Source organism: Mesoplodon bidens (genome assembly GCF_964165515.1).
Source record: "Mesoplodon bidens genome assembly, contig: HAP1_SCAFFOLD_158, whole genome shotgun sequence".
NCBI lineage: Eukaryota > Metazoa > Chordata > Mammalia > Artiodactyla > Ziphiidae > Mesoplodon > Mesoplodon bidens.
The window spans coordinates 567,927-712,105 of NW_027671699.1; the positions used below are offsets into that span (position 1 = coordinate 567,927).

General features: G+C 42.5%; 2 protein-coding genes across 2 annotated transcripts; both read right to left on the reverse strand.

Moving 5' to 3' along the window:
- Nucleotides 1–365: 365 nt before the first annotated feature.
- On the reverse strand, nucleotides 366–62,895 carry LOC308611136 (putative helicase senataxin). The gene is made up of 24 exons (XM_081260036.1): nucleotides 62,296–62,895; nucleotides 60,834–61,044; nucleotides 58,755–58,864; nucleotides 55,020–55,239; nucleotides 54,127–54,246; nucleotides 51,294–51,465; nucleotides 51,072–51,159; nucleotides 47,409–50,573; nucleotides 37,806–37,905; nucleotides 30,918–31,091; nucleotides 28,367–28,599; nucleotides 27,139–27,306; nucleotides 26,318–26,468; nucleotides 21,044–21,145; nucleotides 20,739–20,854; nucleotides 19,469–19,540; nucleotides 17,619–17,768; nucleotides 16,337–16,444; nucleotides 12,886–13,073; nucleotides 12,173–12,265; nucleotides 10,322–10,486; nucleotides 6,690–6,788; nucleotides 5,998–6,085; nucleotides 366–1,993 (listed from the first exon to the last, which is right to left on the reverse strand). The coding sequence occupies exons 1-24, from the start codon at nucleotides 62,470–62,472 to the stop codon at nucleotides 1,241–1,243; spliced, it is 7,023 nt and encodes a 2,340-aa protein (XP_081116162.1). The 5' UTR covers nucleotides 62,473–62,895; the 3' UTR covers nucleotides 366–1,240.
- Nucleotides 62,896–78,227: 15,332 nt separating this feature from the next.
- LOC308611139 (transcription termination factor 1-like) lies at nucleotides 78,228–105,097 on the reverse strand (the record flags this gene model as incomplete). Its single annotated transcript, XM_081260037.1, is given in 15 exon segments — nucleotides 78,228–79,582; nucleotides 80,464–80,549; nucleotides 84,761–84,826; nucleotides 86,420–86,509; nucleotides 89,239–89,471; nucleotides 92,559–92,688; nucleotides 95,971–96,049; nucleotides 96,987–97,172; nucleotides 98,284–98,329; nucleotides 98,333–98,510; nucleotides 99,840–100,348; nucleotides 100,350–100,513; nucleotides 103,139–103,181; nucleotides 104,532–104,634; nucleotides 104,835–105,097. Coding segments are annotated over 15 exon segments (2,358 nt in total). The 3' UTR covers nucleotides 78,228–79,400.
- Between the last annotated feature and the right edge of the window lie 39,082 nt (nucleotides 105,098–144,179).

Consider the following 144,179-nt stretch of genomic DNA (forward strand, 5'->3'; position numbering starts at 1 on the left):
CTTCGAAAACTGGACTTTGACATTAGGCAGCCCTGCCCTCCATCAAGTCTCTCAAATCACCACCCACCATGGCCACCTCCTTTCACAGAAGCACAACCCCTCTAACCAGATCTTCCACCACAGCGGTGTATTTGCGTCACTTACGATGGTTTCCAAAGATGACAGGAAATCTGTCAACTCTCTCCCTGTTCTCAACTCCCAAGCATTTGCACTCCTCTCCCATCCTTCGCTTTTTAGAGGATGTTTCTCTCCTGCCTAAAATATTGTATCTGGTCTGCCCTAACTGGTTCTCAAGCTGCCTGGTGACCAGTATCCCTTGGGAAGATGTTAAACATCCAGATTTTCATGAATTGGTTTCTCTTGGTGATCCCCAGGCTTCCACAAGCCACCCCAGCACTGCTCCAATACTTGGCAACCACTGGATTTGTAACCCACCAGTTGCAGGAAATTCACAATATGCTGGGGGGATCTGAATGACATTTCAAGAATTATTCTTTCATTTCACATTCTTCTATCTCACGAAGAATGAGAATTTTAGCTAGAGAACTACGTGCTGACTACAATGGGCAGACAAACTCATCACAGAAATGTAACATCCTGTGCCAAGGTGCCTCGTCTAAAAAGGTGCAGGAGTGGAACTTCACCTAACAGAGCTCTGCTTCCCAGGGTCTTGCCCAGGACACTCCAGTTGGTTTAACAGGACTCTGACCCAACGCATTGACTCACTTCTCTCAGGCCACCTGGGCTGTTAAAAACGTCTGTTTGCTACAACAATCTCTGAAAGGAACTGCCCTGCTCCCATCTTTTTTTTTTTTTAAATATAAGGTTGGTTCCGTTGAAAATGATTAACATTTTAAGCAGGGGAAAGAAAAGCTGTCTACCAGATTAAATTTTAAGAGGATTCTGTTCTTTGCTATACAAATATACATTCCAACTTTTACAGCATCCTCTTAAAATCCTCCAGTCTGACCTTTCCTACAGAAGAACAAGAGATCAACATTTTAAGTCTTCGACTTCGAGGACATTATTACTGATACACAAATGCCTTCTGAAAGCTTTTGCAACTGACAAAATGTACTGAAGATGACCAAGAGGCCCATGTGTTAGGATACATTTTCTGTTTTCCAACAGCACACAAACTCCTTTAAGGAAAAAAAAATAATCTTATCTGGACAGTCCTACTAGCTGGTCATCTGAAATGTGCAGTAATGCTTGTGGCTGACAGTCTCATTTGGCTCCACTACAAAAGCTTCCTCTTCTTCAAGCTACTGTCCTCCTCCTCCAGTCCCCTCTCGTCCCAGCCTGAGTTCCTCTTTGTGTGGTGGCTCAGAGAGCCACGCCTCTCCTGATCCCCCTTGGTGAAGGCCCTGGTCTCCCTCCTGTGGCTGAGTGCCTCCCCTTCCTGGGCACATCTTCTCTCACTCGTGGAAGTATTGGTACTAGCAGCTGGAGGATCACACTGCATATGAGGTCTGTGGTTGTTCACAGCAGCTCCCTTGGCGGAGGCCTGCTGCCTGATACTGGTCAGATCCTGGTGACTTCCGGGGGAGCCTGGCTCTCCAGAGGGAGGCGTTGCTCCAGGATACCGGGGGCTCGAGGGCTGCAGCTCACAGAGGCACTTCCCTTTGGCTTCACAGCCCAAGCCCATCCTCCTAAGCAGTCGTGGGTCCCGAAGCCAGTCCTGAAGGGGTGACCTTTCAGGGTCCTTTGCAGTAACAGTGACAGTGGCTTCTTTGGACTCAGAGGGTGAGGGGTACAGGGAAGAAGCAAGAGACATCTTGGCAAATTCACTGTCTAGCTTGTTGCTGGGCACTCTGCCCTGGGGTCTGGACACCTCTGGGGTGATAGCAGGAGGGTGAGTCAGACTTCTCTGCAGTACGGGCCTGCGTTTCAGAATCTTCATTGCATCGTGTCTATAGTTTTTGTTGCAAGTCTTAATAATGGCACCACGCTTCTGCGCATCCTGAATCAGGTGGTTCCAATGCTGGTTTTCCTTGAAACAAAGAGAAGGAAGAAAATTACATCCCAAAGAAACACTCATATGCTTGGGAAGCAGAGGTTCCAGCTTTCACTTCTGAACAAATAGTAAGTATACTTTCGTGAACAGATTCTCAAGAATCCATTACTTTTCAGACAAGGCTGAAAGGAAAAATAAGGTCGAATACAAAACTATAAAGCCATGCTGCTAGAACAGAACACTGGGAACCACCTCTAAGAAAGTACTTCCCTCATTTTACCACTGATACTCAGGCCACGTGGTGAATTAGCTGTCATGCAAATCTGTACCAACTGCCAGTAGCCTCATGTAGCTCTTTAATCTTCAATTAAATAAAATTAAAAATTCATTTCCTCAGTTGCACCAGCCACATTTCAAGTGCTCAGCAGACACATGTGACTAGGGTTAGTATCCTGGACAACACAGACACAGAAGGGCTCTGTCATCCCACCAAGTTCCCTTTGACACTGCTGACCCTAGAGTCTTGCCTGTCTCCGGCCAAGGCTAACATTCTGGAAGAGGAAGGCTTGGTTTCAGAAAGCTCTAACTCTTGAGTGCATGCTGACTGTTCTAGAAAGAGGACCACAGCTTGCATCAAATTCCCAAAGGCTTCCCAAACTCCCAAGGGCTAAACCATCTTAATCTGCTGAGATAACTATTCCAAAGATGTCGTCTCACTTGTGTCTCTTTTCTAGAAGAGCTTAAATTATGAAAAGCACATCTAAACGGAAAAACAAAACAAAAACCCAACTCACGCATCTCTCCTCTCTTCCTTTTAGAGTTTCCTCAGCAATAAATTGCTTCTTTACAACCATCAGAACTTGGGCCTCTTTAGACAGAAGAAAGAGAGAGTATGAGGGAGGAAAAAAAGACAGAGACTGAAGGAAAGAGAAGGAAAGGATAGCTCCCCTCATGGGGGCTCCTGCACTATTCATGAAGGTGGGTAAGGGTATAGCAGTGAAGCTGCATACATAGTACTGACCTGCTGTGTGACCTTGGTCAAATCACTTGACCTCTCTGAGCCTGTTTCCTCACTGTAAGGTATGAATAGTATTTTATTTAAATGACTCTAAAATGTGCGTTGAAATAAAATAAAATAAATAAAATGCACTTTATTTTCACATTTTACCATTTCTGACTTTAGGGTGCCTCTAGGCCAGACAGCAGTTTCCATGTATGTAATCCTGGAGGAATTCATGGCTGGGCGACTACAACCGCTTGACTTTTAGTCAACAAACCACTTCTACAAAGAATGAGTCCTGGCTCTTGCCTGAAAAATCTTTCCACAGACATCCTCTGATAAGACAAGAAAGTACCAGCACTACAACTTGGAGAATGGAGATCAGAAGTTGGAAAAAACCCCGGGACCACAGTGGGGCCCTCTCATGACATGCCTCTGACTGCACAGGGAATGGTTCGAGCATCAGCAAGGGTACATGGGATGGTGAATTGGGACGACCAGAGTGTTAGTCTGAGAGTGAGATGCTTTCAGGGGTATCTTAGTCTACCTATTTTGCTGTTTTTCCTAGGTATGAACAAGAGTGATATGACACTGGGTTGGCCAAAAAGTTCATTCAGATGCTACAGAAAAGAAACAAATGAACCTTCTGGCCAACCCAATAAAAATCTGTCTAAAGTCTAAAAGAGTTCTTTCAGTCACTATAAGACAAAAATTCTAAGTGAAAATAAAGTGTCACAGTTCAATAGTGGAGCATAAAATAATGACGCACATTATATAACTATTGGCTTCTTGGATTTGATAAACTATGGTGGCAATGCAGACCTCACAGGGCCTTTTAAAGTAAGTCACGTAAATCAAGTGCACGGTACGGTGACCGCATGCATCAGGAAGGTGCATGTAAGCAGTACCAGGCTCAGATCTCCCTGACTCAGGAGAGCTCTTGAGAGTCCTACCCTGTGGCTGGAAAGCAGATGTAAAGCAGATGGCCTTGCTGCTATTTCTGCCAATTCTACTGCACCTAAACTTGCTGTTTAATCCAATCCCTAGATCACAAAAACAGTTCTGAGAAGGGGCTATTAGTCTTGATTTCTCAGAGGAAACCGAGTGCCTTAATCACTGATTCTATCTCCATAAGGGAAACTGGGCTGAAAAACCAAAAAAAAAAAAAAAAAAAAAAAGAGGCTAGGGAAGGGGGAAGCCCAAGGACAAATACGCAAGTTGGATTGCGAAGTCCAAATGATAAACTGGAAGTTTTTCTACTCTGTTCTGTCGGTCTCTTTTTGCCACACTGGCTTCCCAGAGTGAAGATAATAACGTCTATACTGCAGCTAGACGTCAGTGGTCTTCAAATCTGCGTGACGGTGACTCTGGGGCTCACAGAGACTTACTCGGGGGGATGTGAGCACGTTTTCTGGGAATCAATTTCCAAACCTCAGCTTCCAAACCCCAGTTCCCTATGTCCTCCTGGGGCTTTTCTGCCCTTCCACTCCATCCTTCACAACCACAAGTCTCACCTGTCCCAAATCTGACCACAGGGCACACAGCTAGGGGAGGTAAACATGCCTGGGTGTCAAATAGAGGGGGTGGTAAACAGAGGGGTGCCCATGAAGGCTCCTGCAATCAGGGCATCTAAGAGACACAACTCTATAAACATTTTACTTTTCGGGTTTGAACATTATCAAAATTCAACTGTGTGAAAAGAGTAATTGTTAATATGTTACTCAACTGACAAGATATCATTTGTTAATACTCAGATCCTTATGGTCACAGGAAAAATATATTTTTTTAAAAAACTCTTCGAGGTAACTATACATTCATAGGAAGTTACCAAAACAGTCCAGAGGTTCCACACACCCTTCACACAGTTTCCCCAAATCGTTATGAAAACCAATTCTTTAAATTTTCAAATTTACATGTAAAGTTTTTGTGGCAGAAAAGCCTAATAGTCATATTAACAGAAAGCCTTTTAATTATGAAAATATATAAACTACCCCCACTGAATTTTATCCTAAACAGTATAAATGGCAATTCAATTTTAAAGAGCAGAAAGAATAGCACTGCTCTCTATTCCACTGGATATATTTAAGAGTGGCATAATGGATTTATTTTTAATAGCTTTCTTTTAAAATGTCAAATATTTACAATACATTAGAAACAAAGTCTTTATCAACACTTAACGATGAAACATTTTCAATATAAACTTAAAAGCGGAGGATACACAGCTTTTAAACATTCTTTCAAGGGGGTACACAAACAACAAAGGTTGAAGACCACAAATCTAGGTAAGAGCTGAATGAGAAAGACTGTATTTGGGCGCCCTCTGGTGGAACTAACCAAAACAGGGGAAAATCCTACTGAGTTGGCACCTCTCCTGAGATAAAACAATGACTCTGTTATATACAGAAATTAGAGAAACTGAGTTATTACACCTAATGAGGCAGGCAAATACATGCTTTATCTAGCTGTGGTTCACCAAATTAAGCTGTACTATTACTATTTGTCGACTACACATGTAAACTTGCCCCTCCTTCTACAGGAGTATCTGTACGCATGGATGAGCTCTGATGCCACTCACCCCTCAAGGGAAACAGCAAGCAGTGCTGCTCTAAGTGCCAAGACAGAAATGAAGATCCAAGCACTTTCCTGCAAATTCCCCCTCTCTCTGGCATTAAGCTAGGCTAATAGCCACATTTACTGAGTGTTTACTAAGTGCTAACCCATCTTCTAGCACTTTACATATATGGGTTTACATGTCTTCTTAACAATTCTACGATGTAGATACAATTTTTTTAAAGCTCATCTTGAGAGTACACTACAGATACCTGGGTCTTGGGCTAAGAAAGGGTGAGCGGTTTAGGCATTATAAAAGCTCCCAGGAAGAAGCTGCTGGAGGACAAAACAACCAGTGGGAAGAGGCTCATTATTGTTTGTAGCCTCAAAATCATTTCCACTTTGATGAAAAATAAAAACAAAACCTCAACCCGGTATCACTCATCATGAGCAAACTCTGGAGTTCCCCGGTCCTCTAGAATGTACCTACCATCAGGGTCCTCAAATGTCCCAGGATGAAGAGGCTGTACTTGGCTCGTGTGATGGTGACATTCAATCTCTGCAAACTTGCCAGAAACCTAAGCAATAGAAGGAAAAAAAAAGAGTTACTTCTTTCTTCAGAAAGACTCGGCATGTCAGTGTAGGTGAGACACAGGCATTTCAGACAGCTTTTCTTGGGCTCCTGCTTTAAGCTCGTGGTGCAGGACCCGACACAGAAGCAATTCCCATTAAGGACAGCAAACAAACAAGAGGCCCAGTGCTTTCCTTCAAAGTGATGCATCTGTCTGTCGATTTCCTATTTTGACTTGGATGAGATATTGGAAATTTTAATGGTATGATTTTTAAGCCTTCAAAGATCCTAAAAATATGATAGTAGATCAATTATGACACATACCATGGAGAGGAGCATGCCCCTGCAAAATATACTGGATTCAATAATCTGTTTCACTCTTATCAAGTGAAACAACAGATTCACACTGTGACATGGGTTAATACACAAGGTACCAAGAGAAGCAGACCTAACAGTGGATCAACTTCACAACTTAAAAAAGAAACCTTCATGATATTACTCAATTTTTTATAAAAGAAAATAGAGCAAATGATGGTATTCTCTAACAGTGATTAAAAAGATCTAACTCTGGATCATAAACAAGCAAAGAATCAATGATGACAGTTACCCACCCAATTGAGCCTTGCATGGCATTTGCTCTGACACATGTAACAATAATACAGTCTTTCTCACAACCCTGGAAGGCATCCACGGTATCTACTTCTGCTGGCCTATTTACGAAGAGAGAAACATATTTGCTGAAAAAAGATAATTATTAAATATACATATTTATACAGTAGTATTTCTTACTTTTGTAGTGCTATCTTTTAAAACTGGAGTAGAATTCACATAACACAGAATTCACCATTTTAAAGCACACCATTTGGTGGTGTTGAGTCCATTCACTACAGTGTGCAGTCACCACCGCTATCTAATTTCATAGCATGTCCATCACCCAGGAGAGAAGCCCTGTGCCTATCAGCCATCAGTCTCTATCTCCCCCTCCCCAGGCCCTGGCAACCACTAATCTACTGTCTGTCTCTATGGACTTTTCTACATGGGAAATTTCATATAAATGGAATCATAAAATATGGGACCTTTTGTGTTGGGCTTCCTTCACCTAGCATAATGTTTTCAAGGTTCATCCGTGTCGTAGACTGGTAACAGTACTTCATTCCTTCCACGACTGACTATTCGCTTGTACAGATACACAATTTACTTCTTACCTAGGTACCATTTTGGGACATTTGGGTTGTTTCCACTTTTTGACTATCATGAATAATGCTGCTACGAACATTCATGTACAAGCTTTTGTGTGAACCCTTTCTCAATTCTTTCAGGTATGTACCTAGGAGTGGAATTGCTGGGTCACGTGGTAATTCTATGTTCAACTTTAGGAGGAACTGCCAAACTGTTTTCTGCAGTTTCTCATCAGCAATGTGTAAGTATTCTAATTTCTCCACATCCCTTCCAAAACTTGTTATTTTTTTTTTTTTTGTAATGATAGTCATCTTGGTGGGTGTGAAATGATATCTCCTCACTGTGGTTTTGATCTGCATTTCCCTCATGACAAATGATGTGGAGCAGCTTTTCATGTGCCTGTTGGATTTCTGTTTATCTTCTTTTGAGAAATGCTCTTCACATCCCTTGCCCGCTTAAAAAGTTAGATTATCATTTTATTAAGTTGTATGAGTTCTTTATATATGCTGGATATGACTTGTCAGATAAATATTTTGCTTAAAAAGTTAGATTATCATTTTATTAAGTTGTATGAGTTCTTTATATATGCTGGATATGACTTGTCAGATAAATATTTTGCAAGTATTTTCTCCCACTCTGTGTGTTGTCTTTTCACTCTTTTGATAGTGTGTCCTTTGAAACACATAAGTTTTTAGTTTTTATGAAGGCCAATTTACTTCTCCTTTGGTTACTGGTGCCTGGGTATCATATCTAAGAATCTGTTGCCTAATCTGAGGTCATATAAATTTACCTTTGTTTCCTTGTAAGTTTTATAGTTTTGTCTCTTAGACTCAGAGCACTCATTCATTTTGAGTTAATTACTCTATACAGTGTGAGACAGGGGTCTAAATTCATTCTTTTGTGGGTGGATATCCAGTTATTCCAGCACCATTTGTTGAAAAACTATTATTACCCCAATGAGTAGGCTTGGCACCCTTGTTGAATATCAACTGGCCATGAATGTATGGATTGATTTCTGGAATCTCACTTCTATTCTATTGGTCTATATATGTCTACCCTTATGACAGTACCAGTGTTGATAGCTTTGTAGTAAATTTTGAAAGAGGGAAGTGTGAGCCCTCCAACACTGTTCTCTGTCAAGCTATTTAGGGTCTCTTGCACTTCCATGTGAATTTTAGAATAAGCTTGTCCATTTCTGTAAAAGAAGGTAGCTGGAATTTTGACAGAGGTAACAATGAATCTGTAGATCAACCTGGGGAATGGTGCCATCTTAACAATATTAAATCTTCCGATCCATGGACATGAAATGTCTTTACATTTATCTAGTACTTTAAATTCTTTCAACAACGTTTTGGCCTTCTGTGTATGAGCTCACACTTCTTTGGTTACATTTACTCCGAAGTATTTTGTTCTTTATGATGCTAGTGTAAATGGAATTTTAAGAAATTTTCCTTTTCAGACTTCTCTAGAGTGTAAAGAAATACAACTGATTTTTGTATACTGATCTTGTACCTTACAACTCTGCTGAACTTGTTTATAAGGACCAGTAGTTTGCATAGATTTTTTTAGGTTTTTCTAGATGTAAGAGTATGCCGTTTGTTTTTTGCTGTAGTTGTTGTTAGTTTTTTTTGTGTGTGTGTTTTTTTTTTTTTTTGGTTTTTGGATTTTTTGTGGCCACACAGCATGCAGGATCTTAGTTCCCTGACCAGGGATCAAACCCATGCCCCCTGCGGTGGAAGCATGGTGTCTTAACCACTGGACCACCAGGCAAGTCCCAGATTATGCCATTTGTTAAGAGACACTTTTACTACTTCTTTTCCAATATGGATGCCATTTATTTCCTTTTCTTGCTTAATTGCTCTGCATAGAACTTCTAATACAGTGCTGCACAGAAGTAGTGCAAGTAGAGAGAGTAGAGAGTGGCATCCTTCCTCATCATAGGGGGAAAGCTTTCAATCTTAGCATCAAGTATGATGTGTTAGCTGTGGGTTTTTCATAGATGCTCTTTATTAGGTTGAGGAAGTTCCCTTCTCTTCCTAGTTTGTTGAGTATCTTTATCATGAAAGGTTGCTGCATTCAGTCACATGTCTTTTCCACATTTATTCAGATGATCACCATCATGTGGGGTTTCCCCCTTTAATACGGTATATCACACTGACTGATTTTCATATGTTGAACCAACCTTGCATTCCTGAGATAAATTCCACTTGGCTGTGGTAAATAATCCTTTTAATATGCTGTTGAGTTCAGCTGCCATTATTTTGTTGAGAACTTCTGCATCCATATTCATAAAGGATATTGGTCCATAGTTTTCTTTTCTGGTGATGTCTCCATGGCTTTGGTATCAGGGTAATAATGGCCCCATAAAATGAGTTAGAAAGTGTTCCCTTCTATTTTTTGGAAGCATTTGCATAGGACTGGTGCTAATTCTTAATGTTGGACAGAATTCACCTGTGAAGCCTGATCCTCTGTTTTTCTCTGTTGGAAAGTGATTACTAACTCACTCTTTTTACATTTAATAGGTCTATCCAAAGTTTCTGGCTTTTCCTAGAGTCAATTTTGGTACTTTGTGTGTTTCTAGGTGCAGAAACTTTTGAGTTAATGGATTTCTAATATTTAATTTTTTTATTTTACTGTTGAGGCATAAAGGAGACAAAAACATGATCTTCACCCTATACATGAAGGCACTAAAAGGGTTAAATAATTTATTGTAAGTGAAAATGTGAATACATGATTCTCAGTAGAGTTAGAATTCAGATAACAAGTCATCCAACTAAAGGTAAAGGCCTGAAGAATTTCTCAGTCACTTCCATTGTCAAGTGTAACGGTGATGACATTTGAACTGGCAGGAGGCACTCCATCTGCAGGGGCTACACGTGTAACCACACTCCCTCCCAGCACAAGTCTATGGAGCCAGGGTCCTAGTCTCCTTGTTCTATACTACCAGGGTCTAAGACCACTCCCTAGAGTTAAGTTTCCTTTGCTTCTTTCCTTCTATCCCCTCTTTCTTCTTTTTAATTCAACAGAAAAACTCAAAATCTCTGTAAAAATAGAGATGCCTCACCCTTTTCTATCAAACTCTTTGTCCAAATCCTTCTGAATCATCGTCTTCTGAGCCTTGTAATGGGTTATTATGCCAATGTTTCGGAAAGTAACATCCCTTCTTCTGTCTTTCATAAGTTTAATTATTTCCATTACCAGTTTTATTTCTTGAACATTTACATATGAGCTAAATAAGATGAAAACAAAAAAATACAACACATCAAAACTAATAGCAGTCCAATTGCTAAGTTAAGTTCCACTTGGTTTTCCACTACAGTAAAGGGTACATAGGTAGGTTTCATCTTTATTCAGTCAGCAGTGATTCAAAGAGGCTGTTATAATGACCATTAATATTGTACATATGAATAAATATAAAAATAACTGCCCAGTGAAACACAAAGTTGTAGGAGAGAAAAGTGGTTCGAGTTACGTGATGTTAAGGCACCAGTTTCTTCACTTATTAAAACAGGGATAGCCACAGTGAGAACGAAAGTATTCATAATAATAATGAAGATATGACTAATGAATAGCTAACATTAAGGATTGACTATCTTCCCAACACTGAGAAAAGTGCTTCAGATGTACTACCTTCCTGCATTCCCCACCACAGGTCATGCAGATCATGCACCACATGACCGAGAGGATGGCAGCCACACGGACTAAATGTGACCCGGCTCCCAGAGATGAACAAACACGGGGCCCTACAGCAGGATCACGTCCTCTGTCCTTGCTGGCCTCATCCTGCACTCCCAACTCATCTCCTGAACTACAATGCGTTCCCTCATCACCATACCAAATGCAACATGTGTGCACACTGGGGGATGCCCTGCACGCGCAACTTTATTCCCGAGGCTACCTTATCTGTCTCACTTTAAAGCCTTAAATATTCACTATTCTAATTTCAAGACTTACTATACGGACAAGCCAGTCAGCTAGCTTTCTTTTCCATACCTGAAAGCTTTATTTGGTCACCTCTCAGGCCAACTCTCTTCCCGTGAACATCCATCTCCATAATACTTATGCGGTAAACTCTCAATCCCCTGCTCCATTCCAACAGACCCCACTACAACTTCCACAGTCCCTCTGGAATAGCAACCCACCAGCCAACTGCTCCGTATTTCTAACTTCTTCACTGAGGGGCCCCTCCTTCCACCACTATTAACTAATATCTTATTCTCATGGAGGACACCACTTGCTTTGCAGCTCTCTCTTGACACAGAGGTGGAATTTCTATTTCTTCATACGTCATGATGCAGGGGTGGCATTTCTATCTGTGCTAACAAATGCAGCCTCCGGGCTCCTCCTCCTTTATTCTCTCACAAGAAGCCCCGGCTCCTCTGAGGTGCTTGCTAATTAGCAACCACTGCTCCTTTTGTGCTGTCATTCACAAACCACCTGATTCACAATCCAACATGCTGGAAGTATTGTCCACCCTCTGCCTCACACCTTGATTCAACTGTATCTGTACTTATCCGTCACAATACTTAACCCAACTGGAACCATTAATCACCACGGTGATGGCCTGGTTAATGTCTGTCTCGCCTGTTAGACCACAGCAGCCTTGCACTGGGGCCACGTCTGTTTTACTCACAGCTGGGATCTCAGCATGGATCTACTGAAGTGCTGACCGCATTTTAGGTAACATAACCCCCATTACCCAGTTAAGAAAAAAAAATCAAGACTGAAATATATAAAGACATCATTAATTTATGATTGAAAAGGTGAAGTTATCAACCCAGCTAAAAGAAAATGATTGTGCACTGGCACTAGGCAGAGAGATTTATATGGAAAGTATTTTGAATTTAAATATGAACAGAAACAATACAAAAATTCTGGGACCATCAGTGGGGACTGAAGAAAAAGGAGAACTTACTCATTATCCCGCTTTTCTGAACCATCTTCAACATCAAACACGAGGTAGGGTTGAAATGGCCAGTCAGATGAACACCGAATGGTCTCTGTCATTCTACAAAAGAGCAGCCACCATTTAGAATGCAAGTCAAATTACAAGAGAAAATGTTTTAGAATTATTATTACTATTTGTTCTTTCTGTGGAAGAGAGCAAGGGAAAGTTAAGAGGACAAGAAGGACCTTCTTTTTAAATAAAATTAAATACTTGTAAATAACATATTTTAGTGAGAGGTAGCAGGTGAATTTCATTTCTATTCTAGTACTAGGGAGAATGACCCATGTAAATTAAAATATAACAATCATGATTGGAAAGTTACTCATAATACAGTAAGTGAAAAAAGCATGCTACAGTATACTATGTAGAGCATGGTGTGCTTTTTTCCTCCAAAAAAAGGAGAAAAAGTAAAAAAAAAAGATGTGCATAGTACAAGGACTGGAAGTAGATATAACAAAATGTTACCAGTGATTACTTCTGGGTAGTATCAATAGGGGTTGTGTTTATCCCTTTATTTTCATTTATCTGCATTTGCTACAATCAATAGGACTTTTGTAATTAAAATTATTAAACCTTTGTGTTTTTAATAACAAGACCTAAAAGCACAACAAAAGAGCTATTCTTCCTAAGCAGCCAAACCTACAAATAAAACAGGTGAACATGCAATGAACAGAGCTCACCTATTTGTTTTCAAGTTCCTGTTATAAATGTAATTAGAAGGGAAGAGACATATGTCTGGGTGCATCCTGTACTGAATGGTGAGCTGTAAGACAGGCAGCCTGCCAATCACGTTGTGCTCCACGTTCTCTTCCAGAAGGTTGTAGAAGCGGGCCATCATCGACTGGTCATAGCCATACTCCTGGGCCTTCTGAAAGGAGAAAAACAAAACAATAATCTGCAAGAATTCATGTGTACTTTTCCCACTATTAAAAAAAACAATCACTGAGCTCTCAAATGTACAAGGTATTACCAACAACCAAAGATTCAGAGAGAGAAGATATTTCCGACTCCAGCCCTAGAAAAGTCATGTAGCTTGACTACAAAAGTTAAGGTATTTTCCCCTTATTTAGAAAACCCACATACTGCTTATGAACGAGATGTGATCTTGTGAATGACCACAACTCTCGCTATTTTATAGGTGCTAACAGGGGTCCCCTGAAAGAATCAATGATAAAAGCAGCAAAGAACTGTAACCCAGATTTTAACAATTATTTCTGGGCTATGCTATCACAACTAGAAATAATGAATGCCATTGTAAATAAGCCTCTGAAAGACCACTTTCTTCATCCATCCATCATATACCAAGCAGCTAAAATTTGGGGTGCTGACAGTCTACAGTGAAGATCAAATGTCACAGAGCTTACATTCTAGTGGAGGACACAGGCAACTAAGTTGATTTCATAAATCCAAGAAAGGGTTACAAACCTGTGATCTGAAACACAGTGACTTAATTGACAAACGAAGAAAACTGTCTTAATGTTATCACGGTCGTGCCTTGGGATATACTTTTCAATGGTAGCATCATATCAAGATTCAAAAAGTATTACGTCTTAAATAATCTAGAAGCAAAAAATGTGCTCTGGAAAACCCACTAGGATGATGCAATCTTTATGAGGGACGTTGACAATATGAGCGTTGAAGATGTATGTGCAAAGTTTTAATAAACCTGTTTCACAAACTATCAGAGTGGAGAAAACAAGCGTTACTTCTTATTTATATTAGTTATATATGTGATTATTTACATATGTGATATTAAATAGGTTTGTATAATTAAAGAGAATATTTTTAGTAGACATTTGGCAATTTCATCTATACCCCCCAAAGTTTATCTATTCAAGTTAGCTAAAAAAACTCATTTATTTCACTCTGGGAAAGAAGAAAGAGGTTTATATGAGGTAGCACATCTACTTCCAGAAAAAAAAAAACTGAGTCCATCCTACAAAATGATGGAGATTTTTATGTTTTGACATGAACATATATCCCTGATCTATTTACTGACTGGAAAAAAAGGTAATTTGGTACAGACTGATTCTTCCACCTTTAAACAAGGTCAAAACCTACATACAGGGCTTCCCTGGTGGCACAGTGGTTGAGAGTCTGCCTGCCGATGCAGGACCCAAGGGTTCGAGCCCTGGTCTGGTAAGATCCCACATGCCACGGAGCAGCTGGCCCCATGAGCCACAATTACTGAGCCTGCGCGTCTGGAGCCTGTGCTCCGCAACAAGAGAGGCCGCGATAGTGAAAGGCCCGCGCACCGTGATGTGGAGTGGCCCCCAGTTGCCACAACTAGAGAAAGCCCCGACACAGAAACGAAGATCCAACACAGCCATAAATTAAAAAAAAAAAAACCTACATACATATACACAAATTTATACATTCCCTATAGCCATCTGACATTCTGAATCTAGTAACTTATTTACTGTCTGTTACCCACTAGAATGTCAGCTTCATGAGGGCAAGAATATTTTTTTTTCTTTGTGGTATGCGGGCCTCTCACTGTTGTGGCCTCTCCCGCTGCGGAGCACAGGCTCCGGACACACAGCCTCAGCAGTCATGGCTCAGCCGCTCCGTGGCTTGTGGGATCTTCCCGGACTGGGACACGAACCCGTGTCCCCTGCATCGGCAGGTGGACTCTCAACCACTGTGCCACCAGGGAAGCCAGAGGCCAGGGATTTTTGTCAATTGTCGTCACTGTAATGACGCCAGAACTTAAAAACAGTGCTTGAATTAGCCTGGCACTCAATGAACACAGACTGAAAAAAAGTCAACACACACATGCCCACAAACTGTTCAAATACTCACTAAACTGTTCATAGTACTTATCCCTAGGGTTAGAAAGGCATGCTGAGAAAATTAACTTTGTAATTATTTTCTGAATCTTCTCAATAAGCCTCTATTATTTTTGCAACAATAAGAAAAGCCCAAGTGGATTTTTCTCATTTCTGCTGTTTTTAATCAATCACCAAAGGAGACAGTGAAGTTGAGGCCTATCGACAACCCATTTCACTAACCACGTGCTAAGGCCCTTCAGGAAGTTATATCAGTAGGTTTCTGAAATACTGCAACTATTCAAAGAATGCAGGGCAGAGCTGGCTCCTCCTAGGTCTCCACAAGCAGAACCCCCCACAGCAGCTCTGTCCTATGGACAAGGTTTTCACTCAGGGACATGGGCACTCCTAGGCTACTCCCTTGAACAGTCACGCACGAGTGTTCAGAGGTCAAAGAACTGCACTATCATTTTGATGATTCCAAAGTCAAAAATAATACTAACCAAAAAAAACCTGCTTTCTTTCCATAACGTAACAGAAATGCTGTGAAAATGGTCTGTTCTCTGGGACAGTTTATGCAGCCACTACTCTATATTTGTACAAATAATCTATGTATCAGTAAAATGCTCAAATTTCATTAAACTTCAAAACGGTCATCTAGACCTATGAAGATTACCCAAAACATCTGAATCCTGATTCTGCTGTGCATTTCTAGGAGCCATCTTTAGTGACATTTAAGAAACGAAGTGAAGGGAACCACAACTTTGGTGCTCATCTTCCCACAAGCACAGCCCACAACCTCTTTCCTTTCACCACCTTCCCTTTCAGAGGATGTGAGGGACACCGGCATTTTCCTGTACTATAGAATACAGAATCCTAAAATTGAAAACGTTACTGTAAGAATAATTTATCTTTATACTGTTTTCCTCAAATTTGCACATATTGAAAGATAAATCAGGAGGTTGGATTCTATTCCCTGCTTTTAAAGTTTTTCTTTTATTATGGTTTTGGTGCTTATGTTACTAAAATAAATCAGATACAGCCCTTAAAACAGCTGCACACTGCCTTTCCCAAAGGAACAGCCCACTGCACATGGGACATCCTCCTCCTAAACTTCTAGTCTGTGACACTCACACTGCTCCTGTCTCACACACATAAGCACATTATGAACAAAGGAACATTTCCGGAGACTTTCACTATGAAGGCTCTCAACAGTAGTTCTCTTTTCTCAGCCATTCCCTATTTATCCTTGCAAATAAGAGATGATGATCCAAGAAAGACCGCCCCGCCGCCCAAAACAACAACAACAACAAAAAAACAAGCCCCTTCCACTTTAAAGCAACACGAATGTGAAAAAACATACCATAGAAATGACTGTGGGAGGGAGCTGCTTAGGATCTCCTACAAGGATGAGCTTGTTGCAACGATGTATGAGTGGAGTAAGAGTTTCAACTTCACAAGACTGTCCGGCCTTGGTAAGAGAGTACAGAATGGAGACATAATCAGAATTATCTCTATTATTTATTTATCCATATACAGTCTATCCAATTCATAAGTGTCCTAACCATTCAGAAACATACACTTTCTCCTTCTGCACCAAAGATCAAAAATAAGAACTTCCTTTGGTTAGAAAACAAAACAACAAAAACATTCTAAACGCCGAAGCGGGGGAAAAAAACCCACACACGTTTTGAAGTCAGCCACCACTCAGGTGCCACTACCACCTGGGAAGCAGCCCATAAGCAAGAAGGGCCATGTCATGTCCCCAGTTTGTCTTCTTTGTCCTTGCTGGGCACATGGCTGGGGGGACTGAGTGTCTGTGTGCCCCAACCCCTCTCTCTTCCTTGCTCCTCAGTAGGCCGCTTCAGTTGCAAGACTCAAGCTTCTTTTCAATTCAATGACATTTCCTTCAATTATTTCATCACTTCCATCTTTTCTATTCCTTCGTTTTGGTGAATACTGGATCTTGGATCTCCTGGATGGTTTCTCTGTACCTAATTTTCCATCTCTTTTGTCTTCTGGCTCTACATTCTGGCAAACAGTAGGTACCCAATAAATGATTGCTCAATGAATGAAGTAGAAATAAAGATGTTAGCTGAAAATACGGTGGCTCAGAGCTGTCCAGAGTTATATTAAAAATGCTTCAAAAGGTCACCAGAGGGCTTCCCTGGTGGTGCAGTGGTTGAGAGTCCGCCTTCCGATGCAGGGGACACGGGCTCGTGCCCCGGTCCGGGAAGATCCCACATGCCGCGGAGCAGCTGGGCCCATGAGCCACGGCCGCTGAGCCTGTGCGTCCAGAGCCTGTGCAGCACAACGGGAGAGGCCACAACAGTGAGAGGCCCACGTACCGCAAAAAAAAAAAAAAAAAAGGTAACCAGAGATATCCCAAGCAGGAGCTAGAATAATCCTTGGGAGGGATTTTATGAAGAACAATCAGGAATCTCCAAGACTACAGTCCCGATACTGAAAAAGCAATTTTCATCATGGTGGGTCATTAGCAGCGTATTTCAACATAAGAGAATACATATGTAATGGCAGGTCAAAATCAGATGCAAAGACCACTTTGTCAACATCTCGGCAGCCACTCTTCATCTAAGACTTACTCCTTACTCCTAGCAAAGCTGTATGGCCGACTGCTTACTGACCTCATCAACAATGACACAACTAAAGGGGACACCCCCTTGCCCACGGAAAGCAGCCTTGAGCAGCAAACCACCACTCGTGCTCAGTGGGCAGCAGATGATGTGGGACTCTAAGATGATGATGTTCTGTGTCTTTTGTGGGCATCCTTGAACCTAAGAGAATAAAAGTTCATCAACATTCAGTTGTATATAAATTCTTAACTACACTTATTATGTGGCAGAATAATGTCTAGTAAATGTTAGGTAGGAACCTCAAGCCTAGAAAAGAGAAGAAACATTCAAGATAATCAGAAGCCACCAGAAAGAACACTTTGCAGTGGAGTCTAATCTCAGAACATGAGTTAATAATAAGCACATTAAGAAAAATTTATTCAGGTTTAATTTGGTCGAAGTGGATTACAATTCTTACAGCCTGACGTATGAGGGAAGGTATCAGAATAAGCAAAGATTAAGTAATTCTACTGAGTTGTGAAGCAATTATCTGAGTAAAACCAGGATCAGAACTAAGCCTGAACATACACTTTGCTGTTAGTTTTTAAGTATGTAATATTGTTCTTTTATAAGGGATAGTACCAACAAAAACGCCTGTGAAACTGACAAGCATTCTAGTTCCACAGTGGAATCCAACAACCTTGGTCCAGACTATAAGGGAATAAACTGTGATGGAGACTAACAGTATGAATGACACCTCACAATGCATATCATTCAGTGTTCAAATTAATAAACTAGTACTCTCATCATAGATTCAGGTAGCCTATCTCCCCTCCTGAAAAAGCTGTCGTGAATCATCCCTGAACATGTGATAGATTCAACCATGGATGCCAAGGCATGTATGTGAAGAGAGGGTGGCAACTGTGGCCTTCTGGTGCTCACATGTTAACTGTCACATACCTCTCCTCTCAGCTCTCTAATGAGTAAAACTGCCAAGGACAGTTAATTTAATGGCCCACAGAACAATGTGATCAGCGGCAAAAACCATAATACTGGTAAACATGGACTTCATCCTTAAATGTGGCAAGATTAATTTTGGGCTCAGCTTAAAGTTTTAATAAAAAGCTTTCCACATAACTTTTGATTTAAATAAACAAACTGCTAGTGGAAATACACATTAAGTTCAATTATATTTATTTAGCCACACAGAGAAGGTCAATAATACATTCAAGAGGAAAACCACAGCTCAAAAATACAAATACCATTACCGGTTGAGTATTATTACCCTCTCTTTCCCTGACCGCCAATTCATTTCATTAAGGGCTGCATGCTGGTGATGGGGTACACACCTGGCTCATTCTAGCTTTGACCAATATAAATGTTAGTTGATATTTTTATATCCAAAGAAAACTGGGAAAAGTTATACATGTTATAGAAGGATTTTTTGTGATCAGAAACAAGGAAAAGGAGTGTATGCTTTCAGCCAAAAACTGAGAAAAAAGGTGCTTATATTTCTTGGGCCACATCCCAGCCACTGTCACTCTACCTGAATTCAGATGTGTATTTTTTTTTCCTGTATCTTCAAATAGTTACTTATTTATTTATTTATTTGGCTACGCTGGGTCTTAGTTGTGGCATGTGGGATCTTCCCGGCAGCGTGTGGGATCTTTTAGTTGCAGCATGAGGGATCTTTTAGTTGTAGCATGCGGGCTCTTAGTTGCAGCACATGGGATCTAGTTCCCTGACCAGGAATCACACCCACACCCCCTGCAATGGAAGCAGAGTCCTAACCACTGGACAGCCAGGGAATTCCCCCAAATTTTTAAATGTAATTGAGAAAAGACCACAGGTTGTCTGAACTATTTCATAATTTTAAAAAAGAAAAAGTAATACCAGTAAAGTGCTACAGGTGAACTACTTACCTCTTTAATTTTAGAAGAAAGCTCCTGCCTTTCTTGTGAAACTTTGGCCATTTTTTCATCTAATTCTTGCCTCTGGAAAAAATCAGAATGCCATCATTAAAATTAAATTAAGCATTTTAAAATGCTTTCCAATGGACTGCCTCACATTTCAAAAGGGTGAGCCAGTACTTTACCAATGAAAAACTGATTCGCCCAGTGTGTTTTCTCTATACCAGTCTTTCTGTATTGCTGTGTGTCAGAGTTTAGCTAAGCTACTCCATGGTACTGATGCCCTGGCATCCATTTTGTTTGGCCAAGCAGCCTGCAGAGACCCCAAACTAACACTAGGCCCCTTCACACACATGCACGCCCTAGATGGCAGCCCGTGGAGTCACCGGCCCACCAGCCAACATAAGCTCTTGTGATCAACAGTCTCCTCTGCCATCCAGTGCCTTCCCCTTATATGCCCTTTAGATAAGAGACCCTCTAAGCTACTTACCAAAACCCTGCTCTTTCAGTTAAAATTGGCCAATCCAGCCCTAGCCTGGGAACCCCAAAGTACTCCACGCATGGACTCTGATAATGACATGTGTGCCAGGGCCTGCCTCTCTCTGTCTGCACTCTCCCTTGACCTGCCTGTCATGCCCCACGAGACATGCCTTATACCTTCCTCAAGACCTGTGAAAATAAACTTCTCTATTTCGCTTTCTCTTGTGGTCTGTTTTTAAACATCAGCTCATTGTCCAGCAACCCGACAACCAGCACCCCATGCTTCAATCAGTAGGTGCTAATTTGATAAATTCTTTTATTTTTTGTGGCCCCCCTGTGCAGCATGAGGGATGCTCATGAGGAACTAGGGTTCCCTGAGCAGGGGTCGAACCTGAGCTCCCTTCAGTGTAAGTGCAGATTCTTAACCACTGGACAACCAGGGAAGTCCAATAAATTCTTAATAGTGTGTATGATTCAGTTCTGTTCAGAGTACTGCAGGTACGCTTTCTGCTTAAGCAGGCCAACCCTTGGGGCATCACTTACGTGTTATCTACTCTGCCTTCATGCTATTAACAGTGGCGTTCAGTGGCTAAAACAGACTGCACGTGGCCTGCAAAGTCTGAAATATTTACTATCTTGTTCTTTTAAAAAAAGTTTAACCCCTAATGTAAGGCATACCATCTCTGTGTACATTTTTGTACACAAATTATGCTATTCCACAATGAAAGAATGGCATCAAATACTCACCAACTAGTTTATCTATGAGCTTTTAAAAAACACTGATCAAGACATGTTTAGATACCTGTAGTTCCCTTCCACCTCGGCATAAAGCACGCTGGCGAGAAAGTTCAGCTAGTTGATGATCTAGAAATTCCTTTCTTCTGTGAATCTCATGAATATGAGAAGGTAAGTCTTTTTCTTTAAAAAAAAGATAAAAAGCTGTTGATTCTAACAAATACACACATATGCATACAAATGAGAAGAAAAACTAGCTTTCAAAACTAGACTACTTCTAGGGTCTCCAAATTACCTTTAATGCCTATGCCATTTTCTACCATACAAAAAGAAACAGAAATCAATTTATATATACCTTTATTCAGTACTTACTCATTCTGTGGTTAACTTGGCTGTCCAAACTGAATTTTAGGACCTCAGTATTAATACACTTTTCTGGACCTAGACGTACTAAATTTATATCTCCACAGTTTCCTGTTGATAGAAGTCACACTTAGAGGTTAATAAGAATGCTGTCAATTTCTGTACATAATAATTATTTCTAAGCAAATATATTAACAATCAGAGAAAGGAGCTAACATGAACTATTAAACAACCAAATACCTGGAACTGCGCTAGAGGTTCCACACACATTCTTTTAGATTTGCTTCATAAGAATCCTATAAGGCAAGGATTTATTTCCACCTAATAAAAGCTACTGAGGTTGCACAAGCAGTACACTGCAGAGTTGAGATTCTATTACACTAATGCTTCTCAAACTATGTTCTATACATCACTCCATGGTAAGATGTATTTGGGAAATGGCGAGTGAAAATAAAACAAATTTCTTGACCATAGGATATTTCGAAGATGAAGACTTTTCTCTATTAATGCAGGTCTGAATTCCCCAAACAGAATCTTACAGGACCATCAAATGCTTTTCTGCAGAATACTGAGAACCACGGTTTTGAAACACTGTTCCACATCACAATGCCACTCCAGGATCTAAGGGACACAAGATGCTGGAAATTCTGGAATATGGTAATTCCAAAAACTTTCAGCATCATTTAACTGGTTTATTAACCACATTTTAATTTTAGGTTAGCACATTTCAGATATTATTTAATCTAAAAGTCTCCCACTGCTTCACTGAACTACTAAACTATAGCAATCATGCAGCGTTTATTAGCACTTATCCCAATCTGACACATCACATACTTGTTTGCTATCTCCTTCCACTGAATCCAAGTCCCATAAGAACCAGGTTTTGTTTTGGTCACAGCCTAGAACTGCAGCTGGCACGTAAGTACAATAAACATACACTGAATGAATAAATGAACTCATTATACAGCTGTTCACACATATTTTTGTTCCTAGTTCAGCTCATTCTTCTAAAATTTGAAGCCATCTTCTCTGACCAACATTTACTTGAAGGTGTCAAAATTGCTAACTTGTGTTTCTACCAGAAAGGTGGATGAGATTTATAGCCACTATAAGCATCTAAAAATGCTCCAGAAATTAAAACAGACATCCTTTAAATTGCAGGGTGAGCTCAGAAGGATGTAAGAGAAATTCCTAGGGGCCAAAAACAAAGAGAAAGGTGAAAAACAGAGGTGAAAGCCCCTGAGCTGCTGTGGCTTCCCTGGAGGGAACAGGGTGAGGGCTGGTCACTCTCTAGATGCTTAGGTGTTTGTTTTTTCATTTACATACAATCAAATGCAGAGATTTAAAAATCCTTAGTTCTACAGAGTTTGACAAATATCTACATCAGCAAAACTACCATTCCAATCAACATATAGAAATTGTATAATGGGGGCTTGGATTTTAACGTCCACTAGAAAGCAAGAGGGCATGGAAGAGGTGGAGGGATGAAAACGACATGAATCTATCTTGGCCTGGGCTTAGCTGGGAAAAAAAACTCTCTTCTAGGACTTTCCAACTATAGGCCCATGCCACATGTGGACTTAGAGCCTAAACACATAATACAGAGAATGACAAAGGTGACCCAACCAAAATACAGTTGAGATTTTAAAAATGAGAATACAGTGAACAATGTTATACCAATATATTTGAAAACCTAAGGTGAAGTGGAGATTTTTCTTGAATAATATGAATTAGCAAAACTCACTCAAATGTAGAAAACGTGAATAAACCAACAATTAAAGACATTCAGCACACAGAAACTTACCCATCTGTCAAAAAACAGACAAAAAACAAACAAACAAGAAGCCCCCCAAAAAACAACACTAAAAACAAATTAACCTTCAAGTAACAGGTAATTCCCTGTCATATATGAAACATCCCAAATAAATGTCTGTATAAATTCTTTTTTTTTTTTTTTTTTTTTTTATGGTTCACGGGCCTCTTACTGCTCTGGCCTCTCCCATTGTGGAGCACAGGCTCCAGACGCACAGGCTCAGCGGCCATGGCTTATGGGCCCAGCCTCTCTGTGGCACGTGGGATCCTCCTGGACCAGGGCACGAACACATGTCCTCTGCATCGGCAAGCAGACTCTCAACCACTACGGCACCAGGGAAGCCCTGTATAACTTCATTTTTAAAGTCTGTATAACTTCAATACTGAAACCAAAGATATGACAAAGAAAAATTATAGGCTGCCGTCAGTTAAAAAAATCAATAGCAATCCAGCAATGTGGTAAAAAAAATAATAGTACACAACCAAGCAGACCTTATTCTAGGAATCAAAGATATTTTCAAATTAGTAAAGCATTGTAGGGAATTCCCTGGCAGTCCAGTGGTTAGGACTCGGCACTTTCACTGCCATGGGCCTGGTTTCAAACCCTGGTCGGGGAACTCAGATCCCTTAAGCCTCGGGGTATGGAAAGAAAGAAGAAAAGAAAGAAAAGAAAAGGGGCTTCCCTGGTTGCGCAGTGGTTGAGAGTCTGCCTGCCGATGCAGGGGACAGAGGATCGTGCCCCAGTCCGGGATGATCCCATATGCCGTGGAGCGGCTAGGCCCGGGAGCCATGGCCACTGAGCCTGCGCGTCCAGACCCTGTGATCCGCAACGGGAGAGGCCACAACAGTGAGAGGCCAGCGTACCACACAAAAAAAAAAAAAAAAAAGGAAAGGAAAAGAAAGAAAAGAAAGAATGAAAGAAAGAAAGAAAAGAAAAGAAGAATTCCCTGGTTAGGACTCTGTGCTTGCACTGCCATATGGTGAGGGGGAGGGGTATATGAATGAAAAAATACTGCATGCAGTAAAATTCAACACCCATTCATTAAAAAACTCTAATTAGGTGGGGACTTTTTTAACCTGATAAAAGCGTATATACCAAACCCCAGGAACAAACATCACACTTAATGGTGAGATGTCCAAAGTATTTCTGTAAAGGACACCCAGGACCACTGGACATAGTGAAAAGAAGCAAAAATGAAAGTACTGAATAAGAAGAAAAAAGCCGTCTTTACTGACAAGAGATGTCATTTTCTCTCTAACAAAAATATTAAAAATCCAACCTAGACACTACACTTGTGCCACCTTCGTCCCAGCCTTCTCGTGTTGTCAGCCCACACCTGAAAAAGGGCTTATTACCCTCCCTCAGGGAAAGGAAAGTGAAAACCACGCGGGAACTGTTCTCGGTTGTATAATTTGATACAACTACTTTGGAGCAGAACCGGGCACTATCTAGAATCAGCACAAATCCTTCAACCCAGCATTCTCATTTCTAGGTATATATACACTAGACCAGTGTTTTTATAAACTCTTTTGACCGTGATCTGTAGTATGAGGTACACTTCACATTGAAAGCCAGCACACTCATACCTCACCAATAAAACAGGTTTCACAAAACAATACTTTACCCCTCACTACCTACACTCTAATCTTTTCTGTTCTCTTCTGTTCTATCTTATCTTGTGTAAGTATGCTGGTTCTGATCTCCCTAAACTGATTTCACAATCCAATAACTGGTCACAAGCCACAGTGTGAAAGCACTGCCCTAGCAGCCTGTATGAATACTCAGGAGACGTGAGTAAGAACACAGTACTCCAGTGTACTCCCTTCAGCTGCTGTACAGTACAACACAATACAACTCAGTCACTGCAGTAAACGTTTTCATCCTGCACTGGAGAAACAGGCACAAGTACAGGAATTAAGTTTGAAATAACAAAAAAAAAAAAAGGGAAAGAACTTACATTTCTATCAATGGATAACGAATGAACTGTGCACTCATAGATGAGACACCCTATAGCAGTTAACATGAATGACCGTATCCATATACAGCGATACATAAAGTCATAGTTCTCACAAACATAATGGTGAGTAGAAAAGTTGCCGTTCACAATGCATTTTCAGTTTTAAAAGCAAATGACCTCTAGATGTAGCTAATACATGTGCAATAAAAGGGGAAATATGTGTGATCCCTGCGAAGACAGACGACACATCCTGGCTGCTCCTGCAGCTGGTGTGGCCACGGGACTAAGTTCTGGCCAAAAGGAAATAAGCAGAGGTGCTACTGGCAGCGTCTCAGAACTTTCCTTAAAGCACAGCTAGTATATCTGTCCCTTTTTCCTTGCACTTGCTAGATGGGACTACTGGTGCTGGAGCAGCTGTTTCTGACCATGAGGTGCACTAAGGAGTGGGGGGGTCCCACGTAGTGCAGCAACAAGGTAGAAAGACCCTAGGTCTCTGAACACTCGGAAGTAGAGTCATCACGCCAGTATCATCCCTCAGCTGCCCATCTCTGGGCTTCTGAGTAAGAAGGAAATAAACTTCTATCATAGTTAAGCCACTGTAGTTGGAGTGTCTATTATTTGAAGCCTAATTGAATCTTAACTGATTTAGGTCACTGCCAGGTAACATCAAGGAAAATAAAATTTGCTTAGGGAAGACGAGATACATGTGCTTAGAAGAGCAGCCCGACCCAGAGCCATAACCACGCCACTCAGGATGGCTGGTGTGAGAGGAGGTGTTAAGGTTAAGTGCACAGAAATGACTTTACACATTCGCTCAAGCATTCCGAATCCTCGGTGGCAATGCTCTTCAATCTGTCAACTGTACTGAAAAGACTTGTCCCTGTGGTATACTTTACATCTCAACTCCTCAGCTTCTCCGCCTATAAAATGTAGATAGGTTATTTATTGCATGGCTCAGAGGATTACTCTGAGTACTGACACATAGTGAGCACTCGGTAACCATAAGTGATGACTGCTCTAGCTTTTGTGTCACTAAACATCTACTAAGTCCCAACTGAGTGCCAGGCACTGTTCCAGGCACGGGGGTTACTACAATGAACACATTTTTAAAAGCCCTTGCCTTGGTGGACCTCGTTATATTCTAGCTAGACTGAACCATCCACGGTTCTCTGGCTTCTGGTCCTTTTTATGTACAGTAAGTTCCACCAGAGTCCTCTCCCCACTTCACTTCCTCATTGCTCTTCCACGTTTCATCTTAGATATCATTTCCTCTAAAAGTCTTCCCTAACCCCTACACAACTGAATCAAGGGCTGCTCTAAGGTGTTTCAAACGGCACAGGGCCTGGCACAGAATAAATGCTCCAAAATATTCAGTAAACAAAGCAGTAAGTACACATGGGCCACAGCCTCAAGTAGAAAAAATGACCAGAACTGGCTTGCTCTTTGTCATTCAAAGTTACCACACTAAACACTGAAAACAAAAACAAATGAAAAGCCCACATAAGTATCATACCTAAAGGATTCTTCTTGTCTTTACACTTCTCGTTGAATTCAAGCATAATTTTTTTCGTAAGTTCATCAACAGCTGTATTGGAAGGTGCACACACAAGGACACGGTTTTGTTTGATTTTGGCATTGGAGTTCTCATCTGAATGCCCCCTCCTCTGGTTCGACAATTTGCAACAAATAAACAAAAAAGAAAACAAACAATACTGATAAGCTCTATTGTGCAGTGTTATAGTTCTTCTCTACTGTCACATATATTTGAAAGTTCCCCTAATAACTAGTTAAAAGTAAATAAAAGCACCTACATCTTACACTGATGTTAAAAAATTAACCTGGCTGGGAATTCCCTGGCCAACGAGTGGTTAGGACGCAGTGCTCTTACTGCCAAGGGCCCAGGTTTGATCCCTGGTCGGGGAACTAAGATCCCACATGCCGCATGGTGTGCCCGAAAAAATAAATTACTCTGGCATAAAATCTAACTTCTCTGAGCCTTACCTTACTATCCACTTATTTTATTCAATGTTCAATCCAAAATGTAACCCAGGAATACATTCAAGATTGTCTCCTGGGATTAGCCGTGACCTATAATAAAGCCCGAAGACCACTATTCTAGCCCTTAGAATTAGTTTCACACAAGATAACATTTTCTGTTCCTTTTATTTCTTATAACCTTCTCTACCTCTGCTACCGCTTTATCTGATATAGTTCCACACAGTATCAAAAAGATACACAGAAGTGAAGGGAAAAACACACTTTAGTACTTATTTACACGTTAAAGTAAAACAACATACTCAATTAAGGGCACAGATGCCCTCGTGCACACTCTACCTCTGTCAGTAGGCGGTACAGGAGGCCCACAGTGGTTTTTGATTTTCCTGTCCCGGGTGGTCCATGAATCAGACAGATCTTGGCAACTGCTGGGGAGTGTTTCACCATGGCATATGCAGTTTCTATCGCTTTCTTTTGGTCTTCATTGAAATCTTTTAGGTAGGCAATCTATACAAAAGACACTAGTGAAAACGAGCGGTTCTTCCTGGGATGGCACAGGAGAGCGAGAGAGTGGAAGACATCTGTTTGAACTGCTGCTGACCTTTGTCAGACAGAAGCTTTGGTGATGATCAGGCAAAACCCCAAAATGACCCTTAATCTAAGAACCACTTTCACTACTGGAAAGAGCTACTGATGAGTCTACAGGCCTCAGTCCACCTACAACCACAACAACTATATTTTTATTTGTGATTCTTATAAAGATGATCACAATAAACTGTTTTGTACTTTTCTTCTTTTTATTCCGTGGTTCTTCCCATTTTAGTCAATCCTCTCTTTAGACAGTAAAAACATTCCAAGACTTCCTTTCCTAACACAAGTGATACAGTCAAAACAACAGGGATTTGGGGTCAGATCTGAGTCTACACCTCAGTTTCACTCAAACGCTAGGTCTCTAAACTCCTAACCTCTCTGGGCTTCAGGCTTTGACAATCATTAAATCTGGGATTCCTTAGAGGGTGGGAACTGACTGAGAAAATGCATATGAAAGTCCTAACACAAGACAGGGGTTCAAATAACATTCCTTTCCTTCCGCCTGTCTCTGTGTTAATTTCCTGGAACTTACACCCAACTCTTACAACAATGAGAAATATGTGTTCACACAAAAATCACAACTTCGTCGTCGCACTGACAACAGTACCAGTCAATGCTCCACTGATCATTCAAATGCAAAAGTCATTCCATTAAACCTCCTCTTACTCCTGTATTTAATTACCTAACAAACAGTTAAGTAGGATGTTCACCTCACATTTTAATGCTGCTCTGCAAGCATGTTTTCAATTCCCTTTTGGACTCTACCTTTTTTCCTGAGGTAAGCTGACTAACTTAACACAAAGAACTACTTTGCAATATTAAAGAAAACTAAGCACTAAAAACGTCACTGGGCACACATGGTGACTATGTCTTTGTTGTAGACAACAGGGAATGTGTGACAGATAAAAATAACATGCTTTAACATCTTGACATGAAATGTTCTGACTTTCCCTGTTATCAAATGACTGTCACTCACAATTCTCTCAGATGCTGTAGTTAGTAAATCTTTTGTACAGAAGTCCATGGGGTTTGGATTCAGAACGGCTCTGGCCAGTTGGTTCCGACCACTCAGCAAAGACATGGCTTTCAACTTCCTCTGTGTAGTCACCAGAGAGCTGATTACAAGACATTTCACGAATTCATTTAAATTGACTGGTAAATTATGTTGAGTCTGGATGGAAAGGGAACACTCAGATTTCCCATTACGCACTATTATCAAGAAGGAGAAAAAGCAATTTCAGTTACCAGTGAATAACAGTGTCCAGTTAAAAAGGTTATTCAGAACAAGCTGTTTTGTAACTTTTTTTTGTGTGTGGTATGCAGCCCTCTCTCAATGTTGTGGCCTCTCCCGTTGCAGAGCACAGGCTCCGGACACGCAGGCTCAGCGGCCATGCCTCACGGGCCTAGCCGCTCTGTGGCACGTGGGGTCTTCTCAGACCGGGGCACGAACCCATGTCCCCTGCATCGGCAGGCGGACTCTCAACCGCTGCGCCACCAGGGAAGCCCTGTAACATGTTTTTTATACATCATTTAAATAATTTTCTCAGTAAGTATCTACTGACTGCCTCCTAAGAACCAGGCAACATTTCTGTCCTCTGGAGGCTTATTTTTTAGAAGAAGGGGGCAGATAAGCAAATAAACATGTCAGGTGATGGTAAGTGCTAGGAAGAAAGCCGAGAAGGGGGATGAGGAAGTGATGAGGGTTGTGAGGGAGTGTTGTTGTAGACAGGAGAGTCAGGGGAGGTTTTCCTGATATGATATTTGAGCAGAGCCATGGCATTAAGTGAGTGAGCCATGCCCGTAACCGGGGAAAGTGGGTTACAGGCAGAGAATCAGCAACTGCAAAGACAATGGGGCAGCGAGGTGCCTGGATTATTTTCACAACAGGGAGAAGGCCAGAATGGCTAGAAGGAAAAGCAGGGAGAAGCGAGCTAGAAGACCAAGACGGTAAATGCAGCTACACTTCAGAGGGCTCTGCAGTTAACCGCTCTGAACATGACTCTGAGTCAGGTCAAGAGCACAGGACAGCTCCGCGCAGGTAAGTGACACACGCTAAGTCACACATTAAAAGAATCACTTATCGCGAATGAAGAATAAACTGCAATGGAAAAAGCACAAGAAGACAACTTAAGAGGCTAAAATCTAGGTAAAAGTGAATGGTCACGTGGGCCAGGAGGCAGCAGGAGAGGTGGCACTTGGATGTAGGATATATGGCTAAGGAAGATCCGACAGGACTTCCTGATGCATTAGATGGAGCGTGCGAGGGAAAGCAGGACTCAAGGATGACTCTGAGGTTTTGGGCTGAGCAACTGGAAGAATGGGATGGAGGTCCCACATGCTGAGTTGGGAAAAAACGGAGCAACAGCAGGTGTCAGGCAGTAAATCAAGTGCTTCCTTTTGGAGTAGGTTTGAAATGTCTAATAATCTCCAAATGGAGACGTCAGGTAGTTGGATGCATGAGGAGTTCCGGGAAGGAGACAGAAACCATTGCTAAATCTTAGAAACAGAACTTTGGCAAATGTAACCACTTGTAAGAGTTGAAAGCACAGATGAAGCTAGATATCCCTGGTGCTCAACGCATCTTGCACAAAGAACTGAGCTCTGACCACACAATAGTGGACATGGCACACCAGTTAGGATGCGGCACGATGTTAAACTCTAAGAGCTTTGTTGCTATTTTTAAGGTATGATACAAAAAGGGGAAGGAATAATGATCACATATTCTCTTCCCGTAACAGAGACTAAGAGAGCAGCAATGTCAAAAAGGCAGCTTGGCATATATCAAGCATGTGGACTTCGTAGTCAAACAAAATTAGGTTTCAATTCTGCACCGAGTGTTTAATAGTAAGGATGCCTTTGGATATGTTACTTAACATCCCTGAACTCTGATTTCCCAATGAGCAGGGAACAAACCATTCTGCTTTGCAGGGCTCTGGGAAAAGATGATAAATGTGTACAGGAAGGACAGGGCACACTGGCTGGCCACAGTCAGTAGTCCTTAAATTCAAGCTAACATTATTTTTGTTATGCTACCTTAGGGAGAGAAGTCCCTACACCACAATGGATGGGAGTGATGAAACAGTAAACCCCTCCAGTTGCCTTACAATTAGTTCTGTGTTTGGTCTGCTCATCAATAATTAGCCCCCAAACCAAGGCTGGAATGTGATTTAACAAACAGATGGTTTGCAAACTGTCTGTTTTATAACAAACACACTGACAGATGAAGGCATTTACTAGAAGGAGAAGACATTACAAAAGAAAGCTTTAAAATCCTAAGTCTAAAGCAATACGTGCTGGGCCTTTTCCAGCTGAGTCTAGAAAAACTAAAAGAGGACTCTGAATGGTAAGTAATCAACCTAGCAAATACAGTCTGGTAAACATAGAGCAAACATACATCTGGTAAATGGACAGCAAATAGAGGGCTGGTAAATGTATAGCAAATACATGGCTAGTAAAGCCTAATTTAGAGGGAGATGAAAAGATGAGCTGCTGACAGATTTCTCTTCCATGTCTCATTAGGTACTTACTGACTGAAGTGCGGCGGAACGTATGAACATAGCCACAGTAATGTTCACGGGGAACTTGCAGGCGATGTCTCTCTATATCCTTCTTCTCTCCATTTAGTCTTTCAGGAACCAAAAACACCAAATCATTTTCCTTTGGATGAAGCTGTTTAGCTAGTTCACATTCCTCAAGATAAACTATAACACAAGAAGAAGCCAGCATTTATTCTAACAGAATTAGTTTACATGAGATTAAAGGATATTAAACGCTTGTACTAAGTTCAAGCAAGTATACAGCACTAGCGGACTTTGTACATACTTCAAAATGATAGTCTAAGCTAGTCAGCATTGACAAATATTGATCACACAGCATTATAAAAGTCTTCTTAAAACCTGCTACAAAGCCAAAATAGATGAAGTCATAATATTCAAAAGTAGCTAATACATTTCTTTTCCTTGAAGTTTACCTTAGTTTTTAATCAAGGAATTTTCACTTTTGTGCCCTGCTTTCAAAATCCCGAGAGAAAATCTGGAAACAGATCCATGTACACGTAAGAATTTTGAGCCTACTAGTGGCATTTCAAACAAGGGGGAAAGGACAGTAGTAAAATAAATGGGGCTGGGAAAACAGAGCAAGCTCTAAAATTAAAAAAAGTTCAGTACCAACTGCCAAATCCAGCAGCAACATACTGAACCAAAGCACGAAGTACTAGGATTAAGTAGACTGAACTACTAAGTCAAAAAAGAATTTTAAAAATGCATCATGTAAGAAATGTCTATTTGAAGGCATCAGAGAGCAAATACAACAATGAAGAATCACTCTGTTGAGATCCAGAACAAGGTGGAGATCCGTAAGGGTCAGCCCAGTATTTTCCCTAGAAACATCTGAACTCTTCAGGGAGTGGCAGCCAGGAATTTGAGCAGTACCTGGGATAGCCTTGTACAAAAAAAGAGACAAAAACTGGAGTCCAGGGCCTGCATAGATAAAGTAGGCATCCTGGTAGCCCTCAAGCTTCAGGTAGGGACCATGAAGGACTACACCCAACAATGAAGGCAGCTTCAATTCACCCGAGTACTTCAGGAAAGCTCAATCCTTTAAGCTGATCCCACATTGCTAGTACTCCCAGAATCCTGGCAGAAGCAAAGAAAAATCCTCTCTGGAAGAGGACATCCTATCATCCCAGGCCCCTGATTATTTTTTAAATAGTTTTCCAAAGACAATGACCAACATATTAGAAATAAGCAAAGCACCAGGAGAGAATACATGAACTACTAGAATCAACAAACAAACAAAAAAGGGCTGCACAAGGCACTACACAGAGTACAGTCCTTGAATTGGTTCTAGGACTCCCGCAGGCACCAAAATCCTCAGATGCTCATGTCCCTTATGTAAAACGGCATAGTATTTGCATATAACCCACGCACATCCTCCAGTACACTTTAAATCATCTCTAGATTACTTATAATACCTAATACAATGCAAACGCTATGGACATAGTTGTAAATCCAACATAAGTGGTATGTAAATAGGTGCTGGTGCATAGCAAACATGTTTTTCTGGAATTTTTTTTCCCTGAATATTTTCAATCCACGCTTGAATCCGATGACGCAAATCCCGCAAATACAGAGGACCAACTGTATGTATAACACAGTTTAAAATATAGAGTTAAAATACGTAACAATAATAATATACAAAGTGGAACAGATAAACAGGGTTAAAGTTTTTTAAGATTTTGCCTTATCTATGGAGACACTTAAAGTATCGATGAAATCTGTAAACTTTGAATCATGTACGCTCTAAGTGTTCACCTAAACTACTAAATGGCAAAAGAGGTACAAGTTGACGTATAATTTCCAAACTAAAAGAAAAGAAAAAATGAATGGTTCAAAGGTCTCACATATATGTAAAGAGTACACTCTAGTTCTATCAGTTTTTTCTTTATATATTTTATTAGGTATTCAAAATGGTCCTATCTTCTGTTCACTGAACTTGCTATCATTGTGAAATACTCGCTTTTAATCTCAAATAATGCTCTTCTGCCGTAAAGTCTATTTAGTCTGGTATTAACAGAGCAAAACAAGTTTCTTTTAGTTGGGTTTGCATGAGTAGCTTTCTCCAATCTTCCTCTTCTAACCTTTCTGTATCCTTATGTTTACATGTATTACTTGTAAACAGCATATAACATGCCAATACTGATCTTGAAATAACTTTTTCTACCCAAAGATACTACGGCTAGTTAGAAAATTGAAAGCTCACATACAGGATAAAACATATAGATGGTATCGGTTACATCAGGTAGCAAGAAAGCTCTCAAAGACTAGCCTGTCTAAAGGGCTCAGGAGCCAACTTGAAGAAACCAATTACAAAGACTTGAAACAAGTGTATTTAAGGCCATGTGTTCATAACGAAAAAACATTTTTTTAAAGTTCACTGGTCAACCCAGCACTTGCAGAGAATTAAGTCATTATTTTGAAAACTGGTCAGGAGTCAAGTATCAATACTTATTCTACCCTTCTTTATAAAGTATACTACTGAGTAATCAAATAAAATGGAGCACTTTTTCTTTACAGAACTACAATAGCAAATAAATGAAGAAATGATCAAATAAAAATATCACCATTTTGTATCCTTTAGTAAAATAATTAATCTAGGCATTAAGGATCAACGGTTATAAGTATTACAAAAAGAGAAATTAGAGATCAAGCACCTCCTGATAAAGGAACACACCAACCTCAGCTATGAACTAGTTTTGCCAAAAATATTAGGTCCAATGAAACTGATCAAGCCTCTAGATCCAACTATCAATTTACAAAAAGTACAAAGGACTGAAAAACATACTAAACACCACCAGGGGGATGCTATCAGCAAGACACAGACACAGACCCTGTAATTCTACAGGGTCAACAACACAATTTCTTCAAAAAATAAATTACAAAGCGGGAGGGATCCATGAGACAATTGTAATTGAAGAAGACATATTAACAATGTCAGTGAGTGGACCTAACTTGGATCTTAATTCAAGCAGGCTGAAATAAATTGTTCTTTATGAGGAAACGGAAAACTTGAACACTGTCTAGCTATCTAATATTAAGAAATCATGGTTCATACTTTAGCAACAAAATAATGAATTATCAGCAAAAATACTATGAATTTTTAGGTCCATCTCTATTAGAGATAGTCACTTAAATAATTATGACACCAAAAGAAAAAAAATCTAACCAATGATGATCTGCAAAACCTCTCCCTAGAAAACTGTAAAACATTACTGAAAGTAAACCTAAATAACTGACAGTATGTATCGTATTCAAATCAGTATTAGAAAGATGTCAATTCTTAACAAATGTCCACATCTTTTTTTTCTCTAAAACTTACATGGTAATGCAAAGGGACAAGAATAGCCAACGTACTCTTAAGGCCAAACAAGGTAAGCAGACTTGCTCATTAATGTTTATAATAAAGCTTAATTAAGTAAAATTAAGCAATGTGATATGGGCAGAAAGGTAGGCAAATGATCCAACAAAGAAGAAAGGAGTCCAGAAAAAGGCGAGTGCATTAAATGGACATTAGATTTGTAACAAATATGACACTGCAGACCATGGAGAAAGGATAATCTTTTCAATAAACACTACTGGGGTAATTACATCTCCATTAGGGAAAAAAAAATGAAACATGGCCCCTACATCTTACTCGTGTACAAAATCCATTCCAGGTCGGCAAAACAGCGAAGCCTCTAGAAAAGGGATTGGAAAACTTTCTGTAAAGAGCCAGATTTTTCTTTGCAGGCTACACATGGTGTCTGTTGCATATTCATCATCATCTTTTCTTCAAAAGCTTAAAAAAATGTAAGAACCTTACTCTTGGGCAGTATAAAAACAGGATACAGGGTAGATCTGCAAGCTGTGGTTTGCTGACACCTGTTCTAGATGTTAAGATAATATATTTATGACCTGCAGCAGGGAAAGGTTTCTTAAACCTTTGGCACAGACCATTAACCATAAAAAATACACAGATGCATTTGTTATGTTAAAAAATAAAGTCTAAACAAGAATAAAATAAGAATTTTAAAGACATCACTAAGAGAGACATAATGCAAGCCAAAGTGGGAGGATGGTTTATATCCAGATTGCATAAAGAACTTGCTACAAATCAGTAAGGAAAAGACAACTAACAGAAAATGAACAAGAGTCTTTAATAGGTGCTTCCCTAGAGAGGTTACTTGAGCATCTACTAAATATATGAGAAGGTGCTCAATCTCACTGATAGCCAGGATATTACAAAATAAAACCACAAATGGCCATCAATACACACACACTACAATGGCTAAAATGAACAGCACAATCAACACAAATGTGTTGGCAGGGACATGGAGCAACGTGACTTCCATACGCTGGTGGGGTGTGTCATTCTGCATGACTAGCTTGGCATTATCTACTCATGTTAAGCTCATGCATAATACCCTGAGACTCTGAGACCCACTTCAGGAGACAGACTCCACAAAAATGCCCTCGCATAACACGAAGAGACACATGAATGACCATAGTAGCATTATTCATAAAATGCTGTGTGTAGAAGAAGGCCTGAGGCTGCTATCATTAGAAAGGCCTGCTTACAAGGTTGGCCCCCTTGGAATCTGGGAACTTGGTTTTCCAGACAGCTCTCATCATTTGCTGATGACAATGGCTCACTGTACCTTACCTGTTTGCCAAATTTTTTCTCTACAGCTTATGTCAAACACCCACTTTACTTGTGAAAGTCATGAATGTGGGCTAGGCAGAGGGTGTTTTAGGCACTGGGTCTCTAAGCTTCCCTGGTAGATAATGTGTCACATGGGTTGTCGCAGCCCACTACTGGGAAAATTAAGTGTGTCCTGTGTGACTTCGCTGGGAAATGACTCTTGGAAACTTGCTCCTGGTTTCCTTTTTCCCTTTGCTGATTTTGCTTTGTATCCTTTTGCCATAGTAAGTCACAGCCATGAGCAGGAATATAATTCTTGTGAGTCCTCCTAGCGAATCACTGAACTTGGGCATGGACTTGGAGAGCCCTGACACACAGGCCTAAACTGCTGAAAAAATGTCCATTAACGGGAGTTCTCTGGCGATCCAGTGGTTAGGACTCGGCGCTTTCACTGCTGTGGCCTGGGTTCAATCCCTGGTCGGGGAACTAAGATCCCACAAGCTGCATGGCACTGACAAAAAAAACTTCTTTAAAATAATAATAACAAAAATGTCCATCAACAGTAAAATTGTGACACAGTCACATATTGAAATACCACCACAGCAATGAAAAAAATACCAAAGATGCACACAAAATTGATGAATTACGAAGACATGTTACGTGAAAGAAGTCAGACACAAGAGTAAATGCTATGTGATTCTATCATACCATCAAGATAAATGGATGATAAATCAGTGATTTAAATATTAGAAAGAAATATAAAACTACTACAAGAAAATATGGAAGTATTTATCTGATTTCTAAAACCAACTGAACAGTAAAGAAATAAATACGGTATTTTTGAACATGTGAAGATAAAAATTGTCTGCCTCAAAAACTGCATGTGAAACTGAACAGCAAATAATGAAATTGAAAAAAATTAACAATGCATACAAGTAAGAAAATAACCTCCCTAAGAGAAAAAAAAAGGACAAAAGGCATGAACAGACAATTATCCGCCCCCCCCAAGAATATAAAAGACCAATAAATATTTGAGGACAAAAACTACAACTTCAAATGAGATACATGTTCCATATAAAACTGGGGGATAAGTTTAAACTAGCAAATGAGAAGAGATACATTCTTACATTCTTATGTCAGAAGTGAAAATGGTATTCTTTTTGGTAGACAGAGGCAATATGAACCGAAAGTCTTAAAATGCACACACTGTTTGATCTAGCAAAGGGATTTATTCAGTGTAACAGTAAAAAATCATAAGTAATGTACATGTCTAACTAGAAATTACTGGTTAAAGAGAACTATGGAATACACTTACAATGGAATAACTACAAACACTGAACATGCTATTATTATTTATCTCTGAAAAGACATTTATAATAGACTAAATGAAAATAAGACAAATGTAAGCTTCACGAAGGTGGAATTTTATGTTTTCATCACAGCTACATACCTAGCATCTAGAATCATACACTATCAGGTAGTATAAAGTCAGTAAATATTTGCTGAATAAATACATGAAAAAAGTCACTTAGGTAAAATAACCCTACCCACCCACCCTTCACTCAGATGAATAGGAAGTCTAGCAGTAAGATATACAATACTATGTTCATAAGATGATCTCTGAATGATGGGAACTGTGAGTGATGTTTATTTTACTATTGGCTAATATTATCTGAATAATCTACAGTGAACATATAATACCTTCCCCCCCAAATATATGTACACGCTTTTTTTCTTAAGTGAATCTATGGAGTGGGATGGACTGCAAGGGGGAAGGAGACAGACGGAGAATTTATACTTTTTATTTTAAAGGGTTCTAAATGCTTGGTTTATTTATAACTAAGACATAACTGTGACACATGCTCCAGACAACTCATGAAGTGAGAGCAGAGACGGCAGAGAGATTTACTCAGAATCTGTACGCACGATCATGTTAACACCCCCTCCGCCCCCGCCAATCAAACTCCCTCACTCACCTTCTCTCTCCCTTGCCCAGCATCTAGGGACACTTTGGCCTGTGGTATTCTGCTAGCACAATGGTTAAAACCATGAATTTTATAACTGTCCCAGTAATTATCCTCATTAAGTAAAGACTTTAAACATACTCTTTGTAAGAGCTTACAAATTCACCTCAGGAAACCTATATCCCAGAAAATTCAAGCAATTATTATGTTCCCTCAAATAGCAATCTCCAATTATTATATGATAGAGCCCAAGTTACATAAAAAAGAACTTACCCACAAACTCCCAGTATTTTTTATAATCAGCAGGAAATTTTCGTAAATGCAACTGATGGAATTTCTCTTTGTTTGGAGAGCTGTTCCATTCCTGTGCCACCTACGCAAAGCAAAAAAAGCAACTTAAGAAAGCAAAAACATCTGAAAAGCCAATGTTAAACGGCAAAATTTTCCAAAGTAAGCAACCATAAAATCCAGAACCTAGAACTCCTGTGTGACACAAACATTAAAAATTAATTTGGGACTTCTGGTTTCCAGCTTGGCATGTAAGGAACTTAGAAGTCGCCACTCCATCCTAACAAGTAAAAAGAGACAAAAAGGTGGATACAGACAATCACAACTTGCCAGCGCAGAAAACTCTGAAGTAGAAACCTCCATGCCAGGAGGAAATCCTGAACTGGATGCGACAAACTGTTGGAGGCTCAGCATGACCTCTCTTAAAAACTCTAGGGGGACCCAGTCATAAAAGGGACTCCACACTTTGGTGAGTCTTACCTCTAGGAGCTCGAACAGGCCCTCACAGTGAACACTGGAGAAAATTCCCTGTGTGCTTCCAGCGGGGGTGGGGGGTTGGTGGGGACTGGGGTAAAGGAACCATTGTGTAATACACCAGAGCATTCTTGACCTTCTTAACAAGGCCTGATCTATGAGATGCTATTTTTCCGGAGTCAAAGTTGCTGGGATTTTATCAGAGCTTAAACTACTTGAGGGAAGAAAACCAGCTCCAGCCCATTCTAACCATCCTGTCTCACCCAAGGAGGTGGGGGGAAACTAAGAAGCATGTGGTGTAAAGTTCTTAGTCCAGAGGCAAAGGCTCACTAAAAGAGTGACACCTTATCATAGGACTATGGAATGGTCTTCCTTCCCCCATACCTCATTTCTATATCACTAAAGGCCTATTTACTGCTGTTCCTTTTACTTAGTAGATTACGTCTGCCTTGCAACAAAAAAATTACAAGGCATACTCAAAGGCAAAAAGCACAGTTTGCACAGAATAAAGAAGCACTAAAACCTGTCAGATATGGCAGGAATACTGGAATTATCAGACCAGGATTTTTTTTATACTATAGTTAATATACTAAGAGTTTAATGAAAAAAGGAGGCCATGAAATAATAGATGGGTAATGTAATGAATGAGATGGAAAGTAGAAAGAATCAAAAGGTAATGCCAGAGATCAAAAACACTGTAACAGAAATGAAGGATGCCTCTGATGGCCTCATTAGTACACTGGACATTGCTGAGGAAACAATCTCTGAGCTTGAGGCTACAGCAATAGAAGCTACCAAAGCTGAAAAGCAAGGAGAAAAAAATGGGTAAAAAAAACCACACCCCAGAATATCCAAGACTGTGAGATAATGACAAAAGATGCAGCATACACATAATGGAGATACGAGAAGAAGAGAGAGCGAAAAAGCAGCAGTATTTGAGGTATAATGACTCAAGAGTTTTCCAAAATTAACATCAGACACCAAACCACAGATCCAGGAAGCTCCAAGACCAAGCAGAATAAATGCCAGAAACTACACCTAGGCATATCATATTCAACCTTCAGGAATATGAAATATCAAAGATAAAGGAAAAATAATTCATGAAAGAAGCCTGTGGGAAAAAACACCTTATCTATAGAGGAGGAAGGATAAGAATTACATCTAACTTCTCCTCAGAAACCATGCAAGCAAGGAGAGAGTAGTGAAATATTTAGACTGTTGAAAGAAAAAATCCTACCAATCTAGAATTCGGAATGCTGAAAAATTATCCTTTAATAGTGAAGGAGAAGGGCTTCTCTGGTGGCACAGTGGTTAAGAATCTGCCTGCCAACACAGGGGACACAGGTTCGATCCCTGGTCCAGGAAGATCTCACATGCCACGGAGCAACTAAGCCCGTGAGCCACAACTACTGAGCCCGCATGCCACAACCACTGAAGCCCACATGCCTAGAGCCCGTGCTCCATAACAAGAGAAGCCACTGCAATGAGAAGCCCACACACTGCAAAGAGTAGCCCCTGCTCGCTGCAACTAGAGGAAGCCTGTGCACAGCAATGAAGACCCAATGCAGCCAAAAATAAATAAACTAAATTTATTTAAAAAAGAAAAAAATAACTCAACAGTAAGAAAACAGACAACCTGATGAAAAAGATGTGCAAAAGGCCTGGACAGACACCTCACCAAAGTAGATATACAGACCGTAAATTAGTATATGAAAAAATGCTCCATATCTTATGTCATCAAAGGAATGCAAATTAAAACAACAAGATACTATTACACACGTATTAGAATGGCCAAAATCTGGAGCACTGACAGGACCAAATGCTGACGGGGATGTGGAACAGTAGGAACTCTCATTTATTGCTCGTGGGAATGTAAAATGGCACCATCACCTTTTTTTTTTTTTCTTTTTTTTTGCTGAGCCACGTGGCTTGTGGGATTTAGTTCCCTGACCGGGGATCGAACCTGTGCCCCCTGCAAGTGGAAGTGCAGAGTCCTAACCACTGTACCACCAGGAAATTCCCAAGATGGTACCACCAGTTTGGAAGACTGTTCGGTGGTTTCCTATGAAACTAAACATATTCTTACTGTAGGATCCAGCAATAGTGCCCTCACTATTTATCCAAATGAACTGAAAACTTACATTTATGTTAAAAACCTGCACATGGATATTTATAGCAGCTTTATTCATAACTGCCTAAACTTGGAAGCAACCAAGATGCCCTTCAGTGGGTGAACGGATAAACCAACTATGGTACAACCAGACAATGGAATATTATTTAGTGCTAAAAAGAAATGAGCTATGAAGCCATGAAAAGACACAGAAGGACCTGAAATGCACATTACTAAGTGAAAGAAGCCAATCTGGAAAGGCTACATACTGTGTGATTCCAACTATTTGACATGCTGGAGAAAGCAAACTATGGAGACAGTAAAAGGATGAGTGATTGCCAGGGTTGAGACTGTGGAGGGGTGAACAGGCAGAGCAGAGAGGATTTTTAGGGCAGTGAAAGTACTCTGATATTAGAGGACTGCTACATGTCATTATACGTTTGTCCAAACCCTTAGAATATACAAATCAAGAGTGAACCCTAATGAAAACTATGGACTCTGGGTGGTAATGACGTGTCAATGTAGGTTCATCAGTTGTACAAATGTACTACATTGGTAGGGGATGTTGATAATGGGGGATGCTATGCAGAGTTCCTCTAGCTCGCTGCAACTAGAGAAAGCCTGTGTGCATCAACCAAGACCCAACCCAGCCAAAAATGAATCACATAAATTTCTATATATATTTAAAAAAGATAAGTACTGAGTACTATCTCCAAAATTTACGCCCAATGAATTCACTTCTCTTTATTTCCATAGCTACCACCTAGATCAAGCTACCATCATCTTTCTCCTGGGCTATTATAATAGCCCCCGACAGGTCTACTGCATCTATGCTTACCTTTCTACAGTTATTCTCTAATGAGCAACTAAGAATGTTTTCTTTAAAACAAAAAAGTAAACTATTACATATTGCTACTCCCCCAGCCTAAACACCAACCAACTAAAAATCCTCCAACATCTTCTCACTGTACTGAGAATGAAACCCCAACCTGCACTTACAGGGTTGTATACCATCCAGCTCTTGACTGATTTCTGCAATCTTACTTCATTTCCCTTTACCTCTAAGTTACCTCACTCCAGTCACATCAGCCTAATCTCTTTGCTCACATATGCTCAGTTAGGCCTACTTCAAAGCATTATAGTCTTGACCCTCCCCCCTCCTCTGCACAAAACCCTCCTCTCCTGGCTCTCAGCCCGATCTCAAAAGCAGCCTCCCAATGTCGCTCATCATATCAACCTGTTTTGTTTCCTTCACAGAACAAATTATAACAGGAAATTAGCTAAAAATGGTGCACTCTCCCTATAAGGGGTGTGGGCACTAAGAATCACAGCTGGTACTCCAGAAGGGCCCCCTTTCTGCCTGCTCCTTGTCTACACAACCTAAAAAGCAGCTGCCAATTACACTCTGCATACACGTGCATGCACACACAGGTAACCGAAGGGGACTGCAGACAGAGCCAGCAAACCAAAACTTTAAGAAAATAGAGTATTTGCCAAAACTGACCAAAAAAATTGGTCCCTGTCAAAATAGTGCACATTTATCTAATATTTTTGTGTGTTAAACGTAAGGATTAAAAACTAATATATCCTCTATCAGTCACATCAGTACACAAAAGACTCATATTTCTTTTTTTCCCCCCACACACTGTATTTTATTTTTACAAGAGATAAATAAACTGACACCAAGCATTGCAAATGGATGACCACAACAAAAGCAACAATGATTGCAATTACCAAACACGAAACAGACTCATACTATGTCATAATATTGACATTCAGTCCAGGAATCCTCCACTGTAACAGCTCCTTTACTTTGTTGTGAAAATTGACTTGTATACTTTTTGCCTCTGAGTCCTGTGGGATTTTTTTTTTATTCAAGAGACTCATATTTCTAAAAGTTGAATTTGCTCGTTTGCCCTTTGGGGCAAGGGATAATTCTACGCAATGTCATTGCATTCCACCTGCAATAAGACATAAGAACTGGATAACCAAACACTGCGTTTCATGTCCTAAATAGGATACCAACCACATTTCTGTCAAAGGACTCTAAACACACTTCAGCATTCCATTAACAAACAATATTACGAAGTCAAATTACATCCAAATGAGGATAAGAAGCCTTGGCCCAAGACTGTGGTTGATGCCACAGTCTCTGGCTTATAAGAAAGAATAAACATTAAAAGTAATCAAGGTATCTGAGAATTCTCTGGCAGTTCAGTTGTTAGTGCTTTCACTGCTGAGGGCCCAGGTTCAATCCCTGGTCAGGCAACTAAGATCCCACAAGCCACACGTTACAGTGGGAAAAAAAAAAGGAATCAAGGTATATTAATAATACCATTAATAAATGTTGGCCTATATAAACTACAAATGCTAAAACAATGCTGTTTCACTACATGGTTAAAGAAAAAGAACAAGATTGCAAAAATAAGAAAAAAAGAACAAGATAAAACTTCACGGTAAAGATGACAGATTGAACACAGGCATTTCCTTTCATTCCCCTGAAACCCCACTAAAACACCCAAGGGATTTTTCACAACAGGATTAATTCATTAGGATGAAGAGAACAGAAGACGAGGCAAGAGTATCAAAATCTGGGAAGCTGGTAAGCAGATGGATGAATGGTTAACTAACTCAGCAAGTCCAAGAAGCTGAACTCTAAGAAGGAAGTGTCTGACATACACCTCTAGGAGGAGGAGGGCTGAAGGGAGACTGCCCATCCCTGTTCCTAGCAAAAAGCTAGAGTGGTTTCACTTCTATAAAGTGTGACCGTCTCTGCCTGTGGGGCAGCAGATAGAGAGGGGATACTGTACTTAAAAAAAAAAAATGTGGGGGGGGGCGTCCCTGGTGGTACAGTGGTTAGGCATCTGCCTGCCAATGCAGGGGCCACGGGTTCTATCCCTGGTCTGGGAAGATCCCACGTGCCGTGGAGCAACTAAGCCCATGCACTACAACTACTGAGCCTGCGCTCTGGAGTCTTTGAGCCACAACTACTGAAGCCCTCGCCACAACTAGGGAAAAGCCCACGTGCAGCAACGAAGACCCAACACAGCCAAAAATAAATAAAATAATTTTAAAAATAAAATAATTTTTAAACAGGGAATTAAGCAAATATTTAGATACTGAATGCCTGGACCTTTCCCTCTGCCCCCACCCTCACCCCACAGTCAGCTCCCCATCAAGCCTATGCTTTCCAGGCAATCGATCTGAAGATTCTTCTTGGGGAAATCTGACCTCACTAAGAGGGGAAAAGAAAAGACTAAAAACAGTGACATGAGGGTGGGGATGAGGCTTCCCAATAAAATGCCAAATGGTCAACAAGCCTATCCCTTTCACTCAGAGCTTCTAATCTGTTTTAAAATCTTACATGTAACAAAATATAGATTATAACTATACCCAAGCATGTAATCTTAATATAAAGAATGAAACTAATTTGGATTTCACCATGTGATGGTGTCCTTCAGATCACATTTGACTTCCACAGTGCAAATAATAAAGGACCATTTTAGTACAAGTATCTCTTTTCCTAAGCATCTCTTTTGACCTGTCATTATTTAAATGCATCCTCTTTTCTTATAGCATTAAAAAGTTGAGATATAGTTCACAATATAAAATTCACCACTTTAAAGTGTGCACACTACAGTGTGTTTTTAGTACATTCACTATTTTGTGTAACCATCACCATTATCTAATTCCAGAACATTCCCACCATCCCAAAACAAGCCTTATACCTATTAGCAGTCAGTCCTAATTCCCACACCCCTCCCTCACCCATCCCCTGGCGACTACTAATCCACTTTCTGTCTCTACGGATGTGCCTATTCTGGAAAATTCATATAAATGGAATTACACAATGTGTGGCCTTCTGTACCTGGCTTCTTTCACTTAGCATAATATTTTCCAGGCTCATCAAAGGACAGGTAAAAGTACATAGAACGGGTCATTCCTTTTAATAGTAGACTAATATTCCATTGTAGGCATATACCATGTTTTGTTTACCCATTCATCTCCTGATGGACATCTCGGCTGTTTACAACTTTTGGCTATTATGAACAATGCTCCAATCTGCTTGTTAGTATCCTGTTCTTAAATGTGAGTAAACCAACAAAAATCATTAGACATGTGAAGAAAGGAGTTAACATGAAAGGTCTGTAGACACTAAAATGAATAGGAAAAAAGCAACTGGGAAAACAGGGACAATGAAAGGAGAAGAAAACTTTCAACAAACTTTAAACTTATCATTAATTAACTTCAGGTAGTAAAAAATACTGTGCACATGAAGAAAGCACACAATCCTATAAAAAGGAATAATGAGAGGACAAGAGTACTGTGAAACTAAAAATATGCTCAAAAATTGTTTCAATAGACTTGGACGCTGAGAAAGTCTCCAAGGAAGGAGAATGACGATGACAACAACAAAGACAGAGATGGCAAAATAGAAAGAAATTTTAAGACATGCAAAGTTTCAAAATTTATCTCCTACACATTCTTTTCTCAGGAAGCTTGAAGGATGTGCCTTACTAAAATGAGAGGGTGACAAAAACAGACAACCCTGGGTACAGGAGACAAAGATCCAACACAGGAAAGAAGGAAATGCAAGCCCTAGGATGAGGATGGTGAGCATTTCAGGTTAACCATCCTAAACCAAGAAGATGAAATTTATCAACTATCTGATGTGCCTGATCATACTGAGAGGCCTAAACATCCAAGAGACAGCCTGAAGCTAAATTAGTAATACGTACATAGAAAATTAAGTAAACAATAAATCCAGAGAAAGCAAAGAGTCGGAAACGAAAAGTAGTTACAACTACCACATGACTTAGTCGCGGACACTTTTGTTTTTAATTCAAAGACCTTATTCTCTTTTGTTTAAATTAATTTATTTTTGCTGTGTTGGGTCTTCGTTTCTGTGCGAGGGCTTTCTCTAGTTGCGGCAAGCGGGGGCTACTCTTCATCGCAGTGCGTGGGCCTCTCACTATCGCAGCCTCTCTAGTTGGGGAGCACAGGCTCCAGACACGCAGGCTCAGTACTTGTGGCTCACGGGCATAGCTGCTCCACGGCACGTGGGATCCTCCCAGACCAGGGCTCGAACCTGTGACCCCTGCATTAGCAGGCAGATTCTCAACCACTGCGCCACCAGGGAAGCCCAGTGGACACCTTTTATATCGTCAAAATAATAACAAATACTGACCTAAAAATTACAAGACTACTCCATAGTGAGGATGGGAAAACAGGAGAGGTGTGTGTGAACACAGGGCTGGGAAGAGAGGGTACTTCCTGTAGTGGGTAATTACAGAAAATGTCTAGTACTGAAAAATTAACAAGTCAAAATAGTGGCATGTTATTTAGAAATATGGAAGTAAATAACAAAAGGATCCCTCAAGGATCAAAAATAATTACTTGGGGAGGTGAGAGTGGCTGATTTTTTTTTTTTAATAATGGGCCTTCCACAAGTATTTGACTATCTTAAACTTTGTGTATATACAAACGGAACTTGTGCTCATTCTGCTTTGAAAAGGTTCTAGCTACAGAAATGTCCTGAAGGAAGAAATCTTAAAGATAAACATATAAATACTTCTGAACTAAGGGAAAAATAAAATCACAAATGTGTCCTAAATTTAAGGGCTATGAATGGCCTCTAAGCAATTTAGTGTTTTCTGGAAAGGATAAACGTTCAAGAAAAAAGTAAGCTCCAAGATGAAGAAAATCTCTGTATATTCCCCAGCTTATTTAACTGTATACACTGTTCACTGAACTAACGATTTTGTAAGGTAAGAAAATCATTCTTGTAATACTATTTCACATTGTTCTTAAGGAGAGAGACTGAAGAGCCTTTATCAGTTAGTTGTTTCTAATGGTTCTGAAACACTAGTAAAATAATTCTTACGACAATGGCTGAAATTTAGGGCATAAATTGACACCAACTTGCCTCTTTGTGCAGTACATCTCCTTTGCCTTTAACAATTCTAAGCTGGATCTTTGCAGTCTCTCTGCCTGCGATATACTTCCTATGGCCAACTCCTTCTGCTCACTCTGGTCTCGGTGTGAATACCATCGCTCACAGAGGCCGTCTCACCTTTCAGTCTCAAGTGCCTGCTCCCTTTTGTTCTAGATCATTCTAGAGCACTCTAGAGCCTTTTGTCCCGATCTGAAATGATCATTCCCAGAAGGCAGAGGCCTTGTCTGTCGTGTTCACCACTTTACCCCCGCCAGGTCTGTGATAGTACTGGGCAAGTATCAGGCACCCGAGGATCTGCTGACTGAATACGTGGGTATTTACCTCAGTGCTCTTGGTTTTGAAGAGTCTTGTTGCACACTCACCTTTTGGGTTTTTGTTTTTTAACCAATTTGAAAAAAAGGAAAAATCGACCTGCTGTGAGAACACCAAAAACATCCTTCAAAGTGCAGGTGGATGTTTACACTAAAGAATTACTGTTTTTCTGAGGTTCAAATTTAACTGGGAATCCTATATTTTTCTTGGCAATCCCAGTCAGGCAGTAAGAAAGAGAGAAGAACCAGAATGGGATGTGTTGGGGTAGGGGGGCAGCTAAAGGCTGCTATGAGGCCTAAGAAGTTGGGAAGACAGATGAGAAATTTGGGATTTACTGCTTTGTGCTGACCAGTGTAACTTGCCCTTTGCTACCTCCTCAAGAAAACTTCAGTAAAGGTTTACACTACTTTTCAAAAAAATAAACGCAGATGAGAGACTATGTCCTCTGAGAAGTCTTCCCTTATTTTACACCGAAAAACGTTTCCTCCCCCTGTGCCACCTCTGGACTTGGTAAACTAGCACTCTGAATTGTGTCTGTAAGCTCCAGAAGGGCAGAGTTTAAGGGTTTCCTCTGTATCACCGGCATCTAGAACACTGTGGGGCACAATGTCTGTTCAACATGAAATCTACAAGCTACATCTAAATCAAAATGCGATCAGTTATTTTAGCCGTACTCAGCATGGTAAAGAAACGTAATTTCAAAGTCTGAAGGTATACGATTAGAACATATACTTACAGTTTCAAAAGTATTCAGGATCATCAAAGGGAAAAACACATTAAAATATTCTCTACCATCTTGAAATCTCACAGGCACAGGTCTTGTGATGGACTGACAAAGAGTTGAAGGGGGTCCGCACTGATCAAAGTCCACAAACATTGCGTATTTCCATTTTAAGACCTCTTTAACGAAGGTGTCAGAGATGGACTGTGCTGACAAGAAAATGTTTACCGGAGAGGAAGGTGAAAAAGATCTGTTTTCACAAAATGGAACTTTGTAGCCTTGCCTGTTGGAATTATTTGGAGTATGACACTGGAGAACGTTGCACAAACCCTTCATTTCAGCCACTGGCTTCTGAGACACCACAGAGACTGGCTGTGGTACTTTCAAAGCAGATTGTACCCCACTTGACTTATTTTGCAGAGTTGGTAAGAGCGCTGACGTATTTACCAAAGACTTGTAAAGACCAGCAATTCGTGAAGTACTACTGGAGGTAAATATCTTAGCAGTGGGAGGTCTCGAAGGTTTAGATGAAGAGAGAGGCAAGCCAGGTCTACGAAATGTATCTTCATCTGCTGCTTTAGCTTCAGAGTGTTTGGAACAGTATTCACCCTGGTTTTCCAGTGTTTCCACACAATCTTTGTATTTACATTTTGTGCTGCTCCAAGATTCCAACTGAGGCCGACTCACAGAATCTTCTTCTACCTGGACTGTATCTCTTCCATGAACTACTTCAATGAGTTCATCATTCTCTTTCTCCATTTGTGAACATAAATCCATATCTTCTGGATCACATTGTGTTAAAAATATATTATCCTCCTCTATGTCACTGTTGCATTCAGGTTCTCCCTCCTTCAAAGCTGCCTCTGCTGCTTTTTTAATGACCTCTTCAGGTACATAAGCTGGACCATAACCCCAATCATCTGTGATATCCCCTACATGAGTCAAGCACGAATTCTCTTCATTCTCTTGAACTGAATTCTTGTTGTCTGGTCTCTGATCTTGCCGAACTGAAAACACTTCACATGGACTTTCAAACTCAAAAAAATGAGAATCCGATTCCTCAAACCGCAAAAGGGACCTTGTATTTTCTTCCTTTATTACATTCTGTTCCACATTTGTGTTAGCTATTGAAGTATGATGCTCTGGACATCCTTTCTCAATGCATGTCTTACCCTGTTTAATGTGTTTCTTAAAACCCACAATTCTTTCATCATCATCATCATCTTCATCAGATTCTGAAATAATAATGACGTGTCCAGAGCAGGTTTCCCTGACACTATTTTGGTTGGCTGTCAAACATCTTCTATCATCTTTAACTTTTCTTTGTAGCTGGGATAAACTTCTTTGGGTTGAACCTGATGGGAACTTAATAACACTGGCTTGAGCTATTAAAGATAATATGTGGAGGTCTCTGTCTATCTGAGAATCTGTTAAAGGGTCAGACTTAGGACTGATGCTAAGGACCTGTTCTCTTAAATCAGAAGAAAACTCAACAGTACTCTTGCTAATTCCCGTATCTCTTGATTCAAGTCCAGTCACAGGATCTTTAAAGGGAGGTGTTTTCTCCACAAAAATATCGGTCATTTCTGTGAATGAGACCAAATCTTTATTACCAACATGACATTCTAGTATTTGACAACTGATATCAGGGGTGGAGAAAATGCCCAACTCTTCTTCCTGTACTTGTTTCTTTTTCAGCAGTAAACTGTTTTCAGGTTTTTGTTGTCCATTTTTATCATCCAGAACACCACTAGGGCCTAAAGAGAGATTGTGTATGAAGCCATCTCCTTTCTGAGCTCCTGTATCTTTCTGTGAACAGAAACTTTCAATGCTAGATACAGTCAGGTTTTCCTCTAAAGTGGTACTTTTCCTGTCTTGCTTTTTCATTACATGCAATAACTTAGCACAGATTTCATCTTTATGTGCCTTAGTGTTTGCTTTTGAGGTTTTGCCAAGAGCATCATCCTTTAAAGAGAAATCCTCATCTGATGTGGACACTTTTTCCAGAGAGTCATTGCTAGAATCAGTCAACAAACCTGTTGATGTGATTATTCCTCTGTCAAATACCTTTTCTGGACCATTTCTTGAAGTACAATTCTGTGGGGTATATGAGGAATTCTCTTTTACAGACTTATGCTTCCCTGTACTTATTTTAACTTGGCCTCGAGCTCTTTCATTCACAAGCCTTTTACTACTCGGCTTCAAGCACAACTCAGCTGAGAGATGGTCTTTGAGTTTCAAATCTTTTAGATAAGTTTGCTCATTATCCTCTTCTATGGCATTATGTGCCTTGCTGAAAATACTCTCTTTCACTTGACATGCATCAGCTTTCATCGGTTCTTTAGAGAATGTTGGGCTGGAGTTTTCCAGACAGTGCCTTTGTTTTTTAGACTTCTTCCCTGTTTGTTCACTTTCTTCTTTATTGTAAGATGCAGGAGGTGTTTTACATGGAGGAGTCAGATCCACAGAAGTGCTACACTGAGGCACTTTGAATTTTATGTTTCTAATACTTTGCTTTAAACAAGTTTGTAACTCATGGGTTTCCTGACTAGTCAACTGCCAACCTAAAGATATATTTCCTCGTAGGTGTAAGTTGAGCTTATCCCAGAATCGCTTACAAAGAGTCTGCTGCCCAAGCTGATAGCCTTCTTTAAGGAGACTTCTGATCAGCTGCACACAAGCAAGTTGTACAGAGTTAGATGGCACTGAATGCAGTGACAGAGATATCATTGTTGTGCCTTTGGAGCAGTTTCCAGATGACTTCTCAGAACTCCGAGCAAACGCGGTGGTGGGAAGCTTGGCACATTTTACGATGGCTTCCACCCACTGCTGGGAACTAACCCACAGCAAATGCAAACACTTTTTATTTCTATGCACTTCAATCACTGACACCAAAATCAGAAGGAAAAACTCAGTGACTGTGTCACACACGGCGTCCGTCTGGTTGAGGACGTCTTTGACTTCAGAATGCAGATGATGAATAACCTCCACTATATAGGCCACACCCAGATCCTTAAGATCCATGAGGGACTGCACAAAGTGGATGAACCACAGAAACGTGCTGTTATGAACACGCATGTCTTGACCGATATCTGACTGAAGCACATTAGCTAATGTTTCCATTTCTTCATACATGTTAGGACAATAATCTGGGCAAATGGCTGATCTCCACCCTGAATCCTAACATGAAAGAGATACTGACATTCAGATAAACAAGCACCATTCATGACAGGTTTAACACAAAAGTTGCCAACAAGAAAATACACTGCTCAACTTTCCTTGTGTTGATGTACATATATGGACCCCCAAGAAATTGAAAACAGTCCAATTTTGAGGTGAAGCTTTCATGAAAAGGTTAAATTTACAAAACCTCCATGTACTCTGGACCTCTTTCCTTCAGTTGGTTTTGATTTCTAGTCATGTGATTTATCTCCCTCATGCCATAAATGTTCTACCCTTCCAAAATGTACTTAAAAATTAATCTCTCAAACTGTGCATGCTCTCATTACAGACCATTTTTCCTCATGAGCTACTGTTCAATCAGAAACTGTTTTATGCAACAGTTGATTCAGAATAGCTACATATCATAAAATCAGCAATGCAACTAACCACGTAAAACACTGACTATACAATATAAAGGCAATACAATATCATCTGAATTCTCAAAATGTTTTATACCTTTTTGGTCTTTTCAGGGTTATAATTGTATACCATCTGGCTGCAAGTCACCATATCATCTAAATATGACTCCGGTTCTGACTTGGTCCTTAAATATTAAGAACAAATAGAAATTACTGAAATGAAGGGTAAAAAGAAGAGAAAAATCCTACTGTTAAAGTCAATTATAGTAGACTTCCTCATACAGATTGTCGGAAATCCTGACACAGGAACTGAACGAACCTCACAGAGCTGTTCCGTATGTTCTGGATCTCTTTCCTGTAGCTCACATTGTTGATAATGGATTGAAATGCCTCAATAGGATCAATCAGTTGACCCCAGACCTTAGATCCAAGACGATCCAGAATCACCATGAAACAGTGTAACGCTGGCCAGAAAGGATCCACACTATCATCTGAAACACAATGGAGTAATTTGCCAAATTACAACACAATTAGAGAAAGGGACTAAAATATATTGAGAATTAAGCATTCTTTACCTGGGTAGCAACAAAACTGAAAGCAAAGCAGGAAGTAATTTAAAGTAAAGTGTTGTCAACTACAGGTTTTAGAAACCTGGCAAACTTTTAAATAATGTCTGCATTTTTTTTTAAAGCAATACACCTCTGTTAAGAAATCTTGTAGTGTGGAACAAACTGAGATAGTCCAGATAAACTCAACTTTCTCACCCTATTTGCCAACCTGAAAGAATCGTTCCTCCTCTGCTTCTTCCAGACCTTTATACTCCCATCCTTCAATAAATAACAGAGGTAAAGTAGAAAAAAAAAGGGAGAGAAAGAAAAACTTGGTATTTTCAGATCTAAACAAAGTCCATGATATGAGAAATCCTGAATTGTGTGTGTCATTCGGTTGGAATAAAGGACTGAACCCCTCATCCACTGGATAAGCAGAGATACATACTCTTTATCCATCCATTCTCAACATGGCTTTGTTGTTATCTCCATTCCATCCAACTGGCAGGAATTCCCATTACTCACACACTCTTATGCCCGGTCCTTCCCCTCTTCTCTACATGCAGGGGCAAAACACTGCCCTGCTCAAAGACCTTCACTTGCTCCTTAATGTCTTCTAAGGAAATTAGAAGCCCTCAGTCAAGCATCTGTAAGATCTTACTCTATTCTTTCTTTCCAGATTTATTTTTGACACTCACATAAAGATACACCACCTACAGAAAAAAACAGATAGCTGGCTTTTTCCAAGTGAGAACCAGAATGGCTTCACTGTTAGCACCACCTGTCATCTTCCGCAGTATTCTTAGGAGGCAAGTGCTCTAACTCACCCAATTACTGTCAGCCTTAGAACTTTCTGCTTTATTTCCCTCAGGGCTCTTAGAGTCTACTTTTTTTTTATCATAGTCGTTCGTGTAGAACTGCTCATATACTTTTTTATCCTCTACTGAAGCTGTCTTATGTCTAGGAAGCTCTCAAATAAGGAAGAAAGTCATTAGTTAGGTGAAGACAATTATGGAATGTTTCTTAAAGAGGGGACTTCCCTGGTGGTGAAGTGGTAAAGAATCCGCCTGCCACAACATAGGCAGAACACTCTATGACATAAAAGACCCTTTTTGACCCACCGCCTAGAGACATGGAAATAAAAACAAACAAATGGGACCTAATGAAACTTCAAAGCTTTTGCACAGCAATGGAGAATATAAACAAGATGAAAAGACAACCCTCAGAATGGGAGAAAATATTTGCAAATGAAGCAACAGACAAATGATTAATCTCCAAAATTTACAAGCAGCTCATGCAGCTCAATATCAAAAAAATAAACAACCCCATCCAAAAATGGGCAGAAGCCCTAAACAGACATTTCTCCAAAGAAGATATACAGTTTGCCAACAAACACATGAAAGGATGCTCAACACCACTAATCATTAGAGCAGTGCAAATCAAAACTACAATGAGGTGTCACCTCACACCAGTCAGAATGGCCATCATCAAAAAATCTACAAACAACAAATGCTGGCGACGGTGTGGAGAAAAGGGAGCCCTCTTGCACTATTGGTAGGAATGTAAATTGATACAGCCACTATGGAGAGCAGTATGGAGGTTCCTTAAGAAACTAAAAATAGAACTACCATACGACCCAGAAATTCCACTCCTGGGCATATACCCTGAGAAAACCATAATCCAAAAACAGTCATGTACCACAATGTTCACTGCAGCTTTATTTACAAGAGCCAGGACATGGAAGCAACCCAAGTGTCCATTGACAGATGAACAGATAAAGATGTGGCTATACATACAATGGAATATTACTCAGCCATAAAAAAGAAACGAAATCGAGTTATTTGTAGTGAGGTAGGTGGACCTAGAGTCTCTGGTACAGAGTGAAGTAAGTCAGAAAGAGAAAAACAAATACTGTACGCTAACACTTACATATGGAATCTAAAAAAAAAAGGTTCTGAAGAACCTAGGGGCAGGACAGGAATAAAGATGCAGACATAGAGAATGGACGTGAGGACACGGGGAGAGGGAAGGGTAAGCTGGGACGAAGTGAGAGAGTGGCATGGACTACCACATGTAAAATAGCTAGTGGGAAGAAGCCACAGAGCACAGGGAGATCCGCTTGGTGCTCTGTGACCACCTAGATGGGTGGGATGGGGGTGTGGAAGGGAGACGCAAGAGGGAGGGGACATGGGGATATATGTATATGTGTAGCTGATTCACTTTGTTATACAGCAGAAACTAGCACACCATTGTAAAGAAATTATACTCCAATAAAGATGTTAAAGAAGGAATCTGTAGACCCCACTCGCTGCAACTAGAGAAAGCCCATGCACAGCACCAAAGACACAACACAGCCAAAAATTAATTAATTAATTTTTTCAAAAGTAAGTTAACTTCCTTGGGCTTCAGGTTCTTCTTTTATGAAAGTAACGTGCTGAGTTAAACTCTGAAGGTCCTTTCCAAATAAAAATTCTGACTCTGTGACCAAAACCATAAAACGGTCATTCTTTCTTTCCTCCACATCATACACCCAAGTTCTTACAGTGACACTAGTATTTTCAAAGTGCACCATCATCACAATAGTCAGCAAATAAAGTTTATTACCATCTGATTGCCTCTCCATGGCGTGAAGTATTGATTGCATAAAATCATTCTGTTTGTTTGAGCCCAACAACAGTGAATCCATGGTTTGCTCCTCAAGAATGGTCAGCAACATGCAGATACCTGTAAGATCACGTATAGTTTTCTTGAATTGATTAAATAAAACTGTTCTAATGTCTTCTCCAGTTTAGTTGGCAAAAAGAATAACAAGGCAGTAAGATGAAACCAAACAGTATCCAGTGCCTCAGACATTGAAGTCTGAGATATTCATATACAACTCCTCCTCCTAAGAACAGAACTTTAGACTGAATAAAAAGGGAAACTGGCACGAACCTGGTTAGAAAACCATTTCCAAAATGACTACCACACAATTTGCATCTCATAATATCAAAGACCCCTTAAATTTTAAGATCACTATATTTCAAGTACCAGTCACTGCCAAATATACACATGACTGTAAGACTCTGAATCAATGAAGTAGGACAGAACTACTTTAGGTCAATATACAACTTGATGAAAACCAAAGTTAGTATCGCTTTCTCCCAGGAAATATTTTACAGATGGGAAAAGAGGTATTAAACCTCTGTTTCAAGAGATCAAAACCCTATTAAGTTCAGCTGCTGTGCTAATACGGTAACATCTAATACTGCCTTAAATAAAAGATCTATTTGCCATACTTGAAAATGTACCTCTTACACAGATGATTTCTAGGATAAGAAATGTTTAAAGACAAGATGTTGTAATAGTCAATTTAATGACAGAACAAGAATTGTGAACTATGAAATCCTTTATTTAGCAATTTTGATCAGATTACCAGAAGAGATCCCTTCCCTTGCAGGATAATCGTAAGAAATATTGGAAAATACTAATTATATGTGTGTAGGAACAATACTCACCTAACCAATAGTTTTTGTAGTTGGCAGTATCATACATGTGTGAAGGCAGAAGAATCAGTTTACCCTTCTCAAGGACAGAAGAAGTATCAATGTCTGGACTTTCGAAAAGCCCCAACTCAATAACTTTAAAAAGGCAAGTCAAAACCTCCTGTAAGTCATAATAATCATCTCTGTTCACTTTCCCCAAGTTTCTTGCTGTCAGGATAGCCCAACGTGAAACCTAAAAGTGTAACACATTCATTACTTCATTTAACACACAATTGTCTACAGAAAGAATACAGTTAAAATAAGATTCTCTACAGATTACAGAGGACACAAGATACATCAAATACTTTAAAAAAATCATTGCACCGTATATCTTAAACTTATACAGTGCTGTATGTCAATTATACCTCAATAAAACTGGAAGAAAAAAACTATCATATAGAATAAAGTACTTTAGGAAAAATACATGATTTTCAGACATTTAAAGGAAATAAACCAAAAGGTCCATGATGACAGAAAAAAAAAAAAGACGGAAGATACTAATTACAATTGAACTTTGAACAACACACAAGGGTTAGGGGCACCTACCCTCTGCGTAGTTGAATACACTAATATAATTCGAATATAACATAGTTGGCAGCCCTCCATATCCTGGTTCTGCATCATGGATTCAACTAACCTCGAACTGTGTAGTACTATACTACATGCTATTAAAAAGAATCTGTGTATAAGAGGACCCATGCAGTTCAAACCCCTGTTGCTCAAGGGTCAACTGGAATGCGACATGTGAACCTTACTTGATCCTGATTTGATCTAACCCTGATAAAGCATTTTTGAGAGAGTAACTTCCACTCAAATACTGACTAGAAATATATTATTATTATTATTATAAGTGTGTCGATGTAATTGTTCTTTTAAAAGAGCACTTACCTTTTTGATACACGAACTAAAGTATTTTATGGATGAAATGCTCTGATGTCTAAGATTTGCGGTAACTAAACAGGAGTAGAATACTGACCACATATTGATAACAGATGAAGCACAGTGATGGATATATGGGGGTTCACTACACCAATCTATTTTTGTATGTTTGTAATGTTCCATAATAGAAAGCTAAAAAAGGAAAAATGAAAAGAGAAACCTCAGAAGAAATCAAAGGTCACCTCTACATGGCGATATAGCATAGGGAAGTGATTTTAAATTTATTCTGCACTACAAACTGAATTTAGTGATCACAACCAACCTTAAAAACTAAATAAAATTTTAAAAAAAAATCAGTGGGCGTCCTTCATAGTAACAGTAAGTACTGTTTTGTGAAATGTTTAGGTCACGTATGTCTATATGTGTGTGAACTCGATGAAGAATATTTTTACTTAGGTTATGGGCAGAAAAGTTTGCAAAACATAGAACTAGTGGACAAAAGAATGGGCTCTATGCCAACATAATTAAGTAATGGATTTTAAGCTATCGAAAAAAAATACAAAGGAATCAATGAGTCTATAACTTATGATAAACAGATGAATAAATGAAGAGCAGGGAAAATGGCTCTTGACTATAGTATAATCAATGTCAAGTGCTGACTGGTAAACGTGTAAAGTGCTGGGGTTGAAACTATTTTGCAATCTTAGAAAAACTGGCTCAGGGAAGAACCATCAGGTAATGCTAAATTTAGGAGAACATTTTGGTGAGGAGTAAGGTATTTATGTGATCTTAGAGTACTTAAGAAATAGACATTGTACAGTGAAGAAACTGGACAACACCTCAACTAGATGATCAAAATTAACATCACCATGAGAGGCCGGATGATATGGCATGCCGTATATCTGACAGCCTGAGAAGGACATAGCATCCTTCACTTATGTAGTATTCCAGTTGGAACGTATAACCGAAGCCTAACCATGCGCAAGCATCAGACAAACCCAAAATGAAAAGCATTCTATTTTTTGTAAATGGGAGGGAGGCAGAAATGACTATTCTTCAGAAATGTAATTGTCATAAAAGACAAAGATAGGCTGCGGAAATGTTACAGATTAAGGGAGACTAATGTAACACAACTACATGTAAATCCTGATCCTGGTCTGGATACTGGAGTACAGGGGGAAAATGCTACAAAGTACACTGGATCACACGACACAACTGGAAAACAGACCTTACTGTGTCAATGTTAAAGTCACTGAAGTTTATAATATTGTGAGAATATACTTATTCTTAGGAAATATACACTGAAGTATTTAGGGGCAAAAGGCTATGATACATGCAACCTACTCTCAAATGGTCAGAAAACAAACAGCTTTGTAGTTAACTGAAAGCAAATGATAGAACAAATGGAGTGAAACATTAGTAATTGGTGAATACAGCTAAAGAATATACAGGTGTTTTCTACTTTTATTTATTTTTGAGAATTTTCTGAAAATTTTAAAGTATTTTCAAATAAAAACTTTAAAAAAAGCATTAGGGCTCTGGATCAGGCTGCCTATATACAAATCCCAGTCACCATACTAGCCTGTGTAACTGTGGTTAAGTCTCCTGACTCAGTTTCCTCACCTACAAAAACACATATATAATGAAGAATACAGTCATTCCTGGCCCTGCAGACCCAGTCACCCAGTCTGCAAGTGCTTGGCCCAGGTCCTGGTTGCTCAGCTGGACCTGCTTCCTCTACTGCTTTGCAGCTTTAAGAAAGCCAGTCCCGGAGAGCAGCTGGCTGTACTTTCTGTCAGTCTTCTTTCACAGGCAGGAAAGCCCCACCTTTATTTTAAGCACAGGCCTCGACTCTGGTTCTACCCTTGCCTGGAGTAGACTTGTAATTCTTATTATCATGCACAAACTCAGTCCCCTGCTACCTACAGCCACCCAGGCCGACATACAGGTTTCCACCATGTATCACTTTGTATTTCTGTTCCATTACTGGTCCAAAGAAACATTTACCCTTTAAAAAGTGGGACTATACCTTTTAGAATTCCACTTTTTGAATTCTTTTCTATCATTGTTTGGGTTTGGCACAAAGGAGACAGAAATTCACCACCATTCTGACTGGAAACCCCATTACCGTGTTCTTTCTTCGCCACTTAAAAAAAAAGCCTCTTTACTATCCTTCTATTGGCAGAGCAACCCTTCGTGGCTATTGTCTTAACGTTGTAACTCAGTTCTAGAGGCCAATGTGCACAGGTCCTACTGCACACGCTGCCTCGCCACATGATGTTAAGTCCTCAAACTCGAGCAATCAGCTCAAAGTCAGGTTCCAAGCCTCTGGTGTTGCTCTCTGCTTCTGTCTACCTACTGTTCTGATTCTCATGTTCCTCTTCCTGTTTGGCACCTAAGAACTGAATCTCCTTGTTCTCCCCTCTACCCCATCACCTGTTAAAAATCTCATCTATTAGCAAAATAATTATTTCAAGTGTTTTAACTGGTATTTCCATGTGCTTGGAGCGGGGCAGGCAAGCAAGAAAAGCAAGAGAGAACTCTCCTTCTTCGTTAGTTCAGGTCAACACACTGAAAGTTCAGGTTATTCCCTCATTTGTCTTTTAAACTGAAGCATCACCTGTCAGAACTGTTTCCCTACTCTTTTAACCCTCTTCTTTGAGCCCCCCAGCACCCCCTCCTGAACTACAGTAATGCTACAACAACAAGAGAATAACTTTGGCAAATATTTTAAACAAAGTACACATCAAAAACCTCTATTATAGTTATCTGTAATATAGGTGCAAAAATAAAATATCCCCTCTTCCACTGCCTAACACTCACACTCACCATTTCATTGGGATGGACCAAAAACAAATAGATCCCTGGATGTTTGTCAAAAACCTGAAAGGAGCAGTTAGCTTGTTCCATCCGGCAAAGTGCTTCAACGCATAATTCATCTAAATAGAAAAAATAAGGCAGTAAACATAAGACATAAATCTTATCAACGTATCAAGATTCCCTAAATTTGGCTCCTTCAGTTGCTCTGTAAGTAAATGAAAAGTTGCTCCTTTTTTTTTTAAACTGAGGCATAAAAATGCTGTAAATGTAGGAATGATATTTAGCTGCTGAAAGACCGGTAGGTTGATCATAGTGTGTGCCTATGAATTGCTCTGACTTTCCTAGTACAAACATCTTTTTTCACACTGGGCATAATTATCTCCAGAGAGCACCTTCTTAGAAGTATGGCTATAGGTCCAATTCCATTAGCATTTTACATTTTGATCCATGAGGACTTTATCTTGTACCACAGGGATAAAATCAGCTTTGCCCCACAAATGGCTATTTTGTCCTACTCTCAGTTACTGAGTAATCCATTTTCTCCACTGGTTTGAAATGCTATCATCAGCAAAGAGTAAATTCCCCAAATATATTCGGTTTACTTCTGGAGTCTCTACACTGCTCCATGAGTCTATCTGTACCAGCACTATCTTAATCCCTGTTGCTTCATGGAAATTTCTTCATCACTCTTTCAAAAGTATACTGAATAGACTCATACGTTTACCATATCAGATGAATCAACTTTATTTTGTCAAGCTTCAAAGAATATTGTAGTGACAGTGGTTAGCTTTGGGAAGGAGGGACAATGACTGGAAAAGTAAGAGGAGAGCTTCTGGTGTGTTGATGATGATTTGTTTCTGACCTGGGTGCCAGCTACACAAGTATGCTTAGTTTATGAAAAATCAAGCTTATATAGTTTTCTGGATATGGTACTCTTTAATAAATGTTTGAAAAATGACTTGTTCGAATTTAAAAATCTAGTTATTTTGAATTTATTTAGAAAGAACTGATTTATCTAATAAATCTTTAGATATACTTTTCAATTTACTGAAAATACAGAGGATAGAGAAACAAGTCAAATAACATGACAAGGAAGAAATCAGAAAAGTCCAGGAAGCACATTATTCTTTAGGGCAACCATCTGGTCTCAGCAAGTCAAAGTTATGACAAAAAAAATCTATCTATCTATCTATCCATCTATCTATTTATCTAACTATATCTATACCTGTGCACACATACGTAAAAGTAAACTATTCTGGATTAAAAGAGATGTAAGAAATATGGAACCAAATGGAACCAAATGCACAGTCCCTGATTGGACTCTAATTTAAATAAATCATCCTAAAAACACATTTTGCAACTACTGGGAAAATCTGAATGTGGACTAGATACAGTAGTGGGTGCCTTAAAGGTACTGTTATTTCGTTAGATTTGACAGATCAGGAAAATGTCTTCAAGAGATTCATATTAAGAAATGCAAATATAAATGGCCAAAATCTAGGCAGACATAATATGCTATGCCATTGTGATTACTGAAAACTACTACAGACCAGTGGTTCTCAACCTGGCGATTTTGTCCCCCACTGGCCCTGACCCCCAACTCCCAAGGGACGTTTGGCAATATCTGGAGACAATTTTGCTTGTCACAACTAGGGTAATGGGGAGAGCAAGTCACTACCAGCATCTAGTGGAGAGAGGCCAGGGATGCTGCTAAACATCCTACAATAAACAGCATGTCCCTCAGGAACCAAGATTTATCCAGTCCAAAATGTCAACAGTTCCAAGTATGAAAAACCCTGCTACAGACAAATTCCAAGAATGAAAATTAATTGAATGGATAGAAGAATAAATATGTGATAAAGCAAATACAGCAAGATATCAGCAGCTGTACAATCTATGTGGTGTGTATATGGTATTCACTGTGTAATTCACTTTTCTAGGTTTGGAAATGCTCAAAATAAAACGTTTGGAAAAAAATGTATCCTAAGTATATGTTTAAGAAACAGATTTTCAATATAGATAAACCCAAATTCTTACAATTCTTAAAATATAAAAATGATACAACTGTGAAACACCCAAGATACTCACTAACACGCTCATGTAAAAGCAAATAAGGATATTTCAGTATTTCAAGAAGAGCAACTCGAAGCTTATTTTCAAAGTCTTGGCCAGTAAGGTCAAACAGCTGTGCCTCTCCATTGTTGTCTACTATATATAACTCGTCATCGTCTCCAATTTCTCCCTTCATGGCCTTTTCAAAGTGATTTATGAGACGTGAGGTTTCTAATTCCCATAAAACCTACAGGAAAAGAAAAACGGGCAGTGTGCTTTATATCTTATTAGCAACAAAATATACTGGATATGACGATCCTTCTAGAAAGCCTTTTCCTAAGCATAAAAATTCAGAAGTTTAAAGAAGTACCAGGGTTTCCCTGGTGGCACAGCAGTTGAGAGTCTGCTTGCCGATGCAGGGGAAACGGGTTCGTGCCCCAGTCCGGGAAGATGCCACATGCCGCAAAGCTGCAGGGCCCGTGAGCCGTGGCTGCTGAGCCTGCGCGTCCGGAGCCTATGCTCAGCAACGGGAGAGGCCACAACAGTGAGAGGCCTGCGTACCAAAAAAAAAAAAAAAAAAAAAAACGACTCAACCTCTTATATTAGATTTAAAGAAAACAGTCACTGAACATAAAAGTGGCTTTTATGATACATGAACATGAGTACATAGAGCATGAGATGTTTACAACATTGCTCTTGCAGAGTTTTGTTATCAACAGCACTGTCAACTATACTCTATTGAAAAGGAAATGAGAAGTTGGAGCTTCTTTACACAAGCTGGGCCTTCTCTGACTTCCCTCCTACGTTCCAGCCATAGGTAATTACCTTGAAACATCAGCTTTAGCATAAAGGCATTGGTTAGCTTCATCGCTAGGCAACTTTGTAAACATAAAGTTTTCCTCAAAAGGTTCATAACTTATCATCCCCTCCTCTCTTCTATATTATTATACGTAACTCTATGGTCTGTATTCCATTTCTCACCAGATAAATATAATAAACCAATATTCAAAGCCACATATTTAAAATTATATGTTTCACTTTGGTTCCTGTGAATGAAAAAAAATGTTTGTCTTTATTGATTTATAGCACTTAACATTAAAAAATGAAGAGAGGGGAAAAAAAGAACTATTAGCCAATAAAAGAATAACCCAAGCCATTCAGATACCTGGCTGTTAAGAAAGTCAAACACAACGACATTAAAACATGAACCCCAAAAAACCCCATACGTCACTTCATTTCATGAAACTGTTTCACATCAAAATGTCTAAAAGTGGAGGATTATAAAATTCTGCTTTAGATTTCAATTCAATTCCATCAATCAATAAGCATTTATTCAGCACCTACTATCTACCAGGCTATGAGTTACGTACTACACGTATATTAGCATTCACAGTTTAAATCACGTTTTCAGTTCCCTGAATGCTTCCAACAGAGTTTAAATTTATTCTCTTCCTAGTTATCAAGCTCTGAAAAATACTGCCCAATTAATGTAAAGTACCTTATGTAAGAATGGCAATTCATCCCTTGCTTTGTGGTATTCCGCCACACATTCTAAGCAGTAGCAGAGGTCTTCATCAGCTGTTTGAAATTCACTGGAGTGGGTCTTGGATGCATAGCGTTGCAGGAAGTCAATGGTGGAAATACCACCTGGTGTACACCAACAACATGTGCTCATTCTGTACCTGTATCCAGAAAAGAAGACATGGAAAGACTAAAGAAAAAAAAAAAAAAACACACAACACTTCAGGCCTATTCTGGTGGAGAATGGGTACATTTCCTACTAATGATCATGTCTTCAACTTACAATGTGCCTCGACCACATCCAGAACATTCTGCTGGCCAGCTTATCAATCACTGGCTAAACTCAATCTGAGCTTACTCGTAAAAACTTTACCTGTGACACATGAAAAATAATGAAATGAAAGCAGTTAGTAATAAACATCATAAGGCAACATACAGCTGTGTTATAAAGCCGGCTCAAAACTATACAGTACTGATGGGAAATTATATACAGAGACATAGAATTATCAATGTTTTCAAAGTACAGATTTTGGAGTGTTCTAATCATGTACTGGAGTCAAGTGAGAAGCTCAGGAAACCTTTCACATTCCCTGAGGCCCTGCTCCCGAAATCCCTGGAAACCTTAGAAATCCCCAAATATTAGTCCATACCAATAACAAAAACTCATATAGAGAAGAATTTTCTCTTGGTTTGGAAGTATATATACACATGACTTTGCACATGTGTGTATGAACTGCTGCCCATAACTCACTGCTCGTCAAGGCAGTATAAACTGTAATGGCTGCAAATATAATAGCTACAAAACTATTCCTACTAAGTTTGAAACGTACAGTTTTCAACTGTCTCCAATTTGGGGTTTTATACTACCATCAGAGCCTCCACCATCCAAACTCAAGTAAAAAGGGTTAAATGAAATTAATTTCAGAGATTGGTTCAAGATGGCGGAGTACAGGATGTGCACTCACTCCCTCTTGCGAGAGCACCGGAACCACAACTAACTGCTGAACAATCATCAACCGGAAGACACTAGAACTCACCAAAAAAGATACCCCACATCCAAAGACAAAGGAGAAGCTGCAATGACGAGGGGCACAATCACAATAAAATCAAATACCATAATTGCTGGGCTGGTGACTCACAAACTGGAGAACACTTATACCACAAAGTCCACCCACTAGAGTGAAGGTTCTGAGCCCAATGTCAGGCTTCACAACCTGGGGGTCCGGCAACGGGAGGAAGAATTCCTGAAGAATCAGACTTTGAGGGCTAGCAGGATTTGATTGCAGGAATTTGACAGGACTGGGGGAAACAGAGACTCCACTCTTGCAGGGCACACACAAAGTAGTGTGAGCACTGGGACCCAGGGGAAGGAGCAGTGACCCCATAGGAGACTGAAACAGACCTGCCTGCTAGTGTTGGAGCGTCTCCTGCAGAGGCAGGAGGGGAGGTGGCTGTGCCTCACCGTGGGGACAAGGACGCTGGTGGCAGAAGTTCTGGGAAGTACTCCTCGGTGGGAGCCCTTCCAGAGTCCGCCATTAGCCCCACCAAAGAGCCAGGTAGGCTCCAGTGCTAGGTCGCCTAAGGCCAAACAACCAGCAGGGAGGGAACGCAACCCCACCCATCAGCAGATAAGCAGATTAAAGTTTGACTGAGCTCTGCCCACCAGAGCAACACCCAGCTCTACCCACCACCTGTCCCTCCCATTAGGAAGCCTGCACAAGCCTCTTAGGTAGCCTCAGCCACCAGAGGGCAGACAGCAGAAGCAAGGAGAACTACAATTCTGCAGCCTGGGGAAGGAAAACCCTATTCACAGAAAGACAGACAAAATGAAAAGGCAGAGAGTGCTTTGTACCAGATGAAGGAACAAAATAAAACCCCAGAAAAACAACTAAATGAAGTGCAGATAGGCAACCTTCCAGAAAAAGAATTCAGGAAAATGACAGTGAAGATGACCCAGGACCTTGGAAAAAGAATGGAGGCAAAGATCGAGAAGATGCAAGGAAGGTTTAACAAAGCCCTACAAGAATTAAAAGAAAAAACACCTAGAAGAATTAAAGAACAAACAGAGATGAACAATACAATAACTGAAATGAAAAATACACTAGAAGGAATCAACAGCAGAGTAACTGAGTCAGAAGAACGGATAGGTGATCTGGAAGACAGAACGGTAGAATTCACCTGCTGTGGAACAGAATAAAGAAAAAAAGAATGAAAAGAAATGATGACAGCCTAAGAGACCTCTGGGACAACATTAAACGCAACACCATTCACATTATAGGGGTCCCAGAAGGAGAAGAGAGAGAGAAAGGACCCAAGGAAATATTTGAAGAGATGATGGACGAAAACTTCCCTAACATGGGAAAGGAAATAGCCACCCAAGTCCAGGAAGCGCAGAGAATCCCAGGCAGGATAAACCCAAGGACAAACACGCCAAGACACACAGTACTCTAATTGACAAAAAATTAAAGACAAAGAAACATTACTGAAAACAACAAGGGAAAAACGACACGTAACATACAAGGGAAGTCCCATAAGGTTAACAGCTGATTTCTCAGCAGAAACTCTACAAGCCAGAAGGGAGTGGCACGATATATTTAAAGTGATGAAAGGGAAGAACCTACAACCAAGATTACTCTACCTGGCAAGGAGCTCATTCACATTCAACGGAGAAATCAAAAGCTTTACATACAAGCAAAAGCAAAGAGAATTCAGCACCACCAAACCAGCTCTACAACAAATGCTAAAGAAACTTCTCTAAGTGGGAAACACAAAGGAAAACGACCTACAAAAACAAACCCATACCCATTAAGAAAATGGTAATAGGAACATACATATCAATAATTACCTTGAACATGAATGGATTAAATGCTCCAACCAAAAGACACAGGCTCGCTGAATGCATACAAAAACAAGACCCATATATATGCTGCCTACAAGAGACCCACTTCAGACCTAGGAACAGTTACAGACTGAAAGTGAGGGGATGGAAAAAGATATTCCAGACAAATGGAAATCAAAAGAAAGCTGGAGTACCAATACTCATATCAGATAAAATAGACTTTAAAATAAAGAATGTTACAAGAGACAAGGAAGGATGCTACACAATGATCAAGGGATCAACCCAAGAAGAAGATATAACAATTATAAATATATATGCACCCAAAATAGGAGCACCTCAATATGTAAGGCAACTGCTAACAGCTATAAAAGCGGAAATCAACAGTAACACAATAATAGTGGGGGACTTTTTTAATGTTAATTTATTTATTTTTGGCTGTGTTGGGTCTTCGTTGTTGCGTGCTGGCTTTCTCCAGCTGCAGCAAGCAGAGGCCACTCTTTGTTGTGGCGTGTGGGCTTCTCATTGCGGTGGCCTCTCTCGTGGAGTACGGGCTCTAGGTGCGTGGGCCTCAGTAGTTGTGGCATGCGGTCTCAGTAGTTGTGGCTCTCAGGCTCTAGAGCACAGGCTCAGTAGTTGTGGCCTGCAGGCTCTGTAGCGCAGGCTCAGTAGTTGTGGCGCACAGGCCCAGTTGCTCCACAGCATGTGGGATCTTCCAGGACCAGGGCTCGAACCCGTGTCCCCTGCACTGGCAGGCAGACTCTCAACCACTGAGCCACCAGGGAAGCCCGGAACAGAAACAACGTGCACAAAACACAAAAGGATGGGGGCATGTCAAAGGGACATAATAGACACCAACCTGAAGAGCTCCCAGCGGCCAAAGCTGAAACAATCTGAGTAACAAAATAATGTAATATTGGATTATAACCCACAGTATAAATATACATGAATCCATACTGATACAAATGAATGAATAAACAAATGTGGGGGAAGGAACAAACTTTCCTTATGGAAGAATTGCAAATAATATATACAGATACTCCCCATTCCAGGAAGTGGAGCTTAATCCCACCCTATCTTGAGCGAGGGCTGGACTTGGTGAAACACTTCCAAATAAGAAAGGATGCAAAGTGAAAATCACACTTATGGTGGAGACACCTGGCAAACACAACCTCAAACCAAGTGATCAAGGTTAACATCACCACTGGTTAAGTCGTGTTGGTAACCCCTGACACAATGTGATGAGGCAGGAACTTCAACTCTGCAGTATGCTTCCCCAAACCCACAACCCCAGTCTATTCATGCGAGAAACATCAGACAAACTCAATGTATTAGCCAAACAGCTATTAGCCAGTCTTTGACAAAAATGGAGAAAACCACACCCAAGGGAAATCAAACCAAGTGTTCTATCGTATGGAAACATTTTATTGGGAATTGGGCCAGGAAATTACCCAACAAAACCGGTCTTGAAAACTTGACCTTCATTATCTAATGAATGTATATCAGCCTGATGGGAAAAAAGTTACAAACCCAACTGTAAACCCAATGAAGTTCATTGCCTAACTGGATGATCCTAATCCATGCATTCTCATCAGGAGTGACATCATCCTCAAGGAGATGAAAACTGGTTAGTGGAACACATCCTACTCTTTTTACATATAAAGCACAGGTATATGGACATTACGTAAAGAAGTATATAATATATATTGGTGGGATTAAAATTCACGGGAAATTCATAGGAAAGAAATGTCTTAAACGTTTCCTTTCAGAGAGGGAGAAGGGACAATAAAAGGTTAAGAAACATGACCCAAGTCATTGAATACTTGGGTACAGAAACTTGACAATGTTACATTTTTGAATGCATTACCACCCAAAAATTCAGAGTGCATAATAAGCTCTGCTAATGGGAAACTGATCACATCTTGACAGTATTTATAGTTTCTGTACAATCAAAAACATGGATTTGTCTTGTGAACTGATTTTTAAAATTTATTAAATATTAACTGTATACTTTCTTCAGGCTTCTGAAAAGAATGCAGGGCAGCTTTCAACATTAAAGTATAAAGAAAAAGCCATTTTAGAAGGCAATTTAGAAAGGGAGAGAAATCAAAACTTATGTACAAGAAATTTAATTTCAATAAGGCCTAATTTAGGAGCTTCTTGTAAAGTAGAGCAGAAAAATAGCATGAGTTACACAGTCCTTGTGTGAAAAATTAAAAAAGTAATATGCTAGTTCAGCTGGAGAGTCCTGCCCTTTCCTAACACTAATTCTAATTCAATTACATTTTTTAAGGGTGCTGCAAACTAGGGAATATGAAGTAACAGAATAGACACTATGTTTCTGCAGAATATAAATTTCACTCAAAGAACTTCTCATACTTGAAAAACCAGTAATATAATACCAGGAAGTTAAAAGTCTGCAGAAGCTGTGTTTTTCCAGTGATGTACTAATTCAACAAGTTTCACCCTTCTAGACAATGCAAGGACAGAAAATGAAACTCAGGGAAGATTTCTCAAACATCAGTTGTTTCAAGCTTGACTTGAGCAGGAAACAAGACTGCAGTCAACTGCAACTTTGAAAAAATCAAGGTACTGAAGTACAAATAAAATGTTGTATACATTTTTTTTTTTTTTTTTTTTTTTGCGGTACACGGGCCTCTCACTGCTGTGGCCTCTCTCGTCGCAGAGCACAGGCTCCGGACGCGCAGGTTCAGCGGCCATGGCTCACGGGCCTAGGCGCTCCGTGCAGCATGTGGGATCTTCCAGGACTGGGGCACGAACCAGTGTCCCCTGCGTCGGCAGGTGGACTCTCAACCACTGCGCCTCCGGGGAAGCCCAAAATGTTGTATACTTTAAAATAATTATTAACAGAGAAGTTAGTTAGCAAAATAAACTTTCTAGTAAAAAAAAAAAATTATGGAGGCTGCTTTTTATTTCACTCACTCAGAGAGCTGGCTTACTTCCACATTCCAGAAAGCAAACTAAATGTTCTCAAAGTAGATAGGAGGTACTGCCATATAACAGATAAGTGCCATGGAATTTAGAAAACAGAGAGAACAGTGCTACAGCAAATCAACAATAGAAACATGTTTCCATAGTTCCTCTCAAAGGCCATAAGTGGGTGTGGTTATGTTCCTAAAACTAAAATCATCATTGGCCTGATAGCTAAGCCCAAAAAAATCTGAACAGGGTATACTGAAATTTTTCTTTTAAGGGAAAACTGCTGGTAGATGACTATGAATCTTGCAAATTTTTGTACAATTCAGTTCTTCTGGAGGACAGTTTTGTTAAGTTCATCAGTGTTTTTACTGCTTGGAATCATTACTGAACTACAAATGGGGGAGTCCAGGGAATCCTCAAGCTGCATGACAGAAGTAAGAGCGGCTCCTGTGCATCAGAGAGACAGTATTTTTGCCAATAACATAGGATGCTTCACCAGAGGTATAACTGTAATTTTCTATTGACTTATCCAGGGGATATCATTTATCAATAATAGCTGGCCAGAAACTTCAAATAACAATCACTTTCTTCTATCCTTCCTAGCTAAACTTTTTGAAAATTTATTTATTTTAAACTTCTTCACAATTGCTTTTATTTATTTTTTTCCTCGGCCACGCTGAGCGGCTCGAGGGATCTTAGTTTAGATCCCTGACAAGGGATTGAACCCGGGCCACGGCTGTGAAAGCGCCGAGTCCTAACCACTGGACCACCAGGGAACTCCCCTTGAAAAAATAATTTAGATTCACTTCTTTAGCTCCTTTGCACTCTGGCTTCTACCTTATGTTTCACTGAATGTTTTCACAAAAGTCCCTAATAATCTCTTTAATACCAAATCCAGTAGGTTCTTTAATGGACTCCTCTAAAGCATATGAAACTGCTAAGCATGTATTCCTTAGCTACGACAACACACCATTCTTCTCTCACTTCCTCTACCCAGCCCCCATAATCATCTGTTCCTTTTCCCCCTGCTTCATATCAACATTTCCAAAGGTTTGTCCTCAGGACTCTAACCCTTCATTCAATATCCTCTTTGTGGGTGACAATTCAACCTATTTCTTCAACTACTATTTATAATGAAGCTTCCCCAAAGACTGAGAACGTAGGTAAAACTCAATGCCATGTTTGTGTTTCAGCTACTCAATAAATGATAGCCTAGCCTAGAATTCCACAAAGATATACAGCTGCCCTTCAGTTTCTGCAGGGGATTGGTTCCAGGAGTACCCCCCATGCACACCAAAATCTGCAGATGCTCAAGTCCCTTCCATAAAATAGTGGAGTACAGGGAACACAGTTGGCCCTCTATATCCACACATGGGAAACCCAAAGATATGGAAGGCTGACTGTACTCAATATCCAACTGTACAGTGAATCTATACTCACTTGACAGTTGCCTCAAAGTAAACAGGACCAGAACAGAACAAAGTCCTTCCCGTCAATGTGTTATCTGTCCTGTATTCTCTGTATCCACGGTATTACCATGACTTCACTTTTCAAACCAGTAACCTGTGAATTCTCCTATGCTATCCTCCCTTAGCCCCCATCTCTACAAGTTCTATAGAGTCTACCACCTTGATTACCTCTGTACTTTACTCTCAGTGAGACTGCCATTTCCTTAGTTCAATACATTTTCATTATTTGTCTGGATTACAGAAGAAACCTAAATGATCTGCCTCTTGTTTGATCCACCATCAATTCTTCCTCCAAAGTGCTGCCAAAGGCCAAAGCCAAAACCAGACTCTAAAAGCACAAATGACTCCTCTACCTTTGGCCGATAAAATTAAAATTTCTGACCTCACCACACAAGGCTCTCCATGACCTGGCTTCAGCATCATCTCTTGACATTCCCCCTCACTTGCACTTCCTAAAATGCTTCCTGGTGTTTGGCATTACCTGCCTTTATGGAAGCTCTTCCATCTGCCTTGGACACCTACTCTTCATACCTTTGCCTGCTTCTTAACCCTGGATGTGCCTCAGACTCACCAAAGGAACTTGGCAAAAAAAATTAGCAAAGGCACATGGTGAGATACCACTGAGAAAATTCAGATGCGTTCTAAAGAAGACTCCACCAGTACGTCTGATAAAAAGCCAGATTTGGGGGACATCCCTGGTGGTCCAGGGGGTAAGACTCTGCACTCCCAATGCAGTGGGCCGGGGTTCGAGCCCTGGTCTGGGAACTAGATCCCACATGCATGCCGCCACTGAGAGTTCGCAAGCCACAACTAAGACCCAGCACAGCCAAAATAAATAAATAAGTAAATATTTCGGGGGCGGGGGTGGGAGGAGCCAGATTTGAGAATTACCTCTGAGCATCATCATGCCTGGAGGCTTGTCTGACTCATTCCCTCCCTTCCAATGTGTCTTTGATGACTTTTTTCTCTATCCCCTCAGGACTTTGTACATGGTCTCTATCACTGCATTTACCATGTTAGGCTGAGCTGTTTACTTATCTGTCTCCCACCTACAAGCTCCATCCTCAGCAATTCTGCGTGTGTTAGGGGGCAAGGATCCGTTCTGTATTTTTTTTTCTTTTGTCTTACTTCTCAGTGCTTGGCACATATTAAGTGCCTGAAAAAAAAAGTCTTAAATGTCTATTTAACAAATAACTGCCGACACTTCCCTGGTGGCACACTGGTTAAGACTCCGCGCTGCCAATGCAGGGGGCCCAGGTTCGATCCCTGGGTCTGGGAACTATATCCAACATGCATGCCACAACTAAGATTTCGCATGCCACAACTAAGGAGCCCGCCTGCTGCAACTAAGACCCAATGCAACCAAATAAATAATAAAACATGTAAACATTTAAAATTAAAAAAAAACAAATAATTACCTGGGGTAATGGCCTACAGCGAAGCCATCCTTTCAGTCGAGATTCCTGGGTTTATTTGAGAATGGGTGAGGATCTGCATTCATATATAACCAGACTCTGGCCCCCAACATTTCTGAAAAAGCAAAACAAAACAAAACTGAGGAAGTGGTTTTTAGACTCGCTCTCTCACCTGGGCTTCACATCAATCCTTATAAAGAACCACCAATATTACCATTTGATGACAGGGCTCAAGCTCCCAGAGGTTAGACAACATGCCTGTGGATCTAACAAGGAATGAAGAAACAGTGCAACTGCCATTCTGACTCCACAGGGGGAGTGGCTCCACGGGGGACCTCGTCCCCACGCTGGGGACAGCGAGGCACTTTGTCATTAAGTCCCGCAATTAGCAGGTGAGTTCAGCCCTACGATCGTCAGTAGCTAACACCTCTGCCGCTTTGACTGACCAGCCAAGGGTTCTTCTTCCTTCGAGCCTCGGGCCCGATTCCTTCTGGGCCACACAGGTCTTGGCACATCGTCGCTCCTGGAAGGTGGGGAGGACGGCAAAGGGCCCTCTGGCTGGCTGTCAGCGCTCCATCGCCTTCAGGTGGGGCAGGGAGGGCTCAGGTGGCCACTCGGGAGGGGCACACTCTCCAAAGGCACGAACCCCAGCAGGAGAAAGCAGGGGGCGCCGAGCGGACAGAGACTTTCTGTAGTGAGACACCCCACTCACTCCCACAGAAACTACGCAGCGCCCAGACTCAGAAGAGCTCACACGGGACGGCACTGCAGACGACGCGAAGGGAGAGGACCGGAGGGCGCCCCAATGGGCGCCGCAACTGTCCTGAGGGACGCGGCCGAGCTCACGCCGCCCCTACCCCACCCGCCCGGGCCTCACACGCTGCGACGGTTACACCGTGCGCACTCCCACGCTCACCGGGCCAGCAGCCGTGAGTTCAACGATCTCCTCACCCGTCTCGGCCTCCCCCCGGCCGCTAACCAGCCTCCGCCTCCGTGCCTCAACTCAACAGTCGGCCGAGAACGGAAGTGCGGGCCTGCGATCAGTCGCCAACATCCGTAACCGACCACCCAACCGAAGAAGCCCCGAGCGCAGGACCCGCCCTCTGCGTGGCGTCGGCCGTCCGCAGGCCCCGCCCCGGCCGCCGCTTTCTTGTTTTGGTGCCCCGAGGGGCGGGGCGTGGGAAGAGACACGCCCGGGCTCCGCCTGGAGGCCGGGAAGCCCGGCGTGGCGTCACTTCCGGGCTCCCAGGGCCGCCCAATCAGGAGCGTCCGTGAGGGGCGGGGTCTGGGGGAAAGCTTGAGGCCGAGGTTCCACCACGGCCTTGACCCGGATTTCTCCGGTAGCGGCCGCCCACCGATGCGCCCACCCCGGGCGACCTGGACGCTTACCCTGCTGTCTTTTCTGCCCAGTCCTTTTTCTTCCCTTTTAGACGCCTCAGGAGTTTCAGCAGGGGTGTTACGGGTTGCGAAGGAATTGTTTTTCTCTTTCGATTTCCTTTAGAGACCTAAAATATAATATGTAATCAACACGTACTTTGGGGGAAGTATATACTTTGTATCATAGAAAAGGGATACATTAAGTATTGGAAAGAGGAAAAACAGTACAGAATATAACAGTAAAACCCCCTGGGAAGCCTACCCATTTTTTGTTTTTTCTTTTAACGCTTACTGCTGACTTCGACGATGAGGCGTCACCACTAGCTTATACTCTAATAGAGGAGACAGAAAAACAAATAATTACTAGTTCTGATCAAGGCTCTAAAGGAAAGCAGAGGCTGAGTTAGGCCCGATCCAGACCGGTCAGCCAGCGATGATCTTACTGAGCAGAAAACCCTAACCAAAGAATGAGAAGGGGTGAGCCAGGGAAGAAGTGGGCAGGGTCCTGCTGAAGAACATTCCAGAAAGAGGGCGTGGCTTATCGGAAAGCCCCGATGCCTGTTATGGAAATTTAACAATCCCAGCAGGAGGCAAAGACTGTTATTCTCGTTTCTAGATTTTTCTCTGTCAGGCGGACTGTGTTGGCCAAATTCAAATCCAGTGTTTAAATACGAAAGTTACAAAACTGTGCGGAACTATATTGCACTATAAATTGGGTAGGTATCCTTTTTAAAATAATATTAATACTTTTGTAAAATAGGGATCTGGCTGGCTATTAAAAAAAAAAAACTTTTTCTGAAAGAGAAGATGGAAAAAAAATCACCGGAATCTCTATTTCCCTGAGATAACCATTTTAATGTGTATCCTTGAAGAATGTATTACATACGTTTTTATTAAAGTAGCCATGAAAGGATATTTATAAAATGCTAAGCTACTCACCACAGTGTAAGAAACGGAATATTACCGTGAATCCTGAACAGAGGGGCTCCTCCATTTTACAGGGTAGCTTGGGCTAGGGACACACAGAAATGTTTTAACTTATTATAAAATCAGAAAAACAAGTGGAATATTACGTTGAAGAAAATCTTTTAATATTTACCATTTATTTGTCTTTATACCAATACAGTCATAAAATATAAATTTTGGTGTTTTTAAGGAGGAGAGTGCCCCTGAAGGCAAAAAGTGCCTAGGGCCACTGAAGCCATAATTTCATCCTGCTTTGGAGCCCGCTGTGGGTCTTTCCTTATAATATTACCACGTTTGTCTTTAATCTGTAAATATTTGAAGCTTAGCGTGTTTTTGAGCTTTATCAAATTAGACTGAATGCATTTTTCCGTGAATTACTTTTTATACTCAGAGATTCATTGACCCAAGGTATGCTCAGGAGTTGTAGAGCCCAAAGTTTACACAACTTGAGGGGTGTCTTTAATATTTATTTGAAATGAATAGCACAAATTACAAATTTTTTAAATGGACAAACCCCATAAATACTAAAAATTCAGAAAAAAAAATATTTAAGCTGCAAACACAACTCTATAAAAGTTATATATTTGGGCTTCATACACTTTTATCTCAGCAATGAGGTTGAAGATCATTTTCTATACAAGGAACACAAATGTAATTCAGTCTCTTTTCTAGTAAGATTGATGAAATTTTATTGTGTTTATGAACATTTCAAATTAATACTTCATTTGATAATATGCACATTTTAGGATTGTCAAGTTTAAAAAATTTGGATCAAGCCTTTTTTCACAGATAAGCTGTAAGAATTCAGAACACATAAAGTTTCTGGTGTAATGATTGAACCTAAGTACTTGGAATTGATAACACATTACTACTAGGTTGTCATAGATTTTCTCATTTTTAGATACAGATTGTGAGTTTTATATGTCAGTATTTTATGTCAAAATTTCAGTACTTTTTCCAGTTTGATCATTTGACTCATTACTCATCATTATTTGGATCATCAACAATCCAAGAACATGTTACACATTATTTCTATTTGAAATGGATCTGTTCTTAATGAATTACTAACATATTTGTTATATTATAATTTCTATTGACTTCATCATCATTAACCTTCATTGTAGCCTCTTAGTCCATTATTCTGTCAACTTTATATAATTTATATACAATTATACACAATAAGTACACATTTTAGGTGTATGGTTGAGAGATTTTAACAACTCCATAATTTCATGTAACCATCTCTAATCATGATATAAAACATTTTCTTCCTGCCAGAAAAGTGCCCTTGGGACACTTGGCAGAAAATCTTCTCCCCATTCACCCAATGGAAACATTGATTTGACTTCTATCAACATATCTATCATCATAGATTAATTTAGACTATTCTAGAACTCTATCAATGGAATTATACACTATGTATTCTTTTGACCATCTGCTTTTGTTCAACAGGAAGTGTATGAAGTCCACAGATGTTACTGTATGTATCAGCAATTCATTTTTATTGCAGAGAAGGGTGTCATTCAATGAATACACCACGATTGGGTTTTTTTCTTTTAGTCATCTACTGATGAATATTGGGTGGTTTCAAGTTTTCCACTGTTAATAGATAAAGCCGTTGTGAACACTACTGTACAAGTCTTTTTATGCTCATATGTTTTCATTTAACATGTATAAATATGCAGGAGTGGAATTGCTGGATTACAGGGTAGGTGTGTCTTTAACATTACAAGAATTTACAAGCCATTTCCAAAGTGATTTGACCATCTTCAATTACCATAAACAAAGTATAAGACTGCCATTTGCTCCACATCCTTGTCAATACTATCCCTATTGTAAGTATTTTAAATTTCAGTCATCCCAATGGGTTAAAATGGTGCCTCATTTGTATTTCCCTAATGAATAATGATGTAGAACATCTTTTCTTTTCTTTTCTTTTGTGGAATGCGGGCCTCTCACTGTTGCGGCCTCTCCTGTTGCGGAGCACAGGCTCCGGACGCACAGGCTCAGCGGCCATGGCTCACGGGCCCAGCTGTTCCGCAGCATGTGGGATCTTCAAGGACTGGGGCACGAACCCGTGTCTCCTGAATCGGCAGAAGGACTCTCAACCACTGCGCCACTGGGGAAGCCCTAGAAAATCTATTCATGTGCAGATTGAGAATTATTGTATCTTCTTTGTGAACTGACTGAGCTTTCAGGCAGAGCACAGAGGATTTTTAGGGCAGTGAAAGTACTCTGATATTAAAGGACTGATACAGGTCAGTATACATTTGTCCAAATCCATAGAATGTACATATCAAGAGTGAACCCTAATGAAAACTATGGACTCTGGGTGATAATGACGTGTCACCGCAGGTTCCTCAGTTGTAACAAATGTACTACACTGGTAGGGAATATTGGTAATGGGGGATACTATGCATACGGCGGGGGGCAGCAGCGGGTATATCAGAAATCTCTGTAGCTTGCTCTGAATTTTGCTGTGAACCTAAAACTGCTCTGAGAAACTAAAGTCCTTTTTAACCTTATGGTCAAACAGCTCAGACGTTTGAATGGAAATAGCAGGTAGGTAGATTAATATTTTAGCCTGGAGTTTGGGGGAGAATCTGTCCTATAACTACACATTTGGGAGCCATCAGCACATAGATGTTATTTCGAGGCACCGGGAGAATGTGAAGAGTCCAAAAAGTCTCGAGGAACATGAGCATTTAGAAGTTGGGGGCAGTTGGGGGAGTGTAGCAGAAAGTGGTAATTGATTCTACCTGTATAGAATCAAAGATAGCTAATACTGGGCTTCCCTGGTGGCGCAGTGGTTGGGGGTCCGCTTGCCAGTGCAGGGGGTGTGGGTCCGTGCCCCTGTCCGGGAGGATCCCGCATGCCACGGAGCACCTGGGCCCGTGGGCCATGGCCGCTGGGCCTGCGCGTCCGCAGCCTGTGCTCTGCGGCGGGAGGGTCCGCAGCGTTGAGGGGCCCACGTACCGCAAAAATAAAAATAAAAATAAAAAAGATAGCTAACACCATGGCTTGTTTGTATGGTGATAACAATGCAGAATAGAGATGACAATTGGGAACAATTGTCCACAGGGGTATTTACCCTTTCAGCCATTTAAGGCAGGTTGAGCTAAATCCGAGCTCCAGACATGAGCCCAGATGGGTTGAAGACCATCCTATTTTTTGTGGCTACAGTGATGGCTCAGAGTTGGGCACAAGCTCTAACTTGGGCACTGGGAACGAAACCCAGGACTTAAGCAAGAGCTATTGTTCTCTTCTCTGAATGGCATCCTCTATTTAAGTAATAATAAGGATGCTATAACATGGGGCTCTATGAAGGCACCCCTCAGGACCAAGGGGCCCCTTGTGTGGATTGAAGATGAAGTGGACTCTGGAGAAGGGAGAGCTGAGAATCAGCAAGAAAACACATTTTGGGGACTCCGAGTAGCTGGATCCATCCTCTCCCTCTGGATTTTCAGTCTGAGAGTCCCCAGATTCCTTTGAGCTATCTGAGTCTCATTTTCTGGCACTTGCAAGTCAAGACTTCTAACCTATAAACTCACAATCCCACTCCCCGGAGAGAACCACTGTCAACACTTTGGGTTTAATTCCTCCGTTACTCTGTAATGCATCTCTATTTACACATTTTTTTTTCTTTTTTGGCTGCACCACGCGGCATGTGGGATATTAGTTCCCCCAACAGGGATCGAACCTGTGCCCCCTGAATTGGAAGCAAGGTGTCTTAACCACTGGACCACCAGGAAGTCCCTATTTTTTTTTACTGTTACAAAATTAAGAAGATAATATGTACACTTCTGAATGAAAAACAGTATATATTTTAGTTGATGATACTGTTTACCTTGTATGTTAAAAAAATCTATCACTATCATTATTTTTTTTTTAATTTATCTATTTATTCATGGCTGTGTTGTGTCTTTGTTGTCATGTGTGGGCTTTCTCTAGCTGCTGCGAGCAGAGGCTGCTCTTTGTTGTGGTGCGTGGGCTTCTCATTGCAGTGCCTTCTCTTGTTGTGGAGCACGGGCTCTAGGAGCGTGGGCTTCGGTAGTTGTGACACACAGGCTCAGTAGTTGTGGCCTGCGGGCTCTAGAGTGCAGGCTCAGTAGTTGCGGTGCATGGGCTTAGTTGCTCTGTGGCATGTGGGATCTTACCAGACCGGGGATTGAACCCATGTCCCCTGCATTGGCAGGCAGATTCTTAACCACTGCATCACCCGGGAAGTCCCTCATTATCATTCTTTAATTACTGCCTAATATTCCATTCTAGGAATACACCATCATATATAGTAAATTTCTTATGAAAGAACATTCATTTTTCTAGTTTCCATATTATAAATGTGCCATTCTTTTACACTAGTTCTGTTATTTCTTTAGGTCCTAGAAGTGAAATTGCTGGACCTCAGAATATGTACATTCTTAAGGCTTTGATGTATTCTACCGGATTGTCCTCCAAAAGGAACATGTAATTTATATTCCCATCAGCCTGAAGATTGGTATGTTTGACAGATAGAAGGAGGTGACTAAAGGCAAGATGCTTATTAAAAAGAAAATATTCATTTGTTCTGGGACTTCCCTGGTGGCGCAGTGGTTAAGAGTCCGCCTGCCAATGCAGGGGACATGGGTTCACCTCCTGGTCCAGGAAGATCCCACATGCTGCGGAGCAGCTAAGCCTGTGCACCACAACTAATGAGCCCATGGGCCACAACTACTGAAGCCCACATACCTATAGCCCGTGCTCCACAACAAGAGAAGCAACCAGAGTGAGAAGCCCGTGCACTGCAATGAAGAGTAGCCCCTGCTCTCCGCAACCAGAGAAAGCCTCTGCAGCAACGGAGACCCAACACAGCCAAAAATAAAGTAATTAATTAACTTTTAAAAAGAAAATACTCATTTGTGCCCTGAATATTTATCGAGTGTCTATTATTTGCACAACACCATGATAGGTGCTGTGGATATACTGGTGAATGAGGACTCCTAAACTTGTTTCTCTCTATTCTTCCTTCTCTGATGACGGCAAGCTTGGAAACATGTCTAGCTTTGTGGATGAATTAACCAACATCACACAGCATGATGCTACACTCAGGAGACAAGGGTGCTGCACCTTGGCCCAGAGGGTGGCCTCACTGTATGGGATATTGCTCACCCACACCTTCCTTTCTATGTTCTCCCCTGTACAGATGAGGCTAGAAGCCTGGGCACTTTATTCCCCTTGCCAGCAAGGGAAGTCTAACAGAGGCAGTTTTTCCAGAAGCAATGGAAGAGACTGCTGGATTCTTTGTTTTTTCCAGTTAAACACCAGAAGAATTCTGTGACTGGCTTTGAGAGGGCATCTTGTATGAAAAATACTTATCTTTAAACACTAGAATCACACTCGGGAAGATGAGATACGCACACCATGACAGGCACATGGGAACCGAAACCAGCTTCCAGGAACACAAACGTCCCTGTACCACTTACCTAATACGCACACACACTAAAATATACATCTAAACAACTGAAACACAGAAAAAAATGGCATGCATTCTTAAAATTGTTAACATTCTCTGTTTTGCTGAATGCACGTATAGTTGAATCCACACCATGAAAATGTTCATTGGGGAATTCCCTGGCGGTCCAGGGGTTAGGACTCTGCGTTTTCACTGCCGAGGGCCTGGGTTCAATCCCCGGTGGGGAACTAAGATCCCATAAGCTATGTGGCACAGCCAAAAAAAAAAAAAAAAAAAAAAAAGAAAATGTTCCTTGGACATGACTACCCTCTGCTGCCATTAGAGGGACTTGGGATCCTGTTGTTGTATGAAAACCATTAGTTGTAAGTATTTTCAATATGATAATTTTCAATATAATAGCACAGAAAATATTAAATCAACTCATGTACTCGCCTTTCTTTTCACATTCAGACAAACTTGAATATGAAATGTGAATCAATTTTTAATGTTCCACGGTATGTTATTATTTTCATACCCTTCCTTTGGCTGTTGCACCTTCTTCAGTAAAATCAATAGTGGAAATAGCATTATTGACACGTACATAAACACAACCAGACCTAGAAAAATGGACAAGAGAGTATCAGCCGCTTAACATTGTTCATCTCCGTCTTCTCCCTCACTGTCATCGTCACAACAAAAGATGTCTCGAAACAGGAAGACTGGCTTGGGGGTTGCCAGAGTCTGGATCTCAGTCCCGTTTTTCTCCATCTTCTTCTCTAATTTTTCTTGAAGCAACGGTAGACTAGTCTCATGAAGGTAGTCTATAATCTCTAAAGAAAAGAAACTGAATCTTGAGATGATCTGACAAAGCCTCTTCCCAAGGTCAAAGGACGGACGGCACAGATGATGACAATGCATTGTTACTGGCACTACTGTGTGCAAGACCTGGCTCTAACTGCTTTATTCATAGTCACTCATTCAATCCTCTCAAAAATGCTATGAGGTAGGCACTATTGTTCACCCGTGTTTCAAATGAGGCATAAAGACATGAAGCTCATCCAAAGTCATAGAGTCAGGAGGGCGAAGCCAGGATTCAAACCCAGGAAGTGCTGTCCGCTGAAAGCAAGGAGCATTTTGTCACACACTGCAGGGTGCAGTGTTACCCGAACCAGTGGTTCCCAAACAATGATGCTGGGCAGGCCACTGGCGACTCATCTGTGAGCTTGTTAGAGAAAAATCTAGCCTCTGGACCCAGACTAGAGACTAGGATCGACTGGGTCTGGGATGAGACCCAGGTATGTATCTTTTTTCCCAAGTTCCCCACCTGACTCCGATAGTCCAGGTTTGGGAATTACATATGTAAACCACCTACAAATGGCTGCAGAGAAGAAACTGTACCTCCAGTTTTTTGTGGATCAGTGTGTGTGCAGGCATGTGGTGTAAGCATGTGTGCTGTGCAATCCAGAAGCACTCGCAGCTCCTCACCCAGTGCTTGCTAAACGCCCGGCCGCCTGGTGACCACACTTCTCAAGCTCATTATCTCATTTAGTACTTTTGAAAGTCCTGTCAGGTAGGGGTTATAATTTGCCAATTTTTACCATTTTCCATTTGAAGAATCTGAGGTTCCCAAAAGTCACTACCCAAGGTCACACTACCAGCGTGTGTCCCCATATGCTGCGTTTTTAACTATTCAGATATCGAAAATACTGACCTGGAAAAGTCTTCTTCTGCCAAAACGGAACACAGGAAGCTTTCAGCTTATAAAATTTACTTTGGACGTAAGATGGAGGAACACCCCTTTAGAAAGGAAAAGGTGTCAAAAAGTTAGTGGCAGTTTAAAAATTAATCATTTCAGTCCTGTGTACTAAGTGCATTGATTGAGGGGTGGTCTACAGACCTAAGCAGCTTTCTTAATCCTCATGTCTACACATGTGAGAAAAATAAGACACGTATGAAAAGCTATTGTTCATCTGGTTAAACACACACACACAAAAGGAAGAAAAACAGAAGTACAACAACACGGATTCTGTCTAAACTAGAATAATCTAAACTACCAGTTGAGAAGACAAGGTGTAACACTAGCTCACAGGGGCTGATGCTAACATTGTCTTCAGCCCCACCCTGAGGGCTCTCCGCAGAGCAACAAATAACCCTCACGACCACTCTGTGTGGGGCCTCCTATGCTTATCCCTCGTTTTGGAGATGGGGAACCCAAGAGAAGATGCCCAAGATCTTACAGTGAATAGGGGGGAAGGGCTGGGACTTCAATTGGGTCCACTCCAAATTCTACTTTTTTCTTTCTTTTTTTTTGATATCAGTGTTTTTTAATGGAAGTATAGTTAATTTATAACGTTGTGTTACTTTCAAGGGTACAGCAGAAAGATTCAGTTGTACATATATATATATATATATATATAATTTTTTCAGATTTTTTTTTCCATTATAGATTATTACAAGATATTGAGTATAGTTCCCTGTGCTATACAGTAGGTCCTTATTGTTTATGTATTTTACATACTGTAGTGTGTATATGTTAATCCAAGCCTCCTAAGTTATCCCCCTACCTCCCGCCCGCTAACCCTTTGGTAACCATAAGTCTGTTCTCTATGTCTGTGAGTCTATTTGTGTTTTGTAAGTAAGTTCATTTGTATCCGTTTTTTAAAGATTCCACATATAATTGATATCCTATGCTATTTGTCTTTCTCTGTGTGGCTTATTTCACTTAGTATGATCATCTCTAGGTCCATCCGTGTTGCTGCCAATGGCAACATTTCACAAATCCTACACTCTTAACCACTACCTTCAGGCTAACTATATATTTGTCACAATGCAAAGGCAGGGGTCTGGATTTTTTACTTTACAAAGCTAAATAAAGTGGATGCTTACGATATTCTGGTGAGTCAAATCCACTTTTCATTTACAATAAGTAGGACAGAAACAACCACATCTTAAATATTTTTTTAAAGTGAAAATCACTAACTTCACTTCCTGGGCACTCACTTCCTAAGCCACAAAAGCGTGGCATATTTGTTTCAGTAATTAATTAATCTAGTTGTTATATGATTAGTGGGAATAACTGGATCTGCTAGGTATGTGGAAGTACAAGATGGCTGGGCTCTCTCTGCCTCCTCATGGCAGCAGCTGCCCGCCGCGTGTGCATGGCATGACACGCACTGTCTCCTTGCTGTCGTCGTCATCACGGTGCTGTTACAAAGCTGCACAGATGAGGAAACCGTTACGCAGAGGCAAGTGAGGGAATGACCTGCCCAAGGCTGGCTAAATTATGAGCAGAGTCCCAGGACTTGACGCCCGGTCCACCTGACTGCAAAGCCCAAGATCTAGGGCATCTATGCCTTCCCTCTTCCCACAGCGCCCCACACCCAGGTTGTTCTGCAGATCAAAGCTCAGGCTTCAAGAAGTAACAATAACTGACCTGGACATTTTCAAACGAAGTAGGTGTTACATCTCATTAGGTGGAGATGCTTTCTTTAAAATCCTGCCTAAACAATTCACAAGGGAGGCTTAAAGAACCTGAAGAGACCGAACTTCTAATTTAATTATTTTCACTGTTTTAATTCGTTATTAAAACTTTGAGGATGTACTATTTCCAATGGTATTTGACTGGATGCCATGATGTCTGTTTTACAGTTTTGAGATTTCTAAACCTTAACCAGAACAATCAATATTTAAGTATATAATTCTACTTAAAATCATTAAAAACCCATTTTAATTTAAGAAATGTGATTTGTGGCAATGTCACAAGATACACAAACATTTATTGGAAAAGTCAGATTTTTCAAAAGGGGTTTGATATTACAAAGGGAGGGACCTGTCGACATGAATACTTCTTAGGATGGGAGTTGGTGGGGTACACAGCAGGACAGCCTTCCTTCAAAGCCCCTAACACCCTCCCCTCTCAGGGACCCACACCCAAGAGCTGGTGCCCCACCCCTGAGACGAGCTAGAAGAGGAAAGGGTTTGGAACCATGGGCATGTGTCTGTGACTCCCAACAGGGCCTGCCACGAAAAGATTCCAATTCTCCAAGTTAAAAAAAGGACTGATTGTTCTTTGTCCATAATCCCAAGGTGTAAATAACTAACCAGCAGAACCAGTTTACACCCTTCCTAATGGATCAGTGACAACCTCACGCCAGCAGCCACGTTTCTGAAAGGCAGCCAGGTTGTGGCAGCCCTGTTCCCCTCAGCACCCTTCCCGAACTAAAGGCCAGACAGTCCCTCAACATCCCCACCTCCCAAAGCCCACCAACCCCTGAGCCCTGTGATGCTCAACAGTTTGCATTGCTTAGAGGGACTGTGCTTTGCCAGCCAGCTCTCTGTTGCTTGGCCAGCAGTGAACTCAGGTCTTCAGAGTGATGGCCTCTCCTCCAGTGGCAGGAACTGATTGAAAATGCAAGGACCATAGCAAAGAAGACAGACAGTGACAACCGATGAAATCTCACTCCTCGGAGGAGAAATGCAAAGGAACAGCACACCAAAACCACTGAGGCAAATCCGAAGAGGAACAGGAGCTTGATGTGGTCTCAAAATATCTCCCCGTGGCCGTTTCTTTTCACCAAGAGAAAAACTTACTTTTCTACAGTGGGGCAGTGTGGCAGAGGCCGCCAGAGCCAGGGGATCAAAATCAGAACCACATGCCTCATGATGGGATGTGACCTGGTGACACAAACACAGCCTCCCCCGTGACTGATTCCCGTGTAAAATACAAAACCCGAATCTAACAGTGAGGAAGCGTCTGACAAACTCCCCAGCTGAGGCAAGTTCTCCACAATGACTAGCCTGTATTTTCCCACAATTTCAACATCGTAGAAGACAAAGGCATTAACAGATACACACTACTGTATATAGAATAGATAAACAACAAGGACCTAGTGTATAGCACAGGGGACTATATTCAATGTCTTGTAATAACCTATAATGGAGGGACTTCCCTGGTGGTGCAGTGGCTAAGAATCTGCCTGCCACTGCAGGGGACATGGGTTCGAGCCCTGGTCCAGGAAGATCCCACATGCCGCAGAGCAACTAAGCCTGTGCACCACAACTACTGAGCCTGTGCTCTAGAGCCCACGAGCCACAACTACTGAGCCCACGCGCCTAGAACCCGTGCTCCTCAACAAGAGAAGCCACCGTAATGAAAAGCCCGCGAGCCGCAATGAAGAGTAGCCCCTGCTCGCCCCAACTAGAGAAAGCCCACGCGCAGCAATCAAGACCCATCACAGCCAAAATTAAATAAATAAGATAATAAATAAATTTAAAAAAATCTATAACAGAAATCATTTTGCTGTACACCTGAAACACTGTAAATCAACTATACTCCAATAATTAAAAAAAAAGAAAAGGAAAGGCAGAACAACTCTGCTGTTTAGAAGACTCTAAGGAGACAGATCCTGGACTGGATCTTAAATCAGGGGGAAAGTGTTATAAAGGACAGGACTGGGACGCTGGGTGAAATTTGCATGGGGGCTGTGTTTTAGACAATAGTAGTGCATCAGTGTCAGGTGCCCTCAGTACGATCACTGTGCTGATGCAGAATAACAGCCTTGCTGAGGACATGGCGTCCACCACTAACACTGAAACGGTTAAGGGAAAGAATTCTATTCCCTTGTAGAAGGGAGCGGGAAAGGGAGGGATGATAAAGTCAATGTGGCAAATGGTAAAAGGCTAATTATGGGCAAAGGGACCATGGGTTCTTCATCCCAGTCATAGCTGGTGTGCTCCATGAAGCTTTTAAGAGACTCTGCACACATTTCATTCACTCTTCTCAGGTGTCTTGGGGTGGAGGTGGTGGTTGGAGCGGAGGGAGGACTGGTCTGATTTACCTGGTCTGGTACGTAGACAGGGTGTTCCCAATACATATATACACAAATACAATTTATAGATGAGTTCCATAAGCAGCAGGAATTTCAGTCCTGTTCTTCAAATCTGAGAGGCATTTATTAGAACTCCTCTCTGATTTTTTCATTAGATTAATATTAAACAAATGGCCTTACCCTATGGTGCTAGCAAGATCTTCCCAGTCTATTTCATTAACATCTTCCACATTTATTTCATTCAACCTATGAGCAAAAATAAAAATTAAGTTTTCAAGCCAAAAATCAACAGGATCCACATCTTCATGGGCTCACAGAATATTAAGAGCTGGAAGGCCTCAGCGTGTTCACCCCTGCTCCAGCTCCCCTGTTACACAGGCCCAGTGTCACTGGCATGCTAACCCAAGGTCAGCCCAAGGTCTTGGGGTGAGCTACAGACCAAAAAATCACCCTTCCTCCTCCTGAGCCCTTTGCATCTCCCACCAAGCCTAGTAAAAAACACAACTTCACAAGGAACTATATTAAATATGCTGTGATAAACCATAATAGAAAAGAATGAAATATGAAAAAGAATATATATATGTATAACTGAGTCACTTTGCTGTATAGCAAAGGTTAAACACAACATTGTAAATCAACTATACTTCAATTAAAAAAAAAAAAAACACAGGGACTTCCCTGGTGGCACAGTGGTTAAGACTCCACACTCCCAATGCAGGGCGCACGGGTTCGATCCCTGGTCAGGGAACTAGATCCCACATGTATGCCACAACTAAGAGTCTGCATGCCACAACTAATGAACCTGCCTGCTGCAACTAAGACACGGCACAACCAAATAAATAAATACAATATTAAAAACCAACCAAACAAACAAACCAAAACACAACTTCACCATTCAATGTAGACACACAAGAGTAGTATACATGTGTACTCAGCACTTACTAAGTGACAAACACTGGGTTAAGACCTTGATACCCACTAATCCATTTACCCTCAACACCACCTGATGAAGCTAGGGGATTATGTCCTTTCCACAGGCCAGGAATCAGGGTTGAGAGCTCGGGTCATTGGCTCAAGGTTTCATGACTCATAGGTGGTACCCACATTGGAACCCAGGCCTGCCTGACGTGAGATGCCCTCCTTGGCTCTGCTAGTCTCTGCTGTCTCTGGTAGAGGAGAAAAACCCCAGCCACGCCAGCGTGGAGAACGAGGAAGCGCACCAATGAAGGAGAAGCAGGCTTCCTGACAGAGCGCAAGAATAATGAAGCTGGACAGGGCGGCCAGAATCCAAAGGTTTCTTCTGCTCTTTGCTGTTCCTCATTGGACATGAGGCCAGGTCCACTAGACTCGCAGTCTTTGTAAAACAGTTCTGTGTCTCCCTGTCGATCAGGGGAGGGAGGACTCTGCACGGACCAGGAACTCAAAGACAAAACTAAAGACCAAGCAGCAGTGACGCCAACTAATGCATGCTAGAGAGCAGTAGGGCTCGGCCTGAAGTATTTACCTCCATTTTCCAATGGACAGAAGTAAGCAATGTCTATGTGAAAGCCTTAAAGACTCAAAGAGCTATGTTTATTGAGTGCATGCTACGTTTTGCATGCATTATTTCATTTCTTCGGCCAATAACACTAAGAGGCAGGTACTGTTATTATCATCCTCATTTAACATGAACAAACCAAGAACTAGAAAGGCAGGAAACACATCCAAGGTCATGCACGTAGAAAGTGCTGGAACAGGAATATGAACCGTGGTAATCTTACTGCAGATTCTGCTGTTTAACAATTACTCTTTGGCTAGAGAGGAAAACGGGTAAAATATCGTCACTTTCTATTTCTGTACCTTTCAATGAGGTTGATCTTGGCCTGTAGGGCATTAAGTCCCCGGTATACGTCCCGACCATTTGTCCTCTTCTTGGTTAGAATTTCCGTCCTACATTGAAAGAAAGAAAAACAGTTTATTTTCGGGGTAAAGTTTCCATTAAAATGTCCTTTGTTTTCCTCATTTAAATTGTCCTTATTCAGAACCACTTTATAACTTTTGCAACTCATCACAGCTAAGATTTACCACCATCAAGAATATACCTTTTTAAAAGTTTTTTAAAGTGGGAGAGGGTAAATAAAGAGATAGAAAGTTGATGGTTATTGAAAATGAGTGATGGATACAAGGAGTTCTAAGTTGGTGTGTGTTACACAATTTCCATAATAAACAGTATAATAAAAGGGAGGGAAAAAAAAGAATAAGCCTGCTTGCAGGTGCTAAAGGATGCTGTGTAGACTCAATTTATTTTTGCTTGTTTATCAAACAGAGAGATATTGCTCTTATTACCATTATAGCTGCTGAAACACCAAACTACACAGATTTACTAAAGTGATCAATGACTCCATGATTCCTCTAAGGCCCCAAGTTCAAGGCTGAGGGAAAGGGTTCCCTGAAGTTCCTAATGAGAGAAGCAGCCCAATTAAAAATATTTAAAAAGTGCTTCTCTTGAAGAGTGAAATCTGTCACAATCTGATGGACAGATCATGAGCTGTGACATTTACTTTCTTGAGCAGGGAGGTACATGAGGCACACACAGAGAAACTGAGAGTTTTTACAAATAGCCGCCCATGTTCACTGGTTTGAAATGTACCCGCTGATGCCATTTCAATGTTTCATGAAGTAAACCTATGCTCAGCATTCAAGTTTCCTACTTTTTTCTTCAAATTAAAAAAGAACCCTTGCATGTTATTTAATTATGCTGATTCTGAAGCACGGCTCCCCTTCATCATTTCCTTTTTAAGACACTGACATATCATCTTCCAACCGAGGCTTTATAACCCACTCCTTTTTTAAAAGTAATTAATTAATAATTTATTTATTTTTGGCTGTGTTGGGTCTTCATTGCTGAACGTGGGTTTTCTTTAGTTGTGGCGAGCAGGGGCTACTCTTCATTGCGGTGCATGGGCTTCTCATTGCAGTGGCCTCTCTTGTCGCAGAGCACGGGCTCTAGGCAGGTGGGCTTCAGTAGTTGTGGCACACAGGCTCAGTAGTTATGGCTCACAGGCTCTAGAGTGCAGGCTCAGTAGTTGTGGCACACGGGCTTAGTTGCTCCACGGCATGTGGGATCTTACCAGGCCAGGGATCGAACCCGTGTCCCCTCCATTGGCAGGCGGATTCTTAACCACTGCACCACCAGGGAAGCCCCCACTCCTTTTTTTTTTTTTTTTTTTTTTTCGGTACGCAGGCCTCTCACTGTTGTGGCCTCTCCCGTTGCAGAGCACAGGTTCTGGATGCACAGGCTCAGCAGCCATGGCTCACAGGCCTAGCCGCTCCGCGGCATGTGGGATCTTCCTGGACCAGGGCACGAACCCATGTCCCCTGCATCGGCAGGCAAACTCTCAACCACTGCACCACCAGAGAAGTCCCCACTCCTTTTTTTAAGCCTAAGATATAGGGGTAGAAAGGGCTCTGGTTCCTCCATATTACACACTTCCCCCCCAAAACATTATCTGTCCTTATTTCCTGAGGGTAGTCTTCTAGTAAGATAAATATTCTACAGCAGAACGGTAAGGTATATAAACAATACTCAGTATAATCTAGCAGTTTGCTTTTAACGTACAACATGCCCACTCTGGATTTCATTCTTCTTTAATGGTCAAGATGACAGAGCCCCCTTTATGCAGGATGATGGAGCCCCGTTTATACAGGAGACCTGGGTCGTGGGCTGTAGAACCACTGCTTCAAGCTGTCATGTTGCAGCTGAAAGTTAGCTCGGAATCCCTCCAGGGCTGGGAAAAGCTACGTTGGGCAAAGAACATGCAGCAACATCTGGACCGAAACTACTTCTTCATGATGGATGTACCTAAAGATGTTCTAGGATGAAAGAGTATGACTGCCCTGCTTTGGATGAAGACAGAGGAACTGCTGAATTAGAAAGCAAAAGTAAAAAGGTGGAGGTATTACTGATCACTACACTTGTGATTTCCCTCCTAAATATCCAGACGTTAATTTTGTATTTCTTTCATGCTATAAATAGGTAACAATCTTGTTTTATGAAGAAAGGGACAGAGTGAAGAAATCAGAAGTCAATATTCAATATTAAAAAGATTCAAGTTCTGTTTACAAAACAGAAACAGACTCACAGATACAGAAAACAAACTTATGGTTACCAAAGGGGAAAGGGGGCAGGAATAAATTTGAAATTGCAGATTAGCAGATACAAACTACTATATATAAAATAGATAAACAACAAGGTCCTACTGTACAGCACAGGAAACTGTATTCACTATCTTGTAATAAGTTACATTGGAAAATAATCAAAAAAAATAATATATATGCACAACTGAATCACTTAGTACACCAGAAACTAACACAACATTGTAAATCAACTCTACTTCAATTAAATAAATAAATAAATAGAATAAAAAGGTCCAAGTTCTTTATGAAGAAGCCACACAATGAATCAGGGGTGGTTAAATGCTAACTTAAATCAGCTTTCGATATTGAAGTGGTTGGAGCAGTGGATTAGAGAGGATCATTCTTGACCTACTGTAAGGCTTTCCACGTGGTAGTTACAGATATTCTTAGTAACCTCAGCAGTCCACCCCTCTCCGGAAGTTGCTGAGAGAGGGGCAGGGAATGCTTCTTGTTGAAATTTATGTAAGAAGCCTCAAACTTACCACTTACTTTGACACTGCATCCAATTCCTGGTTTCCACTTTTGCCTCCACTTCTACCCAGGATATGCCTTTGTACAGTTTTTCCCAAACAACTGACAGGCGACCTTCAGGATTCTCTTGGAGTTTAGAATCCATCTCGTTTAGCTCCTGGGGAGACATTTCCTTTAGAATCACTTCTTCAACAGCCTTGATTAGTTTCTGGGTGTCCGTCTTGCTCCAAGCACCATGAGTTCTTTCTGTTGACATAAAAGGATGGTCTTGAAGTTGCTCATCTATTTGCTTTCAAACACAATATTAACAACAAAATGATGATGAGGGGTATCTGTCATTTGACATCTCTCCAAACCCACAGAAGCTACAACACCAAGAGTGAACCCTAATGTGGACTGTGGACTCTGGGGGGTTAAGATGTGTCAAGGTAGCTTCACGGATTGTAACAAATGGACCACTCTGCTGGGGGGTGTTGAGAATGGGGGTGTGCCGTGCATGTGTAGGGCAGGAGATAAGTAGGAAGTCTTTGTACCTTCCTCTCACTTTACCTGTGAACCCAAAACTGCTCTAGAAAAATAGTCTTTTTTTCCCTTAATTTATTTATTTTCTTTATTTTTTTGGCTGTGTTGGGTCTTAGTTGCAGCACATGAGATCTTTGTTGAAGCACGTGGGATCTTTTGTTGCAGCGCAGGCTCTTTGTTATGGTGCACGGACTTCTCTCTAGTTGTGGCGTGTGAATTTTCTCCCTCTAGTTGTGGTGCATGGCCCCTGTAGTTTGTGGCATATGGGCTACAGGGTGCGTGAGCTCAGCAGCTGTGGAACACGGGCTTAGCTGCCCCGCGGTATGTGGGATCTTAGTTCCCCGACCAGCGTCCCCTGCATCTGAAGGAGGATTCTTTACCACTGGACCACCAGGGAAGTCCCAAAATAAAGCCTTTATAAACAAAAAGGTAAATCAGACACTTTTCAGAAGACAATGGGCAACATCTCAATTACACAAACATAAAACTATCAGTTATGCACTTCCCTGGTGGTGCAGTGGTTAAGAATCCGCCTGCCAGTTCAGGGGACACAGGTTCGAGCCCTGGTCCAGGAGGTTCCCACATGCCGGGGAGCAACTAAGCCCACGCGCCGCAACTATTAAGTCTGTGCTCTAGAGTCCGCGTGTCAGAACTACTGAGCCCTTATGCCACAACTACTGAAGCCTGCGCACCTAGAGCCCGTGCTCTGCAACAAGAGAAGCCACGGCAATGAGAAGTCCGTACGCCACAACAAAGAGTAACTCCCGCTCGCCACAACTAGAACAAGCTCGCGCGCAGCAATGAAGCCCCAACGCAGCCAAACAAAACAAAACAAAACCAAAAAAACTATCAGTTACATGCAAATCAAAATGAAACTACGAAAGTGGCCATAGATTCCTTTTAAGGACCAATCACACTCACACACACATACACACACACACACACATACACAACCAACTGCAAAGAAAACAAATCCTTTCTTAATGCAATCTTTTTTTTATCTTCGAGAAAGCTGTTCTTCCTGTTTCTAAGAGTAATACCTACTGCAAGAAATTGTGAGGTTCCCAAACATTTAGTGGAAAGAGAATAACCAAACGACTTTCATGTTATATAAATAACTCTCCCCAAGAGTTTCTGGAGTGAAATTAACAGCTACAATGGCGTCACCACAGTACTTGATGAAGGCACCTGTGAATTTCTTTTTTTCTTTCTTTTTTTTACATATTGCACTCATTAAGCTATTTTTTTTAATTAAAAAAAATTATTTGGCTGTGTTCGGCCTTAGCTGCAGCACGTAGGACCTTCGTTGTGGCACACAGGTTTCTCTCTAGATGCAGAGTGTGGGCTTAGTTGCTCTGCAGCATGTGGGATCCTAGTTCCCTGACCAGGGATCAAACTCATGCCCTCTGAAGTGGAAAAGTGGATTCTTAACCACTGCACCACCAGGGAAGTCCCAGCACCTGTAAATTCCTAAAGCCAGTCCTTGGTGCAGGGCATCAAAAGCTTCTATGATTCGCTCTTCTTGTCTACATGCTCACAGTCATGCTAAGGAAGAGGCCGCAAGCTGGAAGGCTACAGATATCTTCGATCTGGCCTACAGAATGTTATTGTTACTATTTCCCCAATAACAATTTGGATGAATATTTAAAAATCAAGAGAATCCCAAGAGGGTTTTCCCTGGTAGGGCAGTGGTTAAGAATCCGCCTGCCAACGCAGGGGACACGGGCCCAATCCTTGGTCTGGGAAGATCCCACATGCCATGGAGCAACTAAGCCCATGCACCACAACTACTGAGCCTGCGCTCTAGAGCCCACGAGCCACAACTACTGAGCCCATGTGCCACATCTACTGAGCTTGCGCTCTAGAGTCTGTGCGCCACAACTACTGAAGCCAGCACGCCTAGAGCCCATGCTCCACAGCAAGAGAAGCCACCACACTGAGAAGCCCGCACACTGCAACAAAGAGTAGCCCCTGCTCACCGCAACTAGAGAAAGCCCGCTCACAGCAACGAAGACCCAACACAGCCATAAATAAATAAATAAATAAATAAATAAATAAATAAATAAATAAATAAATAAATAAATTTATTTTAAAAAAGAGAGTCCCAAGAAAAAAAAGATCTTGATTTCACACACACGTGCAAATCCAGATGTTTGCTTTACTTCTTGGAAACTGGCAGAATTGGCTGTGCTGAGTCTTCGCGTGGCACCGGTGGCCAGAGTTGGTGGCACAAAAGGCGTGGTCTCCACCACCTCAGAGTTTACCACGTGCGGACATGCAGACGCCTTGCTGGGACCCGCTGCACGGCTCTGCCTGCAGGGCCGGAGCATGTGAGCCTCTGGGCTGAAGCTAACACCCACTAAGGACTGTCTTCTGAAAGCAACTGGGGACTTTTTAAGGTGAAGAATATAACCAAGGAAGCTTTTTATGAAAGAAGAGAACAGACAAGAGACGACTGACACTGGCTTTGGGAAACGTCCCTGACTAACAGGCCCTCCCTTTGATGGTTTCCCTGGTCACCTGGGGGAAAGGACCTTGGTGGCCCAGGTTCTCCTGCCCACCGGCTGAGTGGGTTTCAGTTTACCTGGCAGTTGGAGTCACACTGAAAGCTACTGACATAACGTGTGGCAGAAATCAGTCTGGTGAATAAAGGCTGCATCAATATGCATGAAGAAATAAATGAATCAGTAAGAGAATGGCTGAAAGAGTGATGACTCTCTCAGAAGACAGGCCTGCAGTGATGCCTGGGCCCTGGGCCACTGTGGGCTGATTTGTTCACCAAAGTGGGCTCTAGAGACCACGACTTACAACTGCTGATCTGGGAGAACTTCAGGGCCACAGAGAGGCTACTTCCAGACATCATCTCGCCAATCTTTCTCCAGTCGTTTCCATGGAGGGACTGGTATATCTTTAGCTTCTCGGTATCTCCTTTGCTATACCTTAGAGGAAGGGAAAACAGATCACAGCTAAGCGTTAACCACAAGCTTAAAACCACTATTCTCACTGCAGCACGCTGCGACGCTGGGAGAAGCCGTATAGGGCGGGCTGTCAGGAAACCTGCTCAGCGCAGTCCTACCAAGGTCCTGAGCCCAGATACTTCCTGTCTCGGCATCGCAACCATGAGCACCCTGTAAGTCAGTCACCGCAGTCCCTGGCTCACTTACACAGAGGCCAGGGCAAATAATCTGATCATGCTATTCCCCAGCCAAATCCATAAAGGCTTCACACAATAAAACCCAAACTTCTGACTGTGCCTGCAAAGCTCGGTGCTCCCTAAGTTCAACCCTATTGGCCTTATCGGCCTTTCTCACCTCGAAGCCTCTGGACCTGTGTTGGGAATGGCCTCCCTCCACCGCTGGAAAGCTCCTGCAAGCTCTTCAGAAGCAGCTTAAATGGTGCATCTTCAGAGAGGGCTTCCCTGACCACCTGGTTGGAGGTGTCCTGCTGTCCTCTCCCACAGGACACTCTGCTGCTCTCTCACTGCCCCCGTCACCACTGGCAACTGTACGCTCGTGGCTTCCCTGGTTTATCTGACCCTTCGTCTAGGCCACCACTGGCCAATGGAAATATGAGCCACAGATGTCATTTAGAATTTTCTAGTGGTCAGGTGAAAATTAATTTTATTAATTTTTTTAAAGATAATTTATTGGCTCAGGCAATTGAAAAGTCCAGATACAAGTGGGCCCTAGGGTGAGCTTAATCCAGGAGCTCAGTCAAATCACCAAGGACCACTTCCCACCATTCCACTCTGCCTTCCATGTGTTTGGGGGTTTTATTTAGCGGCAGCATGCGGCATGTGGGATCTTAGTTCCCCAACCAAGGATCAAACCCACACCCCCTGCAGTGGAAGCACGGAGTCTTAACCACTGGACAACCAAGGAAGTCCCTAATTTTATTTAGTTTTAATGAATTAATAACATATCTTATTTAACTCAATATACTAAAAATGCAGCCATTTCAACATGTAATCAGAACCTAAAAGTATGAATGAGACACTTTACACTCTCTTCTCCACACCAAGCCTTCTAAGTCCATTGTATACTTCACTCTTCAGCGCATCTCAGCTTGGACTAACCACAGTTCAAGTGCTCCATGGCCACATGAGGCTGGTGGTCACATGGATGGACAGCACAGCTCTGGAGGGGAAGTCCTCGGAGGGTGGGGACCCTGTCAGTTTTCTACACTTTGGAACCCGGTAATGCTTGACAGACAACAGGTGCTCAATAAAGATGAGACAGGGACTTCCCTGGTGGCGCGGTGGTTAAGAACCTGCCTGCAAATGCAGGGGACATGGGTTCGATCCCTGGTCTGGGAAAATCCCACATGCTGTGGAGCAACTAAGCCTGTGCGCCACAACTACTGAGCCTGAGAGCCACAACTACTGAAGCCCGTGCGCCTAGAGCCCATGCTCCACAACAAGAGAAGCCACCGCCATGACAAGCCCACAAACTGCAACGAAGAGTAGGCCCTGCTCGCCACCACCAGAAAAAGCCCGTGCGCAACAACAAAGACCGAACACAGACAAAAATAAAAGATGTGACAGATGCCTTAGCACAAATCGGTCACAGTTTAAGGAAGTTAAGAGGCAGCAATCCCACATAAAAGCAAATACATTAAAAGAAAAGAACTAAAGTGCACTATAATATATGCAGATTTTGAGATTAAACATCTTAAATGTTTAAGGGAAAAAAAGCCATCATTATGACATTTTATAATTCCTTTTTGGTGGGAAGGAAGAGGGGTCAGAAGTGGTAGTTTATGTTATTACTAATGCAACACAAAAGCAGCCCTAATAAAATACTAACCATTTCTAATGAGGATGATCCACAACTACCGGGGGACAGTAAGATCCTAGCATTCTCAGAAATGGATCTAAAATGCAGAGCATGGTGAACAGAGATGCGAAATCCTTCACCATTAAGAATCAAGCTTTTTAGCAGTTTCCTTTATAAGGCAAGCAGGGTCTTCCTGAGATTTAAAACAAGACTTAAAAGTACCCTTGAAGCAACAAAAAAGAGGACATGAGAGAAAAACAGAGTGTACGAAAATGAGGAAACAGGTGTACTGACCTCCATGGCCCCTTGGAGCCTTACAATTCTTTGATTTTTGACTTTCTATGGCTTTTTCACTTAAGAGTTCCTTAAGTTGGAAACATACTTTAAGGGTAAATGGTCAGCACAACACAAGTAATATGGTACCAGTGAATGAACTTTATTATCAGAATGACAGACCTTCATTATTTGAAAAATGCCATTTCCCACAGTGATGTAACAGGTAGAAAAACAGGTTACCTCATTCATTTACCAAAAGCATCATTTTGGTCCCACTTAAAATGTCACCCTTAGTGAATTTCCTTAAAGTACATGGCGGGGGCTTGGGAAAAAGAGAGGGCAGGTTTCAGTCTGTGTGGAGGCGCCTTTCTTCTACTTCCGGTTTATTTCTTTTGGTAAAATTTTTAAAAAGAAGCCGAGGTCATATCAATGTTACGTTCTGATAGTACCTATGTCCTGATTCAAGATCACGGCGCTCAGTAGGACCCAACTGGCCGTGACAGATTCACTCCATCTGCCTCCTGGAAGTGAGATCAGTAGTTGAGCCCTAGGTGGCTGTCTGGGCCCTCAAGGGTAGGAGCTGATGCTTTCTCCCTCATCCCTTTGTCCTTAAGCAGAGTGCTTACCCACCACTGACGCTCAGTCTACATTTGATTTATTTGGAATGTTGGAAACAGAACATAATTGGGTATTTTATTTAGGAAAAAAGGGAGGACAGAAAGGCTACCGCCACATGAAGCTCTGCATTGATGTTACCGAATCACACTTAAATGACCTCACACAAATGCTCACCCCCACCTTCAAATATTTACTGAAAACCCAAAGCACTGGGCTCAGTGCTGAAGGGCACACATCACACTGAGAAGGAAAGTCTGGGTTCGCAAGGAGCTTACAACTTAGGAGACTGCCGAGAAAACTGCACAGGTGACGCTAAGAGGCAGCGCGTGGAGAATGCTACAATTGACAGCATAAAGTAAAAGCCAGGGATTTAGAAAGGGGAAGATGACAGAAGATTTATTCAAGAGGTGGAAACTGAAAGGGACTTTGGAGACATACACCTGACGGCACATCTGGTTTCACACACGAAACTCTTCACGATTTTGTTGTGTACGTTTTGATTTACAGTATCAGCAAAGACTAGAGAAATGCTCTGCTCAAGTTTTTTCTTACCTGCCTTTGTAATTGTTGACATCAAACATCTTCTTTGCTCGACAGTATATGAGTTTCCAGGGCCAGGCAATGCCCTTACCTAAAGTCGGAAGAGAGGTGGTCAGAGGGACAACCGGAGCGTGGCATGAAACACAGTCACAATTATAAAAGAAACCCAGAAGGGCCCCTTTTTACAGCACACGCTATCCTAGACCCCAGGTGGAGGGTGCGGTTTCCTATGTCCTGCAGAGAGCCGTCTTGGGGAGCAGATATACAAAATCCCCAGTTTCCGTGGCCATCTCTGGAAACTAGATGCTTAGTATGTAGGGGCTCTAGCTTCTGTTCTGCTAAATTCACGGAAAAGACCCTTATTAGGCAAAGAGCTTTTACCGTAATCTGGAGGTGGAGGACACACTCCAGCAGCTCCCCATAAGATAAACAAAAAAACTTTGCAATTGAATAAGCTTCTTCCTGCTTTGCCACTCTAAAGATGAAAGGATCCCCCAGCAGGGGCTCACTGTTCTGTTTTCCTTTGTGCATTTCACCTAAGAAATTATTCTCTTTAAATTCAAGAGAGATTTTTTTTTCCAGTCCAAACCTACATTGCTTCGTGACCTTCTAACTTCCCCAGGATACCTCCAAGAGGAGGGTTCCAGCTCAAAGCGCAAAAATGGCTCTACTTAAAAAAACGTCTGAGACTCTGGTGTATACCAGAGTACTTTGTGCAGTGTATGCAAAAAATACACAATAGAGGTCAAGAAGAGAAACCAAAACCGTAATTGTTACCAAGTAGGAAAGCTGGAAGCTGATCATCTAATTTGTTAGAAAATCTGTAAAAGCACTATCCTTGGGAGACGTGAACACATTCCAAATCCCTGAACGTATAGGCTGGCAATAAAAATACTATTAACGTAGCAGCGGCTAACATGCACTGCATGTACTGGACGGGCCAGGCATTGTGTTCAATACTCACCATGGTTATCTGTGCAAGGCTGGAAGGCTGCAGATGGTCAAAGAGGCCACAGTTCTAAACTTACCAACGTGCAATCTAAACGAGTACTTTCTTTTTAAGTCGGTGATTAGAGATTTCTCCTCTGGGTATCTGTCTGTGTACAGCAGCTTGTCTGCATTCTCGATTCCTGTCAGAGACAGAAATTCTCGCACATTTTTCTCTAACTGCTTATTTTCCTTCACGGAAATCTTGCCAAATTTAATAGCGACACCTAGGATTTGGGGAAGGAGAAAAAGGTACACAACTGTCAACAATGAATGAAAGCGAACCACCGTTTTGTCTTTAGCAATCACAACAGCACCCGTCAGCTCCTCCCCACCTATCGGGGAGCAGCCCCTACTTGTGCCCTTGACATTGGCTCTCCTGCAGAGTTCGGCCAAAGCCACACTGTCCTCCCAAAGTCTTCCCTGGCCATCCTACTCCAATGTGACCTTTCTTGTGTCATCAATTCCTTTTTACACAGTTATTTAAGAAATAAATTAACAGTAATAGATATTCATTAAAAATTCAAACAGTGTTGAAATAAAAGTTTAAAAGAAGCGCCCCCCCCCACTTCACTATCCTCTGCCCCTCCTCCCCCCAAGGCAGTGCTGGGAACTGGGTGGCACAAACATGAACATGTATATTCTCTACGAATATATGTTGGGGGGAGGTGGGGACAATGTCACTGCAATTTACGTTCTATTCCTCGTCATAACTCAAAGCACTCAAGTCTCATTATTATTGACTGCATTACACAGTACATTTTCCTAATCTTAAACTTATTTTAAAAATCTTTTATCACTTGCAGTACACAACCTTACATTTGTAGTTCATTCTGAAACCCAATAAGCTTTCTGGGAGGTTCTTGTAACACAGTGAAATCAAGAAGGAGACCAAGCTGGGTGTTGCCTGAAGCCATGCCCACTACAACCAGCTCACCCTCAAATTAATATCCTTGAAATTACACCTCATCAAAGCTGATGATGTTGATATGCGTGTTTTAATTTGATTTCACTTGTGCCCCCGTCCCAGTGTCTCAACCACTTAACCTCCTCCCCCTCTTCTTCCGGGCTTGATCTTCTAGTCTGTGGATCACCTGGATCCATTAGTCCCGTTTTTCCTCGCCTCCCCTACCAGAAGTTGGGCACAGAGGAGGAAAACTAGTGCACTTCAGTTTGGTAATTTTACAGTGCAGATAATGATTCTGGAAGGAGATAAAGCTGAAAGTAGCTAAGGGATGCTCTTTGTGAATCTATAAATATGAACCACTCACAAAAGAAAGTCAGGGCTAGTTACGCATATAGAAAAGTTCAACAAATATTCAAGTCCCACAAGCTTACCCTGGGCTTTAAATTCTTTAAAGCGTCCCAAGTCATCCCGATATATTCACTTAATTGTAGTGGCAGCCCTCTCCTTGATATCAGGGAGGAACTCCTGGAGCTGCCTCACAGTGGAATCCAAATCCACGTCTGAATTATCTGAATCTCTCGAACCTTCAGATAAATATTTCGTTTCAGGATCTTTAGCCGACTCCAAATTGCTTTCTTCTTCATTTGTGGGTTCTAATCTAAGGAGAAAAACTGGATTGATTAACACTGACAGGTCACGTGCCCTAATGGCTTTCAGATTCTTTCCTTACAGTGACTCTCCCTTTGACTACGACAGCATTAAAGCTGGAAGGGATCTTGGAGTTGATTCCGTCTGTGATGTCTGAACTCTTTAATGTAGCTTTACTAACTTGGATACACCTCAGAGGCTGCCTGGAAGGTAAACATGTCGCCTTAAGCCCTATTTCCACCAGGCATTGCTTATGTTACTATTTCTCAACTGTATTGTTTCAGATATTGACTTCCTCATAAGCTCAGCCCTCTTCTACACCCATGGATACTCAAGACACCTCCCCCCGACCAATGAGTTGTTTTATAATAATGGTTACTAATTAGTTAAGTCAATATTCAGGGTTTACATCGTTACAATTGCTTCCTTGCAGTTAACAATGGCCACATATTTTCCCCTTGGCAGTATAAAGAAAACATAGTCTTCTATGTATCTATCACTAATTCATTCCCACAGACTTTCTGCCAGATGTGCAAAGGTGTTCTTAGCCAAGGGCATCAGCTAACCACCCAGACAGGAAACTGAAACAAAACAAAAACAAAAACAAAACTGTACGTATTTGTCTGAGCAAAGGGTCAACAGCTTTCACAGGTCCACAGCCCCATACAAGTTAAGAACCACAGGCCGAGAACATTCCTGCATCATTATCAGTGATCTAAAAATGTCCCCAAAGAGAGGGCACAGAGGATGATGTGAGTTGGGCCCTCTGCCATTTAACTTCTATGTGAAACTATTTTAAGCCAGGACAATCTAGCAAATGTAAGAACGTCACAGAGTAGAAAAGGGGAGAAAACCTGTCCCAACTCCCAGGAACTGAAATAAAGTGCTTCAAAAAAATTCCTGCATCTACTCATCGGCCAGGATACTTAAATGATAATTATATAAAGAACGATATCTAAGTTTCTTTTATTAGGGAGAACCCTAAGTCAAGTTTTTTTCCTGTTCTGTAGCATTCTAAGTTCTCTGATCCTTTCTCCTCTCTCTGTACATATAGACAAGGTAATTGTGGGGTCTTAAAATTCTTTTTAAACTTATACATAGAATTTCAGGGCTGAAATAATTCTTAGTGAAAACAGACTGTAACTGCCTTATTTTGTACATGAAGAACGCAAAGTACCTGCCAAGTTACTCAGTTAAATGTGCACGACATCCTATACATTCGATGGTCTATCTCTTTATGATTTCTGCCCCTTCCTATGGCCGTGCTGAACAAAGAGGTAACGGGCAGACTTCACACCCAAGACGCACACCATCAGAAGGCTCTACACCCACACGTTACCTCTGCACCTCTTCCGAACAGGCCTGGGGTTTCTCCTCTTGTGGCCTGGGTTTCACACTTTCTTCAATCAAGGTACCAGTACCTTCCACTGAATCAAAGCGCGTGTCCTCAGAGCTCGTCCTGAGAACTGAAAACTCACCAGCAGGTGCCACGGCAGTATCAACAGAAGATCTTCTCTTCCTTTTCTTAGACTTTTTCTTAAGGCCACTGGACTCCTGATTGCCCCCTGCAGTCCCGACCGCACCAATCACTTGAGATCCCTCTGAGTATATGTTCTCAGCGCTCTCAGGCGCAGGCAAGGCCTCGAATTCCTGGTCACTTGGACGCTTCCTCTTTCTTGTCTTAGACTTGCTTTGATCTGCAGACACTGGTAGTTGTGCGATTTCACCTTCTTGGCCCATGGGAGGCTGGGGTTCCTGCTCTTGGGATTCTGATCTGGGCAGGGTGATGCTTGCACCCAGACTCTCCTGGACAGCATCACAGGACCTGACTTTCCTCCGATGTTTTTTTATGCTTTTTCCCCCGAACTTTATCATGCAGTTCTGACTCATTTTCACGTGACTTAGTAACTAAATGTGCTTCAGGCCCTTTTGTTGACTTTTGCCGCTTGCTTACATCAATGTAAATGACATCGACATGCTTTCTAAAATTCTTGGGTGTGTTCACAATGTTTTCTTTTTTTTTTTAATTCTGTCTCAATTATCCTTTATTTGTAGTTTACCTTGAATTACTCTGGTAACCTATCGAAGTTTTTTTTTTTTTCTCCAATTCGTGCTGTCTCGGCGCACGTACGTGTCACCAGCTCTTTTTTTTTTTTTTTTTTTTAATTTATGGCTGTGTTGGGTTGGGTCTTCGTTTCTGTGAGAGGGCTTTCTCCAGTTGTGGCAAGTGGGGGCCACTCCTCATCGCGGTGCGCGGGCCTCTCACTATCGCGGCCTCTCCCGTTGTGGAGCACAGGCTCCAGACGTGCAGGCTCAGCAATTGCGGCTCACGGGGCCAGCCGCTCCGCGGCATGTGGAATCCTCCCAGACCAGGGCTCGAACCCATGTGTCCGGCATTGGCAGGCGGACGCTCAACCACTGCGCCACCAGGGAAGCCCCCACAATGTTCTCTTTATCCACCAGGATGTACACAATACCTGTTTCCTTATAGACTCCCAAAGCACCTTTTCTTCTCTTTTTATTCTTTTTCGGTATAGAAGTGGTCTTTTCAGGATCATCACACATTTCTGATTGCTTCAAAGCAGAAGAAACAAGATGCTGGGCATCCTTTCTCTTTTTTTTTTACCCTTAGTTATGTCAGCCGGTTTCTTTGCCAGGGAGGAGTCTCTGAATCTTTCATGGGGATGCCTCCCATGTCTCTCCTTATGTACAGAATGCTTGATCTTTTTCTAGACGAAAACTGGAGTGTGGGTTTCCAATCTGCTTGATCCTCCTTCCATTTTACTCCTATAGGGAAACAGAACCACATGGTTTCTTTTTGCAGAGCATTTTAAACATTAGCCTCAGGAGGAAAAAAAAAATCACACAAAAACGAAACTGCAGGACAAATGGCAAGCCTGGAGTCATGATTATAAGTTTTCCATTATTCTAAATGTGTAGCAAGCTCACTGTAATTCACTTGTCTGGTTCCATTGCCTTTATGATATGGAAAAAATATAGTTAATTGAGAACAGTGCTCTGCCATGATCGGGCCCTTGTTCCCCCACGGCCTCATCTTCTACCTCTCCTCTCAAACTCTGTTGCTCCAGCTACACGGGACTATTTTTTTTTTCGGTTCCCCAAACATGCTCCAATCCTTTCCCTGGCTTGAGGTCTTATAAATCACGACTCCCTCACTCTGGGCCGCTCTCCGCTGTCTCCTACCCCTCCCTGCCTCCTTTCATCCTTCAGAGCTTGGCTTGAGCATCGCTTCTTCCAGAAAGCTTTAAAAGAATATAAACATTATGATACCATGCATCCTGAGTTAAGACAATATAAATGTTATGATGACGTGTATATTGAGTTAAGAGAATACATACATGATGATGCCATGTATGTTACATTCAAAACACAAAATCGTTTCATGTATCTTTTCTGAATGGATACATATGTAGTAAAACTATGAATAGAGCATGGGGAATATAACTGGTAAATTCAGGGATTAGGGACAAGTAGAGAGCCAGTTACTCTTATATCTTCAATCTTTTATTTCTTAACTGGAGTAACGAGTACAGGGGTATTTGTTATATTTTTGTCTACTCTTATTTGTCTACTCTTTTAAAGTGAACTGAAATAGTTCACTTTCTAAAAAGCAAGGGGCAGAACAAGAATACAGACTCCTTTCACTGAAAAATAAGCATTAAGGACTTCCCTGGTGGCGCAGTGGTTAAGAATCCACCTGCCAGTGCAGGGGACACGGTTTCGAGCCCTAGTCCAGGAAGATGCCACATGCCACAGAGCAACTAAGCCCTTGCACTACAACTACTGAGCCTCTGCTTTAGAGCCCATGCTCCACAACAAAGAGTAACCCCCCGCTCGCTGCAACTAGAGAAAGCCTGCGGGCAGCAACGTAGACCCCACACAGCCATAAATGGATCAATAAATTTATTTTTAAAAAATACAAGCGTAAAAACAAGCAACTGAAGGATGTAAACATACTGTTTCAAGTATTTACCAAAAAGAGAGAGAGAGAGAGAAAAGAAAGAAACCTTTCCTGACCCTTTGAGCTTGGTCCATTCCCCAAATGCTATACTTTCATAGCAAACTATTTTTCTTTTGTAGCATTTAGCCCAGCTGTGGTTCAGAGCGGGAACATCAAGTATCCACTGACCTCAAACTAGTAGATCGCATCTTTGAGAAAGAGGCTGAATGGGCCTTGTTAGTGTCCAACAAAATGTCCAAGTTCTGCAATAAGTTGGAATGAAGTTTAATAAGGCTCCAATGTCAATTCTTATACAGAGCACGTGCATCCTGGAGTTTAAGTACAGGAATAGAAATGTACTTCACAAAAGACATGGTTAAAAATATAATTTTACAAACACAGCTTACAACTCTCCTTGCTCCGTATTGCTTCTGGGTTTCAATTTTTAAGATTTTATTTCTCTGCGACTAAAAGTAATACTAAAGGTAATACGTTTACATGGTTCAAACATCAAAATAATCTGTCCTTATTTTCCCTCCTTTCTCACAGAGAAGGCAGCATCTGTATATTCTGATCTGCATTTTGCTATTTTCACTTAACAACAGATCCTGGAGACCTCTCTGTGTCAGTGGTCTTTCAAGTCTGAATGCTTAAGCACCTTTTCTACCAGAAGGTACCTACTTTCTCCTCGGTAGTCAAGAAGCTATAAGAATTGTCTAGCTGGAAGGATGGGGAATAACAAACATATGGACTGATACCTATAAGCCAAAACTACCAGCCTCAGGATCTCACCTCCAACGGAGGCAACAGGAGCTTTGGTTAAGGCCTTCCTCCCTGGTGTCACCCAGAGATGCACAGAAACCCCTTCTTAACCCACTTCTTTGCAGCTTCCATCTCCAAGACACGCCCCCTGAGACTGCTCCAGTTAGAGTGCCTATGACCTTAGAGCCACTAAATTCAAGAGATACTTTCCTGGCCCATCTTTCAGGATCTCTCTCTCTCTCTCTCTCTCTCTCTCTCTTTGGCTGCACCACGTGGCTTGGCGGAATCTTAGTTCCCTGACCAGGGATCGAACCCGTGCCCCCTGCAGTGGAAGCACAGAGTCCTAACCAATGGACCACCAGGGAATTCCCTCAGGATCTCTCAATAACAATGAACAGAGCAGATAATTCCTTTTAGTATTTTTACCTTCCATTAGTTTCTTTCTTTCTTTTTGTAAATACCTTCTATGCTTCTCCTTCTGGTCTCTTGAACTCAGCACCACGTTTTAAATATATAGTCACGTCCCACTAAAACCTTCTTATGGCTTCTCCATTATTCTTTGTAAGTTTATTTATTTTATTTTATTTATTTTTGGCTGTGCTGGGGCTTCGTTGCTGTGTGTGGGCTTTCTCTAGTTGCCGCGAGCGGGGGCTACTCTTCATTGTGGTGTGCAGGCTTCTCATTGCCATGGCTTCTCCTGTGGCAGAGCACGGGCTCTAGGAGCGCAGGCTTCAGTAGTTGTGGCGCACAGGCTTAGCTGTTCTGAGGCATGTGGGATCTTCCCGGGCCAGGGCTCGGACCCGTGTCCCCTACACCGGCAGGTGGATTCTTAACCATTGCACCACCAGGGAAGTCCCTCCATTATTCTTAAAATAAAGTTCCAAATCCTTACAGACCTACCATGCCCTTCATGAGCTAGTCTAGTCCATGCCTACCCCTCCACCGCTCATTTCTCCCTGGGTTTCAGACATCCTGTCTTCTTTCGGTTCCCAGAATACACCGTGATCCTTCTCGTTATCAGGGACTTTACAAAAGCACCTCATTTCCCCAGGAATGCCTTTCCTCCGTTACCTTTCTGCGCTATAACTGGTCTAAGTTTGAAACTCACTTTCTCTCATCACTTCTGGGTCCCGCCTTCTCGTTACAATGTTTCTCAACAATCAAGCTGCTTGCCTACTGCACTTCGCTCCATTGGGATAGAACCGGCCTCTTAAGGGCTGGGATCTTCTCGTCCGTCTGGCTCCCAAATGATTCCCCGGCATTCGATATGTATGGATATACATTTATTCACACTTATTCGGAACATACCACTTCCCGCCTTTCAGGGACGTGCCCAAGCCTGGTCCCGATCCCCTCCCCACTTTGGGGTGCCCTGGAGACGCTGCTCTGCCCCGAGGTGGGCGTTCCGGGGCTGAGAGGGAGGAACGAACGAGAGGTTCCCGAGTGGAGGGGCCTGGAGCGGCTGCGGAGAAAACAGGCGCCACCCTCATCCCTGGGGACCTGGGCCAAAGGCAGGCCTCCGGGGAGGTGAAGACAGCAGCCACACACCTCTCGGCTCAGACACGCCAACTGGGAAAAAAGCCGGAGCAACTATAAGGCGCTTTCACTTACCTTCCGAACGCGTGGCCACCTGCCTTCCAATCCGGAAGTGCTGGTGTGGCGAAAGCGGAAGTGGGTGTGTCACTTCCGGCCCGCCCCCTTCGGCATCGCCCTGCCGTAGCAGCTCGCTGGCTGTGGGGCTGTGACTCGCGTCGTTTTCTGCCCAATTTGCTCCCGGGCTTGTTGCGAGTGGGGTGGGACAGGGTAGAGCGGGATCCTAAAACTAAGAAAGTGGGACAGAGCCCTTCCGCCGACTTGCTTATTCGTGCATGCATGCCATTTATTCAACAGTTTTTTTTGCTGAGGTCCGTCTGCAGTCTAGGAGTGAACAAGATGCTGAGGGCTAACCTGAGGAAGACAGAAAACAAACTAATCAACCAAGATAATTTCAGATTATCCTCTAAGGAAAATAGATCAGAGTAATGTGATAGGGAGCGACTAGGGACAGTGAGAGCTAGGTTAGATAGTAAGGAAGGCCCTTGGACGAGTGACAGTTGAGTTCTAAATGAAAAGGGTGAAAAAAATCGATGGAAGAGTGTTCCAGGCTGGGAGCAAATCCAGGGGCCCTGAACTTGGTTGCTGCAGGAACTGAAAGAAGGCCAGGGTAGCGGGAGCACCGTGAGTGACGGGGACAGAGGTAAGGGGTGAAGTCAGGGGATGGCAGGGGGTCAGTGGTGTGGAGTCTAATGCATATTGAACTTAGGTGGAGGTTAGAGGTAGAAGAAACCTTGTAGATCTATTCCGATTCTCCCATTTCCACTGAGTCCTGAAGAAACTTAGCTTATGATTAAAAGTAAAGCTTTAAGCAGGCCATCAAGTCGAGGCCAGTATACATGCCACCCAAACTTTTAGTCTTACTGCATAGTGAAGACAATCACACCAGCAAAGAGATTTCTCATGGAATCCTATAACAACCCCCTGTTTTAGGAAATCGTTATTAGGTAATATCAGCCTTACTTTGTGGATGAGAAAACTAGGGCTTCATGTAACTTGTCACCGGGGAACTTATGTGGCCCCAGCTAGGATTCAAACCTGTGATCTTCCTACTACTGCAGTATCCTGCGCCTTGCTGCACCACCTGACTTCCTCTGTGTGAGCTGCCAAGCAGCTTTGATTAAAAAGTGCACAACACGCACTTATGTGAAAGTCTGAAAGTGAAGCAGACTAGAGAAACCATAAAGCGTACATCATACACCTGTCACCACCCAAGGGCCTCTTCAGGCCTTGGATGGACAGTCGGAAGTCTGTCTGATTTGCTCTGGAAAGGCAGTGCTGGTGTTGTCCACTGTTGCTGTGCAAGGCCGTGCAGTGAAGGTTTGTTGCCTGTGCAACTTCTCTGTGGTGAACCCTTTACCCAGAGCCTTGTGGATATCTGCACATTTAATGAAGATGATAATGATGGGTGAATGACAGCACTAAAGGCTGGAACTAGAAGGCAGACTAGGGATCATCCAGGCTAGTGGTTCCCAAAACACTGCACCAATCACTCGGGAAGCTCTTAAAAAGTGCAGATTTCCCACTTTGCATACAGACTGCATACCAGGCACCATTATTGTGACATTGAAATCCATAGACATAATAGCATTGTAGTTCTGTGTGAGACTGTCCTTGTTCTTGGCAGGTACATGTATTTAGGGTCAGATATGATGCTGTCTGCAGATCTTTTCAAAATGGTTTAGCAGTGTGTGTGTGTGCATGTTCACACACACACACAGAAAGTAAACGTGGCAAATACTAAGGACCAGTCAATCTAGGTGAAGTCTATATGGGTTTTCCTTGTACTCCTCTTTCAAAGTTTCCATAGCTTTGAACTTAAAAAAAAAATCCAAAGGGGAAGAAGGATTAAAATACAGATTCTCAGATCCCATTTCCAGATATTCTGATTCAGTGAATCTGTATTTCTCAACTTCCTTTTTTTCTGTTGCACAAAGTTGGGTACCATTGATTTCATTCAACTCTAGCCTTTCCCCCCCTACACATTTCACAGAAGAAAATACCGAGGACCCAAAAGGTGACTAATTTGAGATCACACAGTGGTTTAGCTGTAACATCAGGCTTGGCATGCGGATTTCTATTTCATTCTGAAACACGTAATGCTCCGCCCCGGGCTGTGTGTGTGTGTGTGTGTGTGTGTGTCGCTGGGAGAAGTGGGAAGGGGCGGCGAGAGGGGTCGTGGTGAGTGGGGGGGTGTATGTGTCTTTGACTTGGAAGTCAAGTGTAGCTGGCCTTCTAGAACTCCGTCGCTTTTAACACAGCCCAGTGGTGATTCTTGGGTTTTTCTCAGGTTTACTTAAGAAAACTCAAAACACGTCCACTTAGGTGGCCGCCAAAAAGTTTCCTGAAAGTAAATCGACCAGCCCTGTTCCAGTGCCATTGGTCCCCTGTCACCATGGAAACGGACGGTTCCATTCTTCCTCAAGGGGTGGTCGTGATTTTCTCTCCTTTTCGAATCCACAGCGCAGAGCCCAGAAGGCGCTCTCAGGAGCCAGAGGGGCTTTTGTAGGTCTTAGTGCTCCTTGCAACGAGGGGGCGGCGCGAGGTGGGTGTGCCTCGCTCCGGAGGGAGCCCGGCGTCTGGTGTCCACCCCGGCGTCCGGGTGGTATGTCCTGGGACCGGCGGAGGGCCCCTCCGAGTTCCGCACCAGCCCCCCACCTGGGAAGGCCGCTCGATCCAGCCGGCTGGTCGACTCGCCACGATCCCCAGGATGCCAGAGGCCAGGACCTCCTGCCACGACCTCACGCGACGGAAGAAGAAGCAGCCGGTGCGCCACACCGTCAGCCAGATCTGCCTGCCCCCGCGGCGGCCCCTGACCGTGGCCGACATCCAACCGGCCATGGAGAATGAGAGGCTGGGGGTCGTGCGGGATTCCATGTTTCAGAACCCGCTCGCTCATCGTCAAGGTGAGCCGCCCCCACGCCCTTCACCCTCTTGCACTCGTCCCCTCAATGGGCACCTACGCGGCCGGGGGTTTCCACCCATCCTGCCCCAGCCCCACCGCCCCGCTCCAAGCCTGGCACTGGGAGCTCCAGCTGTGGTCCAGACAGACCTGGACCCCCAGGCGGTCATGGGCAGGCCGCATCACCTCGCTGAGCCTCAGTTTCCTCATCCTCAAAGTGGGAGGATAATGGCACTCATTAAAGGGAGTGACTGGGAAGATTGTATAAGGTAATCCCTGCGAGATCCCTGACACGTGGTAAGTGCTCCACGTTGGCGGCTATTTGCATATGTATTCACGCAGGGTGAACCCCCAGGGTGACAGACAGGTAGCAGCACCCTTACCACCAGCTTCCTTACCACCAGCCAGCCCTCGCAGGGTGCAGGCCGCCTGTCCCGATTCCCCTGCATGCCTGGGCTGCTGTTATGTAGCCAGTGTTCTGTACGTCCCTTGGAAGCATCACATCACACGCTAATTTCCACCCAATCATACTCTTAACCAGAATTACGACCCTAAGAGACAAAAAGCGCGAATCTCTGCCCCAGGGGTCCCACAGACACAAACGAGCGAGGGAGCCGCCGTTTCCAACTAGGTCGCCGCCTCTTTGATCGCACGCTCCCTTACATTAGTCACGTTTCGGGAATGGTGATCACCCAACGCTGGCGTGGCATCTACGCCCCTTTCCGGGGCCTCAGGGAAGGTCAAGTTGAAGTTTGGCGCTTGGGAAGCTGGTCATGGAGCAATTTTACCTTGCGCCACTGGAGGGCAGTGTGCCTTTAAAAATGTGCGCAGTTCCCCAGATTCCGGGGGTGGACGGCGCAGGTGACAACCGTGGATTCAGTAACAATTATTTATCTGAACGCCAGGAGCTGTTTAGAGCCCAGAGGTTTTGGTTGTTGTTAGTTTTTTGTTTGTTTCGTACAGGGAACCTGGGCTTTCTTAACATCGTGGTAGAATTAGCTGAGTTAACTGGCTCCTGTGAAAACATGGATTCTCTGCTCTTGCCCTACCCAAACTGTTTCCTGGACCAGCAGCTGGGAGAAGCTGGCTTATCACACTAGGCACCCTTCCATCTAACACCTCCCCTTCCTAGGCCTCCCAAAGTGGAGCAAAATCCTTCACTTATTTATAGGTGAGAAGAGCCACTCTCAGAGGACAGATGGCACAGACAGATGGGGTTCACCACTCTGGGATCAAGGGGAGAATCAATTTCCTCACCTCTGATCATTGCTTTTACTCAAGCAGTTACTGGGGGACCAACGCCTTCCTAGTTAAATACAAAATGGACAGTGTAATGGAGTTATTCTCCATGGTGAATTAAGTGTGATGCACACCCCAAGCTATAACATAGCCATAGAGACACATACATACATATAGGTATATGCATAGATATATACACATTGTATATACACATATGTATGCACACATACACACATGTGTATGTACAATATACATGTGTTTAACATGTATAACATACATCTCTAAGTAAACATTTCCCCTCCCATTTTTCCTTTTGCTCGTGCTGCATATCAAGAAAGACAGTATTTGTCCTCTGGATGGCACTAGCTGAACAGCTTCCAGATGAATTCAGTCCTAATTCCTGAACTTGAACTTTGGGTTGGAAAACGTGTGGGAGACACTGACCCACCACCGAGGGTTCTGTCTTCAGAGCATGTGACACAGAGCAGGGCTGCCCCGTCAGCGGTGACTCGGCTCAAGCAGCAGGGGGTGCCCTGGTGATCGTGCCCAGCTTGTCTCCTGTCAGGAAAGCAGGTGTTTCCTTTTTTCTTTTCTCCCTCCAGTTCTTGATGGGCCGTAAGGTAGTTTCAGTAGTAGTGAAGATTATGTCCACATTTCAATACTGACCACCACCACCAGATTTTTCTACTAAAATCTGGCCTAAGTAAAAGCTGCAGAAACATTGAGAGCAAGGAGTAACCTTGATTATTACCTTCTTCAGACCCCTCCTTACACTGGCGACGCTGAGGAGGTCTGTGGTGGGTTCTTTGTGCCAGGTTCTGGCAGAGCCAGGGGTATAAGCTTCGTTCACTGGCTCCCAGCCCAGCTTTACTTTTACCACTCCAAAAAGCTTCCTCTATTTTAAAGGAAATTTAAATTATGAAAAAAAACTTTGAGGTTTTCAGCTCTCAAGAAAAGAAGATTGAAAATATCCAAGATGGTGGAGCCTTTAAAAAAATCTTTTTAAACAATAATGTATTGCTGAAATTTCTGTTGAGGCATGGCTTGTGGATTTCTTGACTGTGGCATGTCAGTTTCACAATCCCAGATTTTCAAACCCTTGTTTCTGTGCGAGTTCTCATTGTGTGCAGCAGAGGTGGGAGTGCCCTCTGCCTGGGGTGTCTGCAGGAGAATGATTGGAACTGAAGTATATTTTGGTTTTGTCTCCGTCTGAATCTGAACGTTGCATCTGTATTGGGGGAACATAGCACCTGAGAAAGAGTCATTGACTCCCCCATGTTGGGAGGTTGGTGCTCAGATTGTTTTCTCCAGTGAATAGGATTGCAATTTTCTTTTTCATTTAAAATGCAGACACACTGCCTGAACGAACACAACACTGCTGTTTCACTCCCATGGAATTTACCGGGACGTACACACATCAGTTATTCAAGAACATGTCTGCCAGATGTCACCATAACCAAGTGAAAAGTGAAAACCTCAGACATCCAAGCAGATATTTTATCAGCAAGAGCTCAACAACTCTTTGCCTCATTTAAAACCAAGCCAGCTGGCTATTGAGTGGGGCTGATTGAAACAACTGCATGTTTTAATGTGGCCACAAGAAGATGCAGGTGTTTTCCATTAGAAAGGGCATCTATTCTATTGTATAAAGTGACGTGTGGTTAGCCAGTTTTCCTTCAAATGTGACTCTCTGGGAAGAATAAAATTAAATAGAGAAAGAGCCAGGCTTCTCCCTGCCTGATTCTCATTTCCCCAGAACTCTGTGACTCAACAGAGGATTCTGCGACAATCGCCTTCAAGGCTCCTTTACAGAACCTGTTAGGGTGCACCGTGCCTGCCATCAGAACTCGACTGATATCCTGTCAATACAATTGTGGGGAGAGACTGTTTGGTTTGCTCCACTGACAGCCTTGAATCTTCTGTTGCCCTGGAGAGGCAGGCTAGGTACAGGGGTGGAATTTATTGAATTGAGCATCCTTAGAGTGTGAAAATGATCACGGCACCCGATGTTTTTCATAATTTCTCACCGACTCTGTTTTTCGGTGGGGCTTTGTGTCACAAACAAGAAGCGTGTACATTTGTAGATAGAGCTATAGAATCACGTCATTCTGGGGTTGGAAGGAAGCTTACAGCCATCTAGTCCAATTCCTTTTTTGAGGCTATTAAGACCCAGAGAGGGGAAGAGACTCACCCAAGGCACTACCCTGACCTGGTCACAGAAGTGGGGTGAGATTTATGTCACCTGACTTCCAGACCCATGCTCTTTGGCCGCGATACACAATTAGTTAATGAATGACAAGCCAGATTGGTTATATCTCTACATCAGGCAGTCAAAAAAATGTTCATTGCTGAATCCGGTTCCATTATTGTTTCACTCAACATTCCTTCCAGAGTGAACTCTGCTAATTTCTTGGGATTTGTTGACAGCCAAGAAATATTTATTGAATGTTTACTGAGTACTCTGCACCAACCTAAGCTCTCTTGGGGGCATAGAACCAAGTTCAGAACTTAGCTCTTTCCCATAAGGAATTAATTATCTAGCTGGGGAGACAGAATATCTATCTATATCATTATATATATGTATTTCATATGTATGACATATATATTGCTTTGCATAGCCCCTGCATCAAAGAAAGCTCTCAGGAAACATTAGCTCTTACTCTTGTGCATGCGCGTGCACACACACACACACACACACACAGAGATAAGACAAACAATGTCATGGGTCACCCCCCTGTAAGTTTCAAGTTTCTGCACTACCCAGAAAGGTTCAGATTTGTGGGGAGGAAACCCTGAGCACGACTCAGGAGGCTTTATAAAGGAACAGTCCTGAAACTGGACCTTGAAGGGTGAAAATGTAGACTCTGATCAGGAATGGAGATTGGGAGAAACTCAGCCCTCTGGGGCCAGATGACTCGCCCCTCCTTAGATCCTAAGGTTTCATAGACTGTCACCCCAACCCGAGTTCTATTTCCTAAGACTCAGCACCGCTGGTGGGATTCTTATCATCGTCTTCACGGGGAAGAATTTATTTAGAGCCAGTGTGTCCAAATTGGATGCTCTACAAAATTAGGCAACCACACTCAACCACACTAAGAGCCTAACATCTCTAATAAATATTGAGGCTGGTGAACATTGGCACATAGGTAGAGACAAATGCAAAGAAGGTGGGCAGACAAACACACAGTCGGGCAAACAATCCATCGTAGGTCAGTTTTTTTTTTTTTGGCTGTACGTGGGCCTCTCACCATTGTGGCCTCTCCCGTTGCGGAGCACAGGCTCCGGACACGCAGGCTCAGTGGCCATGGCTCACGGGCCTAGCTGCTCTGTGGCACGTGGGATCTTCCCAGACCGGGGCATGAACCCGCGTCACCTCCATCGGTAGGCAGGCGGACACTCAACCACTGCGCCACCAGGGAAGCCTCCGTTGGTCAGTATTTTTATCATGTTTGAATGAAATGGGAAAACGTTATATTCCGCTATGTATTGCAGAGAATATGCCTTTGATTGCTCAAATCCTTTTATGTTCAATTTACAATGTAACTGGAGAAGGTAAAACACAAGGAAGGGGGGCTGAAACTGAGCTACCCACCTTAATGACCCAGTCTTGGCAGGCTGGTGGGCAGTTTTCATTTTTCTAGGGAAAGCTATGTGGTTGTCGATCCCTGCAACTCTTTCTCTCTCGGTCCATTTTTTTTCTTTTTTCTTCTTTTTAAATGAAAGCTTCCAGCTTCCTGGCGCCCAGGCACATCCTTCGGTGAGCAAGGGTGAGCAAGCAGGGGCTGCAGCAGTGCCCAGCCCTGTGGTCGGTTCAGAAAGGAGACCTGCTCCCTACCAGGCTTTTTACCACTGGCCAGGGTGGGGGGGTGGGAAAGATCTGCTGGAGGAGGGGCCCACCTTCCTCTTTGTTTCTCTAAAAAAGGGGGGCTTTGGCTTTGCAACGTTAATGAAGACCTCAGAATGTGGGTTCCTGGGGGATGAGCTCAGCCCCCTTTTGAACACTCCTCACAGATCAGTGGTGGGAAGGCCGTTCCTCCAGGAAGAATTCTGAGTCCTGGATGAACAAGTCGGCAGTGGCTTCCAGACCTTCCAGAATCTTCCAGGCTCAAGTGCTGCTCATAGTAGAATTTAGGCCCCTTTTCCTGTATTTGAAAGACAAAGTTTTCTTGCTTTATGACTGGGCCTGCGGACAAAAGTTCAACCCCCTAGTTCTTTCTCTTTTAAAAGAAAATATTTATTTATTTATTTTTGGCTGCGTTGGGTCTGTGTTGCCGCGTGCAGGCTTTCTCTAGTTGTGGCGAGCCAAGGCTACTCTTTGTTGCTGCACACGCGCTTCTCATTGTGGTGGCTTCTTTTGTTGCAGAATACGGGCATGCCGTGTTATAGTCATGCTGGCTTCCACAGTTGTGGCACACGGGCTCTAGAATGCAGGCTCAGTAGTTGTGGCATGCGGGCTCAGTAGTTGTGACTCACAGGCTCTAGAGCACAGCCTCAGTAGTTGTGGAGCACAGGCTTAGTTGCTCCACGGCATGTGGGGTTTCCCTGGAGCAGGGCTCAAACCCGTGTGTCCCCTGCATTGGCAGGTGGACTGCTAACCACTGCACCATCAGGGAAGTCCTTGATATTATCTTTAAAGCGATGAGGAGTTTCGTGGGAGGGGTGTCATGACAGAATTTGTGTTTACAAGACACTCTGGCCACAGTGTGGAAGACAGAGTCAAGGGGACTGGAGTAGAGAGGAGGAGCCATTTGGGAGGCAGTTGGAGTAGTGCAGGTGGGAGGTGATGGCTATTTGGTGTACGGTATATTGGTGGAGAGAGGGGGCAGTGAAAGTATTTGAGAGCCACGGGGATGGGTTGACAAGGAAGAGAGGACGAGGGGTCAAGGATAAGCTTTGGTTTCTAATTATGCAGCTGGATGCATAATGGCCCATTTACGAGTCAGGGAACAAAGAACCAACAAGAAAATCATGGCTTTAATTTTGGACTTACTGACTTTGACATATTATTGACAAACAGGCAAGGAGAGAAGTGGCTTGAGATACACATTCCTGTGTCACCTTCATTGAGGTGGTAATGACGGTGCTGAGGGAGAAAGCGGAGGGTGGCAAGAGGAGAGGGGCTAGCCTTGAGCTTAGTGATTCTCGAAAGCTTAAAGGCCTTGTAGAGGAGGGTGAACCTGCAAAGGAGGCGGAGGGGCAGGAGGAAAACCAGGACGACGCTGTATATCACGAAAGGGAAGAGAGCGCTTTCAGATGAAGGGACTGTTCAAGAGCATCAGATGCCGTTGAGCAGCCAAGCGAGGCGTGACTGAAAACTGCTCATTGTGTTGAGCAGCGTGAAGGTCATTGGTAATGTGAGAGAGCTGCTTTGTGGAGTGGAGGGATTGGAAGGCAGATGGTGGAGGAGGGTAAGAATAAGTGGGCAGTGGGGCTTCCCTTCTGGCACAGTGGTTAAGAATCCGCCTGCCAATGCAGGGCACACGGGTTCGAGCCCTGGTCCGGGAAGATCCCACATGCCGCAGAGCAATTAAGCCCGTGTGCCACAACTACTGAGCCTGCGCTCTAGAGCCCACGAGCCACCACTACTGAAGCCCATGTGCCACAACTACTGAGTCCACGTGCCTAGAACCCGTGCTCCAGAAGAAGAGCCCGTGCTCCTCAACAAGAGCCCGTGCTCCGCAATGAGAGGCCCACTCACCGCAATGAAGTGTAGTCCCTGCTCGCCGAAACTAGAGAAAGCCCACGCACAATAACAAAGACCCAACACATCCAAAAATAAATAAAATAAATGAATTTATATAAAAAAAGAGTAAGTGGGCAGTGACCATGTAAAGACAGAAGGATGGATAACTCCTTTGGGAATTTTGGCTGTGAAGGGCAGGGGAGAGACAGCAATGGGTAGAAGAAGGAGGACTGAATAAAGTGATTTAGTTTTGCTGTTGTTTTAATGGGAAAGACTTGAGCATGGTTCAGAGTCAATGGAGAGCCTCCAGTCAGCACTGAATGCACAGAAGAGAGGGGATACTGTATTGTTTAGACCCAGGGAAGGGCAGAATGGAAGTGTTCCTAATAGAGGTGGACAGAACAGCCTTTGACAGGAGGAGAAACACCACATCTGGCCCTTCGGGGGAGGGCGTGGATAAGACATGTGCCTATGGAGGAAGTTTTGTACTTGGTGTCAGGAGGGCGGGGGAGTGTAAGTGGATGACTTGAGATGTTATCAGTAACTTATAAAACAAGAGTGCCTAGTGAGAGTGAGGTTTGAGGGCAGCACTGAGATTTGGAGAGGCCTGAAGGAGCTTTGAAATAGTCATTGTGAATCATGAGAGCGAGAAAACTGTTGGAGACTACTAAGGGGATCCCAGGCAATTTGGGAGTAGGTCATCATGAGTTTAGAGTTAAGCCACAAAAGCTGTTTTGTGATTTTCTCCAGTTACACTTGATTACCACCTAAAATATGGGGTCAGCCACTTCAGTTTGCTAGGGCTGCTGTAACACAGTACCACAGATTGAGTGGCTTAAACAATAGAAATTTGTTTTCTCTCATTCTGGAGGCTGGAAGTCCAAGATCAAGGTGTCAGTGGGGTCGGTTCCTTCTGAGTTCTGTGAGGGAGGGAGGTGTTCCAGGCCTCTCCCCTTGGCTTCTAGATGGCTGACTTCTCCCTGTGTCTACACGTCTTCCCTCTGTATGTGTCTGTGACAAATTTCCTGTTCTTACAAGGACACCCGTCATATTGGATTAGGGCCCACCCTAGTCATCTAATTGTAACCTAATCACCTCTGTAAAGACACTATCTCCATATATGGTTCCATTCTGTGGTACCAGGGGTGTAGGATTTAGCATATGAATTTCTCTGCAGGGGGGGTTCAATTCAGCCCATAATATACACACGTACACTCAAGTTTTCAGCTAAGAATATAAAAAGTAAAATTGTACCGGTGTTAATAAAGGGAAGGAAGCTGAGAAAGGGAGTCAGTTTATGAGGGAAAGGTGAAAGGAAAGAAGGGAATCAACTGTTTATGTCCAGGATGAGATGTCCAAATGACCTATTTGTTGACTGGCTACTAATACTGCAAATTTGGAAGAAGATAATGCCATGGGAAACACACCACACTTACAATGATAGAATAGCCAGGAAACTCTATCCTGAACTTTATGGTGACATGATTTATCATGGTCTCCAGTCTTTATTGTATGAGGAAGATCAGAGAGAGACGCAGACAGAGACAGACTGACACACACCAACAGCAGTGTGGCCACACTTAGAACCCAATGGGCCAATTTTTACCCCATGCCGCTTCACTTTACCTTCGGTTTTACTTCTCTTTCAGTAGGCCTGGGATACAAATGAAGAATATCTCTTCAAAGCGATGGTGTCTTTCTCCATGAGAAGAGTTCCCAACAGAGAAGCAACTGAGTAAGTAAGCAATGAAAAGTCTAAATTGACTGTTTGCAGCATTATTTGAGACAGGACGTTGATTGAAAACTCAATCTTGAAAATAATGTATACCTCAAATTTTTAGGGACACACTTTTTAATTTAACATTAAAAAGAACCTTTATAATCTAGCTCACCTTATAGTTTATATCATGTTCTAACAATGATCTTCATTCAATAGGCACTATGAAGATAAATACAAAAATTTGTAGTTACATGTCATAAGCTTTCTACATTTATATATATGTGTGTGTGTGTGTATTATATATATATATATGTATTATATATATATATATATATATTAATATATATATATTTTTTTTCTTGACGATAGATAGATAGATAGATAGATAAAGATAGAAAGAAAAGAGTTCGCTTCTCATTGTATTGGTCTGCTCTGGCTGCCATAACCAAATACCACAGACTGGGAGGCTTACACAACAGAAATTTATCACAACAGAAATTTATTTCTCACAGTTCTGGAGGCTGGGAACTTGAAGATTAAGATGCTGACAAGGTAGGTTTCATTCTGGGGCCTCTTCTTTCAGCTTGTAGGCAACACCAAATCTTTGTATGCTCACATGATCTCTCCTTTGTTGAGGGGGAAGTGACAGGGGAGAGAGTGAGCATTCTGGTGCCTTTCTGGATGAGGGTGCTAATCCTCTCTATCATGGCTCCACCATTATGACCTCATTTAACTGTAATTATCTCCTTATAGGCCCTATCTCTAAATATTAATACATTCACATTTGGGGTTAAGACTTCAACATGTGAACTTGGGGGCAAGGGGATAAGTGCACAGCACTCCTTTTGAAAATAACTTACATATGTATTGGTTCATCGCACTGTTGGTATCTGTCACAGCACCTTGTTTATTTTCTTCAGAGCCTTAGTCCAACTTTTAATAGTTTTACATTTGAATCTGTTCTTCCGAAGGAATCTTCCCTATTTGTGATGTTTCCGTCCATCTCCATTTGTGATTAGGGTAACACTCCTGGTTTCTCTCTACTCCCTTACTTCACTCTTCCCTTGAGAGGTGAAATGACTGATTTGATTGGTGGGCTGGAAGGATAAACGGGGCATGGGTTCCCTTCTCATGAGGAGCCGGCCTGCCCTCTGCACACATTTTTCTGTGCTGCTCCCCACACTAAGTACAGAATCAAGCCCTGCCTGGGCAAGCTCACACACCCACATGGTTGTCCGTGCTGTCTGTAGCTGTAGACTGTTTAGATTGGTAGGGGCCAGATCCTAAGGTGTTAAATATCTTGCATATTACACCAGAATATCGTGATACCTGCCTCGGTTCAGCTCTGCCTGGGTCAGTGTAGATGAATTTATCTCATCGCAGGATATTTTTAAAATTAGGAAGGAAACTTGCCCGCTGATAAAAGTCATATCCTCCAACGCAGCCTTTTATTGTGGTCTCCTGTCTGCTTCATTCTTTTGTCTTAATTTTATTGAGAACTTGACAAAGAGGGTTTCTATTTATTGTGTTCTTCAGACTCAAAATGTATCATGCGTGGACTGTGAATATAACGGATAAAAGAGAAGAGTAACATTTGGGGGAGCAATATAAACATATGATATGTGGATTTGTGTGTACACAAACACACACATATATACACAGCACATGTATGTATTTTAAGATACGTAACATGCTCACATGATTCAAAAAATTAAAAGAAGGAGGTGTAAGGTAAAAAAACAAATGATGCCCTACGTGAACTTTACTCCTGTTTTATAGATTTTTAGAAAAGATATATTTGCCTTTATCTTATGCTTTAAACAGAAGCATTCTTTCCAAAACAATTTATAATAACCTTTTAAAAATAAAAAAATGAGAAAGTTGCCTTCCAAGAAATGAAAAAGGGAAAATAATAGGAGAAGAGGGAACCCATGTACACCATTGGTGGGGACGTAAATTGTACAGCCTGTGTGGAAAACAGTATGGAGGTTTCTCAGAAAACTAAACATAGAACTACCATATGACCCCGCAATTCCATTCCTGGGTATATATCAGAAAAAAAGAAAATCCCTCACTCAAAAAGATACATGCACCCCAATGTACACAGCGGTGTTATTTACAATAGCCAAGACACGGAAGCCACCTAAGTGTCTATCAACAGAAGGATGGATAAAGATTATGTGGTGTACACACACACACACACACACACACACACACACACACAGAGACACACATACACATACAAATACAATGGAATACTACTCAACCGAAAAAAAAAAGAATGAAAACTTGCCATTTGCAATAATGTGGATGGACTTGGGAGGCTATTACGCTTAGTGAAATAATAAGACAAGTACTGTATGTTATCACTTATATGTGGAATCTAAAAAGTAAAGTAGTGAGTATAAGAAAAAGAAACACACTCAGATATAGAGAACAACCCAGTGGTTCCCACTGGGGAGAGGGAAGGGGGAGGGGCAAGATAGGGTTAGGGGGTTAAGAGGTACAAGCTACTATATATAAAATAAGTAAGCTACAAGGATATATCATACAGCAGAGAGAATAGAGCCAGTATTTTATAATAGCTATAAATGGAGTTATAGCCTTTAAAACTGTAAATCACTGTGTTGTACACCTGCAACTTATATAGTATTGTACATAAACCTATACCTCAATTTTAAAAGATGCAAAAAAAAGAGAAGAATATAAGGAAGAAAGCCTCTGGTCATCTCACAATGCTAGCCCCTCAGCTAGTCTCTTTTTATCTTATTGTCATGTTTGATCAACAGATTTTATACATTGCTGTGTTCATTGTATTATTACTTCCTCTTAGTACCTAAATTACACCTTGCAACTGACTGTGTTATATCACATTTCCATCCTTAGTAAAAGTTAATTTAAATATGTAACATTACAGATTAGTTTTGAGGAATTGACTTTGGGAATTTCATTTTTCGGAACCCAGACATTGTAGGAGTCTGTGCATATGTAATCCGGTTTATTTGCACAAGTGTTTTAATTGGAACTGGGTGCATAGGCTATATAGAGGCTTTTGTTGCCAGTGTCAGTTGAAAAATTGAAAAGTGCAAACCTAGATTGGGGTCAACAAATTGTTTTCCTGCGAACGCTCAGGCAGCTAGAGTCCCAGCAGCACTGCGCTCAGGGGGCTGGGGGCTGAGGGCTGAGGGCTGCCTCATGAATCAGGATGTGTTTAAGATGCAGTACACGTGCTGCCCCCCAATAGTGGCTGCTTCTTTACATGAGCAGGTTTCCTCTATGGGAAAGGGCACCACAGGATGCAAGATGAATTGGAAACAGCTTCCCAGACAGGCTGGCTCTCCCGAGTGTGGTGGGTAATAGAAAGACACCACTAGCTTGGCAAATGGATCAGATTTTAAACGTGCTTTTCAGAGGTCTTTTGGTGCCAGTGTGAGGCAGAGTGGATTCTACAGGGTGGGAAGAATGCCTGTTAGGATGGCTTTAGACATTCAAATCTTGAACATTGGCCGTTTTTTTACATCTATTTTTTCCTATCCTGTCACTGCTTATTCTATGGATACTGCAGAAAACTCAGACCTACTGAGATGCGCTGGGTGGAAGATGTAAAGAGTAACTCACCAAAGATAGTCAAATAATGAACAGAGTAATGAAGACTCTCCGTCCCACCTTTCACCCAGTCCTAACTATGGTATCTCCTATCGAGCATGATGACGTCCAGTGACACAGGGCTCAGTGTCTCCTCTGCATATTTGGGAACCTACCGCCAGCCTACCCTTGACCCAATATAAGCTGGATTGACTCTGCAAGAGGGTGTTGTTTCTAAAGCGAGGTCCTGGCCACATCCATGAAGGACTTGCAGGAGAGCTGAACGGGTGCAGTCACCATGACCCCAAGCGGTTAGTGGAAGAGAATGTCGATGGTCCGAGAAGCAGAGGGCGAGGCCCTGCAGAGAGGGTGTGGTGTGTCCACGGCCTTCCCCACAGGACAGGGGCGGGGATGGGTCCCAGTGTGGGTGCACCACGCAGCAGGCTGGGAGCTGACAGCTGGGTCCATATGATGAGTTAGCGCCCAGGCCACACTAGTGGACCCCTTGCGTGTTCTCCTGCCCACCTCAGGTCAGGCAGCGCTGCTAGTAGAGAGAGGAGCCGTCTGTGAGAGGAGAGAGGGGCACATCACTCCCCAGCTTGCAGACGTTCCCAGGGCCACTTCCAGCTGATGCCACCAGAGTAGAAGCACCTGGAGCGCGAGCCACCGTGATGGTGTCCCCAGCCACTGAGACTATCCCGTGGGTGGAACAGAAACTGGCGCCTAGCTCTTAGCATGAAGCATTTTGATGAAGGGCATGGTGCACTGTGATGACAGGGTTCTTGGAGAATTGAAATGAAAAGGGGCATGGGACATTGTGATTACAGGGTCATGGTGCATTGTGATGACAAGGGCATGGAGCATTGTCATGACAAGGGCCATGGTGAAGTTTGATGACAAGGTCGTGAAGTATTGTGATGACAAGCGCATTGAGCTTTCTTTGACAGTGGACATGGAGCATTGCGATGACAAGTGCATGGAGAATTGTGATAACAAGAGTCTGTAACATTGTGGTGAAAAGTGTCATGGTGCATTGTGATGACAAGGACGTGGAGAATTGTGATGACAATACGCATGGAGAATTGTGATGACCAGGGCATGGAGCATTGTGATGGCAAGACCGAGGAGCATTGTGATGAGAAGACCATGGATAATTTTGCTGACGAGCGTCATGGAGCACTGTAATGACAAGGGACATGAAACATTGTGATGACAGGTGTCATGGAGCATTGTGATGACAGGGTCATGGAGCATTGTGATGACAAGTGTATTGTGCATTGTGATGACAAAGATCATGGAGCATTGTGATGACAAGTTCATGTAGCATTTTGCTGACAAAGAAATGGAGCATTGTGATGACAAGGGTCACGGGGCACTGTGATGACAAGCGTCATGGAGCATTGTGATTTCAGGGGTCATGGAGCAATGGGATGACAAGGTCATGGAGCATTGTGATGAGAAGGCCATGGAACATCTGATGACATGTGTCAGGGAGATTTGTGATGAAAAGTGCATGGAGCATTGTGATTACAGGGGGCATGGAGCATTGTGATGAAAAAGGCATGGATCATTGTGATGAAAAAGGCATGGAGCCTTGTCATGACAGCGTTCAAGGAGCATACTACGACAAGTGTTAGGGAGCATTGTGATGACAAGTGTATTGAGCATTGTGATGACAAATGCCATGGAGCATTGCATTGTTCTGAGAAGACCATGGATAATTTTGGTGGCAAGCATCATTGTGCATTGTTATGACAAGTGTTCTGGGACATTGTGATCTAAAGGGTTTGGAGCATTGTGATGACAGAGGTCATGGAGCATTTTGATTTCATTGTGATGACAATAGCATGAAGCATTATGATGATGGGCATGGTGCATTTTGATGACTGGGTTCATGGAGCATTCAAATGAAGAGGGGCATGGAGCATTGTGATTAAATTGGTCTTGGAGAATTGTGATGACAAGAGCAGGGAGCATTGTAATGAGAAGGCCATGGAGCATTCTGATGACTTGCGTCATGGAGCTTTGTGATGACAAGGGCATGGAGCATTGTGATTACAGGGGTCTTGGAGCATTGTGATGACAAGGCCGAGGAACACTGTAATGGCAAGGGTCATGGAGCATTGTTATGACAGGGGTAATGGAGACTTGTGATGACAAGGGAATGGAGCATTGGTCTGAAAAGTTTCATGTCTTACTGGGATGAGAGTGGGCAAGGAACACTTTGATGACAAGGGCACAGAACACTGTGATACATGGGTCATGGAGGATTGTAAGGAAAAGGGCATGGAGCATTGTGATGAGAAGGGCATCGAGCATTGTGATGACAAGCGTCATAGAGTTTTGGGATAACAAGGGCATTGAGCAATGTGATGAGAGTGTTCACGGAGCAATATCATGACAATGGCATGGAGCATTTTGATGCCAAGTGTAATGGAGCTTTGTGATGACAAATGTTATGGAGCATTTTGATGAAAAGGGCGTGGTGCATTGTGATGAGAAGGGCAGGGAGCATGGTGATGACATGATCATGGAGCCACTTGATGAAAAGGGACATGGGACATTTTGTTGACAGAGTTTAGGGAACATTGTGATGTAAGGGGTCAAGGATCCTTGTGAAGAAAAGGGTCAGAGAGCATTTTGATGACAGGGGTTATGGAACATTTTGATGTTAGGGGTCATGGAGCATTGTGATGATAAGGCCATGTAACATTGTGATGACAGGCGTCATGGAACGTTGTGACGACATGGGTGAGGGTGTACTGTGATGACTACTGATGGAACATTGTGAGATCAGTGGTGACAGAGCATTTTGATGAGAAGTGCATGGAGCATTGTGATGACAAGGTTTATAGAGCATTGTGATGACAAGGTTGTGGAGCATTGTGATGACAAGTGCATGGCACATTGTGATGACATGGGTCATGGAGCATTGTGCTGCCAAAGGCATGGAACACTGTGATGACAAGTGCCAGAGAGCATTGTGATGAAAAGTTCATGGAGCATTGTGGTGACAAATGTAACAGAGCCTCCTGATGATGAGGGCATGGACCATTGTGATGACAAATTTTATGAAGCATAGTGAAGACTGGAGTCAAGGAGCATTGTGATGACAGGGGTCATGGTGCATTGTGATGACAAGGGAAAGGAGCATTGTGATGACAGTGGCCTGAAGCATTGGTGTGACAAATTTCAATGAATATTGTGGTGACAGTGGGCATGGCGTATTGTGATGATAAGGGCATGGAGCCTTGTGATGACAAGGTCACGGATTATTGTGAAGACAGATGTCAGGTAGCACTGTGATGATATATGTCATGGTCCATTGTGATGACTATTGCATGGAACATTGTGAGGCCAGGTGTCATGGGCGATTGTGATGACAAGGTCTTGGATCATTGTGATGACAAGGGCATGGAGCATTGTCATGACAAGTGCCACCAAGAATGTCGATGACAAGGTCGTGAAGCATTGTGATGACAAGCGCGTGGAGCTTGCTATGACAGGTGTCATGGAGCATTGCGATGACAAATGCATGGAGAATTGTGATGACAAGAACATGTAACATTGTGATGAGAGGTGTCATGGTGCATTGTGATGCCAAGGGACATGTAGCATTGTGATGACCAGCGAATGGAACATTGTGAGGGCAAGACCTTGGAACATTGTGATGAGAAGACCATGGATAATTGTGATGATGAGCGTCATGGAACACTGTAATGACAAGGGTCATGGAGCATTCTGATGAAAAGCTTGTGGAGTATTGTCATGACAAGGGCCTGGAGCATTGTGATGACAAGTTCATGGAGTATTGTGAAGACAGGTGTCAAGGAGCATTGTGATGACGTGTGTCATGGACCATTGTGGTGATAATGGCAGGGAGCATTGTGATGACAAGTGTCATGGAGGATTGTGATGACAAATGTAATGGAGTATTGTGATGACAAGGGCTTGGAGCATTGTGATGCCAAGGGTCATGGAGCATTGTGATGACAAGTGCATGGAGAATTGTGATGACAAGGACCTGGAGAATCCTGATGAAAAGGGACATGGAGCACTGTTATTACCATGGCATGGAGCATTGTGATGGCAAGACCGTGGAGCATTGTGATGAGAACACCATGGATAATTGTGATGACGAGCATCACGGAGCACTGTAATGACAAGGGACATGGAGCATTATGATGACAGGTGTCATGAGCATTTGGATGACAGGGGTCATGGAGCATTGTGATGACAAGTTTCATGGAGCATTCTGATGACAAGCTTGTGAACTATTGTGATGACAATGTCATGGAGCATTGTGATGAAAAGGGCATGGAACATTGTGATGAAAATGGCATGGATCGTTTTCATGACACGGTTCAAGGAGCATTTTGACGATAAGTGTCATGGATCATTGTGATGACAAGTTTATTGAGCATTGTGATGACGAATGTCATGGAGCATTGTGATGACAAGGGCATGGAGTATTGTGATGACAGGCATCATGGAGAGTTGTGATGACAAGTGTTATGGAACATTATGATCACAAGGGTTTGGAGCATTGTGATGACAGAGGTCATGGATCATTTTGATTTCAAGGAGCGTGGAGCAGTGTGATGACAGGAGCATGAAGCAATGTGATCCCAAGGTTCATGGAGGATTGTGAATGCAAGCGCATGGAGCATTGTGATGACAAGATCATGTAGCATTTTGCTGACAAAAGCATGGAACATTGGGATGACAACAGTCATGGAGCACTGTGATGACAAGCGTCATGGAGCATTGTGATTACAGGGGTCATGGAGCATTGTGATGACAAGGTCATGGAGCATTGTGATGAGAAGGCCATGGAACATTCTCATGACATGCGTCATGGAGCTTTGTGATGACAAGTGCATGGAGTACTGTGATTACAGGGTCTTGGAGCATTGTGATGACAAGGTTCGTGGAGCCTTGTGATGTAAAGGCCATGGAACATAGTGATGTGAGGGGGTATGGAGCCTTGTTATGACAGGGGTAATGGAGCATTGTGATGACAAGGACATGGAGCATTGTGATGACAAGCTTGTGGAGTATTGTGATGACAATGTCATGGAGCATTGTGATGAAAATGGCATGGAGGCTTTTCATGACAGAGTTCACCGAGCATTCTGAGGACAAGTGTCTGGGAGCATTGTGATGACAAGTGTATTGTGCATTGTGATGACAAAGATCATGGAGCATTGTGATGACAAGTTCATGTAGCATTTTGCTGACAAAGAAATGGAGCATTGTGATGACAGGGGTCACGGGGCACTGTGATGACAAGCGTCACGGAGCATTGTGATTTCAGGGGTCATGGAGCAATGGGATGACAAGGGCATGGAGCATTGTGATGAGAAGGCCATGGAACAACTAATGACATGCGTCAGGGAGCTTTGTGATGACAAGTGCATGGAGCATTGTGATTACAGGGGGCATGGAGCATTGTGATGAAAAAGGCATGGATCATTGTGATGAAAAAGGCATGGAGCCTTGTCCGACAGCGTTCAAGGAGCATACTACGACAAGTGTTATGGAGCATTGTGATGACAAGTGTATTGAGCATTGTGATGACAAATGCCATGGAGCATTTTTCTGAGAAGACCATGGATAATTTTGATGGCAAGCATCATTGTGCATTGTTATGACAAGTGTTCTGGGACATTGTGATCAAAAGGGTTTGGAGCATTGTGATGACAGAGGTCATGGAGCATTTTGATTTCACTGTGATGACAATAGCATGAAGCATTATGATGATGGGCGTGGTGCATTTTGATGACAGGGTTCATGGAGCATTCAGATGAAGAGGGGCATGGAGCATTGTGATTAAATTGGTCTTGGAGAATTGTGATGACAAGAGCAGGGAGCATTGTAATGAGAAGGCCATGGAGCATTCTGATGACTTGCGTCATGTAGCTTTTTGAGGACAAGGGCATGGATTATTGTGATTACAGGGGTTTTGGAGCATTGTGATGACAAGGCCGTGGAACACTCTAATGGCAAGGGTCATGGAGCATTGTTATGACAGGGGTAATGGAGCCTTGCGATGATAAGGGAATGGAGCATTGGTCTGAAAAGTTTCATGTCTTACTGGGATGAGAGTGGGCAAGGAGCATTGTGATGACAAGGGCACAGAACAGTGTGATACAAGGGTCATGGTGGATTGTAATGAAAAGGGCATGGAGCATTGTGATGAGAAGGGCATCGAGCATTGTGATGACAAGCTTCATAGAGCTTTGTGGTGACAAGGGCATTGAGCAATGTGATGAGAGTGTTCACGGAGCAATGTCATGACAATGGCATGGAGCATTTTGATGGCAAGTGTCATGGAGCTTTGTGATGACAAATGTTATGGAGCATTTTGATGAAAAGGCCGTGGTGCATTGTGATGAGAAGGGCAGGGAGCATGGTGATGACATGATCATGGAGCCACTTGATGAAAAGGGACATGGGACATTTTGTTGACAGAGTTTAGGGAACATTGTGATGTAAGGGGTCAAGGATCCTTGTGAAGAAAAGGGTCAGAGAGCATTTTGATGACAGGGGTTATGGAACATTTTGATGTTAGGGGTCATGGAGCATTGTGATGATAAGGCCATGTAACATTGTGATGACAGGCGTCATGGAACGTTGTGACGACATGGGTGAGGGTGTACTGTGATGACTACTGATGGAACATTGTGAGATCAGTGGTGACAGAGCATTTTGATGAGAAGTGCATGGAGCATTGTGATGACAAGGTTTATAGAGCATTGTGATGACAAGGTTGTGGAGCATTGTGATGACAAGTGCATGGCACATTGTGATGACATGGGTCATGGAGCATTGTGCTGCCAAAGGCATGGAACACTGTGATGACAAGTGCCAGAGAGCATTGTGATGAAAAGTTCATGGAGCATTGTGGTGACAAATGTAACAGAGCCTCCTGATGATGAGGGCATGGACCATTGTGATGACAAATTTTATGAAGCATTGTGCTGACTGGAGTCAAGGAGCATTGTGATGACAGGGGTCATGGTGCATTGTGATGACAAGGCAATGGAGCATTGTGATGACAGGGGCATGAAGCATTGGTGTGACAAATTTCAAGGATTATTGTGATGACAGTGGGCATGGCGTATTTTGATGATAAGGTCATGGAGCATTGTGATGACAAGGTCACGGATTATTGTGAAGACAGATGTCAGTTAGCATTGTGATGATATATGTCATGGTCCATTTTGATGAGAATTGCATGGAACATTGTGAGGCCAGGTGTCATGGGGGAATGTGATGACAAGGTCTTGGATCATTGTGATGACAAGGGCATGCAGCATTGTCATGACACGTGCCACTGAGAATTTTGATGACAAGGTCATGAAGCAGTGTGATGACAAGCACGTGGAGCTTGCTATGACAGGTGTCATGGAGCACTGCTATGACAAATGCATGGAGAATTTTGATGGCAAGAACATGTAACATTGTGACGAGAGGTGTCATGGTGCATTGTGACGCCAAGGGACATGTAGCATTGTGACGACCAGCGAATGGAGCATAGTGATGGCAAGACCTTGGAACATTGCGATGAGAAGACCATGGATAAATGTCATGATGAGCGTCATGGAGCACTGTAATGACAAGGGTCATGGAGCATTCTGATGAAAAGCTTGTGGAGTATTGTCATGACAAGGGCCTGGAGCATTGTGATGACAAGTTCATGGAGTATTGTGAAGACAGGTGTCAAGGAGCATTGTGATGACATACGTCATGGTCCATTGTGATGATAATGGCAGGGAGCATTGTGATGACAAGTGTCATGGAGGATTGTGATGACAAATATAATGTAGTATTGTGATGACAAGGGCTTTGAGCATGGTGATGCCAAGGGTCATGGAGCATTGTGATGACAAGTGCATGGAGAATTGTGATGACAAGGACGTGGAGAATCGTGATGAACAGGGACATGGAGCATTGTTATGACCAGGGCATGGAGCATTGTGATGGCAAGACCGTGGAGCATTGTGATGAGAACACCATGGATAATTGTGATGACGAGAATCTCGGAGCACTGTAATGACAAGGGACATGGAGCATTATGATGATAGGTGTCATGAGCATTTGGATGACAGGGGTCATGGAGCATTTTGATGACAAGTTTCTTGGAGCATTCTGATGACAAGCTTGTGAACTATTGTGATGACAATGTCATGGAGCATTGTGATGAAAAGGGCATGGAAAATTGTGATGAGAAAGGCATGGATCCTTTTCATGACACGTTTCAAGGAGCATTTTGACGATAAGTGTCATGGCTCATTGTGATGACAAGAGTATTGAGCATTGTGATGACAAATGTCATGGAGCATTGTGATGACAAGGACATGGATTATTGTGATGACAGGCATCATGGAGAGTTGTGATGACAAGTGTTATGGAACATTATGATCACAAGGGTTTGGAGCATTGTGATGACAGGGGTCATGGATCATTTTGATTTCAAAGAGCGTGAAGCAATGTGATCCCAGGGTTCATGGAGGATTGGAATGGCAAGCGCATGGAGCATTGTGATGACAGGGTCATGTAGCATTTTGCTGACAAAAGCCTGGAACATTGTGATGACAACAGTCATGGATCACTGTGATGACAAGCGTCATGGAGCATTGTGATTACAGGGGTCATGGAGCATTGGGATCACAAGGGCATGAATCATTGTGATGACAAGGTTCATGGAGCATTTTGATGACAAGAGTCCTGGATCATTATTGTGTCATGGGTCATGGGGCGTTGTGATGAGAGTTGTCATGGTGCATTGTGATGACATGGGAAAGGAGCATTATGATGACAAGCTCCTGGAGCATTGTGTTGAGAAGACCATGGAACCTTGTGGTGACAAGTGTCATGGAGCATTCTGATGAAAAGTGCCATGGAGCCTTGTGATTACAGGGGTATTGGAGCATTTTGATGACAGGGGCATGGAGCATTGTGATGAGAAGGCCATGGAGCATTCTGATGACATGCGTCATGGAACACTGTGATGACAAGGGCATGGAGTATTGTGATTAAAGGGGTCTTGGAGCATTGTGATGAAAAAGGCATGGATCATTGTGATGAAAAAGGCGTCGAGCCTCATCATGACAGGTTTCAAGGAGCATACTGACGACAAGTGTCAGGGAGCATTGTGATAACAAGTGCATTGAGCTTTGTGCTGACAAAGTTCATGGAGCATTGTGATGAGAAGACCATGGATAATTGTGATGACGAGCGTCATGGGGCATTGTGATGACAAGGGTTATGGAACTTTATGATCACAAGGGTTTGGAGCATTGTGATGACAGAGGTCATGGATCATTTTGATTTCAAGGAGCGTGGAGCCTTTTGATGACAGGAGCATGAAGCAATGTGATCCCAAGGTTCATGGAGGATTGTGATGACAAGCGCATGGAGCATTGTGCTGACAAGTTCATGTAGCATTTTGCTGACAAAAGCCTGGAACATTGTGATGACAAGAGTCATGGAGCACTGTGATGACAAGCGTCATGGAGCATTGTGATTACAGGGGTCATGGAGCATTGGGATCACAAGGGCATGAATCATTGTGATGACAAGGTTCATGGAGCATTTTGATGACAAGAATCCTGGATCATGGTTGTGTCATGGGTCATGGAGCGTTGTGATGACAGTGGTCATGGTGCATTTTGATGACATGGGAATGGAGCATTATGATGACAAGCTCCTGGAGCTTTGGGTTGAAAAGACCATGGAAACTTGTGATGACAAGTGTCATGGAGCATTCTGATGAAAAGGGCCATGGAGCCTTGTGATTACAGGGGTATTGGAGCATTTTGATGAGAAGGCCATGTAGCATTCTGATGACATGCGTCATGGAATATTGTGATGACAAGAGCATGGAGTATTGTGATTACAGGGTTCTTGGAGCATTGTGATGAAAAAGGCATGGATCATTGTGATGAAAAAGGCGTCGAGCCTCGTCATGACACGGTTCAAGGAGCATACTGACGACAAGTGTCAGGGAGCGTTGTGATAACAAGTGCATTGAGCATTGTGCTGACAAAGTTCATGGAGCATTCTGAGGAGAAGACCATGGATAAATGTGATGACGAGGGTCATGGGGCATTGCGATGACAATTGTTATGGAATATTGTGATCACAAGGGTTTGGAGCATTGTGATGACAGAGGGTATGGAGCATTTTGATTTCATTGTGATGACAATAGCATGAAGCATTATGATGATGGGCATCGTGCATTGTGTTGACAGTGTTCATGGAGAATTGAGGTGAAAAGGGGCATGGAACATTGTGATTACAGGGGTCTTGGTGCATTGTGATGACAAGGGCATGGAACATTGTGATGAGAAGGCCGTGGAGCATTCTCATGACATGGATCATGGAGCTTTGTGTTGACAAGTGCATGGAGCATTGTGATTACAGGGTCTTGGAGCATTGTGATGACAAGGTTCGTGGAGCCTTGTGATGAAAAGGCCATGGAACATAGTGATGCGAGGGGACATGGAGCCTTGTTATGACAGTGGTAATGGAGCATTGTGATGACAAGGGCATGGAGCACTGGTCTGAAATGTTTCATGATTTATTGGGATGAGAGTGGGCATGGAGGATTTTGATGACAAGGACACGGAACACTGTGATACATGGGTCAAGGAGGATTGTAATGACAAGGGCATGGAGCATTGTGATGAGAAGAGCATCGAGCATTGTGATGACAAGCGTCATGGAGCTTTTTGATGACAAGGGCATGGAGCAATGTGTTGAGAGTGTTCATGGAACATTGGGATGGCAATGGCATTGAGCATTGTGATGACAAAGGTCGTGGAGCATTTGGTTGACAAGGGTGTAGTGCATTGTGATGAGAAGGGCAGGGAGCATTGCAATGACAGTGTCATGGTGCAATTTGTTGAAAAGGGCCATGGAACATTTTGATGAAAGTGTTTATGGAAACTTGTGATGTCAGGTGTCATGGAGCATTGTGTTGAAAAGAGTCATGGAGCATCTTGATGACAGGGGTTATGGAATATTGTGATGTCACGGGTCATGGAGCATTGTGATGATAAGGACAGGTAGCATTGTGATGACAGTGGTCATGGAATATTGTGATGACAGGGGTGGGGGTGTATTGTGATGACTAGTAATGAAACATTGTGATATCAGTGGTGAGATCATTTTGATGAGAAGTTCATGGAGCATGGTGATGACAAGGTTTATGGAGCATTGTGATGACAAGGTTGTGGATCATTGTGATGACAAGCACATGACACATTGTGGTGACATGTGTCATGGAACATTGTGCTGACAAGTGCATGGAGCATTGTGATGACAAGGGTCATGGAGCATTGTGATGACAAAGGCATTGAGCATTGTGATGACCAGGTTCGCAGAGCATTGTGATGAAATTTTCATGGAACATTGGGGTGACAAGGGTCACAGAGTCTTGTGATGCCGAGGGCATTGACCACTGTGATGCAAAAGGTCGTGAAGCTTTGTGTTGACTTGAGTCACGGAGCATTGTGATGACAGGTGTCATGGGGCATTGTGATGAAAAGACTATGGAGCAATGTGATGACTGCTGCATGGAGCATTGGTCTGACATGTTTCATAGATTATTGCAATGATAGTGGGCATTGCGCATTGTGATGACAAGGGCATGGAGCATTGTGATGACCGGATCATTGATTTTTGTGCAGAGAGGAGTCACGGAGAATTGTGATGACAACTGTATTGAGTATTGTGATGACAAAGGTCATGAAGCATTGTGATGACAAGGGCATGGAGCATCGTGATGACAGGGCCATGGAGCATTGGTCTGATAAGTTTCATGGATTATTGTGATGACAGTGGGCATGGTGCTTTGGGACTACAAGGGCATGGATTACTGTGAAGACAGGTGTCAGTTACCATTGTGATGACATATTTCCTGGTCCATTGTGATGACAATTGCATGGAGCATTGTGATGTCAGGTGTCATGGAGGATTGTGATGACAAGGGCTTGGAGCATTGTGATGACCAGGGCATGGAGCATTGTGATGGCAAGACCGTGGAGAATGGTGATGAGAATACCATGGATAATTGTGATGACGAGCGTTATGGAGCACTCTAATGACAAGGGGCAAGGTGCATTGTGATGACAGGTGTCATGGAGTCTTGTGATGACAGGAGTCATAGAGCATTGTGATGATAAGGGTCATCGAGCATTCTGATGACAAGCTTGTGGAGTATTGTGATGACAATGGCTTGGAGCATTGTGATGCAAAGTTCATGAGGCATTGTGATGATAAAGGCACAGAGCCTTTTCATGACAGGTATCATGGAGCATTCTGATGAAAAGGGTCAAGGAGTAGTGTGATGACAAGTGTATTGAACATTGTGATGATAAAGGTTAAGGAGCATTGTGATGCCAAGGGCATGTATCATTGTGATGAAAAAGGCATGGAGCTTTGTCATGACAGGGATCAAGGAGCATACTAACGACAAGTGTCAGGGAGCATTGTGATGACAAATGTATTGAGTATTGTGATGACAAAGGTCATGGAGCATTGTGATGAGAAAACCTTGGATAATTGTGATGACAAGCGTCATGGGGCATTGTGATGACAATTGTTATGGAGCATTGTGATCACAAGGTTTTGGAGCATTGTGATGACCCAGGGCCTGGAGCATTTTGATTTCAAGTAGCATGGAGAATTGTGATGAAAAGGGCATGAAGCAATGAGATCCTAAGTTTCATGGAGGATTGTGATGACAAGCTCATGGAGCATTGTGATGACATGGTCATGTAGCATTTTTCTGACAAAGGCATGGAGCGTTGTGATGACAAGGGTCATGGAACACTGTGATGACAAGCGTCATGGAGCACTGTGATTACAGGGGTCCTGGAACATTGGGATGACAAGCGCATGGAACATTGTGATGACAAGTGTCATGGAGCATTTTGATGAGAAGAGTCCAGGATCATTGTGTTGTCAGGGGTCATGGAGCGTTGTGATGGCAAGGTCATGGAGCACTGTAATGACAGTTGTCATGGAGCATTGTGATGACAAGGGTCATGGAGCATTCTGATGACAAGCTTGTGGAGAATTGTGATGACAAGAGAATGCAGCGTGGTGAAGAAAAGGGCACGGATCATTGTGATTAAAATGGCATGGAGCCTTGTCATTACAGGGTTCAAGGAGCATTCTGATGAGAAGTGTCAGGGAGCATTGTGATGACAAGTGTATTGAGCATTGTGATGACAAAGGTCATGGAGCATTGTGATGATAATGGCGTGGAGTATTGTGATGACAGGCATCATGTAGTGTTGTGATGACAAGTGTTATGGAACATAGTGATTACAAAAGTATGGTGCATTGTAAGGACAGAGGCCATGGATCATTTTGATTTCAAGGAACAAGGAGCATTGTGATGACAAGGGCATGAAGCAATGTGATCCCAATGTTCATGGAGGATTTTGATGACAATGGTAATGGAGAATTGTGATGACAAGCACATGGAGCATTGTGATGACAAGGTCACGTAGCATGTTGCTGACAAAGGCATGGAGCATTGTGGTGAAAAGGGTCACGGAGCACTGTGATGACAAGCGTCACGGAGCATTGTGATTACCTGGGTCATGGAGCATTGGGATGACAACGCATGGAGCATTGTGATGAGAAGGCCATGGAACAGTCTGATGACATGGGTCATGGGGTTTGTGATGACAAGGGCATGGAGAATTTTGATTACAGGCGTCTTGGAGCATTGTGATGGAAAGGGCATGTATCATTGTGATGAAAAAGGCATGGAGCCTTTTCGGGGCAGGTTTCAAGGAGCATACTGACGACAAGTGTCAGGGAGCATTGTGATGACAAGTGTATTAAGAATTGTGATGACAAAGGTCATGGAGCATTGTGATGAGAAGACCATGGATAATTGTGATGACGAGCATCATGGGGCGTTGTGATCACAAGTGTTATGAAAAATTGTGATCACAAGGGTTTGGAGCATTGTGATGACAGAGGTCATGGAGCATTTTGATTTCATTGTCATGACAATAGCATGAAGCATTATGATGATGGGCATGGTGCATTGTGATGACAGGGTTCATGGAGCATTGAGATGACAAGGCCGTGGAACACTGTTATGGCAGTTGTCATGGAGCATTGTTATGACAGGGGTAATGGAGCATTGTGATGACAAGGGCATGGAACATTGATCTGAAATGTTTCATGGATTATTGTGATGAGAGTGGGCATGGAGTATTGTGATGACAAGGGCAAGGAACACTGTGATAAATGGGTCATGGAGGATTGTAATGACAAGGGCATGGAATATTGTGATGAGAAGAACATCGAGCATTGTGATGACAAGCGTCATTGAGCTTTGTGATGACAAGGGCATGGAGCAATGTGCTGAGAGTTTTCATGGAGCAATGTGATGACAATGGCATGGAGCATTGTGATGACAAGGGTCATGGAGCTTTGTGATGACATATGTCATGGAGCATTTTGATGAAAAGGGCGTGGTTCTTTGTGATGAGAAGTGCAGGGAGAATTGTGATGACAGGGTCATGGAACAATTTGATGAATATGAAGATGGAACATTTTTGTGACAGTGGTTATGGAACATTGTGATGTCAGGGGTTATGAAACATTGTGATGAAAAGGGTCATGGTGCGTTGTGATGACAAGTGCATTACAGGGGTCTTGGAGCATTTTGTTGAAAAGGGCATGGAACATTTTGATGAATAAGGCATGGAGCCTTTAATGACAGGTTTCAAGGAGCATACTAACAGCAAGTATTAGGGAGCATTGTGATGACAAGGGCCATTGAGAATTTTGATGACAATGTCATGAAGCATTTTGATGACAAGCACATGAAGCTTGCTATGACAGCGGTCATGGAGCATTGCGATGACAAGTGCATGGTGAATTGTGATGACAAGAGCATGTAACTTTGTGATGAGAAGTGTCATGGAGCATTGTGATGACAAGGACATAGAGAATTGTGATGGCAAGTGACGTGGAGCATTGTGATGACCAGGTCATGGAGCATTGTGATGGCAAGGCCGTGGAGCATGGTGATGAGAAGACCATGGATAATTGTGTTGACGAGCGTCATGGAGCACTGTAATGACAGGGGACATGGAGCATTGTGATGACAAGGTTCATGGAGCATTCTGAAGACAAGCTATGGAGTATTGTGATGACAATGGCTTGGAGCATTTTGATGAAAAGGGCATGGAACATTGTGATGAATAATGCATGGAGCCTTATCATGACAGGGTTCATGTAGCATACTGAGGACATGGGTCAGGGAGCATGGTGATGACAAGTGTATTGAGCATTGTGATGACAATGGTCATGGATCACTGTGATGACAATGGCTTGGAGAATTTTGATGACAGGTATCATGGAGCGTTGTGATGACAAGTGTTATGGAACCATGTCATGGCAAGGGTTTAGAGCATTGTGATGACAGAAGTCATGGATCATTTTGATTTCCAGGAGCAAGGAGCTTTGTGATGAAAAGGGCATGAAGCAATGTGATCCCAAAGTTCATGGAGGATTTTGACGAAAAGTGCATGGAGCATTGTGATGACAAGTTCAGGTAGCATTTTGAAAACAAAAGGCATGGAGCATTGTGATGACAAGAGCCATGGAAAACTGTGATGACAATCGTCACGGAGCATTGTGATTATAGGCCTCATGGAGCATCGGGTTGAGAAGGGCATGGATCATTATGATGACCAGGGTCATGGAGCATTTTGATGACAAGAGTCCCTGATCATTGTGTTGTCAGTGGTTATGGAGCGTTGTGATGACTGTGGTCATGGAGCATTGTTATGACAGTGTCATGGAGCATTGTGATGAGAAGGTCATGGAGCATTGGGCTGAAAATATTCATGGAGTATTTTGATGACAGGGGTCATGGAGCATTGTGATGACAAGGGAAGGGAGCCCTGTGATGACAAGGTCCTGGAGCATTGTGATGAGAACACCATGGAGCCTTGTGATGACAAATCTCATGAAGCATTCTGATGAAAAGTGGTCTTGAGCATTGTGATTAAAGGGGTCTTGGAGCATTATGATGACAAGGCCATGGAGCATTGTGATGAGAAGGCCATGGATCATTCTGATGACATGCATCTTGGATCTTTGTTATGACAAGGGAATGGAGCATTGTGATTTCAGGGATTTTGGAGCATTGTGATGAAAAGGGCTTTGATAATTGTGATGAAAATGGCATGGAGCCTTTTCATGACAGGGTTCAAGGAGCATGCTGACGGCAAGTGTTAGGGAGCATTGTGATGACAAGTGTATTGAGCATTGTAATGACAAAGGTCATGGAGCATTGTGATGAGAGGGCCATGGATAATTGTGATGATGAGCGTCATGGGGCTTTGTGATGACAAGGGTTATGGAACATTGTGATCACAAGGGTTTGGAGCATTGTGATGACTGAAGTCATGGAGCATTTTGATTTCATTGTGATGACAATATCATGAAGCATTATGATGATGGGCATGGTGAATTGTGATAACAGGGTTCGTGGAGCATTGAGATGAAAAGGGGCATGTAGCATTGTGATTACAGGGGTCCTGGAGCATTGTGATGACATGGGCATGGAGCATTGTGAAGAGAATGCCATGGAGCCTTATGATGACATGTGCCATGGAGCTTTGTTATGACAAGGGCATGGAACATTGTGATTACAGGGGTCTTGGATCATTGTGATGACAAGGGTCATGGAGCCTTGTGAGGACAAGGCCGTAAAACATTGTGATGGCAGGGGTCATGGAGCATTGTTTTGACAGCGGTAATGGAGCATTGTGATGAGAAGGGCATGGAGCATTCGTCTGAAAATTTTCATGGATTATTGTGATGAGAGTGAGCATGGAGCATTGTGATGACAAGGGCACGGAACACTGTGACACATGGGTCATGGAGGATTGTAATGACAAGGGCATGGAGCATTTTGATGAGAAAAGCATCAAGCATATTGATGAAAAGTGTCATGGAGCTTTGTGATGACAAGTGCATGGAACAATATGATGAGAGGCTTCATGGAGCATTCTGATGACAATTCCATGGAACATTGTGATGCCAAGGGTCAAGAAGCTTTGTGATGAAAAATGTCATGGAGTATTTTGATGACAAGGGTGTGGTGCATTGTGATGAGAAGGACAGGGAGAATTGTGATGACAGAATTATTGAGCAATTTGATGAAATGGGTAATGGCTCATTTTGATGACAGTGGATATGGAACATTGTTGTGTCAGGGGTCATGGATCATTGTGATGCAAAGGGTCACGGAGCATTTTGATGAGAGGGGCTATGGAACATTGTGTTCTCAGGTGTCCTGGAGCATTGGGAGGATAAGGGTATGTAGCAATGTGATGACGGGGTCATCGAACATTGTGACGACAGGGATGAGGGAGTATTGAGATCACTACTGATGGAACATTGTGATATCCGTGGTGAGAGAGCATTTTGATCAGAAGTGCATGGAGCATTTTGATGACGGTTTATGGAGCATTGTGACAACATGGTTGTTGAGCATTGTGATGATAATTCATGGCATATTGTTATGACATGGGTCATGGATCATTGTGCTTACAAGCGCAAGGAGCATTGTGATGACAAGGGTCATGGAGCATTGGGCTGACAAAGGCATGGGGCATTGTGATGACAAGTGTCAGAGAGAATTGGGCTGAAAAGTTCAGGGAGCATTATGGTGACAAAGGTCACAGAACCTTGTGATGACGAGGGCATGGACCATTGTGATGACAATGGTTTTGAAACATTGTGCTGACTGGAGTCATGGTGCATTGTGATGAAATGGGTCATGAAGCATTTTGATGACAAGGGCATGGAACATTGTTATGACAGGGGCATGGAGCATTGGTCTGTCAAGTTTCATGGATTATAGTGATGACAGTGGGCATGGCACTTTCTGATGACAAGGGCATGGAGCATTGTGATGACAAGGTCATGGAGTATTGTGAAGACAGGTGTAAGGGAGCATTGTGATGACATATGTCATGGTCCATTTTGATGACAGTGGCATGGAGCATTGTGATGCCAAGTGTCATAGAGGATTGTGATGACAAAGGTAATGGAGCATTGTGATGACAAGGTCTTGGAGCATTGTGATGAGAAGACCATGGAGCATTCTGATGACACGCTCATGGAACTTTGTGATGACAAGAACATGGAGCATTGTGATTACAGGGGTGTTGGAGCATTTTGATGGCAAGGGTCACGGAGCCTTGTGATGACAAGGCCGTGGAATTTTGAGATGGCAGGAATCATGGAACATTGTTATTATAGGGGTAATGGAGCATTGTGATGACCTGGCCATGGAGCATTGGTCTGAAAATTGTCATGGATTATTGTGATTAGAGTGGACCTGTAGAATTGTGATGACAAGGGCACGGAACACTGTGATACATGGGTCATGAAGGATTGTAATGACAAGGGCATGGATCATTGTGATGAGAAGGGATTCGAGCATTGTGATGACAAGCGTCAGGGAGCTTTGTGATGACAAGCGCATGGAGCAATATGATGAGTGGTTTCATGGAGTTTTGTGATGACAATGGCATGGAGAATTGAGGTGCTAACTGTCATGGAGCTTTGTGATGACAAATGTTGGAGCATTTTTTTTTTTGCAGTATGTGGGCCTCTCACTGTTGTGGCCTCTCCCGTTGCAGAGCACATGCTCCGGATGTGCAGGCTCAGCGGCCATGGCTCACGGGCCCAGCTGCTCCGCGGCATGTGTGGTCTTCCCGGACCGGGGCACGAACCCGTGTCCCCTGCATCGTCAGGCGGACTCTCAACCACTGCGCCACCTGGGAAGCCCTGGAGCATTTTGATGACAAGGGCGTGGTGCATTTTGATGAGAAGGGCAGGGAGCATTGTGATGACCGGGTCATGGAACATTGAGATGCAAAGTGTACTGGAGCATTTTGATGACAGGGGTTATGGAACATTGTGATGTCAGGAGTCATGGAGCATTTTGAAGATAAGGTCATGTAGCATTGCGTTGACAGGGGTCATGGAACATGTGATGACAGGGTGAGGCCGTATTGTGATGACTAGTGACGGAACACTCTTTTATCAGTGGTGAGAGAGGATTTTGATGAGAAGTGCTTGAAGCATTGTGATGACAAGGTTTATGGAGCATTGTGATGACAATGTTGTACAGCATTATGATGACAAAAACATGGCACATTGTGATGACATGGGTCATGGAACATTGTGCTGACAATTGCATAGACCATTGTGATGACAAGGGTCATGGAGCATTTTGCTGACAATGACATGGAGCATTGTGATGACAAAGTCAGAGAACCCTGTGATGAGAAGTTCATGGAGCATTGTGTTGACAAATGTCACAGAGCCTTGTGATGATGAGGGCATGGACAATTATGATGACAAATGTCATGAAGCTTTGTGATGACTGGAGTCACGCAGAATTTTCATAAAAGAGGTCATGGAGCATTGTGATAACACGGGTCATGGAGCATTCTGATGACAAGCTTGTGGAGTATTGTGATGCCAATAGCATGGAGCATTGTGATGAAAAATGCATGGAGCCTTTTCATGAAAAATTTCATGGATTATTCAGATGACAGGTGTCATGGAGCACTGTGATGACTGGGGTCATGGAGCATTGTGATGACAAGGGTCATGGAGTATTGTGATTACTAGGGCATGGAGTATTGTGATAACACACATCATGGAGCATTGTGATGAATAGTATTATGGAACATTGTGATCACAAGACTTTGGAGCACTGTGATGACAGAGGTCATGGATCATTTTGATTTCAAGGAGCAAGGAATATTGTGATGACAAGGGTATGAAGCAATGTGATCCCAAGGTTCATGGAGGATTGTGATGACAAGCGCATGGAGCATTGTGATGACAAGTTCATGTAGCATTTTGCTGACAAAGGCATGGAGCATTGTGATGACAAGTGTCATGGAGGACTGTGATGAGAAGCGTCATGGAACATTGTGATTACAGGGGTCATGGGGCATTGGGATGACAAGGGCATGGACCATTGTGATGACAAGGGTCATGGAGCATTTTGATGACAAGAGTCCCGGATTATTGTGTTGTCAGGGGTCATGGAGCTTTGTGATGACAGTGGTCATGCAGCATTTTGATGACAGGTGTTATGGAGCATTGTGATGACAAGGTCATGGAGCATTGGGTACAAAATATTCATGGAGCATTGTGATGACAAGGGAATGGAGCATTTTGATGACAATGTCCTGGAGCATTGTGATGAGAAGACCATTGAGCCTTGTGATGACATGTCTCATGGAGTACTTTGATGAAAAGGGGCATAGAGCATTGTGATGACAAGGGCATGGGGCATTGTGTTTAGAATGCCATGGATCATTCTGATAACATGCGTCATGGAGCTTTGTAATGACAAGAGTATGGAGTATTGTGATTACAGGTTTCAAGGAGCATAATGATGACAAGTATCAGGGAGCATTGTGATGACAACTCTATTGAGCATTGTGATGACAAAGGTCATGGAGCATTGTGATGAGAAGACCATGGATAATTTTGATGATGAGCGTCATGGGGCGTTGTGATGACAGTGTTTTCGAACATTGTGATCACAAGGGTTGGGAACATTGTGATGAAAAGGTCATGGAGTATTGTGAAGACAGGTGTCAGGGAGCATTGTGATGACATATGTCATGGACCATTGTGATGACAGTTGCATGGATCATTGTGATGCTATGTGTCATGGAGGATTGTGATGACAAAGGTAATTGAGCATTGTGATGACAAGGTCTTGGAGCATTGTGATAACAAGGGAATGTAGCATTGTGATGAGAAGGCTATGGAGCATTCTGATAACATGCGTCATGGAGCTTTGTGATGACAAGCACATGGAGCATTGTGATTACATGGGTCTTGGAGCATTGTAATGACATGGTTCATGGAGCCTTGTGATGACAAGGCCGTGGAGCATTGTGATGGCATGGGTCATGGAGCATTGTTATGACAGGGGTAATGGAGCATTGTGATGACAAGGGCTTGGAGCAATTTGATGACAAGGACATGGAGCATTGTGATGACAATGACATGGAGCATTGTGATGAGAAGGACATGAAGCATTCTGCTGACATGCGTCATGGAGCTTTGTGATGACAAGCGCATGGAGCATTCTGATTACAAGGGTCTTGGAGCATTGTGATGACATAGATCATGGAGCCTTGTGATGACAGGGCCGTGGAACATTGTGATTGCAGGGGTCATGGAGCATTGTTATGATAGGGGTAATGGAGCATTGTGATTACCTGGGCATGCAACGTTGGTCTGAAAATTTTCATGGATTATTGGGATGAGAGTTGGCCTGGAGCATTGTGATGACAAGGACACGGAACACTGTGATACATGGGTCATGCAGGATTGTAATGACAAGGGCATGGATCATTGTGATGAGAAGGGCATCAAGCATTGTTATGACAAGCGTCATGGAGCTTTGTGATGACAAGGCCTTGGAGCAATGTGATGCCAAGTTTCATCTAGAATTTTGATGACAAATGGAGGAGCATTTTTATGACAAGTGTGTGGTTAATTGTGAAGAGAAGGGCAGGGAACATTGTGATGACAGGGTCATGGAGCAATTTGATGAAAAGTGTCATGGAATATGTTGATGACAGGGGTTATGGAACATTGTGATGTCAGCGGTCATGGAGCATTTTGATGCTAAGGTCATGTAGCATTGCGATGACAGGGGTCATGGAACATTGTCATGACAGGGATGAGGGAGTATTGTGATGACTAGTGATGCAACACTCTGATATCAGTGGTGAGTGAGCATTTTGATGAGAAGTGCATGGAGCATTGTGATGACAAGTTTTAAGGAGCATTGTGATGACAAGGCTTATGGAGCATTGTGATGACAAGGTTGTTCAGCATTATGATGACAAGCACATGGCACATGTTGATGACATGTGTCATGGAGCATTGTGCTAACAAGTGCATAAACCATTGTGATGACAAGGGTCATGGAGCATTGTGCTGACAAAGGCATGGAACATTGTGATGACAAGGGTCAGAGAGCATTGTGATGATAAATTCATGGAGCATTGTGGTGAGAAAAGTCACAAAGCCTTGTGATGACGAGGGCATGGACAATTGAGATGACAAATGTCATGAAGCATTGTGATGACTGGAGTCAAGGATAATTTTCATAAAAGCGGTCATGGAGCATTGTGATGACAAGGGCATGGAGCATTGTGGGGAGGGGGGCATGGACAATTGGCCTGACCATTTTCATGGATTATTGTGATGACAGTGGTCATGGCACATTGTGATGACAAGGGCATGGAGCACTGTGATAACAAGGTCATGGAGTATTGTGTAGAGAGGTGTCAGGGAGCATTGTGATGACATATATCATGGACCATTGTGATGACAATGGCGTGGAGCATTGTGATGCCAAGTGTCATGGAGGATTGTGATGACAAAGGTAATGGAGAATTCTGATTACAAGGGCATGGAGCATTGTGATGACAAGGGCCATTGAAAATTTTAATTACAACTTCGGGAAGCATTGGGATGACAAAGTGCATGTAGCTTGCTATGACAGGGGTCATGGAGCATTACGATGACAAGTGCATGGAAAATTGTGATGACAAGAGCCTATAACATTGTGATGAGGAGTGTCATGGAGCATTGTGATGAAAAGAACGTGGAGAATTGTGATGACAAGGGACCTGGAACATTGTGATGACCAGGGCATGGAGCATTGTGATGGCAGGACCGTGGAGCATTGTGATGAGAAGACCATGGATAATTGTGATGAGGAGCGTCATGGAGCACTGTAATGACAAGGGGCATTGAGCATTGTGAGGACAGGTGTCATGGAGCATTGTGATGACAGGGGTCATCAAGCATTCTGATCACAAGCTTGTGGAGTAATGTGATGACAATAGTATGGAGAATTGTGATGACAAGGGCATGGAGCACTGTGATGACAAGGTCATGGAATTTTGTGAAAACAGTTGTCAGGGAGCATTTTGATGAAATATGTCATGGTCCATTGTGATGAAAATGGCATGGAGCATTGTGATTCCAAGTGTCATGGAGGATTGTGATGACAGAGGTAATGGAGCATTGTGATGACAAGGGTTTGGAGCATTGTGATGACAAGGGTCATTGAGCATTGTGATGAAAACGGCATGGAGCATTGTGATGAAAAGGCATGGAGCTATTTCATGACAGATTTCAAGGAGACTTCTGACAAGTGTCAGGGAGCATGGTGATGACAAGTGTATCGAGCATTGTGATGACAAAGATCATAGAGCATTGTGATGACAGGGGCCTGGGATATTGTGATGACATGCATCATGGAGCGTTGTGATGACAAGTGTCATGGAGCATTGTGATGACAATGGAATGCAGCATTGTCTTGAGAACGCCATGGAGCCTTCTGATGATATGTGTCATAGATCATTGTGATGACATATGTCCGGTTCATTGTGATGACAATGGCATGGAGCATTGTGATGCCAAGTGTCATGGAGGATTGTGATGACAAACGTAATGGAGCATTGTGATGACAAGGGATTGGATAATTTTGATGACAAGGGTCATCAAGCATTGTGATGACAATGGCATGGAGCACTGTGATGAAAAAGGAATGGAGCTATTTCATGACAGAGTTCAATGAGACTTCTGACAATTGTCAGGAGGCATTTTGATGATAAGTGTATTGAGCATTGTGATGACACAGGTCATGGACCATTGTGATGACAAGAGCATGGAATATTGTGATGACAGGCATCATGGAGCGCTGTGATGACAAGGGTAGAGCATTGTGATGACAATGACATTGAGCATAGTGTTGAACATGCCATTGAGCATTCTGATGACATGTGACATGGAGATTTGTGATGACAAGGGCATGGAGCATTGTAATTACATGGGTCTGGGAACCTGGTGATGAAAAGGGCATGGATCATTGTGATGACAATGACATGGAGCATTGTGATGAGAAGGACATGTAGCATTCTGCTGACATGCATCATGGATCTTTGTAATGACAATGCATGAAGCATTGTGATTACAGGGGTCTTGGAGCATTGTGATGACATAGGTCATTGAGCCTTGTGATGACAAGGCCGTGGAACATTGTGATTGCAGGGGTCATGGAGCATTGTTATGACAGGGGTAATGGAGCATTGTGATGACCAGGGCCTGCAG

What these genes read in the sequence shown, in the direction of transcription:
- LOC308611136 (XM_081260036.1), bottom strand. Translation starts at nt 62,472, where the DNA reads ATGAGCACATGTTGTTGGTGTACACCAGGTGGTATTTCCACCATTGAC. An exon ending in AAAATACTGGGAGTTTGTGG is followed by an intron (nt 31,092 to 37,805) that starts GTAAGTTCTTTT and finishes CTTGTGTTATAG; the next exon opens with TTTATCTTGAGGAATGTGAA. An exon ending in CTACAGCATCTGAGAGAATT is followed by an intron (nt 27,307 to 28,366) that starts GTGAGTGACAGT and finishes TCTTTTGTATAG; the next exon opens with ATTGCCTACCTAAAAGATTT.